General features: G+C 42.8%; 1 protein-coding gene across 3 annotated transcripts; it reads left to right on the top strand.

Annotated features, from left to right (window-relative positions):
- The first annotated feature begins 218 nt into the window (after window positions 1–218).
- Window positions 219–101,812, top strand: LOC146080233 (spindle assembly abnormal protein 6 homolog). 3 transcript variants are annotated; one of them, XM_083187262.1, is made up of 17 exons: window positions 219–850; window positions 17,651–17,711; window positions 33,359–33,438; window positions 34,094–34,198; window positions 35,678–35,849; window positions 46,608–46,685; window positions 48,128–48,247; window positions 57,063–57,254; window positions 73,659–73,853; window positions 74,070–74,159; window positions 74,252–74,431; window positions 78,611–78,692; window positions 80,783–80,919; window positions 94,709–94,867; window positions 95,121–95,218; window positions 100,489–100,577; window positions 101,237–101,812. In XM_083187262.1, exons 1-17 carry the CDS (start codon window positions 786–788, stop codon window positions 101,326–101,328), a joined length of 1,995 nt encoding a protein of 664 aa, XP_083043388.1. In that variant the 5' UTR covers window positions 219–785; the 3' UTR covers window positions 101,329–101,812. The 3 variants fall into 3 exon arrangements, with proteins under 3 accessions (XP_083043388.1, XP_083043398.1, XP_083043407.1); XM_083187272.1 differs by lacking the exon at window positions 94,709–94,867; XM_083187281.1 differs by lacking the exons at window positions 219–850; window positions 17,651–17,711 and having other exon boundaries at window positions 33,424–33,438; window positions 35,691–35,849.
- Window positions 101,813–144,179: the final 42,367 nt, after the last annotated feature.

The following is a 144,179-nucleotide window of genomic DNA, read 5'->3' on the forward strand; positions in this document are numbered from 1 at the left end:
TTGATACAAATTTCAATGCATTTGGATGCTTTTCTGCTAAAAAACGCATTCGATGCGATTTTTTCCTGTGCGATGGCCATCGTGGGAGCCGTGATACTCCACAAGTACCAACAGTTGTGAGTTAAACACTTCACCAGCATGTATTACAGCAATATAGGCGAGTGAGCCCGTTCAGCAGCATACAGTGTGCACGTTCCAACATTAGAGAATGGAGGAGCAGCAGCAGCAGCAGCAGCAGCGTTGCTAGTAGCACACAATGGTTTCCTCCGCACAGTCCCAGGCTGTATTTGCACACCTGCCCCGGGGTCACATGCAGTTGCAGAGAGTGTGGCTCACACCTCACATCTGCGGTCGGAGGCAGAGCTAGGGAATGACACAGGGAAAGCAAGAGGGCTGTGGCCGGCGGGAAGGTGGCGCGAATCCCCACGGGAGCCGCGGCTGTCTGAGAGACAGTGGAGAGAGGATGGCGCTGGGCGGAGGGGGAGGTATGAGGACACAAGGTGAGGCACCTCGCTACGGCACAAACTAAAACCAGCATGGTGCTGCTGCTGCTGCTGTGAGAGGCACGCCGCGCAGCCACATTGCACCTACTATTAGCTGCAGCAACAGGTGCCGGGGGTCCCTGGCCCCGCCTCACTCACCCCCTGCTGCAGGCTCTGCTACCACCAGGTGCTCATCGCTGCACCTCCCCGGGACCGGGAGCTGTTTCCCCAGGAGAGGTCTCACCGGGGACCGCGGGATATGTATGCGCTGCACAGGACCTTACACCCGAGAACGCCGGCACCATGACTGAAGAGCTGTTTTGTAAAGTTGTCTCCATTATCATCAAATGCCGGGACTGTGAGGACAGGTAGGTGACCGCCTCTCAGGCCGTGCCGTGGCTGACATGGTACGGGGTGCTTACTCTCCATTATAGATGAAGGATGGGGAACTACACCACATTGTTACATACAGGATATAATGCTCTTCCTACATGCTGCCGTAAGGAGTTGCACATTGTACACTGAATTCTGCAATGTGATAATAATGGTTTCTGGGTTTGTATATATTATTTAAGTGATAATATAAAAAATTGTATACAGTACCTGTCTCACCCACGTGTATCTGCACAAAAGCAGACTATTGCCCCAAGTAAATAACACACTGACTCTTACCTGGTAATAATTATTAAGACCCTTTCTCTGCATGGTATATTCAGTTTGCACTGCAGCACAAGCTGGTTACTTGCATTTTATACTTACACCTGAGATTCCAAATCACTCGCAGACTGAGATTTTGATTGGATAGCTAACCCATATGTACAGATATTTTGTCATACACAAGAGTCCTTCTTGCCCCGTATGGTGCCTGCAGCCTGATGCCACGATTTTTATGCTTCAGTACCTTTTCCTATGTAGCTGAATTTTAAGATTAAAAAGTTGTTGTGTTTTTTTGTGACAAAGGAATTGGTACAAAGTAGCACATGAAGTATTAAGGGGACTATGTAAAAACCGGACCCGGACTAAACTCCGGACAGGACATCAAAATCTGCAGTCCGGAGCTTGTAGGATCCGGTCCGGGGGGGTGTCTTGTCCGGGGGGGTCCCTGTGATAGCTATCACCAGTGACATGGGGGAGGGGAGATTACAGCCTCCGGACCGGACCGGTGGTCCGGACCGTCCGGTTTTTGCTACATGCCGGACCATACAGGGAGGCTTTATTCTACCCCTCCTCCTCTACCTGGTGACAGGTGTGACAGGCAGCCATCCCCGGACAGGACACCCCCCGGACCGGAGGCTACGAGGTCTAAAATGCAAAGTTTGATGTCTGGTCTGGCGGTCCGGGGGTTTTGTCCTGGTCCGGTTTTCACCCATACCCAGTATTAAGACATAGTTGAATAGACTGGCAAAGTCCAACTGTGTGCTATTCAACGTTATTTTGTGTGATGCGAAAATAGGTTTGACAACACTTTTGTAATGATATTGTGACATCTGTATCCTGAGCACACTATACAAGTGTTTTTTTTTTTTTTTAAAAGCTAACACTCAAAAGGGCCAAAATGACAGAGACACACTCATCTTACACAAAGGCATATAAATTGTAAAGTAGCATGCTGTAGCTAGCCACCCACATGAATGAACGGTATGCACTTGTGTGCATCTCATTCACCATTTGTACACTTTGCAGGATTGTTAAGTGTGTCTACATCAATATTAAAAAGCATTTTAAAGCTGTGAAAGTGTCCTATATAGGACCTAGTGGTAGGCAGCCATGTTGGCAACATTCAGAATGGTGAACACTTTATTATTAATGTACATATGGAGCCCCTCTCACTGTTGCAAGGACTGGCGATAGAATTGCCATCCGCCAGGCCACGCCAGCCGTCGAGAAGGGGGCACATGCATGAGACGCTTGCACACCCTGTTTCGACGGAGCTCCCTGCTGCCGTTCGCCGGTCCCCACCGCCTCCCCGCACCCCACTAACCCCGCCCATCTCCATGAAGCGAAGACGGGCAGGGTTCGCATCCCCCACTGCACAAAAACTGGGACGCATGTGCGTGTGAGATGCTCGCACGTCCCAGTCAGAAGGAGTGCCTCTCCACCAGCGATTGCCAGCATGGACATTGGCGATCTCCATTGCTGGCTGAGAGGCGCTCCATCTGTACATGCACACAGATGACTTGGTAGGACATATATATTATAAGCTCCACAGTGGAGGGGGGGGGGGAGGGGACACATGTGTGTTCTATATAAATAACTGGTAATAAATACAACAATTATGCGTGGCTACACTGAGAATACTGTGATCAGGGTTAGGGATTATGTAGTATTGTCAACATTGTGATGGCCTAATTTATATACTACCCCCTACCTAGTAGTTTTGTAGATAGTACGCAAGAAACATTTTTTCAATGGGCGGTATTCAATGTGAATACCGGCGAGGTGCAGCGAATCCTGTTTAGTATTCGCTGCACATTCGCCACGTTCCGGAGCCTCTCCGGTATTCAACGAGTCAGGGGCTCGCTGCCCCTGACCGGCGAATATGAGCTCCTGCGGCGAATGCCGCAGGGAGCCTGAGGACGGTGGCAGGCAGGGAGATGGAAGTCTCTCTGCCTGCCCCAGAGCGTATGTGGGGGGGAGGTGGGCTCCCCAGGTGCCAGGCAGCACAGGCTGCCCCCCGGGGGTGCCAGCAGGGGACCGGGTATATTCACTACACCCGATCGTGCATATGTAACGATCGGGTGCAGTGAATATATGAATATCTAATGAGCGGCTCGGCTCCGGCGCCCCCTGCTGGCTGCTGTGTAAAATAAAAATATATATATTTTTTAAAATGAATATAAATAGCATGCCCCTCCTCAAAATAAAATTCCAGATTTTTTTACACCAAATGTAAAAAACAAAACACTTTATTTTAAAAGTTCACATTCCACTTCACCATAAAAAGATAGCGATTGCTACTCGGTGAATCATGGCGAAAAAAACCTTCAAATATATTCGCCATCTGGTCATTGAATAGGGTGATTCTCCGTTTTAGTAAAAAATTCGCCAAACAGCACAAATTCGCCATAAAAACATGGCGTATCAGGCTTATTGAATACCGCCCAATGCCTTTTATGGAATATTGCTGGAGGCAGTTTGCAGTTATGATTATGGCATTTTATACTGTATGTCTGCAAAAGCTCACTTTACATTTGATTTGGGAAACCTATACATTGGTCGCTTTTGTAACACACAAAGGTTCAAATTTATTTTGTCATATTCTACCCGATCTCCCATCTAAAGAAACGGAAGTTCGCAGGGTGATATGATTGGGTTTGTCCATGCATAGCAGCAAAAACTGACCAAGCGGATGAGTGCGTCTCCATGAGCCCTCAGACGGGTGGCTTTTCATGGATTTCGGCTAGCCACCCCCAGGAGGGAGCTAGTTGAAATGCTTCTCTTGAATAGATCCATTGGGCACAAGCTAGTGCAGGGCTGGGCAACACCGGCCCTCCAGATGTTGATGAACTACACATCCCAGGATGCTTTGCATTAGTTTTGCTATGTGGCCATGCTGAAACTGACGCAAGGCATGCTGGGATGTGTAGTTCATTAACATCTGGAGGACCGGTGTTGCCCAGCCCTGAGCTAGTGGCTGCTGGCGTGAAATATTTGAAAATGGTGTACTTATATGTTAGCCGGGCGCCCGGCTACGCTACGCTGCCAACATAGCTTTGGCTACGTTATCATCGTAGCCATTGCCGGGCGGCCGCCTGCCTAATCTCTGGCATCGGGCAGGGATTGTGCGGCGGGTTGGGGCGGCCGGGCGGGGGCAAAGCCTCTATGCGGCGGGGAGCAATGGCGGCGATTTAGCGTAGTGACCTAGTGTTAACTCTAGGAGTGACACCGGGCAGGGTGCTGGGGGGCGGACCGGGCACGCCGACGTCATGAAGGGGGCGGACCGGGCACGCCGACGTCATGAAGGGGGCGTGCCCGGGCAGCCGACGTCATGAAGGGGGCGTGCCCGGGCCACCGACGTCATGAAGGGGGTGTGTCCTGGCCGCCACCGTAATGAAAGAGGCGTGCTTGGGCCGCCATTGTCATCAAAGGGGGCGGGCCCGGCCGCCACAGTCATCAAAGGGGGCGGGCCCGGCCCCTCCGAAGCCACTGTGCTGCCGGGGAAGCGTCAGGCATCGCCGTTAACGGCGACGCTGGGCTTCCCCGTGAGGCTGTTTTAGCGGGGCGCTGCGAGACGGGCAGGGCGCCTTTTGCCCTTTAAAAATCAGGCAGGGCGCAGCGCCCCGCTAAAACAGCCTAGCGGGAACACTATTGACCTCTGGGGGAGCTTCACATGGTTTCCCAGCTCCCCCAGCGGCACTACGCTTATAGCGTACATGCTGGACTGTCATGGCGGCCGGGACTGCGGGGAGCCGAGTGCCGTAGCCGCCGGGATGGTAAGTATCATGCGCACACACACTACACACGCACTTACACAATCATATGCCCACTATCCAATTCATAACCCCAGTGTCCACGTGGGCGTGGAGTTTATTTTAGAAAGTGTGGTGAGCCACCGAGCCCGAAGCGTGGCGAGCAGACTCGTATGTGCGTCCCCTCGCGGGGCTCGCTGCGCTCGCCACACTTTCTAGAATTAACTCCACGACCCCACACTGGGGTTATGATGTGGATAGTGGGCATATGATCCTTTGTGTTAGCAGGGCTCCAGTTACGTCATTTGCGTAAGATACGTAGTTTACGTAGCCAGCATAGTGGTGTATTGGTATTCTCAATCCACAACTACGTAACGGGCGCCCAACTAACGTATAAGTACCGAAAATGGCACAAAATGTTGGTTGTGACGTATTGTTCCCATCAGTTACTGTTACTAGCTACTTGTATTATCTACCAACTACTGTTTGATATTGGGGCTTTGGGGCTTAAGTAGAGTTTTATGCAAGTCCGTTGTGAAGACTGATGGTACAAATTTTAGTAGTACGCATTCTTTGTATGGGGCACTTGGTTCTATGCATCTGTCACTTGAGGCTGAATGGGTGTACCTGTATAGCAGTGGGGAATTTACGTGTAGACTAATGGTGTGTACACACTTGGCCGATTCCTTTGCGTTTCGATGCCGATTCAATGTCTGTGCAATTTTTGCTATTCGATTTTTGCTACTTCATGTGAGATTTTCACTTTCTGCCTGAGATGTCCCTGATCCAAACAGTAAACAGTGGCTATATGCAGGTTAATACATATATGGTGCACCCCTTGATGTTTTAAAAACAAAACTGCCCCCCTTGAAGTAAATATATTAAAAGTTCCACTTTCAATGGTGGTGCAGTGGAATAATAAAGGCTCCCCTTTCATTGGTGGTGCAGTGGATTAAGGAAATTTACTTACCAGGTTCTCAGAAGTCTTCACACGTTGTCCCAGGATCTATGCTGATTGCAGGCTGCTTTTTCTTTCCCAGGCTGAAGAAAAGAAGGGCGGGGATGGGAGTGGCTGAGCCCGGGAAATCGCATAGGTAGTGTAGATTGTACAGATTGCATGCCAGAATACAGGCATGCAATCTGTACAATCTACACTATATAGTCTTGCCTGTCCTGTCTATCTCAGTTTAGATTTCTGCTGACAACGGGAGCACGCATCGGGATCACAAGGGTTAAAACCATTGCGATCTGCATGCGATTCTGACCTATATATTCAGAATCGCATGGAGATTGTACAAGTGTGTACATACCATAAGTTTAGTGAGGCTGTGTGCATAGAATTTCAGCTATGCAGATTTGCAGAGATAGGTTTGATTTGAGAAGCATCTCTTGTAACAGGGATAGGGCTTGTACAAGTTTACTCTATGAAATAAAGGGCCTGATTCAGGTTGGCTCAGTAAGCTGTGAACATCGCAGCTTACCGAGTGCCTGAGATGCCGCAGGTCCGAACACCTGCCACCGCCGATTCTTCGGCATCCCCTCCCATGTGCTGAAGGTAAAATCATTTGATGGTTACTGACCATCAAATGATTTCTCCTGCCTTTGTGAATAGAAGTCAGTGAAAACTGACTTTTATTTGTGTGCACCTGGACGAAGAAGGGGCGGGAGGCTGATGTACTGTGACGTCAGTCACCCGCCCCCCCCCCCCCCCAGCAGGCATCGGCCCATCCGTGTACCCATGGTAATGCCCATAAAATGCTGGGCGTTCCCATGTATGAGCCCCATTCTCACCACAATCTGCCCCTGGCTCCTCCCCCCACTACGAAGGGCCCAACTAGTGTGTAGCTCGCAGAGGCTGTTCGTTACCGGGGACTGCACATGCGTAAATATTTGCTTGCACATGCGCAGACCACTAAACGTCGGAACAGGGCCCGAATTTGCTCCGCTCCGAATGAACACCAGTTAAGCCGCATATGGTCTTGTTTATATGTGCAGCTTGGAATATATTGGTAAGCATCTGTATTTAGCTCTGTGTAGTATCTGTTTAATTGCAGCTAACAGGTGTGCCACTCTGAATGGGGACAGCTTTTGATGGGCACCTCTGATCTAAGGGGCCCGAGCATGGCTCTGGAGGCAGTGATGTTGTACTCGATATTGTGTTCCCCCCAGGCCCTTTGCAGTCTGTTCTGTGCCCTCAGCTGTATGTTCTACGCTCCTGGCAACCTGCTCTCTACGAACCGGCCACTCCTTTATCTGCTCTGCCACAGTGATCTCACTACCAGCAAAGTCCCGTTGTCGACTGCCCCCATGGAGCTTCTGTGTGGTGGAGTGCAGGCTTCTTCCATCCCTCTGGTCACCAACCAATTAGATTTTGTGTACCGGCAGCCATGGTGATTGGCTACTGGGCTGCGAGCTCCGATTTGATCACCAGCCAGCACCATATCCAAAAGGGCTGCCGTAAGAGTGGGAGAAGCCTGTGCTCCACTCCTCTCCCTTCAGTGACCAGCGGCAGAGCCTGGCCCGTGCTGTGAGTGAGCGCTACAGGGGGCATTATGTGTAAGCAGGGGGTTTCACAACAGAAATTTCAGTGTACAGGGCCCCAAGATTTCTGTTGCTGGCCCTGATTGCAGGACATGCTGAATTTGGGGTGACAGGTGTGAATGTTTACCATAAATATCTCTTCTAGCAAAGGTACAGCTAATTCCATTGGGTTTACAAGCCTATTCTGATAACTGTGCCATGACTGACTTTGCATTCTGAATTCAGTGTTTAAATTGTCATTATTATCTGGGCTTGGCACTTCTAATTGCTTTTGCTACAGTTTTTTGTCCTTGATGCCTAATCTGCAATTTTAACATTGAAACTTAACACACAATTAGGTGTGCGCACTCATGAAATGAGGATGGCTGAAATTCTAGAATCCTAGAAAAATAAAATGAACATAAAAATATACTTAAACATTCCTCAATTAACATTAACTGCTTGCTAACTGGCCACAATGCTTCCAAGTTTCCCCATCAACCTAAGGAATGCATTGTATGCCACGCTTTCCTTGTGAAGTGAAGAGCGTGGCAAAGAAAGCCAGTCTTTTGATTTTAGTTAGTTGATGTGACACTTTGGGGGGTATTCAGTTATTTCCAGCTCTATTTGTTTTTCATGAAAGAATCAAGGCTGATGGGTCTGGTTATCAGGGATTCAGCTATGTGTGCCTCAAACATGCAACAAAAATCCCTAATAACTGCCAAAACAAATAAAACCGCTGAAGAGGGTTACAATTTGCTGTGGTAAGTCTCCGTGTCTAATTGAATCCCTTTATCTGGTTGCTGTTAAGCTGTGTACACATGGAGCAATATGTTGCTAGCAATATATTGCTCAGCAATCATATTGCTCAGTGTCCCAAAGATGGTTGCTGATGAAAATGTCACACTGCTGGGAGAAGAGGCTGGGGAAGTCGCTGGTCGGTGGAGCATTCTCCTCCGACCAGCGACCTTTAGGGAGCTGAAAACAGGTGCACGCACCCGGCGATCTGTCGCCGGTGCACACTCCAATCGCTGGCAATATGGTCGGTCAGCGACCACATTGCCAGCAATTTCAGCCCGTGTGTACATACCTTTTAATTTGATTGTTTTAGCTATAGCATACGGTAACTGATTTTATTTAGAAATGTTTGTAATATTTTTTATTTTATGAAGTTCTACAACTAACTAAGCCAGTGGTCAGGGAACAGGGGTAAATTACCCCAAATGGGGTCAAAATGAAATTCCTGGGGCTAATGGACGGTTGCGTTGCAGAGACACAGCCAGGCCTGCATATGAATCTATATGCTTACCCGACTGTGTCTCAGCAGTGCGACCGTCCATTACCCCCAGGAATCATTTCATTGCATATAGAATCTATATATAGATTCTATATGCATGCCCGACTGTGTGTATTTTACAGTACTGTAGTGTACAAGGACCTGACGCACTGCAGTGCATCAGGCCCTTGTATATAACACGCTTCCCTGCGTGATGCCCCGGGCCTCGCCTCCAAGACCACCCGCTTCTTCAGTAGAGTCGACTAGTTGCTGCCCCATCTCTGCAGCGCACAGTCTGTACTGCCGCTGCGGTGCCAAATTTGCCTAGTTAAAGGCTACGGTCGAGGTATACCCATCTCTAGTTTAGGGAAAAACATTGCACAGACTGTCACTACATCATCTTTAAATACTGACACTAATAGTTTCCTGGACGTCACATTATCAATGGCTATACCACACACAGCCTGGCAGCCATTGATGATGATTATGATGATGATTACAAATTTTGTACCACACAGTCATACATGGTAATAATCATTATCAATGGCTGCCATGCTGTGTACCGTACTAGTAGGATATATCATCAATTTCTGGGGGTACAGTGTGTATTGCAATTATATAATTTCCTTCAAATTAAGAGTGAACATCGGTGTATATAAAAATATTTTGGGGTTAAACGGTAAAAAACTTCCCTGAACTAAGCAAATCTAACAGTCCAAATATTCTTATTTAAAACAATTCCATATGGCATAACAACATTGTCTAACTTATGTATACTCAAGTGTACATTATGTAGCAATATATTTATATGTGAGGAATACTGAGATTTGAAACCAATTTATTGAAAGAGAATTTAATTTTGAGACCTTGGTATGATTGCTATACCCTCCGCCACTTTAACGTACCCAAACATTTAATATACATAAAGAAGGCAAACCAGTTAGATTCATAAATTAATTCCCTTTTTCTGTTCTACACACATTATATGAATTTCAAACGTTTTTGCTGTTTGTTTTAATATATTCAATATATATAATGTAGTCAAATATTTTAAATTGATACATTATACAGTATTTGACTTTGGTTCAGTGTGCCAAATGTAGACTCTCTTCTACTTAATTATCTGCAATGATGGTCACATTCAGAAAGTGCCAGGTTCAATTGTTTGCACTGCTGGTAACCACTAGAGGGCACCTAACATGTAGCTCTGTTCTGGTGCATAAAGCTGACTCCCTGTGGTGGTGAACTGAAGGCCTTCCTTTAAAAGAATGCCATTTTAAAAATCTTGTTTACACACCCTGAGAAGCCTCCGCTTTTGCAAGCCACTTCTTAATTAATTTACAATTTTAATCAAGGTTTAGAAGCTGTCATTTTTTATCTTTTCTAGTATTTTGGGCAGTATTTAATTATTTTTTCCACTGGCAGCCTCTAGATCAGGCATTCCCAACCACAGTCCTCAAGGCACACCAACACTGCAGATTTTGTATATTTCCATGCTTGAGCACAGGTGACTTAATTAAACCATCTGTGCTGAAGCCTGGATATCACTAAAACCTGCACTGTTGGTGTGCCTTGAGGACCGTGGTTGGGAATGCCTGCTCCTAGATGATGCCAGTCAGATGTATTGAAATGCTGCTTCATTCAGGAGTAATGGGGTTGAAAAGTCTCCAGTTGAAACAGTGCTGAAACAAACTTTTCTCTCACTCATGGTTAGTGGTTGGGTGAAGCCATATATTGTCAAACAACTATGTTTACTCTTTTTAAATCGTAATGACAGAAACTACCCAAATGACCATGATCAAACGTTTACATACCCCATTTCTTAATACCGTGTATTGCCCGCTTTAACATCAATGACAGCTTGAAGTCTTTTGTGGTAGTTGTGGATGAGGCTTTTTATTTTATTATGGTAAAGCTGCCCATTCTTCTTGGCAAAAAAGCCTCCAGTTCCTGTAAATTCTTGGGCTGTTTTGCATGAACTGCACGTTTGAGATCTCCCCAAAGTGGCTCAATGATGTTGAGGTCAGGAGACTGAGATGGCCACTCCAGAACCTTCACTTTATTCTGCTGTAGCCAATGACTGGTCGACTTGGCCTTGTGTTTTGGATCATTGTCGTGTTGGAACATCCAAGTATGTCTCATGCACAGCTTCCGTGCTGATGAGTGCAAATTTTCCTCCAGTATTTTCTGATAACATGCTGCATTCATTTTGCCATAAATTTTGATCAAGTTTCCAGTGCCTTTGTAGCTCAAACATCAGTGATCCACCTCCATGTTTCACAGTAGTAATTGTGTACCTTTCATCATAGGCCTTGTTGTCTCCTCTCCAGATGTAATGTTTATGGTTGTAGTCAAAAAGTAAAATTTTGGTCTCATCACTCCAAATGACTTTGTTCCAGAAGTTTTGAGGTTTGTCTTTGTGCTGTTTGGAGTATTGCAAGCGGGCTGCTTTTGTGGCATTTGTGTAGTAATGCCTTTCTTCTGGCGACTCGACCATGCAGCCTATTTTCCTGGCAGCTGTAGCTGATATTTTTTTTGTTCTACCCTCTACCTGATGGGGATTTGGTTTCCACAGAATCCCTCATTTTCCACTTCTTAATTTAGAGCTTGAACACTGCTGATTGGCATTCTCAATGGCTTGGATGTCTTTTTATATTAGTTTCCTTTTTTATATAGTTCAATTACCTTTTACCCTTTGACAATTCTTTTGCTTTCCCCATGACTCAGAATCCAGACATGTCAGTGCAGCACTGGATGAAAGATGCAAGGGTCTTTCAGGAGACCAGAAACTTTCTTACCTGATTACAAGCAAACAGATCACAGGTGAGGATGGTTACCTTTAGTAGCCATTCAAACCTGTTTGTGTCAATTTTTGTGTATGTTATCAGGCCAAAACCTCCAGTGTGGTCTGTGTATCAGCACTGATATGTAAACCAGACCTGTGCTAGAAATACCACCGCAGACAGCGACACCCCAGACAGGGAACAGGAACTGCATGGGTTTTAAAAGATGGCGGGTGCTACAATGAACACTAATGCTGCAAATGAGTACAGCAAGTCTATCATCCGTTTCCAGATGTGGGTGGTCTGTCTCAGAATTGCAAAAGGCATGATATGGAAGTTCAGTTGAACCGATCCATTCCAGAATGAGTCTAGATCACAGACTAGCTTGGATTGTGAATATGGAATGATGGGGACAATTCAGACCTAATCCATGCTGGGCGAATTAGCAGCATCCACCAATCAGGTAGGCACCACCCCGCTAGAGTGAAATCCCACCTGATGAAGAAATTGCAGCATTATCTAGTGTTGAATCAGGAGAAGTTCTGGAAGTGTTTCATCTGGAGTTGGTAGATGTTCTACTTAAAAGCATTTACAAGTCCATGAATTATGGTTACCCAAGTTGCTGTTTGAGGCTAGATCTAAGAATAATAGGTTCTTTTCAGTGCATAAAATCATGAAAGACGCATGCAATGAGTGGCAAAATTAAAATTCCTGGCTAATCTTAGAGTGACCCGTATGTACCCCATTGTAGAGGCATTCCTTGGCTGTTGTAGCAGAGGTGACAATGAAGACTATTGTACCTATTGAAGATTGTGCTGTTTTAAGGGATTCTATGGCTAAGAAAACGGAAGGTAAAGGTGCCCACAGACGCATCAATTATCGAATGCGTTTTGTACTTTTTAAGCACAAATTGATCTTATGTACAATTATTGGATGGTGTTTATGTTCCCTGGAGCCCGATATTGTATGTCTAAAAAAGTACGTGCTGCACGTACGTTTTAGACTACATCTGAAATTTAACATTACAAACATGGGTTCATCACATGCATCCAAGTGCACATCTCATAGCAAGCTGGAAGAAAAATTGTATAGAACCATTGTACAGTCAAAAACGCATAGCACAGTACAATCGTAGCATCTGTGGGCACCTTAACTCTAAAGAAAGTAAATAGATCATCTTCTGTATCACTCAAATCTTATGTTGCTATTCCCTCAGTTTCCTGCGTGCTTTGGCTATGTTGTTCTAATTTACAAAATTATTTACAGGAGTCTACAAAGATTGTATAAAGAAGACATTGGTAATGATTCAAAGGGCTATCGATTTTTATATTTGTGAAACTTCTATAGGCAACAATTTAGACAGGCGGAGTCATACAGACCTCATAGGGATAGATATGGCTATAATACATCACGTCAGTACTTTCCCCATTGGCAGAGCAGAGTAAATCAGAGAAAAAAAAAATGAACTGCAGTGAGATTGAAAAAGTAATCGGCTTTGGAGCAGTATAAATAGTTTCCATAGTTAAAAGGTTTTTATTTCCCCTTTTTCCTGGTGAAAAATACCTGAGGGGAATTCATGATAATATTAGATCTCAGTTATCAGGGATCTAAACGGTCATTCTGAAACAATAATTTCACATGGAAACTATGAAGACTCTTGTAATTAGGGTGGCCAATCCAGGGATCGGGAACCCTGGGATTTGGCCCCCAAAATGCCGGGGAACTCCAATCCCGGGATTTCATAATTACACTGAGCATGCAGCCCGCCCAGCAGCGGAACAGCATACACCAGGTGACCAGCCCGAGCTCCACCAGCCCGGCTTGCCCACCCGCCTGGCTCCACCACCTGGCCACACCATGACACCATTTGTAAGTAAATATGTGGGGTGGCCAAGGCGGGTTTTTTTATTAGGGAAGCCAATCCCGGGATACCCAGGATTGGGCATTTTTCAATCCAATTGGCATCTCTACTTGTAATAGATGTAAAGAGAGGAGATTTCTCGTAAACCTAAAGGATGCTTTTTTTCATATACCTTTCAACAAGGGCAACAAAGTATCTAAGGGTACTTGTGGGGGGGGGGGGGGGGGGCTTTTCCTCTTTAGTTCACTTCCCTTTGGTCTGGCATCCTTCCAAAGCATGGTCACAAAAGTTTTATTCTTTTTTAACTTTGACGGTCTGGATGATCTGCTTATCGCAGGGGGCCCAGAATTTTTTTTAAAGAAAGCCTTCAGTGACATGGCTGGCTGATCAATTGGGGAAAAAGTCAACAAAAAACAGCTCAAAAGCTTTTGTTCCTATATATATTGACACAGTAGATTATATGATTGTACTTGTAAAGAAAGTTTTTCACTTTTTTTGAGCCGACTTGTACCAACAGGCAGTATTTCACATCCTACCATCCACTAGGGAATGGAGGGAGAATATAATGGTGGGCAAAGTGCAGCTAGGCACAGTGTACGAAGCATGGCAAGCGCAGTGGTACACTGATACCGTGTCCATGTTGAAAATGTGGGGAAAAAAAGTATGTCAACGTTTTGACTGTTCACCTTCCCATTGTTGGCCTAATGCTTGTGTCAACCTTCTGGCCCTGTCAACCTTAGCCATGTCGACCTATCTAATGTGTTGACCTAAGCCCTGCCAACATTTAGTGATCAATCTAATGTTTGTTGACCTTTGTGCAGTCGACCCTTTGAGCCATACCCATTGATGTAGCCCCAATTCATGGTATTGGCAATGGATGAAAGTTCCGTGGGATAGGGAGCACATGGTTACAAAACAGTAATCAAGGGCTAAGGGCTCCTCAGGAAAGACAACTCTCTTCAAATCAAGAAGAGCAGTGTCGATGGCTAAAACATTTCAAGACCTGCTAAAGGGAAGTCAATATGAGTGTGTTTCCAGACCAGGAAGTTCCTGGAGCGGCTCCAGGGGGATCGGCTGGCCATACACTACTGTGAGAAGTCAGAGTAGTGTTTGGTCATCTTCAGACATTGACGATTGTCCCATTTGAATTGTTGGAATTAATTGATCAATCTACTGACTCTGAAGTTAGAGTTGGCGAACTACAAGCTTTATGGGCAGAAGAACCATATCTGAGGATTTTAACGAGACAGTCAGAAATGTGTTGACTTTTTTAAAATATTAATAGAGATTGTTTTGTCATAATTTTGTTCTCACCCGATGAAAAAAAAAAAAAAAAAAAGGAAAATCGACATACATTGGATCTGGTGTATACTATAGCTATCTATTTGGAGTGCCCAAGAGGAGTAAGAAGGGTTAAGTAATTATTTTTGTCATAGGGGCATGAAAATGTTACGCACCTACAAAGCAATCTATCGTGAGATAAATTAAGGTAGTGATTAGGTTTGTGTGCAAGAAGAATGAATGAAAAGTTCCAGAAAATATCAAGGTGCACCTGAAAAGGACAGGAATGCACAGGAATAAATTAAAGATATTTGTGCAGCTGCCACATGTTCATAAGTTCATTCCTTTTCCAAACATTTTACTTTGGACCTTGCTAATATCCGCTTTGGAAGCCTGGTTCTTTACATTGTACTTTAAGTATTGGCAGGTAGTGTTTAATCAAAAAATATATATAAAAACATTGAATACTGCACTAGGGTTAAACCCATGAAACATTGTCATACTTTTGCTATGCCATTACATTACATCCTGTCATAATGACAGTTACACAGTATGGCACACACTGTAATGCCTCTTAATGCCACACACCATAATGCCCATTACACATGATGGCACACACCAAATGTTCCCCCGATGCATGTCAGCATGGTGGGGTCAGCGTAAAGGCACACAGTGCCACACACAAAAAAAAAAGGGTGCATTGAGGTTTTAAAAATGGGCAGTGTGCGGCACCCTGCAAAAGAAGCTCAGAGGGAACATTAGGCAGGTATACGGTCGTTAAGATAAGATCGACACCGTAAAGGTCAACATACATTGGGTCAACCTCTGAAGGTCAACATGTGTTAAGGTGACACCTGAACTAGGTCAAAGTTATTAAGGACGACCTGGTTGGAAGGTCGACACAAGCATTTGGTTGACAATGTCTAGGTTTTGGGTAGCCAACCCTAGTCCTCGAGAGCTACCAACAGTGCATGTTTTGCAGGTCTCCTCACAGAATCACAAGTGAAGTAATTAGCTCCAGCTGTGGATCTTTTAAAATGTGTCAGTGATTAATGAGTGCAGCTGTGCAGCAGCTAGGTTGTCTGGAAAATGTGAAAATGTGTACGTGTCCTACGACCTTTTCGTACCCCCACTATCCACGTCGGCGTGGAGTTGAGAATAGAAAGCGTGGCGAGCCACCGAGCCCGAAGCGTGGCGAGCGCACGCGGATACCTTCACAGGTATCAGTGTCCCCTCGCGGGCTTCACAGCTATCCGTGTCCCCTCGTGGGACTCGGTGGCTCGCTGCGCTCGCCACACTTTCTATTCTCAACTCCACGCCGACGTGGTTAGTGAGGGTATGAAAAGGTCGTAGGACGCGTTCCGCCGCCCCTCGTGGGCTCGCTGCGCTCGCCACGCTTCGGGTTGGCGTTGATAGTGGGGGTGGTACAGTGTGAAAAATGACATTTGGGGTGCTTTTTACATGATTTCAACTCATGTCCATAATTTCAGTGAAAAATGAAATCGCATCGGATGAGATTGCATGCAATGTGATTTTTCCCTGTACGATGCCCATCGTGGGAGCCATGATACTACACAAGTACCAATAGTTCTTTAAGTAAAATGTATTTTTGCATTGTTTGTTATACTTCTCCCACAATCTTTTTATAATCCTTGTCTACATACCATTTTTGCCGTGAAGTGGAAAAAAAAAATGTAGACCTTTTTTAAATATTAAGGTGCATACACACTATTTTTTTTTTAAGTGATATTTATGTTAACGGTATTGTCTAGTGTGTACGCACTATATAGTTAATGATGCATGCTCATGCTGGTCATTAACGACCCCCTTTGTTGTCTGAACGGGATGCGGTCATTTGGTCGAATGCATTATGGTCGAATGTCATTACATCGAATCCATTAGGTCGAATTGCTAAAAGGTCGACATGATTCTAGGTCGACATGGGAAAAGGTCGAAATGATTCTAGGTCGAAAGGTCATTAGTTCGACAGGTCATTAGGTCGACAAGGTCATTAGTTCGACATTGTCTAGGTCGACATTCACAAAGTCGACATGGGGTTTTTCACTGTTTTTTGAGCCGACATGTGCTGACAGGCAGTATTTCATGCCCTACCATCCACTAGGGCGTGGTGGGAGAATAAAATAGTGTGCCCGACGCAGCGAGGCACCGTGCCCGACGCATAGCGAGCGCAGCGAGCGATGCGAGGGGATGCAGTGCACTTTAAACTGTGTCCATGTCGACTGTGTTGACATTCAGGTAAAAAAACAGTGAAAAACCCCATGTCGACTTTGTGAATGTCGACCTAGACAATGTCGAACTAATGACCTTGTCGACCTAATGACCTGTCGAACTAATGACCTTTCGACCTAGAATCATTTCGACCTTTTCCCATGTCGACCTAGAATCATGTCGACCTTTTAGCAATTCGACCTAATGGATTCGATGTAATGACATTCGACCATAATGCATTCGACCAAACGATCCCAACCCGTCTGAACATACAGTAAAATTTTGCTTACAGTATCTTTGTAATGACTGCATGTTCAAAAGGGGCCAGGTGAGATCGGTGAACGATATTGTTTAGTGTGTATGCCCTATATTGTATGTCCGGGAGCACCGCTGATACCACTAATGATATAGGCGGTGCAGCGAATAGTGTATATCCAGCTGCAGAGATTTAGAGGAGATTAAATTATTCCAGCCCATCTTTGTTGGGTTTTCTATAACTTTGAAGGTTGATCTCCCAGGAGGTGTTTCTTTCACTTACATTTACTCTGTTGACTATTTAACTCATAGGTTATGGCTGCAATTGTATTATGGTTATGCAAAATGTGTTCTATATTGAAGCATTTTGATGTTGTTTTTTAATCCATGAATGGATGATGTTTGTTAGAACTCTAACAGAATAGCAGTCTATTGCCTCAAGCTATTTTAAAATACTGAAGATTTTCAACTTGCTATAGCTTTATATATCAATGTACAAATATGCCATTTTATTTTATTATTAATAAGCACAAATCAAAATTGTCTTGCTACAGACGATCCAGTGTCAGGCTGACAGTTGAAACACATCAGTCATCAAACCCAGTACATAAAAAGGTAGGTTAACATTTATTTGCAGTTGAGAAAATTAGGCCAGCTCATCTGTCTATTCCATGTGACCTGTTTGATGATGTGACTTTAATCTCTAATCTCTTACCTCCATGGGATGTTATACAGTACTACAAATTAACCATTTTTACCATAGAGAATTAAATTCAGAACAAAATGCAGGATTTTATTTTCCATTTGCTATAGTTAGATAGTGAATTGCATGATGAAAATGCCAGTGTTTTCTTGATTTCATTGCTCAGACTTTGTACATTTTATAAACTGCACCACAACATGGTATAATATTTGTGACCACTGCCAAACCACTACCGGTTTTCCTAATAGTTCTGTAATACTGTACATATCCAATAAATAAATACCGTTAACACTCTTGAAAAGTCTATGGACTCCAAATAATCACAAGTTGCAATCTGTTGGTTTTGGTTTTCTAGTATTTTTATTTTATTTGTGTGTGTCTGTGCATATACCGTATATACTCGAGTATAAGTCGACCCGAATATAAGCCGAGGCACCTAATTTTACAAAAAAAACCTGGGAAAACTTATTTACTCAAGTGGGACCCTCACTCGAGTATAAGCCGAGGGGGGCTTTTTCAGCATAAAAATTTTTCTGAAAAAGTAGGCTTATACTCTAGTATATATGGTATTCTAAAATATGCTGTACAATGGACAGCACTCAAGAAGCCCATATGTTGTACAATTATTGTATGCAATTTGGACTAGATCGCATTGCATACGTTTTGCAATGCGATGCGATACAATTTAGCATTCAATAATTGTCCCGTGTATGGGCACCTTCAGACTCCCAAATGAAGAAAAACATTACCTATAAATGCCTAGTAAGAATGTTTCACGGCTTCAGCCCTTTTTATCAAGACATAAGACAATCCCATAAATACCCAAAGCTTACAGACCAAATATCTTTGGTTTACTTCACAGGTATCCCTATAAATTTGGGACAAATTATCTGCAATATATCTATTGACACTTTAACAAAATGAGTCCCTAATTTAACTTGGTTTAAATTGAGCTCTTCTGGTATTATATTATTTGGAGACCTTCTTGAAGGTCGCTTTTAGTGCCTTTCTCTTATTTACAATAGAAATTCTCTCTACCACACTTGAAACTTCTTCATTACCTCCAAATCAAACAATGGTGGAAAACAATTTAATCTATTCTCAAACCAATTTGACATACACCCTGTCTCAAAAAAATCACACCCAATTTAATTTTACGGGTGCTATTTATTTCTGGTAAAAAATGTTTAATCTATCTAATTGAGTTACCCAAGTCGAATGCTCAGAAGAAATGGGAATCAGCTTTGGGTATAACTATACTCTTCTCAACCGAGAAATTATTTTCTCCCATCATGCTCTGATCATGCTGGGAGATTATATCACACCAGATCTCGTACATAACTTAATTTCTCTATCATGCAGCAGGTGACACTGGAACTCACATTGGGGTTTAGAGCTGGGACAGCTGGGAGCTAGGCACTACTAATTTGATTAGGGAAGGCTGGCTCCTCCCCTCTAATGCAGCCCACACACGCACCGATTCCAGCGTGCGTTGTGGGCTTAAATAGCACACACAGCATCGCATCGTATGCCTTGTGCATACGATGCGCATGCGATGCGATGCTGTGCTAGAAAAAGCTAGTACAAAAAGTATGTGCAGCACATACTTTTCTCTTTCAATGGTCCTGGTGACACAGCTCAACACTGGGATGTAGGAGGGTCCGAAGGAGCCAGGCACCTATCCTAAAGTTTTAGAGGGTAGGCTCCTCCCCTACTGCATCCCTGGACTCTTCAGTTCGTGTTAGGTGCCCACTGGAGTGGGTGCTATTCTAAAGGGCTGCAGGAGCAGCCGAAGAATTAGAGTAGTTAGGGGATTTTTATTGTTTTATTAACTTTTACCCTAGCTAGGTAGGCATAGTGTGAGGATTCTCATAGTGAATCCTCACACTGCTAGCGCAGCAGGAGCTGACAGAAGCGCGTCCTGTCAGCTCACTGTGCACAGGGGAGACACTGTCTGGTCTCCCTGTGCAGCGCTTATAGCCTTTTCCAAAAGGCTGCCTGGGCTCCGGAGTACCCTGAAACCGGCTCCACATTTAGGTGGGGATCATGGGGGACAGGCGCTCCGTGATGGCGGCGGCCATTTTATGCGGAGCTTACACGCTGAGCTCCTAGATGAGAGGACAGCAGCGTTGTGACAGGCATGTTCCAAGTGATCCCCAGTTGAGGGGGAGACACTGGAACTAGGAAATCCTACCTGAGGAGCGGCTGGCTGGGGGTGGTTGGCGCCAAAAGGTCACGGACCCCGCAGCAGCAGGGACCTGTGGTCTCTTCCTTCACTCTGACTTTGGCGCCTTTCAGAACGCTTGCAGCGGAGCTGAGCTGGCTTACTGATCCTGGCAGAGTGACTTGGATTTCCTGGGCATCGCTTCCCCGCAGTTGAAACCAACAGACAGATAAGTGATTGGGTGCATTGCCTCTGTATAAACGCTTGTACATTGTTTGCACTGTGTATACTGATAGATATACATTTATCACTTGCATCATGTCTGAGCATCAGGCTGTGGTTTTGGGGGAGGGAGCCCTTAGTGCACTGAGCGCGTGCAATGTTTGCACACAAAAGTTTGTCCCTGAGCAGATGGCCAAGGGGGGCTTATGTATTACTTGCGCTGATGTGAGACCCATGGGCAGTGAACCCCATAGGGCAGAGCAGATGGAACCTGCGTGGGCCAGGGCCCTAGGCAGGTCAGTTAACGCTTTGGTGCAGCTTTTGGACAGGCAGAGTGATGGGCTGGTAGAATCACAGAGACCTATGCCATCATCTCAGCAGTCGTCTGGCTCCTTGCCTCTTACCCAGGCAGATCCTGCGCTGATTCAGGTGATGCAGGATACTGCTAAAGGGATCAACAGGTTCAGTGAAATGCTGGACAAAATGGATGATGTGGCAGGGACCCCTAGAAGGTCTTATGCTTTGACTACTGTGGTAGATGAGGAGGAAGGAGAGTATACTGACATCCCCTGGGATCAGGGTGATGATGTGGAAGAGAACTCTGCTGCTGGTATAGAGGATCTCATTGTAGCTGTGAAGCAGGCTTTAAAGCTGTCTGTGGAGGATAAGACTCCTGTTAAAGGTGTTTTTAAGCGACAGCGGAAGGAGGCTGTTACTTTTCCTTCAGATGAGGGGTTACAGGAATTGTTAGAAGGGGCTTGGAAAACTCCTGATAAGAGGCTACAGATGCCTAAGCGATTCCTTAGTCTGTACCCCATGCCAGAGTCTCATGCGGAGCTCTGGGAAAAGGTCCCAGTTGTGGACGCTTCAGTGGCACGTTTGTCCAAGGCTACTGTATTACCAGTACAGGGCGGTGCAGCTTTCAAAGATTCTGTGGATAAAAAGCTGGAGGGTAACCTCAAGGCTATCTTTGAAGGGGTGGGGTTTACCTTACGGCCCCTTATTGCTTCAGCCTGGGTCTCTAAGGCCATGATAGAGTGGGCTGGTGAATTATGCACCATGCTGCAGGCTGACCCTGGTGCGTTACTGCTTGCAGAAAAGATTAAGGCAGCTGCAGAATATGCAGTGGAAGCAGAGGAGGAAGCTATTAAAATGGCAACCAGAGTGTCCACAGTCTCCATTAATGCCAGGAGAGTGCTTTGGCTTAAAGCCTGGGAAGCAGACAATGAGTCCAAGAAGGCTCTGGAAACATTAGCCTTCAAAGGAAAGGTACTTTTTGGTACCGAATTAGAGGAGATTATAAAGCAGACCACGGGCGGCAAAAGTACATTCCTGCCGGCCTCCTCAGCAAAGCAGACGTCCAGGTTTTCTGCTTTTAAGCCGTCCTTTCGGCCCTCCCCTAGAGGTGGTGCGTCCTTTCGAGGACAGTCTTTCAGGGGAAGGTTTCAGTCCTCTAGAGGCAAGACACAAAAGTCAAAATTTGGCTCTTTTCACAAGAAGCCTGCCACAAAAGGAGAGGATAAACCCTCTGCATGACTGTCAGGGGCTTCGCCCGACAGTGACAAAAGTGGGGGGGCGTCTCACACTCTTCAGGGACGCTTGGGCTTCTCTAGGCCAGGATGCCTGGGTGTTAGATATTATAACACAGGGTTACAAAATCCCTTTCAGAGGGCCGCCTCCGAAGAGGTTCATCCCCACATCCTTACCAAAGGAGGCACGGCTTCGTACAGCTCTTGTGAGAGCAGCTCACTCCCTTTTGGAAAAAGGGGTGGTTACACCAGTCCCCAGGGCAGAGTGGAAGAAAGTCTTTTACTCCACGCTGTTCCTGGTGCCCAAACCAGACGGGTCTTTCAGATCAATACTAAATTTGAAGTCCCTAAATGTTCATTTATGGGTAGACCATTTCAAAATGGAGTCCCTACGGTCAGTACTCCTGAGTCTGGACCAGGGAGAATTTTTGGCGTCCATGGATGTCCAGGACGCATATTTGCACGTCCCTATACACCCGGAGCATCAGACCTTGTTGAGGTTTGCCATAGGAGACCTGCATTTACAATTCCGGGCGTTACCCTTTGGGCTAGCAACCGCGCCAAGGGTATTCACAAAGATAATGTCAGTGATGGCGGCGGTGCTGAGGCTCAGGGGAATCACAGTAATACCCTATTTGGACGATCTCCTGTTCAAAGCAGAGTCAGCAGCCATGCTGCAGAGTCATTTGGCAGAGGCCATCAGTTTTTTGCAGGCTCACGGCTGGATTTTAAATTTGCAAAAATCTCAGTTGGTACCGTCACAAAGGCTCCAATTCTTGGGAGTCATACTGGACACCCATCTTCATCGGGTATTCCTCCCGGAGGTAAAGGCCAGGGATCTGGTCACCCTAGTCCAGGAGATTCTCAGGGCTCAGAGCATTTCAGTATGGAGGTGCCTCAAGCTCCTTGGGAAGATGGTGGCGTCATTCGAGACGCTTCAATTTGCCAGGTTCCACTCTCGGAGGTTCCAATGGAACATTTTGTCAGCCTGGTCAGGAAACACTTTGACCATGAAATCCGAGATGATAGTGCTGTCTTCGGACACTCGAGAATCCTTGAAATGGTGGACAGAAGTAGATTCCCTTCAGTGGGGTCGGTCATTACAGACCTGGGACTGGTTGATAGTAACTACCGACGCCAGTCTCAGGGGCTGGGGGGCAATAGTCCTGGATCTCAGGCTTCAGGGCCTGTGGACGGCAGAGGAATCAGCGTTACCAATCAACATCTTGGAGCTGAGAGCTGTCTGGAAAGTGATTTCCTTGGCGGGAGACAGGTTACTGAACCTCCCTTTGAGGATTCAGACCGACAATGCCACAGCTGTGGCGTATCTGAATCACCAGGGAGGTACACGCAGCAAATTGGCCATGTGGGAGGTGTCCAGAATCTTCCTATGGGCGGAACAGAATGTTCCAGCTGTATCGGCTATATTCATTCCAGGAATAGAGAATATAGAAGCCGACTTTCTGAGCAGGGAGGAGCTCAAGGAAGGGGAATGGAGCTTACACCCTCAGGTGTTTCACCAAATCACTTCGATGTGGGGAACTCCGGATGTGGACCTGATGGCATCCAGGGTCAACCGTCAAGTGCCCAGGTTCTATGCCAGAACAAGGGATCCACTAGCGGAGGCAGTGGATGCCATGACTATTCACTGGCAGGGAGATCTCCTTTATGCATTCCCACCAGTACCAATGTTACCGAGACTTCTGAAGAAAATACAGGGGCAGAAGGTTCCAGTGATCTTAGTGGCCCCAGATTGGCCAAGGAGGTCCTGGTACTCGAGGCTTCAGAGGTTGTCTGTGGAATCATGGCGTCTACCTCTGAGACCAGACCTTCTAAGACAAGGCCCATTCAATCACCTGGATTCAGATCGATTGATTTTGACGGCCTGGCTATTGAAACCACCATTTTGAAAAGAAAAGGGTTTTCTGAGGCAGTAGTACAGACGATGATAAAAGCCAGGAAAGCTGTATCTTCGGCAAATTATTATAGAGTCTGGAAGACTTACATTCGATGGTGTGAGAGAAGAAAGGCTCATACATCTCATTTGAAGCTATCAAGAATGATGGAATTCTTACAAGATGGTTTTTCATCGGGTCTAAGCCTTCAGTCACTGAGGGTGCAGATTTCGGCCTTGTCCATCTATTTCCAGAAAAAGATAGCCATTTTGCCGGAAATTCAAACCTTTTTACAAGGAGTATCCAGGTTGAAACCTCCATACAAGCAACCAGTAGCACCTTGGGATCTATCACTGGTTTTGGAATGCCTTCAAAAGGCACCATTTGAACCTTTAAGGTCGGCTGACTTTAAGTTTCTCACGTGGAAGCTAGTGTTTTTGTTAGCAGTAGCATCTGCTAAAAGAGTTTCAGAATTGGGAGCTTTGTCATGTAAATCTCCCTTCTTAATTTTTCATGATGACAGGGCTGTTTTAAGAACAGTGCCTCAGTTTTTACCGAAGGTGGTATCTACCTTCCATTTAAATCAGGAGATAGTTCTACCTGTGTTTCAACCCCCAGAGGGTTCTAAGAAAAGGGACAAGTTGAGAACTTTGGATGTTGTGCGTGCCTTACGCATATATGTGGACAGAGTGAAGAGTGTCAGGAAGACTGACACATTGTTGGTATTGTATGACGTACACAAAATTGGTTGGCCTGCATCTAAGCAGACTATTGCTAGGTGGTTGCGGTCTGTGATAGCCTTTGCATACACCAAAGTGGGTAGACCAGTACCGGCCAAAATAAATGCGCATACCACCAGGTCAGTTGCCACCTCTTGGGCGGTTCGACATGGGGCCACAGCTGAGCAGGTTTGCAGAGCTGCCACTTGGTCATCTGTTCACACATTTGCCAAATTCTATAGATTCCATGAGTTCGCGTCGGAGGACGCATCATTCTGGCGAGCAGTGCTGAGAGCTGCAGACCTGAGCGTACCCTCCCAAAGGACCGGCTCTGGAACGTCCCAGTGTTGAGCTGTGTCACCAGGACCATTGAAAGAGAAAAAGGGATTTTTGTAAGAACTTACCGTTCGAATCCCTTTCTCTGATATGGTCCTGGTGACACAGCGATCCCTCCCTTACGCTCAGTAAGTATGCCAGAAGTTTCATGATGTTCATGTTAAAATGGTTAAAAGTTAACAGTTTCTGTTATAAAATGTGCATATAATATGTGCAGGCGTTTGTACTGAGTTAATGTATTCCAGTGGCTTTGAAAGATTGAACTGAAGAGTCCAGGGATGCAGTAGGGGAGGAGCCTACCCTCTAAAACTTTAGGATAGGTGCCTGGCTCCTTCGGACCCTCCTACATCCCAGTGTTGAGCTGTGTCACCAGGACCATATCAGAGAAAGGGATTCGAACGGTAAGTTCTTACAAAAATCCCTTTTTTGTACTGTACGATGAGGTGCCGCGGGAGCGCGCACCCCATCGTACAGCATCGCACCGCCGGCATCGGCGCGTGTGTGGGCTGCATAAGCCCCATCAGCCCCCAGTTAGAAAATTGTGCCCAGGGAGCTGGTCACCATTCTACCTGCTCCTGCAGGTTGTTCGTTTTCTAAAGAGTCTGCCTTTGCAGAATACACTTCTATAAGGATACAGAGCCCTTCCCTGCTTATTTAAAAGCTTGGGTCCGGGTCTCCTGCGCCCCTGGTTCTGGAACCAGGTTGTCGGTCAGGGCCTCCCTAAAGGTGCCTGCCCAGACATTTTGTGCTCCTGCCAGCCCTATTCTACAAAGGGTCTGCCAGCCACTCAAGCGGTAGCAGCCTCGGGTAAGTGCTAATTCTTGTCCCCCTCCTAACTGCTGCCGTTTTCACGTGCAGCCTCGCAGCGCCGCCATCTTGGATTTCGCGCCGCCGCTGCAGCGCTGTTTCTGCCGGCTCTCCAGCTCTGAGTTCCCCCTGTCCTAGTTGATTATAGGGGCAGAGGGGTGCGGGAGTGGAGCGGGCGGTCAGCGGAGCGCTGGGCGCGAGGTGAGAGGTGCGCGCTGCGGCGCTGTTACAGGACGCTGCTGGGGAGAAGGTGATGTAATGTATAGGCTTTAAGCCTGAGGCGGGAATGGCGCGGCCCATTGCTATGCGCTACACACACACACAATTGTTGCTATGTGTAAGGTCTGCTCTTTTCCTATTCCATAGGACTACTGCAGCCAGCGACTCCTGTTAACCCCTTGTGGGTATATATTTAGGGGTGAATTCAGGGGTGTTTGTGGGTATCAGGGCTTGTTTCCCTTCAGGTCCCGCAGCCCCTGGTGTCTTAAGTGTGGTGTGTGTGTGTGTGTGTGTGTGTGTGTGTGTGTAAGACGCAAGAGGTTTGTGTGGACCGGACTTGCGCGGGGAGCATGACGGGCAGGTCAGGCACCAAGGCTTCCAAGAAGGCATTTATTTGCACTTCTTGTAACATTAAATTTGCTCAATACTCTGCAGATGGAAAACCAACGCTTTGTCAGGTCTGTTCTGCTTCCCCTACGGGGTCTTTGATAGACGAGCCCACTGCTCCTAACTGGGCTTCCCTGCTAGCAGGGAATATGTCCAAATTATCTGCAGAATTGGCAGAGTCACGCAGGGCTGAACCAGCGTGGGCCTCAACCCTGGCTAAGTCTGTGGAGTCCTTAGCTTCTTCAATGAATAGGACCCAGAAACAGGCTTCTGTTAGCCAGAAGCGGCCTTTGCAGGCTATGTTTCAGTTGGATGATTCTGACGAGGAGCCTCCGTTTAAAGAAATGGAGGAAGGAGAGTGGGAGGAGGTGCAGGATGATCCTGTTGAACCGGATCCTACCCCTGGGGGCATTGAAGCCCTTATTATTGTGGTTAAGCAGGTTCTTAATTTACCTGGACCCTGCTCCTCAACCGCAGGAACTGGACCTGTTTGGTCTGACAAAGAGGTCTGCTATTGTTTTTCCTTGTCCAAACCAGGATCAACTTGTAGCAGCCTGGAGGAACCCGGATAAGCGTTTTCAGATGCCTAGACGCTTTCCATCTTTATATCCCTTTGACCCAGCTGCTTTAGGCAAGTGGGAGACTCCGCCTCCAGTGGACGCGTCTGTGTCCAGGTTATCCAAGAAGACGACATTGCCGGTTCCGGGAGCATCTTTGAAGGATCCATCGGACAGCAAGCTAGAGGCCACCCTAAAGACCATTTACACGGCGCCGGGTGCCCAACTTAGACCTTCCATAGTATCAGCCTGGGTAATCAAGGCCAATGCTAGATGGGTGGAAATGATTCTAGAGGGTTTGGACTCAGGTATGTCTCGGGATGAGATTGGTCAATTAGCAGAGCACATAAAGGAGTCTGCAGCCTTTTTGGGTGACTCGGCTAAGGATATTTCGCTTATATCTGCTCGTATTTCGGCCAACGCCATATCCGCAAGGAGAGCATTGTGGCTGCGTTCATGGCAGGCAGATGCCGAGTCCAAGAGAGCAGTAGAAGGGCTTCCGTTCACAGGAGACATCCTGTTTGGACCGGAGCTTGATAAGTGGATTTCGCAAGCTACTGGGGGGAAGTCAGCATTCCTTCCCTCAGCAGCTCCACCTGCACAGCGTCACTATACGGGACCGTCTTTTTAGTCCTTTGGTCCGCAGCAGTCCTTTCGTGGTAGAGGACGTGGATTTCAGGCCTCCAGAGGCTCTCGGGCTAGAGCCCGCCCTCACTCCAACGCTCGACCACAGGAGCCTAAGCCACCTCAGAAGCCGGTGGCATGACGGTTTGCCAGCTTTTGTGGGGGATCCGGAGGTGGGAGCTCACCTGTTGGACTTCAGAACCCAGTGGTTCTCCCTTTCGGAGGACCCTTGGGTTCGCAGGCTCATTTCGGACGGTTATCGAATCCAGTTCGACCTTCCTCCCCCCACACGTTTTTTCACCACGGCTCTTCCCGTGTCTCAGGACAAGAGGTCGGCTATTCAGGGGGCGATAGATATCTTGCTGAAGTCCCAAGTTATCATCCCGGTACTGACGACACAGAGAGGCAAGGGGTACTACTCAAATCTTTTTGTAGTGCCCAAGCCAGACGGGTCAGTCAGACCCATCCTAAATCTCAAATCCCTGAATCTATTGGTATCATACCAACCTTTCAAGATGGAGTCGATTCACTCTGTCATTGCATCCTTGGAACTGAACGAGTTCATGCTATCATTGGACATCAAGGATGCCTACCTTCATGTTCCCATTTGGAAGCCTCACCAGGCTTACCTAAGGTTTGCCATAGGGAAGGATCACTTTCAATTCAGGGCCCTCCCTTTTGGGTTATCGTCGGCTCCCAGAGTTTTCACAAAGACTCTGTCAGTCATTATCGCCTCTCTACGACATAAGGGGGTGACCATAATTCCATACCTGGACGATCTGCTCATCAAGGCGTCGTCGGTGGAATTACTGGAGGAACACGCGCATCTGACGGTTCAGACCCTCGTCAACCTTTGGTTGGTTTCTAAATTTCAAGAAGTCCACTCTGACTCCTTCCAAGAGGATTCTTTTTTTGGGACTCTGGTTGGACACTTCAGTTCAGAGAGTGTTCCTACCGGAGGACAAGATCAGTTCCATAACAGCGTTGACCCGCAGGGTTCTGCAACCGCGTCGAGTTCAGCTTCACGTATGTGTTCAGCTCTTGGGAAAGATGGTGGCTTCCTTCCCAGCGGTAACGTGGGGAAGATTCCATTCCAGACCTTTCCAGCTGGATCTCCTAAGGAAGGGAGCGGGGTCGCATCTGTCTCTACACAGACTAATTCGGCTTTCAGCCCGGGCTCGTCAGTCCTTACTCTGGTGGCTTCACTCAGAGCACCTCAGACAGGGGCGAAGATTTGCCATCTGGGACTGGATTCTCCTAGCCTCAGACGCAAGTCTGAGAGGTTGGGGAGCAGTGGTGCTCGGTCTTCGTCTTCAGGGGAGATGGGACTTCAGAGAGTCAGTTATCCATCAACGTGTTGGAGCTAAGGGCAATTTACAACGCCTTGCTAGCAGCACAGGATTATCTTCAGGGAAGACCAATAAAGATTCAAGCGGACAATGCCACAGCGGTTGTCTATGTGAACCGACAGGGGGGCATGAGAAGCAGGATGGCCATGGCAGAGGTATCCAAGATTCTGCAATGGGCATAAAGCAGGCAGGTGATTCTTACTGCCGTGTTCATTCCGGGAGTCGAGAACGTGGAGGCAGACTTTCTCAGCAGAGAGGATCTCCATCCAGGAGAGTGGACACTACATCCCGAGGTGTTTCGGGGGATCTTGAGACCGAAGTGTTAAGGGCAAGTGGAATTCCAGGTTCAGTCATTCCGACTATGTTGAGGGCTTGTAACCATCCTCGGCGGCTCACTATCATCGCATTTGGCGTGCCTATGCGGACTGGTGCAGATCTCAGGGATGGCCTTTCAGAACTTTAAGTTGTCCAGGATGTTGTTGTTCCTCCAGAGGGGCTTGGACGCTGGTCTGCGTTTGGGATCTCTGAAGGTGCAGATCTCAGCTCTATCCGTTCTTTTTCAGAAGAAGGTAGCACTCATTCCTGAGATCCAGACTTTCCTTCAAGGAGTTGTACGGGTCCAGCCTCCGTTTGTCCCACCGACACCTCCTTGGGACTTAGCCTTGGTCCTTTCTTTTCTCCAGTCCAGGACATTTGAGCCTCTAGAGGAGGTACCTTTAAAGTTCCTCGTCTGGAAGACAGTGCTACTGCTGGCTCTAGCTTCAGCCCGCCAAGTGTCTGAGCTGAGCGCTTTATCTTGTAAGGCTCCGTATCTTATCTTCCATGAGGATAGAGCGGAGTTGCGTACACATCCGTCTTTTCTTCCGAAGGTGGTGTCACATTACCACATGAATCAGCCTATCATGGTTCCTGCCTTTCAGAGTGATTCCTCTTCTCAGTCTACATTGGATGTTGTTCGGGCTCTGAGGATTTATGTGGCAAGGACATCATCTATCAGAAAGTCTGATTGTCTCTCTTTGTTCTCTATGACGCTTTCCGCAGAGGATGGCCGGCGTCGAAACAGACTTTGGCCAGGTGGATACGTCTGACCATCGCACAGGCGTATGTGCAGGCAGGGAAGTCGCCGCCTTCAACTTTGAAGGCACATTCCACTAGATCTGTGAGTACATCCTGGGCCGCTCAGAGGGGAGCCACGGCTTCTCAGCTCTGTAGGGCGGCCACATGGTCATCAGTGAACACGTTTGTACGCTTTTACCAGTTTGATACGTTTGACTCTTCGGTACTTGTTTCCTAGCACGGCCACAATCGGGAGTAATCGTGTACCTTAAGTTAAGGTACACGATTAACGCGATGGACCCGATTTCCTTTGAAATCAGGTCCATTTGGCCGGCTAAGACAAAATATCGGGGGCATCGCGTCGGTCGGGACCATTAACAATGGTCCCGACGCGACCGACGCGATGCCCCCGATTTCCCCATAGGCTTCAATGTTAAAAAATATTTTAACATTGAAATCGTGTCGGGAAAGGTAAAATATCGGGGGCATCGCGTCGGTCGGGACCATTAACAATGGTCTCGACGCGATGCCCCCGATTTTTCCATAGGCTTCAATGTTAAAAGATTTTTTAACATTGAAATCGTGAAAAAATGTGAAAAATGTGAATTGGGCCAATATGACCCATTTCACAGTATAGATGTCCCCGTCGTCACCCCACGATAGACGCCAACCCGAAGCGTGGCGAGCGGCGGCGGTGCGCGTCCTCCGACCTTTTCATTCCCCTACTATCCACGTCGGCGTGGAGTTGAGAATAGAATAGTGTGGCGAGCGGACGCGTATAACTTCACAGGTATACGCGTCCCCTCGCGGGGCTCGCTGCGCTCGCCACGCTTCGGGCTCGGTGGCTCGCTGCGCTCGCCACACTATTCTATTCTCAACTCCACACCGACGTGGATAGTAGGGGAATGAAAAGGTCGTAGGACGCGCACCGCCGCCCCTCGCGGGCTCGCTGCGCTCGCCATGCTTCGGGTTGGCGTCTATCGTGGGGTGGGGTTTACGCCGTTAAATTTGGGGGGGTTGGGAATATTTTACATTGAATCCAATGTAAAATCGGGTCCCAGGGACCCGATTTACATTTCATTCAATCAAAAAATCGGGTCAGTCGATCGCATCGCATGCGATGCGATCGACCCGATTTTTCCGACACGACCACCCCGATGTAAATCGGTGTGGCCGTGCTAGGAAACAAGTACCGACTCTTCCTCTACGACTTTTGGTCGTCTGGTGTTGCAGGATCCACAGAGCTCTCCCACCCGGGGCATGGTCTTTGGAACCTCCCCAATGTGAGTTCCAGTGTCACCTGCTGCATGATAGAGAAAAGAGGATTTTGGGTACTTACCGATAAATCCATTTCTCTGAATCAGCAGGTGACACTGGACACCCTCCCAGCTCTGGAGTTTTTCCTGCCTTTTGTGTTCTTTCGTGCAAGTTCGGTTACTTTTATAGTATGATTTGATGAATGTTGTTGTCTCAATGAACGATTTACTATTACCATCTCCTCTAGTAGGACAATTTCCTAACTGGGGGCTGATGGGGCTTAGAGGGGAGGAGCCAGCCTTCCCTAATCAAATTAGTAGTGCCTAGCTTCCAGCTGTCCCAGCTCTAAACCCCAATGTGAGTTCCAGTGTCACCTGCTGATTCAGAGAAATGGATTTATCGGTAAGTACCCAAAATCCTCTTGTCTTGATAATAGCTGGGGGGCATGACTTCAATACCCCATGTGAAACAATTACCATGGAGATTGTACACAACGGCATAAGTAAGGTGGCCAATATATAATAAAGAAACACAGAATGAATCTGAATGCAACCATAGATAAAATGGCTATTACAATTAACATAAACTACTGCAGAAGCATAGGTATCAAAAAATCACCAAAGAAAAATAGTTTGGGTATAATTCAAATATTCTAGCATCACCAACTGGGTGTGTAAACAAATAACCTACTGGCACAATTCAGTTGATGCTTTGAACAGATGTCCATTACCCATTGCAAACACTTTTTTGAGAAGAAGTTTTTTTAAATGCCCTTTAACATGCAACAGCCAGTTTTGGTTTAATATTATCTTTGCCCTTGCGGGCTTACTATTGCAGTACAAAGTGAAATGAATTCATACTCTGCATAAAGTTCAACCACATAGACTTAATCAAATTTGTCTCTTTTATTTTAATTTTTTTCCTAATGGTTTTATTATTTTTTTTTAATTATACTATCTTCTTAGTGTGGCTACGCTTGCCACACTATATAAAATCAACTCCACGCTGACGTGGATAGTGGGGGTATGAAAAGGTCGGAGGACACGTACTGCCGCCCCTCGTGGGCTCGCTGCGCTCGCCACGCTTCGGGGTGGCGTTAACAATGGGAGGGCATACGATGAAAATTGGGGTCTGGGGGGCATTTAACATTGGGGCCAATGTAAAATCGGGTCTCAGGGACCATTTAACATTGGTTCCAATGTAAAAATCGGGTCGATCGCATTGCATGCGATGCGATCGACCCGATTTCATACAATTAAAATCGGTGGCGCCGTGCTAGGAAACAAGTACCTTTTTTTTGTTTTTTATCTTTCTGGTTGTGCTCCTACTGTATCTCATAGTATTTATTTGCTTTGACGCTTTTAAGATACAGATGTTGTGAAGTTCAGCTTTGTTGCAATAATCGTGGCATGCTGCAAGGCGTGCCAGGCTGCGAGTACTTACTCATGGTGTTTGCCATAGATTTTGCACCTCACAGTCGCAGGTAATGTACACTTGTTGCAGCATCCATGCTCTTTGGGTACCCAAACTATGGACGCATTTTAGTTTTCTCGCATATCTGGAGGCTGCAAACAAAAAAATTTCTGCTGTGGCTAATGGGCATCTGTTTGGAGCACAAATTTAATTTCACTGGTCAAAGCCGATTCATTTATGCGCCCATTTCTATAGTCTTCATAGTAATTTGCTTTGGTGATTTTCTAATACCTATGCTTGTGTGGTAATTTACATTTATTGTAATAGCCAGTTTATCGGAATACATATGAATGACCGGCAGACAGGATGCCGGTGGAAATTCCGATGTAGAGACTCTTGACGGGTCTGGTAAGTATACCAACTTTATCCATGCCTTACCCATAGCCTAACAATAACCCTCCCCATTAGTCCTTAACTTTACATCCCTGTAGGCTAATCCTAACCTTCCACATCTAACCAACCCGCCCCAGCATACTTAAGTTTGGGATGCCAGCAGTGGGGATTACGGCATCTGCGTCTACAGCTATGTTGTTATACCAGTGCAGATCTTCAGGCAGTGAGCTAGGATTTCTGTGTCCCATTTTATCTATGGTACCCTTTAGATAAATTCTGGGTCTTTATATTATATATTTGCTGCCTTGTAATGTGACCACTGTACACAACAGTGCATGCTGAGCATGTCACGATCGAAATGGTGTTGGTATGTAGCCATGCCCCCCAGAAATTGTTGTGATGCCGGCACTGGACACAGTTTGTGATGTCAGAGTCACCACAGTTGGCTGGGGAGATATTTTCTTCATCTAAGAGTTTGATTGCCATCCAATGTATACTTATGTATCCCTAAAAGGGTTCAAAAATGGGCTATATGAAGTAAATTGAGTGACTGATGTTTCCTGCAAATAATATATATTAAATATTTATCAAAAATAAATAAAATGACAGATATGTATTGTACCTTCTATTAGGACCTAATTGTACGACTATCAGATGACAAGGATCCATTTTTTCTGTACAATCTCACTTTAGGGGAAGAAGATTTTCAAAGGTAAATTTTATAAAGGGTACAATCTCTTGATTTATGTACATAATTGTTTTCAACATCATTATACAGGTTGAGTATCCCTTATCCAAAATGCTCTGGACCAGAAGCATTTTTGGATAACCAATTATTCCATATTTCGGAATATTTTTTATATTTAAATTAGGTATCTTGAGGTATATCTTGCATTTATGTTGTATAAGCACATCAAACACATGCAATACACACATCTATTTTAATTTGTGCATGAAACAAGGTTTTAAAACATAAAACAAAGTTTGTGTACAATCTCAGGCACTGAATTTGAATTCTAAGCAAATCCTTTTCTTGCACATATTTAGTGCCAATTACATATAATTTACCCAGTAGTGCCAGATACAGATGTAGCTAGTAGGTTTTTTTAGCAAAAAAACAATAAATAATTAAAAAAAAAAAACATTTTGGTAACAGTTTTTCGGAATAATTTGGATAAAGGATACTCAACATGTATGCTACTTAAACTTTGCAATTAATGACTAAAGGAATTGTATGCTGTCATATTGCGCTATGTTGACATAATTTAATTATTAAACAGCTTGAATATTTGTTTTTATGCTGTTTGAAGTTTAGGTTTTTTTTTTCTTTATAATTTATCTTGTGTGTTGTTTTTTTTTATTCTCAGTTTAAAAAACCAGCAAGGATTGCTAGTAGAATTTTCTGCATTTCCTCAAAGATTCATAGACCTTTTGGAGCAATGTATATCAGAGCAAGACAAGACTATACCTAGGTAAATATTTATTTTATATCTTGGCATTTAAGTATTTATTGGCAATGTAATGATTTGGAAATGGGTATTAGATCTATAATTTTCGGATCAAGTTAATATAATTGTTCTAAGTCAGCAATTCTCAAACTGTGGGTCCTGACCTTCTCAGCATGGGGGTGCGACTCCATGTTGCTGACCATCAGGCTGATGACTTTTCTAATCTCAGTCAGTGATTCAAGGAGTCTGAAAAATCTGTTCAATTTTCTGTTACTTCAGACTCCTCCTATCATTTGTGCCTCCACAATGCTGCCATGTATGTGCTGACTACACATGTGATGTGATGACCTTCTGCAGTAACTTGCTGGGGTCCTATAGTTATTTTTATTGTTTGATGGGGTCCCAGAGCAAAATAGTTTAAGGACCCCTGTTCTAAGTGATGTACAGATGTGTCCTCATACAACTAGCTTCAATACAGCACATGGAATGGGATACAGCTTTTATGTTTAATATTATCCTCATGTAATCTGCATTGGACAAAACTGAAATGTGTATCTGCTGAGTAATAAACATTAAGTTTTCAAACCCGCAACTTGGCTTTCCCAAAGACCTATATGAAAACTCTGTGTTAAGTGTAGCAGATTATAGTTTGTAAGAGTCTGATATTGATGTCACAGGTTCTAAAATAGAGCCAGTACAAATCTTAATTTAAATATTTTAGACTTTGTAATCTGTTTTCTGTGGGGAAAAAACGGTTGAACTGTGTTTTTTTGTTTTGTTTTTAAGGGAAATATGAAGTTTAGATTTCATTTCAAAATGCTGTCAAGATTTGTTAGTTGAAAAATAAGGTGCTTAGAGTCTGCTGTAAAGTACAAGATTTTATTGCGTTTAGCTCATAGTATTGATCTTCTAGAAGATTGCAAGAGTACTTGATTCTGCCTTGGGTCATCTCTCCTTGAAAGATAATGCTTCCAATGTTTAGCACCTTAAGAATAAGAAAAAAACGGGCATGTGGTTGGATGATGATTTACTGTGATGTTCGATGGGAAATTAGAAGTGACACTCGCCATGTGCTCATCTTTGATAATGTACAGATAGTATGTCTTCATGTGAAACACTATATTCACTCCAATAAATTTACAACATAGTGTTTTGTTTTTTTCTTTGTTGTTTCTGTTCTCTTTCTTTGTTGATAAATGGATTTTCCTGTAGCAGTTGCTGTTGAGTGTTTGAGAGTGATAGAAGTTTAGACATGGTGTCTATTTGAAGCCATATACAAATTAATTGCTTTTGGTGTGGAACATTCATGCTGTGCTTAGAAAAGGATTATGCCCTCAACATGCTGTTTGTGTCTCAAAGAAGATGCTAACAGGAACTTGTACGGACATTCTGACATGAAGAAAAACATTTTTTTTTCCTAGAATTTTAACAGTTTCTTATACAGGAAAAAAAAAAACCTGCACAGTACCTATATTTAACAATTGAATTATTGTTCATCTACAGGTTTTTATTGCAGCTCCTGACATCCTCAAATGGACTGGATTGTATGTCTACAAACTTAAATATAATTGAGACCAATCCATTCAAGCACCTTATCCACCTCTCTTTAAAACTTCTAGAAGGGAATGATAGTGATGTGAAAAAATACCTTGCCAACTGCATTAAGAACTTAAAGGTTCGTTATGTCTACTTTTTTCTTTAACATAAATGTAATTACTGTGATCAGTTATTAGTGTGTATTTCCATGTTCATCTTTGTAATGGAATGTCGATGCATATGGGCAGCGGAATTGTGTGTTAGTCCTCCATTAACTTTCTATTTACGCGAAGGACTAGCGGTAGGTAAAGTGATGCCAACATGCACTGCATATGCTATCTTTTTGAAAATATAACTGATCTCCAAAAGTATGCAAAAGCGACTCATTCAAGAGGGGTTGAGGTGATGGGCTGCGAGAGGCGAAAGTGTAATGGGCAAGAGGGGGTGTAGTGACAGGGGTGTAAGAATGTGAGGTGGCAGCTCGAGTTGGGGGGAGAGGTGGTCTTTCACCTGCAACAACCTCCATCTTCCGGCTGGGTGTCGCTGCTCTCTGCATCTCACACCATGGAGTTTCTTTCACAGTTGCATTCTACTGTGTTGTCGTCTTTCCCTTTTCTGACCTACTGACAGGAAGTCATCTCTTCCCAGCATTCCATGTAGTAGGGCTTCCCCCAGGCACAGGTACTGCCACTCACCCTGCACCCACTAACCACACACACTGCACCAGATCCTGCACACAATGCACTACCCAACCGCTCACCCTATCCCCAATTCCTGCTTGCACTGTACTACACTACCACTCTCCTTGCACCCACTTTCCACAGCAATTCAAAATGGATTGTGAGATCTTGAAAACTTTTTGCACCTAATTGAACATGCTTGTTGATATTTCTGAGTACATAATTTAAGAACAGACCTGCCAATGGATGGACCCGCCCATACATCAGCAAGCAATTAACCACTTCATTGGCGTTCCTGAGCATTTTCCGGGGTTTGCTCCAGTGCGCAGACTGAGACAAAAAGTATCTTAGGGTTTAGTGCGCAAATTATATAACCATAAGCAGCTCAGTGCAACATATAAAGTGAACTCCCACTTTCACTTGAAATGCATACAGATATAGGAAAAAATATGGCTCTAAGCGCTAAATGGTGTTTGTGAGACAAATAATACACCTGAAGGTGATATACAAATGAAGTGATACAGTTACCACCTTGAGGGGTTAATTTTCAAATAATAATCGCTTGTCCAATAGCTCTATAAATATAAAAGAGAGCAAAAATAGTGCAGCATGTCTTAAACATATAACAATTTAATGGGATTTTGCACTTACAAACATGGACATAAATAAAGCATTCAAAGGTTTCTCCAAGGCAAAGCAGCAACAATCCAGTGAGTCCCAGATGAAATTAGGGCAGCAGTTCTAGGTCCGGACCAAGGGGTTGCTATCACCAGGAAGCAGCAGAGTCACCAAGGAGTCCAACAAGTAAAACACGGAGGCACACTTAACGCGTTTCTGAACTTCAGTTCCTTCATCAGAAGTGTGCTGGATAGACCTCCTAAACGTGTATATATAGCAGAAATACATCTGTGTATAATTAGCGTTAACTTCCTGGCCAGATCTCCATGGCCGGAAGTAAAATGAACTTTCACATAGACAAGAAACCTGATAGGGTAGAATCCGGTCATGTGGTCGCACTGCCTGCGTCATCCGACATGGCCGTGCGTTCCACGCAACCGGAAAAGCTTGCAGATCATATGTAGGACCAATTGAGTGTAGTTTCATGATCACATGACCGCGCGATGCGTCATCGCTAATGGCTGTGCGTTCCACACAGCCCGGACATAGCGCGGAGGGGGGCAGATTTAAATGGCTGTGCGTTCCACAGCATTACGCTGTGTGACACGCACAGTCACAGCCACAACCCATCGGAGCCAGCCACACGATCTGTAAATACAAAAAAGAAGACTATAATCATACAGAATTAGTTATAATTACAGAGCTTTTGGGTCCTCCGTATAATGGTGATTATCTATTCTTAAAGTGCACAAAAGTTATTGTGCAAAACCATGCATTAATGTGCAAAAAACGCTATATATCACAAAAGTGCATAGTGTCTACAAGAAAACGATTCACCGAATACAAAAAAACACCCAAAAAATAAAATTTAATAAAAACAGATTAATTAAAAAAGTATTAAAAAGAGTAGAAAAATGGTGGATTTTAAGAACCATTCATGTTAAAAAATGCTTCAGCTCAAAATCTATATTTAGACCATTGGGCACGATAGTATTGAGGCGATGAATCCAACGCATCTCTGTCTGTGCTAATCTTTTGTCAATATCTTTGGTCCGCCATCTTGGGGTTACTGCTTGGATCCCCCAAAAGTTGGTTAAAAAACATTCACTACTATTATGATGTGTTTTAAAATGAGCCGAAACATTATGCGTCAAAAGACTTTTTCTAATATTATAGATGTGTTCCGCTAGGCGGACCTTTAATTGGCGCGAGGTTTTGCCCACATAAAATAATCCGCAGGCACACTCTAAAACATAAATAATATTTTTAGAATGGCATGTTATGAAGTCTTCAATTTTATATTCATTGCCATTAACTTTAAAATTCACCATTTTTCTTTCAGAGGATTTTACAGATTTGCACATAAGGCAGCTTCCACAGCGGTGGAACCCTCTAGTTCTATCACTTTGTCTTTTGTTTACATCTATAGAACTTCTAACCAAGTGGTCATTTAGTGATTTTGCTTTTCGATAAACGAAAGAGGGTTTGGATGGTAATAGGGTCCCTAATATTGGATCATGTTTTAGAAGGTGCCAGTTACGTTTAAACACTTGTTCTATTTTTTTGTGTGAATCATTATATTTTGAGATAAAGGCCCATTGGTGTTGCGTACTTTCTTTTTTCGCATTTGGGCTTTTTTCTTTTAAAAGTGTATCGCTATCTATTTCACTTACTTTTTCTCTTACTTTAATTAAAGTGTCTTGTGCATATCCTTTAGCTAAAAAACGTTCAGTGACCTCTTCAAGTTGTTCTTCACAGATAATTTTGTCAGAACAATTTCTCTTGATGCGTATAAATTGGCTGTATGGAATGCCGCTTAGCCAATTGCTATGATGAGCACTATTTATATCTATGAAACTGTTCGAATCTGTTGGTTTCCTGAAAGTTTTCGTCATCATAGTACCATCCTCTATAAAAAAACATCAGATCTAAAAACGAAACTTCAGTTTTACTAATATTAAAACTAAAATTAATGTTAAAAGAGTTTGTGTTAAGATGTTGACAGAATGTGGTAAGACTTTCTTCACTCCCACGCCATATAAAAAACACGTCATCTATGTAACGTACCCAGGACACCAGATTTGCCCCCATTTGGCCGCCGGGCCAGATTGTGAGATCCTCCCAGTACGCCATATATAAATTCGCGTAACTGGGGGCAAATCTGGTGCCCATTGTTGTCCCTATACACTGTATATAAAAGGAGCCATCAAAATAAAAATAATTATTTGATAAGATAAAATCGATACCATCTAAAATGAATTTTTGCAGGTCGACACTGTATGAAGATAACGATAAAAAATATGTGACTGCCTCTATGCCTTTTTCTTTATCAATAATAGTATATAAAGTGCTAACATCGGCACTACAAATAAAATCATTTTCAGACCACTTATAACTGGATATTTTACGTAACACATCACCGGTATCTTTCAGGTAAGCTTTTGTTTTAACCACCATGGGCTGCAAATAGTGATCTATTAAGGCCGAGAGATTACTAGTTAAGCTATTGCAGCCTGAAATAATAGGCCTGCCTGGAGGGTTTACCGGATCCTTGTGTACTTTAGGAAGTACATAGATGGTAGGGATTGATGGTTCCTTTATGTTCAAAAATTCATATTCATTTTTTGTAATTACGTTCAAATCTCTGGCATCAGTGGTTAAAGTGAGCAGTGCTTTAGCAATTCTTGCAGTCGGATCTGCTTTTAATATTTTATATGTATTTCCTGTTTTTAATTGTTTTTCTATTTCCTTCATATAAGTATCTTTTTTCATTAACACTACCACCCCCCCCCCCTTATCTGCTGGTTTTACAATGACATCACTGTCATCTTTGAGTGTTTTTAAAGTTTCAAACTCTTTTTTAGTGAGGTTGACATTTCTTTTATATGTTTATAGTGAAAAATACCTTCACATCACAAGACACCAATATAGATATCAGTGATGAAAATTTGGGATCCGTGTTTTTTAAATTAGAGTCCATCATGATTAAAGAGAATAAAATCTGGTGGGAAATGGTAACTCTAGAGCATTATGTATCATCTAAAATTATTCCGAAGGGGTTAAAAATTACCAAACCCCCTTCCTTCAATGCTCTGGATAGTACTTTTAAACAGGAATGGGATACCATTCTAGATTCTTGCTCTTTTTCACTGATGAATTTAATTCTTAAAGACAGAGCAAAATTGTTAAAATCCCTTAATGAGGAAATCACAACATTACAAAACCTGGTGAGCCCTTTTAAGGGACTTGACGATTTTGCCATGTATGAAGAAGCCCTCCTTGATAAAATGAGCAAAAACACAAGAGAACTTCGTGAGAGAAAGGGCAAAAAATTCCTACGGGATTGTAACTTGGAGAAGGAACCAGAGAAAATAGATAAAACAGAGCTAATCGACATTACTAATGAATCTTATAAAAAACCTTATATCCCGCCTTTTAAAAAACAACCCTTTTTAAAAAAAAAGGTTCCACAACTCACTTGAAGAAAGATCACAAATGCCAGTGTATGAAAACAGATACCCACAGAGGGATCAACATTTTAGAAAACAAAAACCCCAATATCATGATCGTTTTATGAACCAAAGACAATATAACCACTCCAACAGGGAAAATAGATGGGAAACACCCAAGAAATATTTTAGACCCAGGACAACCCCTCAGAACCATCCACGTTTTAAATTACAAAATCGTTATTCAGCCCTCAATGATTATAAAGACAATAATAGGGATGACCAACAGTCTTTTTTAGAGTGGGATTACCACACACCCCAAAGACGGTTCCAATAGAGAAAAGTAAATCTAAAAACCAAACGTGGAACCAGGGGTGGTAAGAAAAAGAAAAAACAAAAAAAGAAATCGTTAAATACTACCGTTAAGTCAGACCTATCACAAGGGAAAATATTTAATCTTACAGGCAGAGACTTGACCGAATATGAGACACAGATTCTCCAAAAGGGTTTAAAGTTTGCCCCATCCTGAAAGCCTAATTCGTTTGAATTATTCTTAGATGTTCAAAAATACATCCGCAGGCTAACGATTAAACTTTTTTTGCCAATAAAGATAATAATACCGATGATACTATACCATCCACCCAATCAAATTTTAAACCAATTTCTACCTTTTACTCCACCCACTGCAAGGGAAGTTTTTTAGAATGTTTTAATAAAATAGTATGTGAAGAAATAGATAAAGTGATTTTAAAAGAAAATCAAAAAACATATAAAAGAAATGTCAACCTCACTAAAAAAGAGTTTGAAACTTTAAAAACACTCAAAGATGACAGTGATGTCATTGTAAAACCAGCAGATAAGGGGGGGGGGGGGGGGTAGTGTTAATGAAAAAAGATACTTATATGAAGGAAATAGAAAAACAATAAAAAACAGGAAATACATATAAAAAATTAAAAGCAGATCCGACTGCAAGAATTGCTAAAGCACTGCTCACTTTAACCACTGATGCCAGAGATTTGAACGTAATTACAAAAAATGAATATGAATTTTTGAACATAAAGGAACCATCAATCCCTACCATCTATGTACTTCCTAAAGTACACAAGGATCCGGTAAACCCTCCAGGCAGGCCTATTATTTCAGGCTGCAATAGCTTAATTAGTAATCTCTCGGCCTTAATAGATCACTATTTGCAGCCCATGGTGGTTAAAACAAAAGCTTACCTGAAAGATACCGGTGATGTGTTACGTAAAATATCCAGTTATAAGTGGTCTGAAAATGATTTTATTTGTAGTGCCGATGTTAGCACTTTATATACTATTATTGATAAAGAAAAAGGCATAGAGGCAGTCACATATTTTTTATCGTTATCTTCATACAGTGTCGACCTGCAAAAATTCATTTTAGATGGTATCGATTTTATCTTATCAAATAATTTTTTATATTTTGATGGCTCCTTTTATATACAGTGTATAGGGACAGCAATGGGCACCAGATTTGCCCCCAGTTACGCGAATTTATATATGGCGTACTGGGAGGATCTCACAATCTGGCCCGGCGGCCAAATGGGGGCAAATCTGGTGTCCTGGGTACGTTACATAGATGACATGTTTTTTATATGGCGTGGGAGTGAAGAAAGTCTTACCACATTCTATAACATCTTAACACAAACTCTTTTAACATTAATTTTAGTTTTAATATTAGTAAAAGTGGAGTTTCGTTTTTAGATCTGATGTTTTTTATAGAGGATGGTACTATGATGACGAAAACTTTCAGGAAACCAACAGATTCGAACAGTTTCATAGATATAAATAGTGCTCATCATAGGAATTGGCTAAGCGGCATTCCATACAGCCAATTTATACGCATCAAGAGAAATTGTTCTGACAAAATTATCTGTGAAGAACAACTTGAAGAGGTCACTGAACGTTTTTTAGCTAAAGGATATGCACAAGACACTTTAATTAAAGTAAGAGAAAAAGTAAGTGAAATAGATAGCGATACACTTTTAAAAGAAAAAAGCCCAAATGCGAAAAAAGAAAGTACGCAACACCAATGGGCCTTTATCTCAAAATATAATGATTCACACAAAAAAATAGAACAAGTGTTTAAACGTAACTGGCACCTTCTAAAACAGGATCCAATATTAGGGACCCTATTACCATCCAAACCCTCTTTCGTTTATCGAAAAGCAAAATCACTAAAGGACCACTTGGTTAGAAGTTCTATAGATGTAAACAAAAGACAAAGTGATAGAACTAGAGGGTTCCACCGCTGTGGAAGCTGCCTTATGTGCAAATCTGTAAAATCCTCTGAAAGAAAAATGGTGAATTTTAAAGTTAATGGCAATGAATATAAAATTGAAGACTTCATAACATGCCATTCTAAAAATATTATTTATGTTTTAGAGTGTGCCTGCGGATTATTTTATGTGGGCAAAACCTCGCGCCAATTAAAGGTCCGCCTAGCGGAACACATCTATAATATTAGAAAAAGTCTTTTGACGCATAATGGTTCGGCTCATTTTAAAACACATCATAATAGTAGTGAATGTTTTTTAACCAACTTTTGGGGGATCCAAGCAGTAACCCCAAGATGGCGGACCAAAGATATTGACAAAAGATTAGCACAGACAGAGATGCGTTGGATTCATCGCCTCAATAATATCGTGCCCAATGGTCTAAATATAGATTTTGAGCTGAAGCATTTTTTAACATGAATGGTTCTTAAAATCCACCATTTTTCTACTCTTTTTAATACTTTTTTAATTAATCTGTTTTTATTAAATTTTATTATTTGGGTGTTTTTTTGTATTCGGTGAATCGTTTTCTTGTAGACACTATGCACTTTTGTGATATATAGCGTTTTTTGCACATTAATGCATGGTTTTGCACAATAACTTTTGTGCACTTTAAGAATAGATAATCACCATTATACGGAGGACCCAAAAGCTCTGTAATTATAACTAATTCTGTATGATTATAGTCTTCTTTTTTGTATTTACAGATCGTGTGGCTGGCTCCGATGGGTTGTGGCTGTGACTGTGCGTGTCACACAGCGTAATGCTGTGGAACGCACAGCCATTTAAATCTGCCCCCCTCCGCGCTATGTCCGGGCTGTGTGGAACGCACAGCCATTAGCGATGACGCATCGCGCGGTCATGTGATCATGAAACTACACTCAATTGGTCCTACATATGATCTGCAAGCTTTTCCGGTTGCGTGGAACGCACGGCCATGTCGGATGACGCAGGCAGTGCGACCACATGACCGGATTCTACCCTATCAGGTTTCTTGTCTATGTGAAAGTTCATTTTACTTCCGGCCATGGAGATCTGGCCAGGAAGTTAACGCTAATTATACACAGATGTATTTCTGCTATATATACACGTTTAGGAGGTCTATCCAGCACACTTCTGATGAAGGAACTGAAGTTCAGAAACGCGTTAAGTGTGCCTCCGTGTTTTACTTGTTGGACTCCTTGGTGACTCTGCTGCTTCCTGGTGATAGCAACCCCTTGGTCCGGACCAAGTACTGCTGCCCTAATTTCATCTGGGACTCACTGGATTGTTGCTGCTTTGCCTTGGAGAAACCTTTGAATGCTTTATTTATGTCCATGTTTGTAAGTGCAAAATCCCATTAAATTGTTATATGTTTAAGACATGCTGCACTATTTTTGCTCTCTTTTATATTTATAGAGCTATTGGACAAGCGATTATTATTTGAAAATTAACCCCTCAAGGTGGTAACTGTATCACTTCATTTGTATATCACCTTCAGGTGTATTATTTGTCTCACAAACACCATTTAGCGCTTAGAGCCATATTTTTTCCTATATCCAGTGCGCAGACTGGCAAACCTGGAAAATTCTCGGGAGTATCACTGCCTGCGCTCCCTCTTGCCGGGCAGCACCGCTGAGATCAGTAACCTTGTAATATCACACAGCCGGTTAGCCAGGGGCAGGGCTGAGCAGCAGCTGATTTGACAGTTCAGCGGCGCTGCCCGGACCCGGGGGTTGTAGTGGTGGTTTTTTTTTAGGGAGCGCTCCCTAGAAAAAAACTCGCCCAGTGGGGAGCGCTCCCTAATAAAAAAATAAAAAAAAAACACCAATGAAGGGGTTAAAGCAAATGTTTTGTGAATGATTGGGTAAAAATATCTGCTATGTACTGTGTGGGGTACTCTTTTTTGCCAATTCTGTCAAATAAGGGATCCATCCATTAGTTTGTTCAATATGTTGGATTTCACTGTCCAATTGGGGCAATAGATTGCTAGTGTATTTTAACGGTCAACCAGTTTGCAGCCAATTACTAGTATTTTACTAGTTAAAAGAGCAGTTTTACGATTTGAAGATATGATCGTTGGATGGAAAAGAACTACAAACCACTGCAAAATATCTGTAATCTATGGTTGCATATTGTTAAATTGGAGAATAATTAATTTGGGGAAAAATGTAAGAATTTTTGGTACTTGTTTCCTAGCACGGTCACACCGATCATGATCGTGGGCATCGTGAGTAAAAATCGGGGGCATCGCGGCCATCGCATGCACTAAAAAATCGGGTGCGATGGTACCGACGCGATGCCCGCGATTTCCCCATAGGGAACAATGTTAAATGCCTCAATTTACCCGCGATGACCCCGATTTCCCATGGGAAACAATGTTAAATGGCTCAATTTACCCAAATCATCATAGGGAACAATGGTAAATGGGCCAGAAACCCCCAAAAACACCCCTGAACAGTGAAATGTCCCCCCAAAAGTAGTTTATGCCACCCCACGATCAACGCAAACCCGAAGCGTGGCGGCGGTACGCGTCCTCCGACCTTTTCATACCCCCACTATCCACGTCGGCGTGGAGTTGAGAATAGAATAGTGTGGCGAGCGGACGCGGATACCTGTGAAGCGCGCGAAGGGACGCGTTTACCTGTGAAGGTATCCGCGTCCCCTCGCCACGCTTCGGGCTTGGTGGCTCGCTGCGCTCGCCACACTATTCTATTCTCAACTCCACGCCGACGTGGATAGTGGGGGTATGAAAAGGTCGGAGGACGCGTACCGCCGCCCCTCGCTGGCTCGCTGCGCTCGCCACGCTTCGGGTTCGCGTTGATCGTGGGGTGGCGTAAACTACTTTTGTGGGGACATTCCACTGTTCAGGGGTGTTTTGGGGGGTTTCTGGCCCATTTACCAATATTCCCTATGATGATTTGGTGAAATTGAGGCATTTAACATTGTTTCCTATGGGAAATCGGGGGCATCGCGGGTAAATTGAGGCATTTAACATTGTTTCCTATGGGAAATCGGGGGCATCGCGTCTGGACCATTTAAGCCTTTTTTAGCCGCATACGACGCGACCGATGCGATTTTGACCTTTTTCAATGGGAAAATCGGGGGCATCGCGTCGGTCGCGTCGCAGACCACTAAAAATGACACCCGATGCCCGCGATTGTGGCCGTGCTAGGAAACAAGTACAGAATTTTTGATTGCTGCAGATTGGGCTCTAGTTTGTAAGTAAATATTATTATTGGGATCTGATCCCTGTGCTGCAAATTCGCAGGCTGGGTAATAATTGAGCTACTGCGCATGCAAGTGGCCATGAACAATTTAAATCCAGCATCTTTTTCTTAATCGCTGACTGTACACAAGTTTATTGACAGGAAGGCAGCATTTGTGGGTATCACCTGGCCATTTTCTGGGAGTGTCAGGAAAAACAATGGCATGCCCAGGGGCTTTCAGGGAAGTATTGTGGCGTCTGCTCTGGCTCCGATCAGCCTGTTTTTATCACCCCATACCAGTAAGTCCTGGGTTATACACAGTATGCAAACACTGGGAAAATCATCTAATGGTGAGTGAGTTGCGAATAGATTGACAGAGCAATTACCAACCTGCAATATTTTGCAAGCCAGTTGCAGGCTTGCACAGGGCGGGGTTTCACTCTGGAAGGGCGGCGTCTATCTGATTGCAGGGCTCCACAAATTAGCAGAGAACTGGTCAGGTTTGAAAACACCTAATGTTACTTTACATTTATGTTCTATCCGTTAGATGCTACCATGTTAGAACATTTATCTACTTTACCTTCATTTGAATGAGAATGTATTCAATTCTTGACTGAAATATATTATATATTGTAACTCTGTATTTATTTTTATATATTTTAGTTAGAAAATTGTGTCTTAAAAGGAAAATTACAGAAATCTGAGGACGATTTCTCTCAAAAACTTTGCGTAACGCAGCAGGTAAGTACTCTTCTCATCCACCTCCAGTTTTTAGAACATAAGTAGTATTGCAGTTGCTTACTACAGTACACCACATTAATGTAGGTTTGTGCATGTGTTATATTTGTATTATCCATTTTCTATTTGTTACTTTCAATTTTAGTATAATGTTGTGGATTCCAAACACTGTCGTTAAGGTTCCCCAACAGTCCAGGGTTTAAGTATATCTATGACTCCTCACAGATGGTTAAATGAAACTGACTGAGGTACTAATAAACTCACATTAAATGAAACGACATGCCCAAGCATTGATATATTTACAACCTGGATTGTTAGGGTTCCTTGAGGACCACATTTGGGAACTTCTGGTGTAGACCTCAACTTCTCCGATATTTAATGAAAAAATGCAAACATTTAATTTAACAAATCTAAGACATGTGTTGATTTGGAGTACTTTGTTAAATGAAATACCTAAATTAGATTACTAAAATATCTCCCCAATAAGTGAAGCATGGTTGCAAAGAACAGTATTGGTGGACGTGGACATGATGGACTGGGATGTATAGATGAGAAGGGGATTGCCCAGCAGTTCTGTTCTGCCTCCGAGCTTTTGCTTTCCTGGGAGACTAGTGTGAGGCATAGTCAATGGTATTATAGGGCCGATTCAGACCTGTTTTTCAACGGTCCAAATTCAGCTCCTCCGCCAATGTTTTGGGTGTACGCATGCACATTTTTGGCCAATGCGCACGTGCTGGCCCCGGCTGCTAGCAGCTTGGCTAAGTTTCTATTTGCTGATGCTCTCGCAGCCTGAGATACAGGCAGGGGGAATTCCTGGGCCGACAAAAACAGTGCATAGAAATACTAGGTGGACCCCAGTGAACGCAGGCATCCCCCTGCCTGTTTAGTTTGGGGGGGGGGGGATGATGTTGGCTCCTGCGCTGCAATTGCATGGATACGTGCAACCGCTGAGTGATATCTGGGTCACGCGGCGACTGCGAGCACCAGCCACAGTAAGAGAAATCATTCGATGGTAACCATCAAATGATTTCTCCTTGGTGCAACTGCATGCAAACGGATACGTACGTGTTCACGTCCTTGCACAGGCATGGGGGGGGGGGGCATCCATTAACCTGCTCGTTCGGCTGGGCAGCATTAACCTACAAAAACACGCAGCCTAGCAAGCAGGTCTGCATCATGCCCTATACGGAAGCACTAGTGAAAGGGATTATATCTAGTAGGCCATTACTTAAAGCTCACGTGTACTATTGATAAATAATGTTAATTACACCATCTGTGTCTTGTAATCCATACACATTAAACTATAAATTATTGTATACAAGGGTCTTGCATATACTTTAAAAAATAAAATAATCTTACTTTGTACAGAGTGATGGATTTCTGAAACTGTATTTGAAAAGCAAGAATAATTACATTGCTTAACTTTTGACCATCTACCTTAACAGGCTTTGGCAGAAAAATGTAAAGAACTGGATAAGTTGAGGAATGAATGGACATCACAGACCTCTTTATTAACGAACAGGCATACACAGGAAATTACAGCTGAAAGGGAGAAAGTCGTGCAGGTTAGGTACAAGTTTTATGCTTGTTTTATTAAAAGCATTTAAAAAAAATAGAGAATGAGGAATGTGCGTTATGTATTCAATGTAGAATTATCTGAATTCTCCATGTTCACCTTCATTCTGTCTCTATAAAAGCTCTTTGGAATGCGTGAATTAAAGCCTATTTTACTGGTGTTTCATTAATGGGCACTCGCACTATGTTCAGTAGAAATCATGTACAATGAAGCATCATCTTTTTCCAGATTAACCCATCTGCCCATCTTTGGGTGCAATCATCTATGTGCTTACCTGTATTAATAAGGCTCACATATATTATTATTATTATTAATTCCTTATAAGGCAAAAATCATAAACTATAAATTATTGCGTAGAAGTATCCTACAGAGTAATAATAAAAAAATACAAATTTTACTTTAACCCCTTCCTGACAGAGCCTGTTTTTGCCTTCCTGACAGAGCCCTTTTTTTCAATTCTGACATGTCTCACTTAAGTGGGGATAACTTTTTTTTGCTTTTACTTATCCCAGTGATTTTGAGATTGTTTTTTCGTGACACATTGTACTTCAAGTTAGTGGTAAATTTTCGTCGATACAGTCTGTGTTTTTTTGTGAAAAATACCAAAATATCGTGAAAAAATGGAAAATTTAGCGATTTGCAAAATGTTAAATTTTCTGCTTGTGAGACAAATAATCTTACCACTCAAAATAGTGAATAACTAACATAGACCATATGTCTACTTTATGTTGACATCATTATTTCAACTTCCTTTTAATTTTTTGGGACACTAGGAGGCTTACAATATGAATAGCAAATTCTCAAATTTTCAAGAAAATTTCAAACACTGATTTTTTTAGGGACCAGTTCAGTTCTGATGTGACTTTGAGGGACTTGTATGTGAGACACCCCCATAAATGATGCCATTTCAAAAACTGCACCCCTCACAGTATTCAAAACAGCATTTTGGAAGTTTGTTAACCCTTTAGGTGTTTCACAGGAATTAAAACAAAGTGTAGGTGAAATTTCAAAATTTCTTTTTTTTTGCAGATTTGCAATTTTAATACATTTTTCTAAGGAACACAGTACATTTTACTAGAGAAATGTGACTAAAAATTGATTCCCCCAATTCTTTTGTTTTCATAAATATCCTATATGTGGCCCTAGTGTGCACGGTGACCAAACCACAGGCTTCATAATAGAAGGAGCACCTACTTGATTTTGGAGCCTCCTTTTTATGAGATTATTTTTTAGGCACCATGTAGGTTTCTAGGCACCATAACATGCTAAAAGTTAGGAACCCCCCCACAAGTGACCCCATTTTGCAAACTACACCCCTCAGGGAATTCAGCTAGGGGTATAGTGTACATTTCAAACCCGCAGGGGTTTCACCAATTGTGGTACAACTGGGCAGTGAAAATGAAAAATTATTTTTTTTACACAAAAATGCAGTTCTGGCTCCAAATTTGTCATTTTCAGAAGGTATGAAGGAGAAAAAGCACCCCAAAATCTGTGCCCCAATTTCTCCCGAGTACAGCAATGCCTCACATGTGACCAAAAAATACCAGTTGGGTGCATGGCAGGACTCAAAAGGGAAGGAGTGATTTTTGGATTTTGCAGCTCAGATTCTGGTGGAATTTTGGTGGGTGCTATGTCGCATTAGCAAGACCCCCCAAGCACCAATACAGTGGAACCCCCCCACAAGTCACCCCATTTTGCAAACTACACCCCTCAGGGAATTCATCTAGGGGTATAGTGTACATTTCAAACCCCCAGGGGTTTCACCAATTTTGATACAAGTGGGCAGTGAAAATGAAAAATTACATTTTTTTACACAAAAATGCAGTTCTGGCTCAAAATTTTTCATTTTCAGAAGGTATGAAGGAGAAAAAGCACCCCAAAATCTGTGCCCCAATTTCTCCCGAGTACGGCAATGCCTCACATGTGACCAAAAAATACCAGTTGGGTGCATGGCAGGACTCAGAAGGGAAGGAGTGATTTTTGGATTTTGCAGCTCAGATTCTGGTGGAATGAATGGTGGGTGCTATGTTGCACCAATACAGTGGAACCCCCCCACAAGTCACCCCATTTTGCAAAGTACACCCCTCAGGGAATTCATCTAGGGGTATAGTGTACATTTCAAACCCCCAGGGGTTTCACCAATTTTGATACAAGTGGGCAGTGAAAATGAAAAATTACATTTTTTTACACAAAAATGCAGTTCTGGCTCACAATTTTTCATTTTCAGAAGGTATGAAGGAGAAAAAGCACCCCAAAATATGTGCCCCAATTTCTTCCGAGTACGGCAATGCCTCACATGTGACCAAAAAATACCAGTTGGGTGCATGGCAGGACTCAGAACGGAAGGAGTGATTTTTGGATTTTGCGGCTCAGATTCTGGTGGAATTTTGGTGGGTGCTATGTCGCATTAGCAAGACCCCCCAAGCACCAATACAGTGGAACCCCCCCACAAGTCACCCCATTTTGAAAACTACACCCCTCAGGGAATTCATCTAGGGGTATAGTGTACATTTAAAACCCCCAGGGGTTTCACCAATTTTGATACAAGTGGGCAGTGAAAAAGAAAAATTACATTTTTTACACAAAAATGCAGTTCTGGCTCAAAATTTTTCATTTTCAGAAGGTATGAAGGAGAAAAAGCACCCCAAAATCTGTGCCCCAATTTCTCCCGAGTACGGCAATGCCTCACATGTGACCAAAAAATACCAGTTGGGTGCATGGCAGGACTCAGAAGGGAAGGAGTGATTTTTGGATTTTGCAGCTCAGATTCTGGTGGAATTTTGGTGGGTGCTATGTCGCATTAGCAAGACCCCCCAAGCACCAATACAGTGGAACCCCCCCACAAGTCACCCCATTTTGAAAACTACACCCCTCAGGGAATTCATCTAGGGGTATAGTGTACATTTCAAACCCCCAGGGGTTTCACCAATTTTGATACAAGTGGGCAGTGAAAATGAAAAATTACATTTTTTACACAAAAATGCAGTTCTGGCTCAAAATTTTTCATTTTCAGAAGGTATGAAGGAGAAAAAGCACCCCAAAATCTGTGCCCCAATATCTCCCGAGTACGGCAATGCCTCACATGTGACCAAAAAATACCAGTTGGGTGCATGGCAGGACTCAGAACGGAAGGAGTGATTTTTGGATTTTGCAGCACACATTCTGGTGGAATGAATGGTGGGTGCTATGTTGCACCAATACAGTGGAACCCCCCCACAAGTCACCCCATTTTGCAAAGTACACCCCTCAGGGAATTCATCTAGGGGTATAGTGTACATTTCAAACCCCCAGGGGTTTCACCAATTTTGATACAAGTGGGCAGTGAAAATGAAAAATTACATTTTTTTACACAAAAATGCAGTTCTGGCTCACAATTTTTCATTTTCAGAAGGTATGAAGGAGAAAAAGCACCCCAAAATATGTGCCCCAATTTCTTCCGAGTACGGCAATGCCTCACATGTGACCAAAAAATACCAGTTGGGTGCATGGCAGGACTCAGAACGGAAGGAGTGATTTTTGGATTTTGTGGCTCAGATTCTGGTGGAATTTTGGTGGGTGCTATGTCGCATTAGCAAGACCCCCCAAGCACCAATACAGTGGAACCCCCCCACAAGTCACCCCATTTTGCAAACTACACCCCTCAGGGAATTCATCTAGGGGTATAGTGTACATTTCAAACCCCCAGGGGTTTCACCAATTTTGATACAAGTGGGCAGTGAACATGAAAAATTACATTTTTTACACAAAAATGCAGTTCTGGCTCAAAAATTTTCATTTTCAGAAGATATGAAGGAGAAAAAGCACCCCAAAATCTGTGCCCCAATTTCTCCCGAGTACGGCAATGCCTCACATGTGACCAAAAAATACCAGTTGGGTGCATGGCAGGACTCAAAAGGGAAGGAGTGATTTTTGGATTTTGCAGCTCAGATTCTGGTGGAATTTTGGTGGGTGCTATGTCGCATTAGCAAGACCCCCCAAGCACCAATACAGTAGAACCCCCCCACAAGTGACCCCATTTTGCAAACTACACCCCTCAGGGAATTCATCTAGGGGTATAGTGTACATTTAAAACCCCCAGGGGTTTCACCAATTTTGATACAAGTGGGCAGTGAAAAAGAAAAATTACATTTTTTACACAAAAATGCAGTTCTGGCTCAAAATTTTTCATTTTCAGAAGGTATGAAGGAGAAAAAGCACCCCAAAATCTGTGCCCCAATTTCTCCCGAGTACGGCAATGCCTCACATGTGACCAAAAAATACCAGTTGGGTGCATGGCAGGACTCAGAAGGGAAGGAGTGATTTTTGGATTTTGCAGCACAGATTCTGGTGGAATGAATGGTGGGTGCTATGTTGCACCAATACAGTGGAACCCCCCCACAAGTCACCCCATTTTGCAAACTACACCCCTCAGGGAATTCATCTAGGGGTATAGTGTACATTTCAAACCCCCAGGGGTTTCACCAATTTTGATACAAGTGGGCAGTGAAAATGAAAAATTACATTTTTTTACACAAAAATGCAGTTCTGGCTCAAAATATTTCATTTTCACAAGGAATGAAGGAGACAAAGCACCCCAAAATCTGTGCCCCAATTTCTCCCGAGTACGGCAATGCCTCATGTGTGACCAAAAAGTGGCAGGACTCAGAAGGGAAGGAGTGATATTTGGAGTTTGCAGCACAAATTCTGGTGGAATTTTGGTGGGTGCTATGTCGCATTAGCAAGACCCCCCAAGCACCAATACAGTGGAACCCCCCCACAAGTCACCCCATTTTGAAAACTACACCCCTCAGGGAATTCATCTAGGGGTATAGTGTACATTTAAAACCCCCAGGGGTTTCACCAATTTTGATACAAGTGGGCAGTGAAAAAGAAAAATTACATTTTTTACACAAAAATGCAGTTCTGGCTCAAAATTTTTCATTTTCAGAAGGTATGAAGGAGAAAAAGCACCCCAAAATCTGTGCCCCAATATCTCCCGAGTACGGCAATGCCTCACATGTGACCAAAAAATACCAGTTGGGTGCATGGCAGGACTCAGAAGGGAAGGAGTGATTTTTGGATTTTGCGGCTCAGATTCTGGTGGAATGAATGGTGGGTGCTATGTGGCATTAGCAAGACCCCCGAAGCACGGTGAAATTATGAACCTAATATTCCATAGATGTGTGGTATAATTTAAAACACTCCTTTATACATAGGCCGGGTTTGTCGGGGCAAGTGTCACACTGGAAAATAGTTTGCTTTCTTATTCCCTTTTTATAGCAAACTTTGCACCTTTTTTGTGTCCTGCCCTTTTTTCCAGTGGAGGGGATTTCATCAGGAAAATGCTGCCCTGGTACAATACGGGGGCCAGTACTAGAAGTACTGGGGCCCTCTGCCTGCTGGTTCCCAAATATTAGGCCCTTTATGACTTCCTCTTGAAAGTGCATAAATGTCCCCCTCTGGCCGGTAGAACGGAATAGCACGTAAGCGTTATACAGTGCCATCTGGATGATATACACGGCCACCTTCTTGTACCAGATTTTTGTTTTCCGCAGGGCACTGTACGGCTTCAGTACCTGATCTGAAAGATCCACTCCGCCCATGTACCTATTGTAATCCAGGATACAATTAGGTTTTGAGGTGTGGGTACTGGTACCTCGTACAGGGACGGAGGTGGTACTGTCTCCGTGAATTGTTGTCAGTATAAGGACATCCCTCTTGTCCTTATATTTGACCAACAACATATTTTCGGTGCATATTCCCCTGCTTTCACCCCTTCTCATTACTTGGGCAATGTGCGTTTTTGGGAGGCCTCTTTGGTTCTTGCGCACAGTACCGCAAGCTGCTGTACCTCTTGAACCAAGGGCCTTAAACAGGGGGATGCTAGTGTAAAAGTTATCCACATAGAGGTGATAACCTTTATCCAGGAAGGGGTGCACTAAATCCCAGACAATTTTCCCACTAACACCTACGAGGGAGGGGGGGCATTCTGGCGGTTGAATTCTTGAATCCTTCCCTTCATAAACCCTAAACCTGTGGGTGTACCCTGAGGTGCTTTCACACAGCTTATACATTTTTATGCCATACCTTGCCCTCTTACTGGGAAGGTACTGGCGGAATTTAACCCTTCCTTTAAAATGTATAAGGGACTCGTCGATACAAATAAATTTTTCAGGGATGTACACCTCTTCAAATTTGGCACTGAAATGATCAATGACCGGCCTGACTTTGAATAGCCGGTCAAAGGTGGGATCATCTCTGGGTGGGCACTGTGCATTATCGGTGTAATGTATGAATTTAAGAATTGTCTCAAATCGAGTCCGGGGCATGGCCATACGGTAAAATGGAGTACTGTACAGAACATCTGTACTCCAATATTGCCTAATTTCTGGCTTTTTTACTATGCCCATATGAAACACCAGACCCCAAAACGTCATCATCTCTACTGCATCTACAGGGGTCCACCTAGCAAATGATGACGTGGGGTTTTGAGCAATAAACTGCTGGGCATATAAATTAGTTTGGTCCACCATTAAATTTATAAAATCATCAGAGAAAAATAATTTGAAAAAGTCAATTTCTCTGAGACCTGTGGAATCAAATTGGATTCCTGGCATGCCCAAAAACTCAGGAACCTGGGGCTCAAAATTGTCTGGTGGTGGGGTCCATACTAGATCAATTATTGGGGGGGGAATCTCAGCTGATCTACGGGGGCGTCTTTGAGGGGGTCCCTCATCAGCAGAGGAGGAAGAGGAGCTTAAGGCAAATCCTTCAAATTCCCCGCTTGCATCACTGCCTGTGTCAGAGTCAGAAGCAAGCATGGCATATGCCTCCTCCACTGAATACATTCTCCTGGATGATTGGGAGGACATTTGGGAGGACATTTGGGAGGACATTTGGGATGCCATTTTTATTTTTGTGTTACCGGTAGTGAAATGTTTCAACACGTGTATAGTGTAGGGGGGGGCACAAACTTTATTTCAATCCGGGGGGTATGTAGTGTGTAGTGTGTATGTGGTGCAGAAAAAAAAAAAATGCTTTATACCAATAAAAAAAAAAAAAATGAAGGGGTTAAAAAAAAAAAAAAATGAAGGGGTTAAAAAAAAAAAAAGGAAGGGGTTAAAAAAAAAAAAGGTCCTGCGCCAAAAATTGAGCACAGATGTTGGTCAGTAACGTCTGTCACTGAACAGCGCTCAAAGGCAACAGGAATTTGATCAAAAAAAAAAAAAAAATAGATCAACCCTGTGCCGAAAGAGATGATCAGTGATGTACGTCACTGATCAGCGCACAGCGGCCACAGGACACCCACAAAATCACAGTGTGTGTAAAAAAAAAAATTAAAAAAATACCCCACAGCACACACACAAAAAAAAAAGGTGATCAGTGATGCGACACTGATTACCAGTGAGGTGCAGCAGGTGCACAACCTTTGGTGCAACTGACAGGTATATATAAAAAAAAAAACCTCTGTACCCCCAAAAAAGTTGCTGATCACCTCAGATATAGTGATCAGCACAAAAGGCGGGGACAGCAGACACAAAATTTAGCACTCTCTATCACTATCTCTCTCTATCTCTCTATCTCTCACTATCTAACACTATCTAACACTCTATGACACTGCAGCAGCAGCACTCACAGGTATATCTATATATAAAAAAAAACCTGCGCCCCCAAAAAGTTACTGATCAGTTAATTTATACTGATCAGCACAAAAGGAGGGGGCAGCAGTCAGTTATATAAAAAATAGTAGCACAATCTGTCACTATCTCTCTCTATCTCTCTCTATCTCTCTCTCTCTATCTCTCTCTATCTCTCTATAACTATCACACTGCAGCAGCACAAAATATAGCACTCTGTCAGTAGGCCTCTCTCTCTATCTCTCTCTCTATCTCTCTCTATCTATAACTATATCACACTGCAGCAGCACAAAATATAGCACTCTCTGACACTATCTCTCTCTCTATCTCTCTCTATCTCTCTCTATCTCTCTCTATCTCTCTCTCTCTATCTCTCTCTATCTCTCTCTATCTATCTCTATCTATCTCTCTCTATCTATCTCTATCTATCTCTCTATCTATCTAGCTAATACTAATACAGTGCAGCAGCACAATATCACAGTATGGCACAATTATTGCACAGGATCCAGGAAGCAATCAGCAGCGATCAGGTAAGTATTGCAGCAAGTATTTCTGGTCAGTATGGCGGCAGGGGGGTACGGTGACCGCACTGCACGCTTTCCAGACCGGAATGGCGTCTGCAGTGCAGTCACCGTTAGTTTAAATCTCCCTCCTTGGCTGTGATTGGTCCGTCGGTCCGACGGACCAATCACGGCCTTTGGGGGCGGGCGGGGTGAGGTGGGGTGACACCAGTGTCACCCTTACACCCCGCGGTGATTGGTGCTGTACTTTACAGCACCAATCACCTCTGATCCCGTGTCACCGGCGAACGTTATTCGCCGGTGACACAGGAAAACGCTGTGAATGGCTGTTCACACTGAACAGCCAATCACAGCGATCGCCGACGGGGGGGCGGCATCGCAGCCCCCCCGGGGCATGCACGGACATGTCTGCTGTCAGGGACAGCAGACATGTTGAAACTGTCACCGCGTCTATAGACGCGGTGACAGTTTAAATCCATGACGTACATTTACGCCATGTGTCGGGAAGTGCTTCCCGACCATGACGTAAATGTACGTCAAATGTCGGGAAGGGGTTAATTATACAAATGGTTCAAAATTGAATAAAGGGTGATAAGTGTAGAGCGAGATTGATTTTAATTAGAATTTTGTAAATGATCCTAAAAATAGCATCCATTTTTTTTGGTAGATTCAAACCCAATACCAGCTTCAAGCAGAACAACAAAAGAAGGAGCTGGAATCCTCAAGCAACAGAACAATACAGCACTTGGAATGCAGAGTGTCTGAGTTGGAAGCCATTAATAAAGATCTGACAGAGAGAAAATATAAGTCTGAATCATACATGCGAGAACTTAAAGGCAAACTTTCTGCATTGGAAGAGGTGTGTAGTCTTGTGTATGCAATCCAGTAGGTGTTTGTACTGTCTTCCGCATTTGACAAAGACCTGTGTGAGTGCCGCCGAGCTTGCTTATCTATCTTTCGCTAATGATCAGAAATGAATTAAGTATATTGTGATATTTTTGTCAAATGAAATAATGCAGTTACTAAAGACTTTTTTTTTTTTCCCAGGAGGGCGGGCCTAGTTTAATTGGGGTCTAGATTTCCTCTTTTTCCAGTTCTTCTTTTTTTTGTATGATATGGATGAGTGTTAATTCCTCAATAATACAATCATTAACCTGAGTTTACCAAATATAGTTCAAAATGATCTTTGGTCAAACATGCAGTGATGGTACTTGTGTATTCTCACGGTGCCCAACTTAACTACGTACGTCGGCGTAGGGATGACATCGCATGCCATGCGATGGTACTTGTTCAGTTTCACTGCACCCCTGCCTGCAGATCGCGCAATGGAATTTAGCACACCCCCACTATCGGCGTCACCCCGAAGCAAGGCGAGCGCAGCAAGGGGGCGCGGTACGCGTCCTCCCAACCTTTTCATACCTTCACTACCCACGTCGGCGTGGAGTTGACTTTTATAAAGTGTGGGGAGCCTAAAGCGTGGTGAGCGGCCGCAGAATACAGGTCAATTAATCCGCGGCTGCTAGCCACGCTTCGGGCTCATTTTCCACAGCCCCACACGGGACTCGCTTCGGGCTCGCTGCGCTGGACACACTTTATAAAATCAACTCACGCTGACATGGATAGTGGGGGTATGACCAGGTCGGGAGGCAGCGTTCCGCGTGCGCTCACCACACTTCGGGGTGACGTGGATAGTGGGTATGTGCTAAATCGCATTGCATCACATCGTAGGCGATAAAATCTATCTCTCACCTCCCAAGCCTCTTCAAGCTACTTGAGTGACTTGTCTACTCTCGCCTCATACACTTTCTTAACTTCTCACGCCCTATTAAAGTGGTTCCCAACCTTGGTCCTCAAGTACCCCCAACAGTGCACGTTTTCCAGGTCACCCGACAGGTGCACTCATTATTCAGGCACATTTGAAAGGATCCACAGGTGGAGCTAATTATAGCACTTGTGATTCTGTGTGGAGACCTGCAAAACATGCACTGTTGGGGGGTACTTGAGGACCAGAGTTGGGAACCACTGCCATATTAGACCCACTTCAGTCAGACTATCTTTCCCAACACTCCACTGAGACAGCACTGACTAAAGTGGTGAATGATCTGGTAACTACCAAGTCTAAAGGCCATTACACTCTACTTATTCTTCTAGATCTTTCTGCTGCGTTTGACACTGTTGATCATACTCTTCTCATACAAACACTGCACTCCCTAGGTCATAATGATACAGCCCTTTCCTGGTTCACATCTTACCTATCTGATCGCTCTTTCAGTGTTCGCTTCTCGGACTCTACCTCCTCTTCACTACTTCTGTCAGTGGGAGTTCCACAAGGCTCAGTCTTAGGTCCTCTGCTTTTTCTCAATCTATACCTCATCTCTTGGCAAACTCATCAGCTCTTTCAGATTTAAGGGCTACTAATCCACCCAGTACCCACCAAGTACAGGATTTTATGTTCTATGTTGTTTGTCTAAGTGTTTAGTGCAAAGTGCACCTTCGATAGATAGATAGATAGATAGATAGCTAGATAGCTAGATAGCTAGATAGAGATATAGTGATGTGAAGAGGTGGCACTCTTAGGTCTTTGAAGAAATATTTCAGGCGACAAACACCATAACTTATTTCAGTTTTATTATAAACTTTTGTCAGGATACAAAGAATACAATGTGCTGTACAGACTTTTATACCAAGCAAAAGTGAGTCACCTCGTGCAAGCCCAACCCCCGTGGATAGTGATGACATCATCACCGGTGCCGCGCCAGCAATGTGACAGTGAATATATTAACAGTGTACATTAGCATAATCAACCAGATTGAGCAAAGCAGTGTCGGCTGTGAACCATTGTCAAAATGCAATCAATATGCGCAGAGCTACCTTGTTCAGTGTATCTTGTTAGCACCTATGATGCATTTATTTTTGTGTGCGTTGTACTATTTTTGTGTGTTTTGTAGTGTAGGTGGGTGTGTGTACTGTGGTGTGGGGTGTTGTATCTGTCCAATGTATAAGTGTGTGAGGTGCGCTACGTATAAATATGGGTGTGCAATGGTCAAAGTGGAAATTTTGAAGTGGGGGTATGGTAAGGTATGGGAAATTAAAGGCTGAAGTTATGTGCACACTCCAGAAAAAGAGGGTGCTGCCACTCAAAAGGGGGCATGTCCCTGAGTGTAGTGTACTATGCTGTATGCCCCTTATACACATTATGCAAAACAGTAGTAGACCCCCTTACACTTGCCCCTTAATTATTATGCTATGCGGAAAGAGCCAAAATTCCCCTTATGCGACACAGAATGAGCAAAAGAATTCCCATTATACCACCCGGAAAGAGCCAAAATTCCCATTATGCGACATAAATTGAGCCAAAATTCACGTTATGCAACAATAGATTGATGGATCATCCTGCCACCTGGAATAAGCCCAAAATCACATCATGCCTCCTGGATTGAGCCAAAATTCACTTTATGCCACACGGATTGAGCCAAAATTCACATTATGCCACCTGAATTGAGCCAAAATTCACATTATGCCACCTGGATTGAGCCAAAATTCACATAATGCCACATGGCGGGGTGACGCAGGGACAGAGATGGCGGGGTGACACAGGGACATGCACCTCTGTCACACTACATGTCACATTCATCCCACCTGCTACCCATCACATTCATCTGACCCGGCTCCTGCTTACATCAACGGGGGAAGCCCAACCTCCAGACCGCAGCATCCTGTGGTCAGTATGGAGGTTGGACGGGGGTCACACACAGCCTCCGCTGCTGTCTGCTGTACTCTGCAGACAGCAGCAGAGTCAGGGAGGAGGTGAATGGATGTCTGTGTGCGGCATCCATTCACCTGGCATATGGGGGGGGGGGGGGGGGGGCTGGGGCAGCCCAGCAGCTTACTTTGGTGATGGAGATGATGTCATTTTTAAGCGGCACCTCCGTCTACACTGCAGGTAGGCACCACAGCGTAAACGGTGCAAATCTCGGATCCGACTTGGCTTGGATCCGTGTTCCAAATGCCATCTCGGATCCGGGTTTTTTTGTGTAAAAGGGTATAAGTGTTTTTTGGGTGTGTTGTAGTGTATATGGGTGTGTGTTGTAGTGTATATGGGTGTGTGTTGAACTGCTTGTGGTGTGTTATGTATGTGTGTGTGTATCTGTCCAATGTGCAAGTGTGTGGTGTGCTACGTATACAGTATATGTGTGTGTAGTGTGCTGTGTGTGCGTATATGGTGTGATGTGTGTACAATGTGTATGTGTGTGGTCTATGTATTTCCCCAATTATTCCTAATTGTTGAAAGCCTTCAACATAATGCTAGAATGGGTTTGCATTCATAAATGACCGCAATGAACTCAGGTGTGATGTTCCTTTGTCTTCTGGAAAAAAGATCGATGATCTGGAAAACCGATCATAAATTAAGGCAAATTGAACCTTGGTGTTTTTTACATTTCTAAGTGAAATTTCCCCAAAACGGCTTCGAGGTGCACACCACCAGGTCCAGAGGTACCTTGTTGCCAAATTTTGCGGCTCTGAGTGCCACGGTGTGCCCACAATGTAACGGACACGTACACACACACTCTTCAACTTATTTTCTCTTATATATTTAGCCAGATCTGTCACTCAACCCCTGTGGAGAACGTTCCTGTGTAGAACAGTTTCACTTTCATGTGTCTAACGTTCCACCCCCTTGACATCACCTCCCCCCGCCCAGCCAGGGCTACAGTACACGCCCACCATCCACCATTACTCCACAGCCACCATCCACCATTACTCCTGCACATCCCTACTCTCTGCCGCGACCCCCCTCCCGCGATTCGCGGGACCCCCCGCGACCCCCCCCTCCCGCGATTTGCAGGACCCCCCCGCGACCCCCCCTCCCGCGATTCGCGGGACCCCCCGCGACCCCCCCTCCCGCGATTCGCGGGACCCCCGCGACCCCCCCTCCCGCGAATCGCGGGACCCCCGCGACCCCCCTCCCGCGATTCGCGGGACCCCCGCGACCCCCCCTCCCGCGATTCGCGGGACCCCCGCGACGCCCCCTCCCGCGATTCGCGGGACCCCCGCGACCCCCCCTCCCGCGATTCGCGGGACCCCCGTGACCCCCCCTCCCGCCATTCGCGGAACCCCCGTGACCCCCCCTCCCGCCATTCGGGGGACCCCTGCTTTCCACCCTCCCGCGAGTCGCGGGACCCCCGCGACCCCCCCTCCCGTGATTGGCGGGACCCCCGCGAACCCCCCCCTCCTGTCGCGATTCGCGGGACCCCCGCGACCCCCCTCCTGTCGCGGGACCCCCGCGAACCCCCCCTCCCGCGATTCGCGGGACCACCCCGGTATCCGGACTATTGTTAGACAGCACTAACATCGACAGCCATTACATCGACACCATTAATTCGACAGCTCAATAGGTCGACATGGTATTAGGTCGACATACCATTAGGTCGACATGTCATTATGTCGACAGCTCATTAGGTCGACAGCTCATTAGGTCGTCATGTTTTTAGGTCGACACTGCCATTAGGTCGACAGTGTCTATGTCGACAGTCAAAAGGTCGACATGGGTTTTTTCACTGTTTATTGAGCCGACATGTGCCGACAGGCGGTATTTCATGCCCTACTATCCACTAGGGCGTGGTGGGAGAATAAAATAGTGTGCCTAACGCAGCGAGGCACCGTGCCCGAAGCATAGCGAGCGGCTGCGGTACACTTCAAACTGTGTCCATGTCGACTGTGTCGACATTTCGGCCAAAAAAAACAGTGAAAAAACCCATGTCGACCTTTTGACTGTCGACATACTCTGTCGACCTAATTGCAGTGTCGACCTAAAAACATGTCGACCTAAAACATGTCGACCTAAATACATAATGGTATGTCGACCTAAAACCATGTCGACCTATTGAGCTGTCGAACTAATGGTGTCGATGTAATGGCTGTCGATGTAAGTGCTGTCTAATATCCGTCCCAGACCCGACCACCCCCTCCCGCGATTCGCTGGACCTCCGCGACCACCCCCTCCCGCGAAACGCGGGACCCCCGCGACCCTCCCGCAAATCGCGGGACCCCAGCGACCCCTCCCTCCCGCGATTCGCAGGACCCCTGCATCCTCCCCTCCCGCGATTCGCGTGACCCCTGCGACCCCCCCCTCCCGGCATTAAAAGGGCCCCCCGCGACCCCCCCCTCCCGCGATTCACGGCACCCCCCCCCTACTGTGATTTGCGACCCCCCTCCCGCAATTCGCGCCGCCCCCTCCCGCAATTCACGGAACCCCCCGTAGCGCCCCCCTCCCGCGATTTGCGGGCCCCCTCGGCACTTCTCGCGATTTGCGACCGCCCCCTAATTCACACATTCGGGGACCCCACCTCCCGCGATTCATGCCCCCCTCACGCAATTCACGGCACCCCCCACACCCCCCTTCCTGCGATTCGCAACCCCCCACGACCCCCCCTCCCGCGATTCACGAAACCCCCCGTAGCGCCCCCCTCCCGCGATTTGCGGGCCCCCTCGGCACCTCTCGCGATTTGCGACCGCCCCGTAATTCACATATTCGGGGACCCCCCCTCCCGCGATTCATGCCCCCCTCACGCAATTCACGGCACCCCCCATACCCCCCTTCCTGCGATTCGGAACCCCCCACGACCCCCCCTCCCGCGATTCATGCCCCCTCCCGCGATTCACGGACCCCCGCACCCGCACCTGCCCCGTAACTTCCGCCAGTGGAGACCCGCTCACCCTGTGTTGCCCACATTCCCCTATCATGCTTTACCGCCCAGCCTCCTGCTCTCATGCACCCTAACTCCCACCCAGTCAGAGGAGACACTGACTCCTGTATTTCTGTGCTGCCACGCTGGACCCTCACCCACTGGCAGAAGCTGCACAGTGTCCACCACCCTCTTTAGTCCCCCGTATGCCCACACACCCCTATCACTACCCAGCTTCCTGCTCTCCTGAACCGTAACTTCCACCACTGGGTAATCGCTGACGCTGTGTTGCCCACATACCCCTATCATGCCTCATATCCCAGCCTCCTGCTCTCATGCACCCTAACTCCCACCCAGTAGGAGGAGACACTGACTCAGGGCCACCGTCCGGTACTCCTGTGCTGCCACGCTGGACCCTCACCCACTGCCAGAAGCTGCAATACAGGGCATCTTTCATACAATTCTAACCATATTTCTCACAACACAAATGTTCACAAATTAAGGGGCGTAGCCCCTTACGCCGGTGTGAAGAGCGCCCGTAGGGCGCGATGAATCACCTAGTATAGATATAGCTTCCCTTCTGGACCTACAAGCTATGCTATTACTGGTGCCTGTCCTTGTGTTTCTCTCCTATATATAGGGGAGAGGAGGCAGGTCTCCTTTTTACCAGCATCAGTGGGCCTCCACTTCCCTGGCTGGCTGGGTGCCACTGCGTATCCCCTCCACGGCCAGGCGCGCTGTTGATCTCTTCCCGGCAGAGTGTGCTGCTGCTTCTCCTCTTGCTTATTTTTTTTTTTTAAGTTTTATATTTGCGTTTGCAATTAGAAACAAATACAGAAAAACATGTAATTCAATGATAAATAAATAAACAGGTCAAAAGAAGAAAATAATGTACATACAATATAGAGAGTTCGACAACTGCACTCCTAGGAGGTCCAAAATACATTAACCAAAGCAAGTCTGGGATATCACGGTAATCAGAAAATAAAAAATGTAAAAGCGAGAGTGCAGTATAACTATACATAATGCATTAACAAATAAAAGCAAAAGATAGAGATATAGACCAATATCAATTTTCCTTTAGCTTTAACTGCTAACTGTCCATAAGTTGTTATTATAATAAGTGTAGGCTTTTCTAATTAATGCACTTTCACAAAGTGACCAGAATCTGCACAATTCTCAATTAAGAATAGAAATAATTAACTCCAGGCTACTGAATAGAGGGGTATCTCCTGACCTGACCTGAAGTCAAAAGAGTAAGGATTACAGGAGTTACAGTCAGTTATATAACTTTAGTTCTGTTGATCCTTTCCTTATAAGACTTTTAAAAACATTATGATCTGGCCTTTTTCTTAAATACAATTTGCCTGTTAATTGAACACCATTTTATAGATTTTACAAGAAAATAAATCATCCTACACACAAACTAAAATAGCTGGGATTCACAACTCATGTCAACATAATAATAAGCTTTTTGAGGCTTGTGGTGATTACTTTTGCAAAATCTTTCTAATACATAAGTTGGTATTTAATAGCGTTTACAAGGTGCCCTGTAACATGCGATATTAATTAGATTTAAAAGGTACAATTTTACACTTTGTCAAAATTATTATGTTGCATCCTAGACTGAATCACAGCTGTATACTCTGTAGGGCTTTGGGTGTTATCCCATTACTAAAAAAAATTGGGTTAAAAAAAAGTCTGTTAATGCTATTTTTACCTGATGGTCCTTTCCGGACTATCCAATTATTGCCCTTTTTGGCAGAAAAATGTTGGTATTCTGGTGGCCACAATACTGAACACTGGTATGCTGACTAGATCCTATTTATAAAAATGTCTGCCCCTACCTCACCTGTTAAATACAGTACATTAATTGAAATTAAGGAAAATTATTATTGCAAATTTTTAGTAGTTAACAACTACACCTAGCCTAGGAATCACTTAGAATGTCCATTTCTTAATTCAGATATGTTGTTCTTTCTTTGTTTCATACACAAGGGCAATATTACATTTTATTTGGATACACACTATTTAGGTAAACTGTGTGTATATTGGTCAACGTTTGTTTATTGGTTAACCATTGTTGACCTGTCTCTTATATTTGCAATTAAGAAATACTTTCTCCATTTTCTTAGATTCAAGAATTTTACTATGCTGATATTTTTATTTCATTTTTTTTTTTTTTTTACTTTTTTATTGAGACATTGCACTTACATACAATAGACATAATATAGTTTGATAAACAATAAAGTAATTGTTAAACTTGTTGCAGTTTTTTATCATTACTCCACTCGTCGTATCTTTCCTGTCAACAATGTTAAAGCTAACCTAAAAAAAAGTATCTTGCTTAGGTATCAGTCAAGGTGTACTGGCGGGTCCTGTGCGGCTACCCTGGTCATATACCACGTAGTCGATCCCAGGCTGGCGTGTATCATTCTTCGTGTGGTGGGGGGTAGGGTATCTATATATGAGTCCCACAGTGAGAAGAATTTTCCTACAAATTTGTTTCTATCAACAATAGCCTCTACCCAATCCATCCTGAATAGGAAATGGAGTTTTGCTCGGAATAAGGGGAACTGTGGGGGGGCTTGGTCAGTCCAACTCTGAAGGATGGTCTTTCTCCCCGCTGCACCCAGGGCTATCAGCAATCTCTTACTGTCTTTGGTCATACGGAGGTTTGGATCCAATATACCCAAAATTGCCCATTCTGGTGTCATGGGTACGGACGTAATTAACTTATTCTCTGCATAACGTTTTACCAGAAGCCAAAAATGGCGTATTATTGGGCATGCCCATAGACAATGGAAATTATCTGCTTTTTCCATGTTACATTTTGGACAGCTATGGGCATTAGCCGTTCCTATATGATATCGTCTAATTGGGGATAGATATGCGTTGTGATACGTGTTAAGGAAAAGTTGTGTATACATACTAGCCCTGAGTGCCTGCCTGGAGTAAAGAAGACCCTTTTGTAACTGTGGCATATCCAATGAAGGGAAGTGGGTTAACCACGTTGCCATCCCTCCTTTAATTGTGGCGTGATCAATGATAGTTCTCAGATAGGTATAATGAATAGATATGGCTTTGGATGTCGGGACTGAGTAGGATAGCATGGTGTCCAGAGTATTCGTCCAGTCCCTATCCGAGAAATGGTTCAGGACATGTTGTACATAAAACCTGGCCTGTATAAATGCTAGAGAGTACGGACTGACCATTGAATATCGGGTAGTTAATTCAGAGAAGCGTAGAATTCGTTTCTCTTCTTTTAATAGTGCTCCCACTGAGGCGACACCCTCCGACCTCCAAGCAGCGAACGGATGAGCAGCCATGCCGTCCAGGAATGCCGGGTTATTTAGGAAGGGCAAGAATAGAGAATGGTGCTGGTTCAAGCCAGCTGCATGTCTAAGTATATGCCATATCTTTTTAGTGGTCCATAGTAAAGGGTTTTGTTTTATGTTGTCAGGTATTTCCTGGTCGTGCTGGTGTAAGAAGCTGACTAGGTTAATTTTGCCTAGGGATTCCTGGTCTAGTGTCGTGTTGGTGTATACTGAGCTATTATGTATCCAGTCTCGCAGGTGTCTAAAGAGGGCTGCTTGGTTGTATGTAGTAACGTCTGGGAAGTTTATCCCTCCATTGAAGACTGGTGTGTAAGTTTCCTCATGGCTATTCGCGCACGTCCGTTTTTCCAGATAAATTTTCGGAAGAGCATTGTAATATGCTGGGTATCTTTTTTTGTTAATAGCACGGGGAGTGTTTGTAAGGGATATAATAGTCTAGGAATTGCTATCATTTTTAGCAGATTAGCCCTTCCCAGGTATGAGAGTGGAAGGCCCTCCCATTTAGTGATATCTTCTTTTAGGGTAGTAATAGCTTTGGTGATATTCATTGTGTATAGATTCGCGGGGTTGCGTGGTAATGTAACTCCTAAGTATGTAATATGTGATGTTTGCCATTTTAATTTGGAGTGTGACACCCACGCTGGCGGTGCGTTGGGTCCATAGAGGAGCATAGCTCTAGATTTATCTATATTGACATTGAATCCCGTTATTGGCTCAAATGAGGCTATTTTATCCAAAATTAGGGATAGTGTGGTGTCCGGATTAGCAATATATAAGAGAATATCGTCGGCAAATGCTGATAATTTTACTTCATGCGTGCCTATTTTTACGCCCCTAAAGTCTGACCATCCTTGTAATGTGCGTAAAATGGGATCTAGGGCGATATTAAATAGGAGAGGTGATAATGGACAGCCCTGTCGGGTTCCTTTCTCTAAGCGAAAACGGGGGCCCTTGCAGCCGTTGATCAATAGTGATGCAGAGGGGTTATGATATATAGTACGGATGAATGCTATAAAGTCTGGGTCGAATCCTCTTTGTTCTAGAACAAAGAATAAGTGCGGCCATAGAACCATGTCGAATGCTTTATTCGCATCCAGACTTAAAAGCATATTCCTCGAGTTAGGGTTATCATGCGAAGCAATGATTGCCGCTAGTGCCGTGCGCACCGCTTTAATTGAATGTCTACCTTGTACAAAACCTAGTTGTGAGGGCATGAGGATGTCAGGTAATATGGATTGGAGTCGCAACGCCATTATTTTTGTTAATATTTTATAGTCGACATTTAAAAGACTTATCGGTCTGTATGAAGGCATTAGGGTGGGGTCTCTGTCCGGTTTCGGTATGAGTGTGATGTGGGCTTCATTAAAAAGGGGCGGTTGTGCCTTATCTTTGTAAAGGCGTTGAAACAATTCCAATAATGCAGGGGTTAGTTGGGGTTGTAACATACGATAGTACTCCCCCGGAAAACCATCAGGACCCGGGGATTTGCCGTTGGGTAATTTGGAAATTACTGAATTTATTTCTTCCATCGTTATGTCCCCAGTGAGAGCTGATTTTTGCTCTGATGTGAGAGGAGGTAGAACCTCATCTGGTAATAAAGAGGATTGGGCGTTAGGGTCCACAGGTGATAAGGTAAACAAATTTTCGAAGTAAGTTTGAAATTGTTGTGCAATGTCTAAAGTTTTAGTTATCACTTCGCCACTTATGGGGTGTTTCAGCGAGGTGATTATATTGCGTCCTTTTCGTGGTTTAGCTACTCTTGCTAGCAGTTTGCCAGCTTTGTCGCCCCATCTGTAGAATTTGTTTCTTGTGTAATCTATAGCGTGTTTCGCCTGGGTGGCTAAATAGGGCTCTAGAAGCTGGCGGGCGTGTTTGTATGTTTGTAAGGTGTCCTCTGAGGGGTTGTTTACATAATCATGGAAGGCTGTCGTCATTTCTTTATTAAGGGTATCATGCTTCAATTTGGCTTCTCTCTTCTTTTTTGCAATATAGCTAATTATGTGGCCACGCATAACTGCTTTTGATGCCTCCCAGAATGTTTCTGGGTGATCCCAGTAGGATAAGTTATCATCTACATAATTGGTCCAATTATATGTCAAGTATGATTTAAAGTCATCTGAAGTAGATAAATAGGAGGGGAATCTCCATATTTGGTCTCTGGGGTGCATATGTGAGTGATTTAAGGCAACCATAATTGGAGCATGATCCGTGATGATTATGTCATAGATGTTAGTTCTACAAACTTCGGTTATTAATTCGTTAGCTATTAAAAACTTGTCTATTCGGGAAAAGGAGTTGTGAGCTAGGGAAAGGTGTGTGGGTGTTTTGTCTGTCGGGTTCAGGAGCCTCCAAGGGTCAGTTAGTCCTAGAGTCATGCCTAGAGATGTCAGATATCGGCTCTGGAAGTCAGTTGTTCTAGGGAAGCATGGTGTTCTGTCCAGGGAGGGGTCTTCCACCATATTGAAATCGCCTCCCATTATTATGGGGTTTTTAGCTATGGTTTGTAAGGTATGTTCAAAGTTTTGGATGTATGTGTGAGTATTAATGTTAGGGGCGTAGAGGTTGACTAAGGTGTATTTAGTGTTGAATATTTCAATTTCTAAAATTATATATCGTCCCTCTGGGTCCTTGGTTTCCTCTAGGATAGCGACCGGCAGGTCTTTTCTAAAGAGGATTGCTACCCCTCTGACCTTTCTATGGAAAGAAGCAGTGTGGCATGAACCAATCCATGGGGCTTTTAATGACGCTACCTCATCCTGTGCCCAGTGCGTTTCCTGTAACATGACAATGTCAGGATGGAAGCGCTTCAGGCGGGTAACGATTCTTTTCCTTTTAATGGGGTTATTCAAGCCCCCCACATTCCAAGAGATGAACGTGAGTGGCTTGGGGGGTATTAGGTTAGTAACTTCACGGGATGGCATGGCTACTCACCCACCCAAAGGCATCACCGCCGGGAGCCGTCCAGCCTCTAGTCTCTCGCATGTGGGTATGGGCTTGTGTCGCAGGCGAGGGTGAACATGCTGAAGGAGTTGCGTAGTAGCACCAATGGAACAAAAAGATAAACATTAGTATCCGACGAGTGGAGATCCAGTGTAACAGTATAAGTATGATATTAGTGAACAAGCAATGTCTCATAACAACTTTTTCCAACATTTTCCACAACATCCAAAGAAAAAGTGTGGGCACCCCTTTGTTTAAGGGGCGCGCACACACGGTTAACATTTGTAAACAACTAAAACAATAAGGCATGTAATATATAAGTTTCTCACATTTTTAACCCTGGGTATATAATGTGTCTGGGTATGTGTGCTTGTCCCCAAGATATGGCTCACCTATTTGGGGATCGTCTAGGTGAGGTGTCCTGCATAAAGTGGGATTTTGCCTCCCCTGGATCATCAAAATACACTGGGGTGCCATTCTCCACTACTCTCAATTTGGCCGGGTATAGGAGGGCAAATCTCACATCATGTTTATAGAGGTAGGTGCATACTTCTGAAAACTCTTTACGTTTTTGGGCCACTGCGGCTGAAAAATCCTGGAATATCAGGATTCTCAGTTCCCCTACTCTGAAGTCTTTAGCTTTGCGATATGCCGCTAGGATATTCTCCTTTCTCCTATAGTCTAAGTAACGGGCAATCACTGGCCTTGATCGTTTGTTTGTGTCATCACGCGCAGGGCCCAACCTATGTGCTCTCTCGATATTTGGTATATCAGTAGTGTCTGTGATGCCTAAGGCCCTGGGTAGGTCGACACTTAGTAGAGAAGTGAGAGCGTTGCCCGAGATAGACTCTGGAATACCAATAAATCGCAGGTTGTTCCTGCGTGATCTGTTTTCCAACTCCTCCAGTTTTTCCTGGAGGTGTTGTACTATTTTCTCCTGTGAAACCGTATCATCATAGTATTTCTGTACATCGTCCTCTATATCGCTAATTCGGGACTCCAGAGCGGTAATACGGGTGGCATTTGCTTCAATGCGTGCCAGTCCAGCATCCACACTCGCCTGTAGGCTTGTGAACCGCTGGTCTAGCAGCGGCATCATGAAATCTGAGATTTCTTTAGCTGTGAGTGTGGAAGGCCTTCCTTCCGGGAGGTCGGAAGAGTCCTCATGCACATTGCTGGGTGAGGGGGGGCCAGATTTTTGGGAAGCCCCCTTACCTTTTCCCGATTTGCCCGTAGCAGGGGGTTGTTTAGGCATGTTTTTTTCAATATATTTGTCCATACCCTGGGGGGGTGTGGATGAGATGGGCGTTTCGTTTTTCTATTTGGGCAACTGCAGTGTGGTCAGGTTCTGTCTGAGGAGACAAGCACGGTTGTGGCTCCCAGGTAATTTCCTACATTTTAGGGGAACATCTTTATGTCTCCTAATCTATGTCAATCAGATCAAGTCAGACCCAGCTGATAATAGTATCCTATGTACCTCGTATGTGTCAATGTAATCTCAGCAATGTGTCAATTGGTACAATCTAGACTTTTAGGCTTTACAAACCAATAGGAAATACCCACACACACACACAGTAGGATACCGTACCAATAGCAGTATTTAGCTTAATGACTTCTAGGTCTGTTTGGTTATCAGCAGTTAACAAAAGTAAGTGTGATAGGTAAAGGTGAATTTCCAAAATAGTAATACAGTAATAGGCTCAGGAGGCCACAGTTACAAATGAGATTTTCAGAAAAGATAAGGCATAGTCAGCAGTTATCACTCAGTAAATCTTCAAGTATCTGTAGGATCCACTGCAGTAGCTTTTTGTATATTAAATTGGTCCTCTTGAGCTTGAATATACAGCGCAAGGTGGTGTAGCGGGTACGCTCTGTGTCGTGCTGGTTACACAATAGTTTATAGTAAAATGTCCAACTCCGTGCAGGGTGCAGTAGGGTTTAGTGTAGTCCGCCAGGCAGTTCAAACAATGTTAAGGGGGGCTGGTGGTGTTGTCCGTCCGATTATAATGCCGGGCTTTGAAGTATATCAAGTAATTGTCACATACAGATTTTATTTGTTTAAGAGCAGTTCAATGTTATGAACAGAAAGTGGACACTAGGTGGCAGTAAGGTGCCACTGAGTATTTAGCAGAAGGTAATGTGGTAGCAATGTTCTGTGTTATACTTGCAGCATTGACAGTTACATTAGAGTGTCCAACTCCATGCAAGGGGTATGGGTAGGAGATACCGTGGGGGAGGGAGGGGGGGAGATATGCTGCCACCAGCCTGTTGTTAAGGGATACAGCTGTACCCAGTCTCCGTGGTAACAGGGGTTAAGGCCGGTATAGAGCCTATCAATCCCAGCGTTATGTCCCACAAGTATAGTCCCCCCGGCGGTTTCTTTTCAGCTTGGGCGGTTTTAAAAGGGTGTATTTTGTTCAGGGGTATTTCCCCAGTGGGCTGACCAGCGTTGTTTCCAGGGGGGGGGGGGGGGTCAGGGTATATTCCTCAGGGTATATTCATGCCATACTCAAGGGAGAAGGAAGGGGGACAGAAGGGGAAGGGGGGAGTTCTCACCGCCTTGTTGTTTAGACAGTCACCTTCTGGAGGAAGCCAAACGTCAGTCAGCTGCCTCGTTTTCCCTCTGCCTCTCCTCCCCCACCGGCACCCCCCGTGCCTCTCGGTGGGTCACCGGCTGGGTCGCACGCCCAGCCCCTCTTCACAGGCAGCCGGATGCCCAGTTTCGCGGCCTGCTCTGCCTCCGTCTCTAGCAGTCCCGCGCCGGGAGTCCCGTCAACGGCTGGCGCAGCGGCGCGCTCCGTTCCTCCGCACGTCAGCTGGGAGGTAAGGGGGGGGATCAGGTGCCGCACACTCTTCTGGGCTTGATCCAGGGAGGGGGTTACCCCTGGGAAAGCCTAGGTCGCCATTTTGGCCGCCTGAGTCGACGGCCGGGCTCCGGTGTAATACACGCCTCTCCGGTCCAAGGAAGCCTCCACCACGCTGCCCCTGTGTTCCGCAGCAGGTATGGACGGTCACCTGGGTGTCCGCGTCCACGGTTGAGGTGGATGGGGATGGATTCTTTGATCCCCGGCCGGAGCTTCTCTAAAATGCGGCCATTCTGGATGTCCCGCCCACCGGAAGTCTCTTTATTTCATTTATTGCTATTTTCACATTTATTTATTTCCCCAACTGTACTTTTTTATCATGCATAAATATCTTTCTTCTTTTGTCAGTAAAACTGGTATTAGTGCACTAAAATATTTACTTGAAGATTTGTGTTGATCTGATGTATTTTTGTTCTGTGGGTCTTTGTAGGAGTTATTTTTAATTGTTTCCCCATATGTTTATAAAAAGTATTTGGTTCATTTCAAAATTAATGTATAAAGGAATACATATTGAAATTTAAGTGCCCCATTGGACATTCTTTTCTGTGTTCGGTGGTTGTGATGGGCATTCTAGGACCTATATTTTATTTGTCTCTGGAGATATTTATCCTACATTTTACCTTTTTAAAACTTTAACCTTTTATAGTCCAAATTATTATTTTTTTTGCAATTTAGTCTGGTTTAAATTGTCTTTTTTTATTAAAAAATGTTCTACATTGAATGTTGAACAATGTTAATGTCCTTACTTTAAAGTCGCTCACCATTGGATCTACTACTAGCGCTAGGGCTGTTGAGCCTGACTAGACATTGGACTCAAAAAGGTTAAGGCAGTAGGGTGGTATTCAATGTTTGATTCCAACATGTTCCAACAACAAGAATACATGTAATTGTCTAAAAATACATGTGTTTAGTTGAAAATGGCACAGATTTGACAGTTTTTAGTGGCCTTTTTTTTGACCATGCAGATTTGTTTTTTTTAGAAAGTCAAATCTGACAGGCTTCAATGCAGTTGGAAACGGATGCATTGAATATTACACTCAATGCATGTGTGCTGATTTTTCCGACTGAAGTGCCTGCAAAAATTGAATACCCCGCTCAAATCTAATGTTATAATGCAGTAGATGGTTTAGAATGACTAATAGCTAGTTAAAAGTCCATGTTTTAGATAATTTATTTATTTTTTGTGTTGTTGTCATGGATGGTGAGGAGTTATCCTGAAAATAACTATCTTGGTCAAAATTATCTTTAATGGAAAAGGTATTTGGTACCCTAAAATTAGAGGGGGAAAAATGGATTTATTATGTTATCCTGGCAAAAGGAACAGACCATTACACAAGATGTTCACAAGCTCAGGTTTAAATGGACACAAAACAATACTGTATTCGGTTCATTCTTATTCTTGTATGCAGGATCATTGTATAAATATATATTTCAGGAAAGTCATAGAACAAAACAGGAGATAACGTCGCTTAGGAGGGAAAACAGTACTCTGGACTCTGAGTGCCATGAGAAAGAAAAACTGCTTAATCAATATAAGATGCGGACAGCTGTTTTGGAACAGGAAGTAAAGGATAAAGAGCAAGTTGTAATACGAAGTACAGATGCTTGTGAAAGGACTGAACAACACAAGGTTTGTATCTTATAAAAAAAAAAAAATCCTTAAAATATGTGAAATGTGGACATCGTCCAAATATGCAATGGCTATTGCAGACAGTGCTTGTTTTATCCTTTGTCATTTGCGCAAAGTAATTTGGCTTTACCACTAGGTAAGTTTCTAATTTCCTGTATCTGCAGCAATAAATCCATTTATGTGTGATTTTTTTTTTTTTTTAATTTTCTTTTTCAGAAAAATCTAGAGGAATCACTGGAACAAAAACGGTTAAAAACTAGCAAGCTCGAGACCACTGTGAAATCCCTTTCTGAGGAACTTATAAAAGTAAATCTTTTCTTTCCTGTGAGATCTCCATTTTGCATAATTGTGCATACAGTATCCACACATTTTAACGGCCACTTTCCATACTCTTGTAGGCTAATGAAATAATCAAAAAATTACAAACTGATATGAAAAAATTAGTGGACAAAATGAAACTGAAAAATGCTGTGACCATGCAGCAAGAGAAAATTTTGGGAGAGAAGAATGAGATGCTACAAAAAGAGCAATTGGAGCTAACTAATGTGAAACATTCCCTGAAGTTGAAAGAAGACGAGGTACAGTAATACTGGGGAAGGAAAGTCATTTTGTGTATGAAAATTAATATATTACAGATTTATAAATTACTAAAGAAAACATTTCTACCATCCCTGAAGTCTAAATGGCTAAGCAATCTGGGATCATGGCTGTCGATCCCCGCTGACAGTCGTGATCCTAGCCCATTGGCGGTCTGATCGACAGCAGAGTGACAGGCGAGATTCAATGTCCCGCCGGCTGCTCCGAGCAAAGGGGGCGTGGCCGCAAAATCATCCATGGATTAGCGATCTGCAGATCGGGCCTGATCGCTTCTAAAGTCGGGCCCGTTCTGCAGTGATCCTGTCGCTAAAGACAGCATTGAATAGGGAGCCGCCGCTATTTCCCATGTTGGAAATAGCAGTGGCACATTGCATACCCCCTAAGTGTTGCTTGATCTTTGTACATAGATGTTCTCGTACATCTTGCAGTTTGCAATTATTTGGTGTCTATTTTTTAATGAAAATGTGTCTTAAATGCAATGCAATGCAGTGCAACTAATATGCACTAAGAGATTATGCTGATTAATTTGATATGCGTCACTGAATACCCCCCTTGCTACTAAGGGGGGTACTCAACCACCTGCAGCCATCTCCCGACGGGAGATGGCTGCGGGGCCCTATTCAATGCTGTCTTCCCCAACAGCATTGAACAAGGTATCTCGGCAGCACGAGCCCGACTTCACATGCAGTCGAGCTTGTTCTGCCAAGAACAGCCGGGAAGTGACGAGCTTCCCGGCTGCAGCTCACAGCCACACCCCCTTCTCATCCCACTGCAGGCGTGACACTGAATCCCACCTGATTTTTCTCGGTCGAGCAGACCGAGAATGGGACAGGGTCACGGCTGTCAGGCCAGCTCTACAGCCGTGACCCCAGATTAAATACCCCCTAAGTGTCTGAATCTGCATACAACCCGCTATGATGCAGCAACCATTGCTTTCTTCCATGTCAAGATCCCTTCTGCTTCATATACAGACTCAATCACACAGCCCTCACATAAAGATTTCTCTGTGTTAGTCACTATAACAGGCCTATTATGTAGTGGTCACACAAGAGAAAAGGGGGGTTGAGACCGCGCTCACTCAAAACATGCAACAGGTGTGAATATGTATTTAAATCATATATCTTATTAAAATTCAGGGTACCACAATGTAGCGATGAGAGCAAGGATAGTCACCCACAGTCCGCCTGTTTAGTGTCCAGTGTCCGTTCCTATAATGTCTCCAGGTAACGTCCCATAAGGATGGCCAAATGCAGGAAAGCTTGTAATTAGGAGAGATGCTGATCTCCAACCCAGGGAGCGCCTGATGTTGTGAGGTGCTCTACCTGGTGTGCTTGTAAACAATGCCCTTAGGTTCCTGAATGTGGGAATAGTTCTGGAGACTGGTCCAGTTCGTGGGAGATATCCAGTTAGGCGTCTGGGTAGTACTGGGTGTCCTTGCTCCACTCCACCAACGCGTTTCGCTCAGGATATCCTCTGCTCTGCATGCAGTCTTCTTAGAACTATTCCCACATTCAGGAACCTAAGGGCATTGTTTACAAGCACACCAGGTAGAGCACCTCACAACATCAGGCGCTCCCTGGGTTGGAGATCAGCATCTCTCCTAATTACAAGCTTTCCTGCATTTGGCCATCCTTATGGGACGTTACCTGAAGACATTATAGGAACGGACACTGGACACTAAACAGGCGGACTGTGGGTGACTATCCTTGCTCTCATCGCTACATTGTGGTACCCTGAATTTTAATAAGATATGTTTTATCGCAATATCCATATGTTTTAGAATATTTTTATTAAATGATTTAAATACATATTCACACCTGTTGCATGTTTTGAGTGAGCGCGGTCTCAACCGCCCTTTTCTCTTGTATTACCTTTTTTTGGGTCAGACTTCCCAAAGTTTAGAGACCGCTGCTCCAGCGGAACAACCCCTCCCAGGCGCCACTACAGGTCACTTTGGTGACCAACCCTTTTCTACATTTATGTAGTGGTCACACCTTGCGCAATGGCAGATATCAGTGTCTGACACCCCTAGACACAAAATTGTTGACACGCCCCCCATTTACAATTGAAAGTGGGAAAGGTGAGAGTGGAAGTGAGAGAGAGTGTCAAGGAGAGAGGCAGAAAGATTAAAATAAGACAGTGAGTGTCAGGGAGGTAGGGAGAGAGAATGGATCTAGAGCAAAAAGGAGAGCAAAAGGAAAAAGAGCAAGGTAGAGAGGGAGAGAAGAGAGCATGCAGGAGCAAGGGAGAGATGGCACGCAGAGATACAGAGCATGCGAGAGGGTTGAAACGGACATCACTGTGTATCTCCCCCAGCAGGGCTACTAAATGCATTGAACCAAATCTCTACCTCTCCCTCCTTCCCTTTCATAATACAGGCAGTGTACCTAGGCAGGGACTGGTCTCCGTGTCATCAGCATAGGCAGCAGAGGGTACTATATAGTATGAATCGATAGGGCAAGTTGCACCATGTGTATCGTAAGTCTCACACAGTCAAGGAGAGGTAGCCTATGAACATGCTTTAATTCAGATCTCTGTGCCCATCTTGGCATAGGGTTTTTGAAGCCCCTGGAGAACAGAGACTGATGTTGCGCAATAGCACACTTCTCCTTTAAAAACACATACTCCACACAGCCACCTAACCCTTTGAGTGCCAAGTTAATTTGTCAAAATAGATGTGAAAATTGCCAAGCAAACATATATGACAATCATAATGATATGTAATGTTTACCTTATAGAAAATATAATAATTTTTTAATTTGAATTTATGTAACAATTGTGAGCGATGCTGGCAATTTTAGCGGATATTTTGCACATCTCTTACAGAGACGTTGGCAGTCAAAGGGTTAAATAAACTATTGTCTATGCAGCATATTTGATATAATTTTCTTTACATCACTCTGCTATATTCATTGACTAAAGGCTGACATAGGGCAGTATTCAATGAGAAAAATTCTCCGTGTTTTATGGAGAATTTTTGCTTTTTTCGCCTTGGACGGATCATTTTGCTCTCCAAAAGTGAACCACCCTATTCAATGTGAAATATTCGCCGTCTTTCTAAGTGATTTTCGCCGTCTCTCTCCGTGTAGAAATTCTCCATCTTTTGATGGAGAGCTGGAATGTGAACTTTTAAACTAAAAGGTTTTTTTTTTTAATTTTGGTGTCAAAAAATCAGGTTTTTTTTTCTGTGAAGGGGCATGTTATTTTTATTCATGTGCTTATAGCACATAAATATATATTTAATAAAAAAAATATATTTAAAAAAAAAAAAATTTTACACAGTGCAGCCAGCAGGGTGCTGGAGCGCTCGAGCCGCTCATTAGATATTCATATATTCACTGCACCCGATCGTTAATATGCACGATCGGGTGCAGTGAATACTGGGTCCCCCGCTGGCTATAGGGGGGGCAGCCTGTGCTGCCTGGGTCCCGGGGAGCCCCCTCCCCTCCACATATGTTCTGGGGCATCCAGGGAGACTTTAATCTCCCTGGATGCCACCGTCCCACGGCTCCCTGTCAGCTCCCTGCCGCGGACGCTCGTCTGCTGCAGGGGTTAAGACTCGCCGCGAGAGGCGGCGAGTCTTAAATACATTGAATAGTGGGAGCAGGAGGCTCTGGAACACGGAGAGTGCATGGCGAGAGAAAAAGTCTCTCGCCATGCACAGAGAATTTTTTTCATTGAATACTGCCCATAAATAGAGTATTGAGTATGTAGGCCACAAATTATATTTCTTCAAAGGACTCAATAGCAGTTCAGGTTCCCCATGTATTTGTTTTAGAGACTGCAGAAAATAAGTATTTAATACAAAATGAATCATTGGTCAAAATAATTTGCTGTTTGATATATTTGCGCTACAAAAAGTGATGCTGAGTATTTAGTATAGATCTACATGTATTTGGAGCCATGTTTGGAAACTATGCCATAAAATAACAAAATGCGGTCAAGTGGTCATCCGATCACGATATGCCATTCTACATCTCTCTTTGTTAAGGGTCTACTTCTTTTAATGCAGAACATGGCATGGATTAGTAGAAACAGAGCAATTGTAACACAAATTAATAGCCTACCTATGTGTGTAATATGAAGAATTAAACTATTTGCCTGCCTGATAAGTTGTTGGACTGCTTATCAATTCTTTAATTAGTGATAACATTCCTTAGGTGTTGAAGTTACAAGAACAGCTAGACAACACAACTGAGAAATTGGAAGAAAGTAAGCAATTGTTAAAGACTAATGAGAATGGTAAGTTCTGCAAAAGAATATGTTACAAGTTTTTTTCTTTTGTTCTGCTTTTTATGTTTTTTGGTGTAGATCACATTTCCACTACATTTTGTAGTGTTTTGCTAATACTTGGTCATGGTATATACCATGGGTCCTCAAACTGCGGCCCTCCAGATGTTGTGAAACTACAAATCCCAGCATGCCTTGCCACAGTTTTGCTATAAGGGAGTGTTAAAACTGTGGCAAGGCATGCTGGGATTTGTAGTTTCACAACATCTGGAGGGCCGCAGTTTGAGGACCCATGGTATATACAATAGAGCTTCCTAATCTTGGAAACAAGTTGCGCCACTAAAGGAATTCCTGTTTATGATCGCAAGTGTGCGCCTTGTGTATAATTTAGGAATTTGTTTCAAAATGATGGCTCCCACATTTTTGTCTTGCCAGTGAATAATATGCATGCTCCTTTTTTGTTTATAAGAAATTAACCACTTGTCATTTATTATCATAAATATGTTGATTGTAATAACTTTTTCTATGGTGTATGTATAGATTAGACATGCTACATTTGAATATTTTTAGAGCAGTGCATATAACAAAGCTAAGATCATGAAATCCAGAGTAAGGAACTGGATATTACTGTTTAGTGCTAGTGATGTGTCCACCTACATCTATTCTCCATGCAATACAAGTCACATTATACAGTGAGCTCCATGTGATTTTGTAGCACCAGGTGTCTGTTTGCAACTTTTTATATTTACTAGTTACTCAGTTGCAAAATGGATTGGATAGGACACACAAGCAGCTCCTGAATATATGTTTATATTCAGTGTGAGATTGCTGCTGGACATGCATAAGAAATGGAATATTAGCATTTTCCTGGAGAAGTGCTGTTTATTGCAAAAGGAGGCTAGAGGTATGTGGCTACATCTGTATTGAGAATAGTGTAGTTTATGGACAATAATTATGGTTTCAACATACATATGTTTCTGCTTTTTCTAAAACTAGACGCTGTGCACTAACTAATGTTATGTTTGTACATTTATATTACTAAAGCAATGGCTTTGAAGCTGGGTACACACTAGACGACATCGTCAACGATTTCCCTTGAACTCCTGGGTTAATGGTATACTGCATACACACTGAACGCTAATGATATTGTGCAGTGAGATCTTCCTCTTCTCGCTCAGAACATGCATTCATTGATGATTGAGGTGCATGTACAGATGATGGAGGACATCAATAACAAACCCATGAGAACACACACCATTAACAATATTATTGTTGTGAATATAGTTTAAAGATGTGTCCTAGTGTCTACCCAGCTTTAGAAAATATCTGGTAAATCTGCACATTTGAACTAATGACAGTGACCATTTGGGATGCACATATACATGGACACAACACAATAAATTAATCATAGAACTACATACCCACTCAGTGTATATTACAGTCATCACCCATCCATGTTATCAGTGCTATTAAATAATAATCCACAGAAAAACATTTTGAGTAATGAACTGTAGGGCAAATTAGTGGAAAATAAATCTAGAAGGAGAGACCTATGGTTGTATAGATATTTTTCACATGCACTATTTATTCTTTAAAACTTGCCTACATTTTGCAGCTTGGCCACATTTCCTTATATTACTATATATTACAAAAAGTACTTTTCATTGCTTTTGAGTTTAATCCCTCATCAATAATTAATCCTTCCTTCAAAAATGAACTACTTTATCTGTATCCAATTTAGTTATTATAAACAACTCCTTTACAGTAATTACCTTTTTTAAAAGCTCACTTATTAACTTGACCCCAAATCATCAAAATATCAATTTGTCTATTAACCCCCCTAATTACACGTATGTATCATACGGCACCTGTGAAGGGATAACCATATGCTGGAAGTCTTTTAATCACCCAGTGCATGTGCTACATCTGTCCCTTCCTATCTTCACCCCTCCCCTAATTCATTCTATTAAACAAAAAAAAAATATTTTATTGTGCTGATAGCCACAACAGGCTTTACTGGCTGTGACCGAAATGCTTCTATTTTTAGGATTGTTTCTAATATTTTGGTGATGAAACTGTTTTCTGTTAATTATTTCTTCTAGTAATATCCTGGCTTAACAAACAGTTAAATGAAAACAAAATTACTTCTTTGCAATCGCCTCAAGGATTGTATGATATGCCTGGTTCTGTTAAGACCATAAGTCCTGTCTCAAATCTGGGAACAATGCAAAATAGCCAGGTAGGATGATTTTGCGATCATGTTTATTACTTTGTGAAGATTTTGTAGACTTAATTAACCTACTTTTCTTTACGGTTATTGCTTTGTAAATTATCAATTTAAAGCCTCAATTTTAGAAGTATATTGCAAAATTTCCTTTAGGTAAATCTCAAAATTCTGCAATGTCCTTATTGTAGACATTTGAATATTTTTTTTGTTAGTTTTGTTCAATAAAAAAAAAGTAAGCATTGAAACTTAACATAACTTTGTTTCATTGGATCCATATTGAGTTTCATTTGCATGATGCACATAGTATCCATCCCAATAATTAGCTGGCTGGAGAGACCATAGCACCACTCCCTCTCAGCCAACCAGCTGCACATGCCTGTCTTGAGTCACTGAACAGAAATCACTAGATCTTAGTAGGGTTAGTTGAACAATATGGGATTGTTATTGCGAAATGATGTGGCACAAATATTGTTGGGTGGGAATAAATCTTTATTTCTTGGTCAATTTGCTATTACACATGACTTTGTATATAGAGCACTGTTGAAACCTTTTCTGGAAGGCATGCGAACAGGGCAATTATCAATCTGGGTAATATTTTGCACTGGCTGTGTCAAATTGATATTAAACAGTGGTTGAATCATAAATATTATGATGACCAGACTTGAAGGACAGGAAAGAAGTTAACATGGGGAACAAAACAGTAGTGAATCAATAAATGGCTCAGAGAGAAAGTGGTAGAGATGTTGGAAAAAAAGAATAGGCAAATGTTAAAGGACAATGAGGCAAGAAAAAAAATTAGCGCCGAGAAACCATGAAATTTGGGAAAAGGTATGAATAAGTATTTATTCAGTAAGTTATTGTTAGTTAATCAATCAATTTAAATGTATTTAATCCGTGTTTGCTCATTTATTTTAACCACTGAATAGTGTATGTACATGGTTAATTACTTAAATCAAGTGTATTTTTAATTTCATCCTCAAATTACTAAATAGCTGCTAAACTATTTTAACATTTATATTAATAACCAATATTGAATATTAAAATGAAGATTCAAACCAGGTTATATTTTTGAAATTGTCATAAATTATGAAATATTGTATGGGTGTTCTCGGTAGCTTTCAATTTCACAGAATACCTAGTGCATAGACCATTTTCATTTTAATAAAGTCTGTTAGTATAGAATAAACTTACATGCATTACTGTTTTATTAACCAATTTGATCCAATGCAACACTGTAGGACTATTGAACACTTAAATTTTTGCTACACAGACTTTAGAGTATCATTATCTTAACTATATGTTATTAATCCCTCTAGCAGCTTCAGCCTATTGTTGCTGAGAAGTAATTTGATACCCTTAACTTTTTGCTGTAATATTAGCCAACCATTTACCTGTAGTTACTGTACCACCTGGGCTGTTGTGTCTGGCAGCATGCTAAGATTTTCCTGCTACAAGATTGTATTATTTATTACCAATGGATATTCAGGGTTACAGTATGGTATCTTGATGAGTAGTCATTTAGAGATAGCAGCAATAATGTATGAGCTAACTTCCTAGTCGGTAGTAGAGATCCCAAAAATAAACACTTCTAAAGGTTATAAAAAAACTTCTCCATTTAAATGCAGTTTAAATGTACTCTCCTAAAAGATACAATGGCTAACCTCTAGTCAACACCTGGCCTATGAGCCAGAGCCAAGATGTTCTTATTTCAAACTTTGGAATGAAAGAATATACCCACGCATAGTTTTACCCATATTATTAATGGTATCAGTTGTGTGACTTCTGCTATATTTTTCCACGAGAAGTAATTGTATACAGTAAAGGTTTACACAGACAATCCATCCTCTCTTGCTTTATTTCAATGTTATTAATTAAATATTGGTTTCCTCGCGTATGCTTATGAAGGGTTTCTGGCTATACTTAGCACTTTACAAATTTAAGCTTAATTGAGTACTGTACATGATGTTTGATTATCCATATCATTTTTGAGTGGCTCTCCATTTTCTAATTTAACCGTTATCCTTAGATACTGGCTATAGGGGCATGCATTCCCTTTGATTTACAAAGAGGGTGTATTGGAGAAAAGCATTGACTGAGAGAGATCCTTTTTCAAATATTTTTGTTAATGTTTAAGTATATAATTCTCAACATAAGAATTAAATTGCTTTAGCTCCTCCCTTGATATCTCTCTCCCTCTTCAAAAACCAATCAATATAATTAGTATTTATGCAATGCCAAGTTGATTGTGGACCTATTTGCATTGCCCATTTTACATGAGTTTTGCAGTGTGTGTAAACCTGACTTGTGCAACTGTTCCAATGCCCCTTATGGCAGCATTGGGGTAACAGGATTGTAATGGGCCATACTGATATAGGTGCAGTTCAGTGAGGGTATGTCAGTGGAACTATTTTGGCTATGCACTGTATATACTGCTGTAAGAACATACTGATAAAGATGACTAATTAGCAAAGTGTGGTTGGATGTGATTTTTCAGCTGCAGGTCCACATCTGATTAACTAAACAAACATCATGAATCCACTGATAGTCCCTGATATCAATTTTATCATTGATATTGTTGCTTCTAATATCTATGATTTTTCTTGAGACATTGTATAGTATTGTATTTGTGATGTTGTACATTTTTAAAAAACTTGCTTTGTCATCAATTCTTAACCGCAGCAATTCAAAGATTTTCTTTTATTATTCATCAAAGCAGTCCTTCTAGACCTTTTCATTACACTTTGCTCCAAGAGCTAGGTGGTTGACACGCTCCTTGATCAGCAACATTTAGCTGGCTCCATATTTCTGGGTCCTCTTTTTGTCTTTATTTTATATTTATTTTATTTTTTTGTATTTCCTTGTTGCCTATGGATGATAATGGTGTATGTGTACTCCAAAATGTTCACAAATTTGCATATAAGCAAATGTACAGTTTTTTTCAGGGCATAACTGTTGCTGATTTTCAGCTCCACATCAGGTCCAAAATCTAGCTAGTGATTGTACAGTTAAGGGCCCCATACACCTGCAATCACAATTAATTGCTTCTCAGATCCAGTGATTTTTTTTTTTGTTTCTTCAATCTATTTGACTTGCCCACACACTACAGGTTTGTTTCAGTGATTGGCAGATTTTTCCTGTTATAAGATTGCATCTTCATATCTGGAAAGAGACCATACATCACCTCAATCAATTGTCTTTTCACCTGTCGCTTCTTGTCATAATTTAAATAATGGGCGATGCTATAAAACTATAAAGGGGAAAAACAACACAGCTATGGGTCCCCCATGTTTTTCGAACCAATACTGTGTTGAGCTGGTGCAGGTTCCCAAAATACGGGGGACGAAACAACTAGGGGTCCCCCATATTTTAGGAACCAGCACCAGGCTCCAATAGCCAGGGAGGTAATGCCACAGTCAGAGGACAAGTCATTGGTCCCATGACCAAAGCATTCAGCCACCCTAGCTAGTCAACCCATGCCGGGGATTCCTGGGGAGGTAGGGACCCCCTCAAATAGAGGGGTCTTCCCTCTCCAGTGTACCCCAGGCATGTGCTGAAGCCAGGGGCTATCCCCTGCACCCCTGAGCAGTGGGTGCATGGTTGACAGCTGAAATAATATTGTTCATTACAGGAGTACTACAAGTCCCAGCAGTTTAGTCCCATCATGGTGGCATTTGGAGCACCACAAATGCCACCTTGTCAGGACTTTAAATTCCTGCAGGAACCTATAAGCCACCTGTATTGAAAATATTAAAATAATACACACAATACATGTTTTGAAAAATCATTTTATTAAACAGCAATCTCTCTCTTCACCTAGGGGAGCAGCAGCCTTTTAGCTATTTATGTCTGCTGCCCTCTACTAGGACTTTTGTAGTCTTCATCCAGGTGTCTTCACCCAGGGGGCGGCAGCAAGCTAAGCTCTTTTGCATTGGCCTGCCTTCCACCTGAGATACTACCTGATATACTGGTCTTCAGAACACTTGGCAGCTCCTCTCCTGCAAAATGCCCGCTCATGTCTTGCGGTGATGTATTTATGTATCAGCCTGGGGGCGTGGTTATGACGGGGCAAGAACCTATTGGCTGTGTAGTTATTTAACTAAAAAAAAATAATAATAATAATAATAAAAAAAAGGCACTGCGGCTTGGACATAAAATGCCACAATGGACATAGAAAATGTCAGATCCCCGTCGCCGCACACCCTTGCCAGGGATGCTAGATGGGACAAATGGAAGTCCCCTTAAGAGCCCCGCCGACACCTTAACGGAGTGTAGGCCACCCATAGCCCCGCCGCCTCCATTGGGGGAAAGGAGGAGCCGCCACCTTCCTGCTCCAAAAACATTTAAATAAACAGAGTCCCAGAGCCCAGCCACTGCAGTCTCCCCTCACTGACCGCAGGTCACCCTGAGCCACGCAGCCGCCGATGGTGGAAATTAGGAGCACAGGAGACTCGCCACAGGTTCTGTGCTCCTGAGCCCAGCTGCCAACCCCACTCATGAACGCCGCTGATCCCAGGCCACCCCAAGCCCTGCCACTAGACATTCCCCCTGCCAAAGGATGACAGGTAAGCACAATTTACTTAGGGAATGCCCTCGCATACAAAAATGAAACTCCAATAAAACCAGATTTTTAAACATGTTTAAAAATTTGATTCAGCAATCGATTGGCGATCCCGATCAATTTTTGATCAGGATCGCCAAAAGGAAGAGCCCACACATTAAAGATTAATTGTGACAATCATCTCCAGAATGGAGGATTGTCACAATTAATTGCTGATGTATGGTGCCCACTTCAGCGCTTTTGGACTTTGTTCGAATTGGAAAAATAGAGACTATTGACGCCTGTGCTTAGGTTTTTTTTTTTGTGGTATGGATAAATAAAAAAATCTAATCCTAAAGGTACCTATCATAATAACCTTTTATTCAACCACATAAAATAATGAGACCGAAAAGCAGAAGCGATACAGATGGAGCCGGCCTCATTCTTGCAGGGGCTGGCGCTAGTATCGCCAGCGGCACGCGCGTGAGACGCTTGCGCACCCGTGTCTACAGAGCTGTATGCGGGTCCCTGCCGCCTCCCCTGGTGCCCCTCGCCATCCCACTGTCCCCTCTATCCCTGAAGTAGAGACAGGCAGGGACCTGCAGCGGCACCGTCCTGAAACTGGGACGCGTGTCCCAGTCAGATGGAGCGCCTCTCTGCCGGCGATCGCCAGCGGGGACATTCTGGCGATCCCCGGCCAAGGAAGAGAGGCGCTCCATCTGTATATGCCAAATAAAACATTAAAAATGTGCTTTTAGTGAAGTCAGTAAGCTAGTCCAATGAGGTCAGATAAGCTGCAGGTAAAAGTAGATACTAAGCAGTTTATTTACAGTACTTGTGATCATGTTTATGCCCAATATGTAAAAGGTCAGTGTTTTTTCTAGCAAGCCATGGATATAAAAGCATTGCATTGTTTTAATATTGGGCAGAAACACAATGCTGAAAATTAAACCCTTTAATCTTGAATCAAGGCACCCTAGAGTATCTGCATTTTGCTCGCGTCTCCCTTAGGCCAAAGGTTTCCTATTGAGAAGTCTAGCAAAATGCTTATTCTCAGGTTCAGTTATGTGAGGATCAACAAAGTTGCGCTTCATTTTGGCCATGTTTTATGATAGGCAAAACGAGTGTTAATGGCTACCAATCACATTGATCATAAATAATTTAGTGGCATATTTATGAAGCCCGGTGAAGTGACAAAGTGGCCTATGATAAAGCACTAGCCAGTATACTCATAACTGTCATTTTTCAAACAGACTGTAGCTTATCAGTTAGGAGCTGATTTAACAGGTGCGTTTTCACCAGCCCCTTTATCACTTAACCAGGCTTAATAAATCTGCTCCTCAATTTGACCAGCAGCCAGTGGAATCATTGCCCGTTCCATGGCATCTACTTTAGGAACTACTGCTATACACCATAAATTCCTACTGATGATCATTTTATTTACTCCAAATTGAATAATTAAATCCGCTTGGAGATAATCTTACGGAACTCTGATAGGTGATTGATTTTCAAAGACTGCCTCTATATATATTTTGAGAAAAAGTGGAAAAAAGCGCACAATGAGCTATTTATAGTGTAGTATTTACAGAAAATAATATGCTCACATTCATCAAAGGTAATTAATTCAAAGCTTGCCAGCATCGGGTTTAGATGAGACAACGGCACTCGAACAGGTCCGTGCGAAATGATTCATGAAGCGTTTCACCGAAGCCAAACAGCACAGGGCGTCACTGTGTCTTTTTTAAATAAGTCACGCCCACTGCGTTTGGTCATGAGGACCTCGTAGACCAAGGTCTCACCTGTATCCAATGTTGGCAAGCTTTGAATTAAGTATGTGGGAATGTTCTTTTCAGTAAATACTTTTCCTCTCAAGCAATTATCCTTTGATCTGCTGTATGATCCATTGAAGAAAGCTTTACACATGAGGGAGCTCACTGAATTGCTACACACCTTTTTTAAGGACCTTGTGCTGGGTATTCTGTTTCATATATAGATAGATATGTACATATAAAGTATGTATATATGGATAAAAAGTTCAGTGGGTGCCTTTTTAGGTATCAAAATAGTCCCAACCTTATTTACACAGAAACACCAGGAAAGGACATTAAGTCACTCAATAAATTCTGTAGACAGTTTTACTTTAATACCGGATTAAAAATCAGTAACCATTTATAAATGGGTAATTCATAAATGACTACTTTTGACATAATTCACTGTGCACCTGGATATTCCAGAAAGCTGTTCACCCAGCCCATTTGGTCCAAATGGACTTTGTCACGGGTGTCTATTAAACATAAAAAACAGTGTTTTTACTTGAACATAAAAAATGATCCTAAGATTCCCACTGGTGACTGTATATCAATCTCTGTATTGTCGTCATCTAAAGAATTGTATCATGTTGGTTGTAACATTCTGCCTGTGTGAATTAAGTCTACAATTCTCACCACTATCCTTTTAACCTAGATACAAGCCCTCACACCTGCAATATACAGGTATAACCATTCCCTAGCTTCTATATATTAGCAAACCTGACAAATCCTATCTTATAGTATTCCAGATGTAATGTTCGTGAATTGGAAGAGACTAGTCCTTTTTTTTTTTTTTTTTCAAATAATTGTTTTTGTTTTTATTGTTTTTTCAAATATGTTTTCCTCAAAGCGGTCACAGCCGTGTTTTTGGAAGGTCAGACAAACCTAGTCTTTTGTCTTTTAACCTTCCTGTTTAGGTATTTTACCTACTGTAATTCTTACAAGATAGAAGATGGTGTTGTTTTTTTTAAATAGTTAATCCCTTACTTTCAAACCCACAGTACAATGACCATACATGACCCCCAAAAAAACACATTATTAATGAACATTTAGTATTTCAGCCTGGATACCATTGTCAGGTATTGTGCAGTCGTATAATTTCCATTACATTAATTCGGCTATCTACTCTGGAGAGGGGTGGGTGGATTTTTGTTTTTTTGCTCACCAGTGATAACTAGGAGCTTTGTCTCTAAATCTCTGAAAATTGGCAAGAGCATGAAAAGGGTGCCGGATGACCTCCTGACCTTCGAGATTCTGACAATCAGTATACCCAACGTCTGAATCCTGCCAGTTTAAAAGCTTGGTAGTCTGCATCCCAACTTACTGGGGCTATCCACATTTTGTGGGCTTGCATCACAATCCCTAATAAAAATAAAGAAAACTAAAACACATTTTAGTCTTCATTTAGGCAAGCTGGTATCTGAAGTGGTGAATGAGATGTAGAGATACTATGCTGCAAATTATTTTACTTAATCAAATCACATTATGCTGTGTCTTAAAGATGTTTTGATGTAAAAAGAAGTATGAATGCCATACTTAAAAATATAGATATGCTGACGTTGCAGTTGTAAAATGAATTGCATATAAGTGGCTATTCTATTTAATATTATTTACGCCACATAGAATGTATGTTGTCACTACTATATCATTATGTCTGCATCAAAGAAATGTATTTATTTATTTACAGTATATTATATAGCGCAGCAGATTCCGTTGCGCTTTATATAGCTGTTAAGCACTACATAGGTTAAAAAATTGTATTTGCATTATGAGCATTTTTAATCCTAATTAATTTTCAAATTAATTCCTGCTATATACATTTCTTTTTTCAAAGAGGTTGATTTAAACAGAAACCCTTGTCATTAATCAGATACCTTCATGCAAGCACCATGCAAATTAACATCTATTGGCATTGGCCTTTTGCAGTTGCTCTTTAAACACAAAATCAGATTGACTAAGCATCTGTAATTATTGTGGTTTAAAATCTTAAGATCAATGACCTCTACAATCAAGGAAAGCATATTCTTGATTGTTCGAGTGCTTAGCTGCACACATGATTGTTCGAGTGCTTAGCTGCACACATGTCTGTGTAATATATATATATATATATATATATATATATATATATATATATATATATATATATTATTGGCGGTCAATAAAGCACATTTTGGTCCTGACGACGGGGTAACACCCGAAACGGCGTTGACCGCCTCACAATAAATACTGTTTCTTCTAAGCCCTGGAGTGACGCCTTACCAATTCTTCTACTATATTTGGTGGGCATCCCACCTTGGACAAGAGTCTTCTGAGTGCAGGAAGTGCCAGACATCAGCGCTATATATATATATATATATATATATATATATATGTATATATATATATATATGTATATATATGTATATATATGTGTATATATATGTGTATATATATATATATATATATTCGTTATGTGTATATATATTCGTTATGTATATATATTCGTTATGTATATATATTCGTTATGTATGTACTGTAAGTATGACAAATTGCACAGGTCCCACATCAATAATAGTAACAGCAAAATAAAATGGTCTCTTTAAAAAAATAAAAAATAAAAGAATAGCATACGAAAAATGGTGGACCATGTTAGATGAAGAAAATGCAAAAAAACTAAAGTAAAAATAAAAAAAGCATTTAACCTAACAAGTCTCATAAAAGAAGTCCACCAATCCATAATATAAATCATATATTTTTGTGATCTGTTATCCATTCAAGTCTATACATAAGATATAGATGCTTTCATGGATCTAACATATATAATTAACAGTGCTTACCAGAAATGTTCTTACATACAGTCTTGTCTTCTCCTTGAGCAGAAAGCTGTATCTCTGATAGTACCAGTAGAAAGTTTGTTACTTGTGTATTATCACGGCGCCACAATGTTGATCGTAGTGCATCGCATGCAATATAGTGCGATGCGATTTTTTTTATTGTACAAGCACCCTGATGGGTGCTTACAATGTTAAATGCACCCCCACTATCAACGGCATCCCGAAGCGTGGTGAGCCTGCGAGGGGCGGCGGTACGCGTCCTCTGACCTTTTCATACCCCCACTATCCACGTCGGCGTGGCGTTGATTTTAGACAGTGCCCGAAGCCCGGGATGCAGATAGCATACCGGTGGATGGGCTGTCAGCAGTCCGAATACTGATGCCACCATCCCTACTAGCAGCCAGAAGAATCGAGCCAAAACACTGACTGTCAGCATACTGATTGTGAGTATGTGGGTGGGTTAGTGTTAGGTTGGGGAGGATAGAAGATCCAGCAGGGTGTAGGTTTAGGCTGTAGAGAGTTGGGTGTAGTTATGATTGAAAGAGGGCATTCCCTGCATTGGGGTGCTGGCATCCATATTGTGACCGCCAGCAATGCCCACCCCCTCCTGCCGGGTGGTAAATCAGGTGGTTAATCTTACATATTTAATAGGTCTTGTTCCTCAACTTTATTGGATGACTGTTAGTTTGATGGTGACCTATATTAGATCTATTTCATACCTTAAATAATCTTCTCTATTGCCATACAGGCAATGAGAGAATCACAAATTATTTCCTTTGGTTTAAAAATGCTAAAAGTTAACACTTGAAACTCCGTTCAATTTTGCTCTTAAAGTGTAGACTTGCTACCAAAGAAAGACAAAGATTAAGCGCTAAAAGGAGAATAAGGCCGCTCCAGCTGCTATCTATATGGGATCACTCAGTACCAATAGAGAAAATACTTGAGAGCAAGAATTTAATACAGCGCTAGGAGCGACACTGAAAAAGATTAATATATTTTATACATAAACATGATACATAATAAAAATGGTAAATTATAAACAACAACCACATATACACTTCAAAAATATAAAAAAAGAAAAATCTATAGAAAGTATGTTTTGATCCACTGATAATGTTTTTAGTTGGCTAGTTGTTGAATGAGCCGTTTTTGTTAATCAAGTTAATGAAATGACAGTCTGTCAAAATGTCAAAAGTGGCAAAATGTCGTTTAGATGATACAATACAGTATGCTTGCAGTATAGTTACCACTCGTGGGGTAAACTTATGGATAAAACACAGCAGATTTCCATAAAATAGCAGCTGCAATTAATGATGCTCATCAGAATACTGCTGCAGTCTTTTCCGGGATCCCTGTATTTAGTGGGGACTGCTTCTGATGTGTAATTCATTGGTATTTCCTATTGGCTCACCTGTTTTGAATAGCCAATAATATAAACCCAAATGATTGTGAACTGTAATATGGCTAAAAGGATCAAGTAAAACTAAACCCATACATCTCTAGTTTAAACCGGTTAAAACGAGTAAGGAGAGTCCTACTTGAGATCTCAAACTCTGCAGGAAAAAGGGAGCAAATGAAACAAGATGCTGGGAAGATAATTAAACTTTAAATAAATGCAAAAAAAGTGGTAAATAAAGTATAATGTTCTTGAGCGGTTGGCATTTGTAATCAAAACATTTTGGGGGAAGGGCAAACTTAAGTAATGCATTCAGACCAATAGAACTTTAGTGTTCTTAAACAGTCCTGTAGCTATTAAAAATGTGCTTAAACAAGGTAGTAATTTTTAATGGGCTGTAGCAGGGTCAACCAGTCATGGCAATGGGCAATACAATAGTGCAGTTGAAATGGAAGTACTGTATGTAAACTAAAAGCACAATGAAATCTGCTCCACGTGTGTCTGAAAACACTGCAACATAGACAATGTAATATGGGACGTACAGTACACATGTTTTTTTGCAGGAAAAAAAAGCTACAGAATAAAAATGATAACCATTAGTTTTTGCCTAGTTTGGCTTCATCGCATGTTCTATTATTCTCATTCTATTAAAAACCAGTTATGTGAACTACTTTTTTTCTTGCATACACGGTTTATGATTTAATCTGATCTCTTTTCAAGTGAGGTGCTATTAACTTATTTTTGTGTGTGTGTGTTGACTATGTAATTCTTTAAAAGTAACCACATTAAGAAACCCTTGCATCAAAATGGCTCCCAAGTGAACAGTACAAACCTTATGTTGCGTTTCTGAGGTGTGGAAACAGATGGTGGTAAACTAAATCTGTTGATAATATGAAGGGAGATAAAAAAAATCTTAAAATTATATAGACAGCTGTTGAAAGCAGGGAATGGATCCCTCTGGTTCTATGGAAAACAAGACCATGGAACAAGTTACTGTGGACTGTGTTCTCTGTTGGTAAAGAATTAAGAAGGGCTGCTGCAAATGTTCTTGTCTTGTCCTCGACAACATCTGTTGCACTTTAAATGGGAAAATACAAAGGCTTACTACCTTTGCCTGCTTGAATGTTTGTTTCCAGATGTTTTTTTTTTTTTTTACTTGCTTGATTGTAGACTGAATTTTCTCCCATCTACAAAAACTGAACACATTGCCTGACTTTTTATTTAGATCTGTACATTAAATAGACCGCTAACAGGCAATGCATAGCTACGTATATATTTTAAAGTTCTAGTGTCTTTGGTATAGTTTTTGCATGAAATTAGTCATCCTCTGTAGTATGGACAGTAGTCATTCGTATTAATGATTGTGTACACTATTTTCTCAAGAAGGAGTGTACCGTATATACTCTAGTATAAGTTGACCCGAATATAAGCCGAGGCACCTAATTTTACAACAAAAAACTGGGAAAACTTATTGACTCAAGTGGGGACCCTCACTCGAGTATAAGCCGAGGGGGGCTTATTCAGCATAAAAAATGTTCTGAAAAAGTAGGGTTATACTCGAGTATATATAGTAATAACTTAACAATGAATCTATGATGTACCTTCCCACATTTCTTGAACACTGATATAGATTTGGGCACCGATACTCTTATACCACCATTTAGGCACTTAATTTTAGAGCTCTTTGTCATTTAGATACAATATATATTTTATTTTAAATTACACCTTTCTTACCAAGGTCCTGCAGTCACATCCTCCTTTATTTAAACCACTAATTTCAAAATACTGTTATACTGAGATTCAAACACTTAGAGGAAAATTTAATAGGATGAGCGATTCAGAAAGTGAGAGATTTGGTAAGAAATCTCCAGTATTTTTAAAGTGGCAATCATTTACACTGCAAAATCACTTTAAAAATACTGGGGATTTCTTACCAAATCTCTCACTTTCTGAAAATATTCTATTAAATTTCATCCATGATCTTCTATATTACAGTCAAATACCTTTACTCATGAAGTTACTCATGAAGCTGTTTGCTCTTGTATGCTACTATTTTGAAATGAGTGCATTAAGTTAAAGGACTTTGTGATTGAAAGTGCTTAGGGACATGAGGAGGATATGGGGGCAGCCAGAAAATGGCAGGGATTAAAGAGGAGGAAGTTTTAAGTGAGTTTTGACATGCTGCAGAAAAGTGTCCTGTTGTAACCACTCTTGTAGCAGCCCTGCTTTATATTCCTAAGAAGGGCAGAATGTGTGTTTGTGTATATGTATGTCTAGTATAACTGCAGGAGCAGCCCTTTGATTAAACACATATTTGTAAACAGATGGCAATGCCTCTGTGTTGTAACGGTTTTGTGAGTAAATGTTTTCTACAACTTTAGTTTTCTCAATATATTGATAGTGATACTGACTGCAGACCTGACACACTTCTATGTGAACACAGATGGACTTTTTTCTTTGCTGCTTAATAAATGGTAGAGTGGTAAGCACTGTAATACAGTCAGGGCTAGGGTGGCCAATCCCGGGATTGGGATCGGCGGGATCCCGGGATTTGGCCTCTAAAACGCTGGGATTTCGGGATTAGACTGCGCATGCGCAGTCTAATGCCGGGCAGCGTCTGAGCTAGTGCTCAGACGCTGCCCGGCTTCTCTCATCCAGGGCAGTGTGGCTCTGTGCAGCGTGACAACGTCAGAGGTCACGGTGCGCAGGCCACACAACAGTCTGACCTGCCGCCACGCTAACCTCCCGCTGCCTCCCGCCACGCTAACCTCCCGCCGCCTCTGAGACCGCCCTCCCACCGAAGCTGACCCCCGTAGCATCGCCCGACGTCCACCTGCCCAAGCTACCCACCCACCCAGGCTGCATCCATCCGGCCGCGCCGCACCTGTGGGCGGGCCGGGGCGGGTTTTTGCGCTAGGGAAGCCAATCCCGGGATTGGACATTTTTCAATTCTGAATTCCCGGATTGAAAAAAATGCCCCGGGATTGGCTTCCCTAGTCAGGGCAGTAGGTCTATGATACGTTGTTCAAAACTTGTTTACCATAGTACCCAGAAAGCCTGGGTCTCTGGTCTTACCAGTGTGATAACAAGCAATAAAAGGGAAACCAGTAGCATTACAAAAAAACATTAATTGTAGATGATTATATTTACACACTACAAACTACACATTTTAATGTAACTTTTATTTACTTGAATTTTTCTAAACTCAGCATGATTTATTCTGGCTTAAACTTTTTATTTTTTCCAGCCTCCATATTCCACTGGCAATGAACTTTACTTTGCTTCCACGGTATCTCAACCAGCTGGCACTTCTCTAGCTCCTAAATACTATCCTAACAGTTTTACCCCTGCTATGCGAAGGAGTGCGCCATCTACAGGCTCCTTTACATCAAGGCTTGGTCCTCAGGCAGGCACTTAAGATTTTTTATACTCACTTTTTTGTTTCACTCATTTGATATAAGGCACAGTCACAATTATTGCTTAATAAACCACACTAAATCATGACATAGATGCATAGCTAGCAAATTCTAATGTTTCTGGATAATAACATCTGTAATATATAGGTTTGTCGTTAGTATTAAAATATCTTTTAAAACAATTTTTTGTCAAATTGTATACATTGAGCAAATTTTTTTATATATTTTTTTTCCCCCTTTCAGGTGCGATTCAATATAAATTCTCCTGCTGATAGCGGTCCCACCCCTGACTCCAGGCCTGTGCCTACAACATCCACTCCTATATTGCCATCTACCTCATGGTAAGCATCCCTTCTAAACGGATTATGTACCTGATTTAGATATTACCCGTAAGGTGCTGCTGTGCAATACGTACAGATGAAATGCAGATGGGTGCAGTGTTCATGATGCAGCATTGCATCACCATCATGACCAAGGATCAGAATTTGTGTACAAATCAGGATCAGAACCTATATGGTTACTCTGACAGTGGAGCATCTTTTTTTTTATTATTTATTACGGTACTCTTTACCTAGCACGGCGCCCATCGCGACCATCGCATGCACTAAAAAACGGGTGCGATGCGATGCCCGCGATGGCCGCGATTTCCCATAGGGACCAATGTTAAAAATCAGATTGGTCGCGATTTTAGTGTAAAAAGTCAGATTGGTCGCGATTTTTACATAGGAATCAATGTTAAATGGGCCACAGAGCCCTAATAGTCCCCCTGAAGTGTGAAATGGCCCCCACAATTTTTAACGCCACCCCACGATCAACGTGAACCCGAAGCGTGGCGAGCGCAGCGAGCCCGCGAGGGGCGGCGGTACGCGTCCTCCGACCTTTTCATACCCCCACTATCCACGTCGGCGTGGAGTTGAGAACAGAATAGTGTGGCGAGCGCAGCGAGCCACCGAGCCCGAAGCGTGGCGAGCGGACGCGGATACCTTCACAGGTAAACGCGTCCCCTCGCGGGCTTCACAGGTGTCCGCGTCGCCACGGACACCTGTGAAGCCCGTGAGGGGACGCGTATAACTGTGAAGGTATCCGCGTCCCCTCGCGGGGCTCGCTGCGCTCGCCACGCTTCGGGCTCGGTGGCTCGCTACGCTCGCCACACTATTCTATTCTCAACTCCACGCCGACGTGGATAGTGGGGGTATGAAAAGGTCGGAGGACGTGTACCGCCGCCCCTCGCGGGCTCGCTACGCTCGCCACGCTTCGGGTTCACGTTGATCGTGGGGTGGCGTTAAAAATTGTGGGGGCCATTTCACACTTCAGGGGGACTATTAGGGCTCTGTGGCCCATTTAACATTGTTTCCTATGTAAAAATCGCGGGCATTGAGCCAATTAACGCTAAAATCGCGACCAATCTGACTTTTAACATTGATCCCTATGGGAAAATCGCGGGCATCGCGTCGCACCCGTTTTTTATTTACCCGCGATGCCCGCGATTTTTTACCCCCGACGCCCGCGATTGTAATCGCGGGCGCCGTGCTAGGTAAAGAGTACCTTTATTACAATACAGGTGTGTCGTCCTACCTCTAGCCTCAATACGCACGTGTGTGTGTGTGTGTGTGTGTGTGTGTATATGTATGTATGCATGTGTGTGTGTGTGTATATATATAGATATATATAGATATATCTATCGATATATATATATATATATATATATATATATATATATATATATATATATATATATATAGATATATATATATATATAGATATATATATATATATATATATATATATATATATATATATATATATATATATATATATATATATATATATATATATATATATATATATATATATATATATATAGATCGATATATCTAGATAGATAGATAGATAGGAAAGGTGCTGCACTCCCAGCATAATAAAGAAACTCTTATACACCAATAGTGGTCAACATTTCAATTTTTATAGAAAAAATAGTCATCAGGATTTGTTCTATAAAAATTGAAACGTTGACCACTATTGGTGTATAAGAGTTTCTTTATTATGTTGGGAGTGCCGCACCTTTCCTATCTACATACCTGCTTATTGTGAAGGCACCGGCTAACGCCGATTCTTGGACGTGTGTGTGTGTATGTATATGTATGTGTGTGTGTATATATGTGTATATATATATATATATATATATATATATATATATATATATAATGAATACTGGATACATACAGTGCGCAATATGTGAAGATATTTTTGGGACTAATTGTTCCCAGTCTCTGAACAGAGTCCAACTCCTGTGCCTCTTTGAATGCACTCAGATCCTTAATCCGGCAGCACTGTTTTGTGTCCAAACAGGTAGGTAGATCTAAAATCAGAATAAGAACAGGCGCTCCATAGTGCAGGTAAAAGTTAGGTTTATTTGAAGACAGGATAACATGAATGGGGATAGGATCACATACCAAGACAGGCAGTATAGGGTACCGCAGACACAATCAGCATGAATTTGGCGCCCGGCACCGTTTAATCCTTGGCGCTGCTTACACCGCGGACTCCTTTGTTCTTAATGACGTCGCTAGGCCATGCCCCAACACGTTTCGTCATCGATTCGGGATTATGGAGATGCACAAATACATCTTCATAATTTTTGCTCACCAGACTGTATCTTAATCCAAGAAAAGGAGTTTATTTACATGCCAAGCACAGGTCGACGTTTTGGTCCACTGGGGGACCTTTTTCAAGACCACCTTGAAAGACTGAAGCATGCTCGCAATCAGGGTTACCCACTGTAACAAATGCTCTGGTGCCTCCTTGAACTGAAGAATCTGCTTTTTATGTGGCAAATGAAAGTTGCACTCAGGAGACTTATTATGCGGTGGAAAAATTTTGTTTTTAATCCAACATGTTTCGAGCAGGTCTGCTAGTATCCATTAACAGTGGGGAGATGAAAACAAAAATTGGTACTTATGTAGTATCTGGGCGTCCGATTTAGAAATCGCATCGCATGCGACCAAATCGTATGCAATGCGATGGTCAAGATTTTTCCATAGGATTCAATGTTAAAATGGTCTGAGTCCATTTTAACATATAATTCAATGGGAAAAAGGGGTCCTTTTCCTTTCCCCACTATCTAAGTGGGCATGGAGTTGGATATAAACCTGTGGCGAGCCACCGAGCCCGAAGCGTGGCGAGCGGACACAGAATACTTTTTAAGAAATATGCGTCCCCTCGCGGGGCGCGCTTCGCTCGCCACGCTTCGGGCTCGGTGGCTCGCTGCGCTCGCCACGCTTTATAAAATCAACTCTATGCCCACTTGGATAGTGGGGAAATGAACAGGACCTTCTTAACATTGAATCCTATGCAAAATCGCATCGAATCACATTGCATCTGATTGTATGCCTTAAGGTAAGGCATACAATCACAAAATCGGCAGCCCAGATACTACATAAGTACCCAAAAATTTACTCTAAAGTCTCAGATAAAAACACCCTACTCCATGCTACCAGCTTCCATCCGGCACGCCTTAAAAGGGGTCTACCATTCTCACAACTCCTTAAGAGTGGCACGAATTACCTCAGATCCTGAAGACCTAAGGGTTGCGCTAACAGATATGAGCAATCACTTTCTCGAGAGAGGCTATCCAAAAGGTGACATTGAAGAAGCCTGTAAAAGACTAGACTCACGTGACAGCCTGAACCTGCTTGGAGGCACCAAGACCAAACCTGCTTCAGAAGAACCTAATCTGAATTTTTGTAGCACCTTCACCTTGGCCTCAAACCATATTAGGCGCGCAATTAATTAACATTGGCATCTCCTTTTGTCTGATCCCACGCTATCGATGGAACTCAAGAACCCACCTAGATTTGCCAACCTGGGAAGTGTGGGTGCTGTTCCCATTCTTAGGATGAGTGAGTGTGGTGGTACATCTGTATCTTTATATGTGTGGGTTAATTTTTAGTTAACCTCTATTACTGTGGTCATAGCTTTCTCATGCACCCTAGATCAGCTCATTCATCTGAAACCTGCGACAGCTGCCCCTTTAATACTAATCAGGTGTGTTAGGGGACTGCCTCATCTTTAAAAGCCATAAGGTACTGTAGTTGGCAGGTGAGCTTTAAACTAAGAAAAAACACATGGTGAGTGCGGTGGTACATCTCTATCTATCTATCTATCTATCGATATATAATGTATGTATTCCCCAATAGTGGTATGGTGCCTATATTAAATACACAGTCCTTTTTATATAGTGATCCAATATCAGTGAAGCAAAGAAAAATTTAAAATATATCCAATAATTGTTTATTTGATCCTTCAATGAGTTGTCACAGATAATATGGCAGTAAGAAAACGTCCCAGGAACATTTTTTTACTGTCATATTACCTGTGACAACTCTTTGAAGGATCAAATAAACAATTATTGGATAAATTTTTGTTTGCTTTACTGAAATTGGATCACTATATAAGAACTGTGGGTACTTGTTTCCTAGCACAGCGCCATCGATTTTAATTGCATCCATCGGGACCCAAAAAATCGCATGCAATGCGATCAACGCGATTTTTTACATTGGAATCCATGTAAAATGGTCCCTGAGACCCGATTTTACATTGGCCCCAATGTAAAATGCCCCCCCCCCCAGACCCCAATTTTCATTGTATATCCATCCTTATGGGTGAAATGCCCCCCATTGTTAACGCCACCCCACGATCAATGCCAACCCGAAGCGTGGCGAGTTTATTTTCTATAGTGTGGCGAGCCCGCAGCGTGGCGAGCGCACGCGCATTACTTCACACGTATAACGCGTCCCCTCACGAGGCTCGCTGCGCTCGCCACACTATATAAAATCAACTTTTTTCTCCACGCCGACGTGGATAGTGGGGGTATGTAAATGTCGTAGGATGCGTACCGCCGCCCCACGTGGGCTCGCCACGCTTCGGGTTGCCATTAATCGTGGGTTGCCGTTAACAATGGGGGGGCATTTAACATACAAATTACCCATTACGGTGCCTATACAATCATGGCATGCAATGGACGCGATAAACACGATTTTGAATTAGCCGGCTAATTTAACATTGATCCCTATGTAATATCACATTGATCGCGTCGGTCGCATCGCGTGCCATTATAATGGCATGCGATGGACCTGATCATCGCGATTTTCTCAGTGCCGGCAATAAAGGCTAAAAATAGCCAAATATCGCGTCCATAGTGTCCATCGCATACCTTAAGTTACCTTAACTTAAGGTATGCGATCACCCACGACGGGCGCCGTGCTAGGAAACAAGTACCGGACTGTGTATTTAATATAGGCGCCATACCACTATTGGTGAAAATATTGTGGTTATCTGTTCCTTAACCCTCAGGGAACATTGTGGTTGGGCAGCCAATAATTAATTTATTTACTTGTTAAACTTCACAAGCTCGTAGTGAAATATTGGGGTATGTATTTGTGTGTGTCTCCCCCAAATGTGTTTTGTGTATGTGTGTGTGTGTGTGTGTGTGTGTGTGTATATATGTGTGTGTGTGTATATATGTAACTGTCTGTGTCAGTTAGTGTTGCAATTGCATGCATAAAAACTGTAAATCCTATTCCATGTTTAAATTCAATTTTATATATTATAGTGACCCAGCTGGATTAGATTTGAAGTATCTTAAAAGAAATGGAAGTGTTCCTACAAAAGTACAAAAAAATGGCAATGCTCCAAGTTCAGGTAAGCTTTGAGGGAAAATGGAGCTGTGATAAAAATCTCCTGCTTTTAGTGATCTTCCAATCGACAATTTCTACACTATGCATTGTGGATCAATGGAAACCTAGTAAAGGGTGATTTGCAAAATTACCATGGAAATATCTAAACACCTATATGGTTGAGGTTACCTGAGGTATTAGATGAGGAATTAACGTTTATTTCAAGGGACAGCAAAAGCCTGTAGAAATGCATTATCACATGTACTGTATATGGAAATGCTGAATTCAAATATTTAATTGAGATTCAGTTGTGGAATTAAAGATGCCATCATGCTGGAATTGTTCCAAAGTAGTATTTTTTTCCACTAATGCCATTGCATTCCTGTTGGGCAGGAGATCAGTACCTGCTGAGCCAATTAAGTGTCGTCATAAATAAATATTACTGGTGATTGGTTGCACATTTCAATTTAATTTGTACATTGTCTACTCAAATGAACATGAAAAGCTGTGACTTTAATTGCTTGTAAAGTTTGGAGAATTAATTTATATATGGTTATGTTTGGTGATTTGAACTTCACGTCCTTTCAAAGTTAGCATACTTCTTTGGAGAAAATAAAAAAAGTCTGTAATGATATTGGAAAAAAATGTCTAATAGTAAAACTCTTGTTGCTTTTTCATTTATAGCTCCAGCAAGGCCAGCCTTAACAAAATCTGGGAGTTCTCCAATACTGTCAGCCTATTTCCCAGGACAACAACCCAGACTTCCTGCTTCTTAAAATGTTTTGTACAATTGCGGTTGCAACTAACTAAACATTGGTTTGTATTTGGACTGTTGTCAATCAAAACTGCCAGGAAAATAAAAAACATATTAAGCTTATACCCAAGGATCATGTTATTGATACATTTAATGGTGCTGAGATCCCTACACCACACACACAAAATCCCTACTATTTAGAACTAAGTTAATATATGCATTATTTACAGATGTGCTTATACTATCACCATGAATAATCACAATTATCATATATAGCTTTTAGCATGTCCTGTCTACAGTAAATGCACAAAATCCATTTTCTATGTTTTTTTTTTTTTGCGGTCTAATATAAATTGTGCTATGCAACATAACTATTTCACCAGGCAAATCTTCTTACTATGTTTAATATATGTAAGATACATGAATTATTGCTCGCATTAAATGTGTTTTGTTCGTCATTATTTGTAGTTAAAAAAGAAATGATTATGACACAGATGGGCTAAGTTCTGGATAATTCCATTATTTTATTATTTTTTTTGCTTTATTTCGATCCACTAAAACTTTTTTTTTTAAACACCATTCATTCTTCTATTCTTCACTTTGCCCGTTTTCATGAAAACCTAAGCACATACAGTATATACTGCTGCTTTCAAATACAGTATGTTTTCAAATGTAAACATCGTCATGTTTTTTGTACATCAGTATTAGAAAAAGCATTCTTTTTTTTTTTCCTTTTTTTTTTTCCTTTTTTTTTTTTCATCAAAGCAAATGTTATATTCAAAATGGACTAATTCATACATAGTATGAATGGATCTAAATGTAATGGAACATTTTAAGATCTATCCGTTTTGAATGGGTGAGCAGGAATTTTATATTATTTTTCTATGCAAATGTAATGATCCAAAAGCCATTTGTTTTGTCTTGCTTTTCTTGGTATATGGAGCCTTTTACTTCAGAAATAGTTTTTCTTATTTTCCCAATAAGGTGTATTTTTCTGTTTACATCATGACTAGTGTGTTAAACATTTCAGTATATAAATACACATTTTGCATTGTCAAACATTTATTTAATGTCTGTAAAATAATAAAGTATTTATATTTTGATTATGAATTTGAATTTGCCTCTAATTTAATATAAAAAGGATCTCCTGTTGTAATAAACTTTGAACACTGCTACTGTACCTTGATACTTGATATTCTGAAATCACATCCACAGTTATAAGAAATAGTTGTTTAATACTGCAATAGGGGAAGCTGTGGTTCTTCCAAATAATTTCCAAATAATGAAATGGATAACCAATTCACTTAACTGTTTTCTGCTCATATGGGTGACTTAAGTTTAAGCAACAGTAGAAGAATATGCAAATTAGGAGACATTGGAAACTCCTACATTTTTACTCCTTAATTTTAAAGTTTTATAATGTAACACCTAAGAAGTCCATTTTTTTTTTATTTTATTGTCCGACTTCAGCCAAGGCCATTTTTTGGGATTTTTTTCTGCATTTGACTTAAAATTGGCTGGCCTAGAATGAAAATTTGGTACTTATGTAGTATCTGGGCTGCCGATTTTGTGATTGTATGCCTTACCTTAAGGCATACAATCAGATGCGATGCGATGCGATGCGATTCGATGCGATTTTGCATAGGATTCAATGTTAAGAAGGTCCTGTTCATTTCCCCACTATCCAAGTGGGCATAGAGTTGATTTTATATAGCGTGGCGAGCGCAGCGAGCCACCGAGCCCGAAGCGTGGCGAGCGGACGCATATTTCTTAAAAAGTATTCTGTGTCCCCTCGCGGGGCTCGCTACGCTCGCCACGCTTCGGGCTCGGTGGCTCGCTACGCTCGCCACAGGTTTATATCCAACTCCATGCCCACTTGGATAGTGGGGAAAGGAAAAGGACCCCTTTTTCCCATTGAATTCTATGTTAAAATGGACTCAGACCATTTTAACATTGAATCCTATGGAAAAATCTTGACCATCGCATCGCATACGATTTGGTCGCATGCGATGCGATGCGATCCGATCCGATTTCTAAATCGGCAGCCCAGATACTACATAAGTACCGAAAATTTTCATGTTAGCTGTGGGATTTACCCAGCCGTTAATTGCCTGGCACAAAGGGAATAGAAACTCCATTAATTAGCCTTTTCCCTGCACAGTTAATGACTTCTAAAAGTGAAAAACCACTGATTTCTTGGAAAATGGGGAATCAAAATGGTTTCCCCACACGCTAAATACAAAGGAGTGTACTTAACATGGGTTTTACTTTGCAGCTCCAGAGGCTACACAGCAATATATGGCCTCCCGGGATATAGTGCGCTGGCTTCATATAGCTATTGAAATCCAGGAGTGCTATCAGTTAGCATGTGGGTTAACCCTGCAGCTAATTCACCTCCCTTAGGGGTTTATTCTAGTTCATTCTTTCTGACAAAATCTTTCTTAGATGGACAAAACCATGTGCACTGCAGGGGGGCAGATGTAACATGTGCAGATAGAATTAGATTTGGGTGAGTTATTTTGTTTCTGTGCAGGGAAAATACTGGCTGCGTTATTTTACACTGCAATATAGATCTCACTTTGAAGAAAAACCCCACCCAAATCTAATTCTTTCTGCACAAGTTACATCTGCCCCACCTGCAGTGTACATGGTTTTGTCCATCTAAGAAGGATTTTGTCAGAAAGAACTAGAATAACCCCCTTAGTATCAAGGTGGAAAAATATTAGGCTGAGGTATCGGGTGCTAGAATCACATGCAATACCCTGGAAACTGACACGGTAGCTCACCAGCAGCTGGATTGCATGTGATACATTGTATGTGGTGATTTTGCATACAAAGTATTGCAGGCGATCCCATTCACCACTTACGATCTCCTTTATTGCAGCATTGACCATCTCCAGATCCAATTTGCTCAGGACCATGCATCGTTTAAGAATTGTAAGTAAAATGAATACAAACTGACACTTTATACACAATTTATCGGCACAATGTGTCAAAATTGTGTAAGAAAAGCACCTGAATCATAGTTATGTATGGGAGCCTTTCCATTGCACTAATAAACAGAGACTGTGGAAAGTCTAGACCAGGCTTTCCCAACCATGGTCCTTCAGGCCAGATTTTAGTGATGCCCATGCTTCAGCACAGGTGACTTAATTAGTACTTCAGCTACAGTGCGCGCCCAAGGCGCGTGCCAAAAATTTGCACCATAATGCCTATTACACAACACACACCCATTACATAGTATACCACAAGCCGTTATGCCACATCACACTGATGTCTATTACACGTTGCGCAGCACACTGTGATGCCCATTACACATTATGCCTCACACCATGGTGCCCCTTACACATTATGCCTCACACCGTGATGCCCATTACACCTCACATCGTGATGCCCATTACGCCTCACACCGTGATGCCCATTACACATTATACCACACACTGTAATGCCTATCACATATTATGCTGTGCTGCTTACCTACATGCTTGTTGCCAGGGGATTCTTGCTTGATGCCATGGGTTTACATGCTCATTGCAAGGGGTTTCATGCTTGTTGCCACAGGCTGAGATACATGTTCGTTACCCGTGGCTGCAGGCGCACCAGTACTCCCAGAATCTGCCTTTTATTTGGGTGACCTGACAGACGCTTGAAGTGCAGGAAGACCTTTAACGTCTGTCTCCATTAAGGTGGTGGCCATTTTTGAGTGGCACAGGGTCTCTGAGGTGCTGCTCCCCCACTCGCTTATCCCAGCTTCTGTATTTATTTTGGTACTTATGTATTATCTGGGCTGCCGATTTTTTGATTGTATGCCTTAACTTAAGGCATACAATCAGATGCGATATCGCATCACATCGCATACGACCATATCGCATGCGATGTGATGCGATGACCCGATTTTTCCATAGGATTCAATGTTAAAATGGACTGAGTCCATTTTAACGTGGAATTCAATGGGAAAAAGGGGTCCTTTTCATACCCCTACTATCCAAGTGGGCATGGAGTTGGATATAAACATGTGGCGAGCGGACGGTATTCTGTGTCCCCTCGCTGGGCTCGCTACGCTCGCCACGCTTCGGGCTCGGTGGCTCGCTACGCTCGCCACAGCTTTATATCCAACTCCATGCCCACTTGGATAGTAGGGGTATGAAAAGGACCCCTTTCCCATAGAATTCCATGTTAAAATGGACTCAGTCCATTTTAACATTGAATCCTATGGAAAAATCGGGTCCATCGCATCGCATGCGATATAGTCGGATGCGATGGACCCGATTTCACAATCTGCAGCCCAGTTAGTACATAAGTACCTTTATTTTTATTTGAACAGCAGGTACGGGCTCCAGTAGGAGACACACTGAAACAGACTGTTACTGACATGCAGACAGCTGCTGATACACAGGCGATGACAAACGGATAGACAGATGCTGAAGTGCTGGTACACAGACACTAAACACACAGACAAACCCTGACTCGCAGATGACATGCTGATACACGTACATACAGATGCTGACACACAGACATTGACACAAGGACAGATGGACATTTATAGTATAAGCATCTCAAGCACACAATACTTCCCCATTTCACCTCCCACACACCTCACAGATGAGCTCATTATTACATCTCCCCTTCTGCCCCGCAGCTGACTGCCTTGAAGTACCCTTTTCTTTCCCCCATCTCCACCACACACCTCACAGCATCCACATTAGCAGCCCTCCACACCGCTGGCATTTCCCCACTTATCTTGGCAGATGTGCCCCTTTGCACTGCAGCCATTAGAGTACAGGAGCAGGTACTGAATAATGCAGAGGAGGAGAGCACTGGCCACACTCCCAGCCCTCTGCTTTCCACAGCCAGATGTAGAGCAGGTTTCTGACAGGCGTACAATGCTCCCATGACACATGCTGGTGCTGGGAATAGCCGGCATAGGGGAGCATATCCCTGCCTTAGCGGCACCCCCTCACTCTCCAACCTAGCTTTCCGGTTTTAACTTCCACTGGCGCTGCAGGACTACACTGTCAGTCACCACGCCAGGGCTGAGGAGGGGGTGGGACTGTCAGCGCAGTTATATGGAGACTGCAGAGCTGAGGGGGAACTAGAGTCCTCACGCTACTGCGTTCAGCAGGGTACACTTTGAGTGCAGCAGCGGGCATATAGACTAGTCACCACGCCAGGGCTGAGGAGGGTGGGACTATGCTGTCAGTCACCACGCCAGGGCTGAGAAGGGTGGGACTGTCAGCATGACTAGAGGCTGAGTGGGTAGTATCCACATGCTACTGTGCTCAGCAGCGTACACTGTCAGTGGGCGAGGAGGGACAGTAATTTGTCAGCGGCTATTAACTCTGCAGGGTGAGCAAAAATGGGCAGGGCGGATTTTAAAGGGGCAGGGCGCAGCGCCCTGTGAAATAAGCCTAGCAAGAACACTGTTTCGGATTAAACAAGACCGTTTAATACAATTTATGGCGTTCTTTTGGTCCCGTACTGTTTTGTCTACTTTGGGGTAGACTCCAAACGTATATGATGGGGCGGTAGCGTCACCAATTGGACCACAGAAAATCCATTGCTGCGGTCAATTGCAGTAAAAGAAAAGAGAACATAAGGATACCACATTAGTGTAATACCGTTTTGTTCTATATATTTGTACAAAGGGTCTCTTAATTTCAAGACTCGTACCATTACAATTTCTCTCCTATACAGGTAGACAAATACGCATTAGTGGTTGTTTGGCCATATGGTTTTCAGCTATCCTCAATCTCAAGGTATTCCGGTTTTATGAAAGATAGAAAAACCGGCATATGGGGCAATACGTACTTTAATGAATATAATAAAAAATAATTTAAAACAATTAAGCCAAAGAAGGACTCTCACCCTGTGTTTTTGTCCACAATAAAATGTAGACTAAACATGCATGATGTTATAATTTCCACAGGCGTCCCCGGAAACTCCACCTGGTGAAAGTTCAGCTTGGCATCTGCTCCTCTCCCTTGAACAAGGGCTAGGGTGCTGTGGTTTTGCATTTCATACTGCAGGGCCAATGGTCTAGATCGCAATCTGTTCTTCCGATAAATATTCTGGAACTGGATCCGGTTCCGGGTCAGCTGGGAGTGGCAGCAAAGTGCTGTGCTCTACTGACGCCCCGGCCAGCCAGCCCTACATTACTCACACCCTCCAGCCACAGACAGCCGGGGAGACTGGAGACATCCATCTGACCCCCGATGGACAAGTTTTTTAGAGAACCCGCCCACCGGGAAGCCACAGCATCCTCACCCTTCATAAGGCGCAGCTAACATGGCACACAGACAGCAGCACAGAACGCGTTCCAAGCAACGGCAAATCAGCCAGGACCAGTAAGTGTATCAGAGACACCTCACTTCTCATACGCTCAACCTGAATTATTTACCCCACTCACCCTGCAAGCCCCTTAGCCCTTCTGACCTTTGCTGATATGGTCAGAGCATACAGGATACGATTAACGCCATACTAGATGCACATGTTGCCAAGCTGCAGCAATCAGTGCAGGACATTAAATCACAATTCAAGCAAATCGCTAAAAAAGTAAATGCTAAATAAGCTCACCTAGGTGAAGCATTTCAAGATATACATGCTCTCAAATCCAATACTGAATCCCTGCAGAAAACCACATACCATATGCAAAACAAACTCGACGATTTGGAATATCATTCAAGAAGGAACAACCTACGAATCCTGGGTCTTCCAGAAACCCTCAAAGGCCCTTATCACCACCCTACCTGAGCTACTCTATGTAGAAAATGCCTGCACAGGCATGATAGTTGAGAGGGCCCACAGGCTGGGGCTGGCCCAAGACAACACTGCAAGCAGACCCCGAGCACTTAACTACCAGCACAAAGAGGCAATTTGGTCAGCATTTCACCAAAATAGAATGGAACAGTAATAAACTGCTTATCTTCCAAGACTTCTCAGCTGAAGTCACAAGGGCTAGGGAGAAATTATCCCCGCTATGTACCCGACTGGTGAAAAACCACACTAAGTTCGCCCTACTTTATCCTGCTAAGCTCCGCATCTTCACAGGAAATACCTTTAAAGAATTCAGCACTGTCCAAGATGCAGAAAGTTACCTGGTCAAATTGGCCCAGGCCACCTTCTCCCCCGCTGGCCCAGACACCACCTGATGTAATTGAACCCACTCATTTATCAGCAATGATCTCAATGCCATCTCCTTAATGATCAAGAGGTTTTATTACATGACTTCATCACCCCCCCCCCCCCCACACACACACACACACACACACACTAAACGCAGGCTCCTTCTCCCTCCTATCTCTGGACAATTGCTCGGAGACTTCCACATTTTATTTAGGCACTACTCCACCCCAGGTGGGATTCCCCACGTTTTTTTTTTTTCCACACCCTGGGGAGGAAGAGGAATTAACCGACCATCAAAGATGACCAGTTACTTTTCCCTATTATTTCTTTTTCCTCTCAGATACAATTTGGGACAGATCTCGTACCCTACAAAGTTCCTCTCTCATTATACATAATGCCCCTTACCGACTTAGTTTACTATTTGATAGATGGCAATTTAAAAACAAATGCGTTTTATGATAAGTTAAATCACTTCGGGGCCTGCGGATTTGCTACGGGGTGTGGATCACCCTTGTGGCCCGCTGCGGCCCCCGAATGCTGTTTACATGGCTGAGGCAAGCCTGTGGTTTATGTGCTCACACTGCTCTACCCTAGGGACTACGGTACCCAGTAGCCTTTTCTGCTGCTGGGGGCCCAGAAGTCTGTAAATGTGTTTAAAGAGTTACCCATTGTTTGGGAGCTGCGATCTGATACCACTACTGACCATTACCATGCTGGTCATTTACACCATTGCCACAGCTTATACCAAGCTCCCTGGGTTCTCCCTATTACCCCTTATTTCTTTTTCTCTGCCTTCATGTTTCCCCCTCTCATGTCTTGTTCTGTATTCAGTGTCATTGCTAGTCTAGCAAGCTCATTGCCATACTCCATGATGGCTTGGTACTATTTTCCATGGCAGTATATTCTATCATTTGTTATGATTTATGATGAGTGAATTGTAGATAGCAACGCTGAATGTGGGTGGCTTCCATGTTCCATCCAAACGCAAGAAAACCCTACTTTACCTCCAAAAAATACAGGCTGAGGTGGTCTTCTTACAGGAGACATGCCTAACCCCCCATGAGACCCTCAAATTAAACACTATGTGATGGACGGTTCTTGCGTTAAAATCCACAGGAGTGGTCATTTTGGCCAAGAAACAGATCCCAATCCTTATCCATTCCACACTGTGGATCCTGAGTGTCCATTTGTTTTCATGGAGACCACCATACATTCATCAAGGTATATGCTGTGCAATGTTTATGCTCCTAATGTCTTTTCCAAATTGTTCTTTCGCAACTTGGTCGCCCTGCTCACTCCTTATTTAGATACCACAATTATATTATCTGGAGATTTTAATGGGGTGGTGTCCAGTGTGCTGGACCGGGAGACTACCGCCCAGACGAGAAGACCCCCTCCTAGACATGGTTTTTTAATATTTAATGTCCAGTCTCCATCTTACAGATGTCTGGCGAGCTTGTAATCCAATGGAAAGAGAATTCTCGTGCCTCTCAGCGGCTCATAATACTCTCTCCTGAATAGATTACATACTACTCTCAACCAGAGGGCAAAGCGTAGTATTACCTGTATAGAGCGCTTGTCAAGGCTATCTGCTCAAAGAGAGCTGCTGCAAGAGGGGCTAGTCAGACTCCTTATAAATATACATAAAAAGAGGAGAAAATATGCAGCGCTCAATTTAATGATTCAAACAATTATAATAAAAAAGTAAATTTTAATAAATAGTGAAAATGCATGAGTAAAAATAACATAAATATACATATATTAATACCACTGAAACACTGGGACCTGAATAATTGATGGATATATAACCTGCTTTGGTCAGTCAATCTCCCAATACGGAATCCACTTCTCCTCTTTTTTTTACTCTCAACCAGAGCATACCCTTTAGTTCATGACTCAGGCATAGAAACAATTTCCATTTCTGACCATGCAGCCTGTTGGATCAGTTTACAGTCCTCACAGGATAAGGGCCCTTATATCCACTGGTGCTTCCCCAGTCAGCTAGCTAGCTCAACTAAGTTTAAGTCTCACTTAGAATCCACATGGATGGATTACAAACACAATAACATGACAGCGGAAGTTGACTCCCCGTTGCTGTACTGGCAGGCTTCAAAACCCATACTACACAGAGCGGTGATCTCCTTTAATTCCCACATCCGCAAAGAACGCACAAAACTCTACCTTGAAGCCCTATTGGCCCTCACAACAGCATAGTACTAAACAGGTAAGACAATGCCCACTACCCCAAATTGATTAGCATTTAATCAGGCCAAAACAATATATTATCCAAAACAGAAACATGAATGTCCTTCCAAACACAGTGCAAATACCATAGGTTCGGAGGCAAATCCAACAGGCTAATGACCAACTTACTACAGGGCCAACACCCCCCCACAATCATCACTTCCCTGAAAAACGATAGTGACATACTAGTCCATAAGGGACAAGATATCTGCTACTTTACACAAATTTTCCACTCAACTATATCCCCCCCCCCCCCCCAGATCAATCACATAAGATCTATTTGGTTGTTAGCATATCCCAATTCCTCAGTTACTCTACTTTCTCTAGAAACAGGCCGAGCTGACTTCCTACTGCAGGATATTACTGAAGAGGAGGTATCCCGAGCCATCAGCCAGCTCAAGCCTGGAAAGGCACCAGCCCCTGATGGATAAACAAGTGAATATCACAAAATGCTAGCACCTTAATTAATCACACCCTTGACAACCCTATTTAATTCACTTCTCAAAGGAACACCCCAACCTCTGTATTTTAACTCTGCTCTCCTTAAAGTAATTTTGAAGCCTGGACGAGACCCTGCCTTACCATCATCATACCACCCCATATCTCTTCTTCACACTGACTATAAACTTTATACAAAAATACTTGCAGATAGACTTAAAATATTGCTACCCAGCATTGTGAATAAAGACCAAACAGGTTTCATATGGGGCAGACATTCAATTTTAAATGTAAGGAAACTTTTCTCGGTGATTCAGTTGCTCCAGACATCGGGGGCCCCAGATCCACACATGATCTTATTACTAGATGCCAAAAAGGCCTTTGATATGGTCTCATGGAACCATTTATTCACTACATTGCAGAAATTTGGGGTCCCCGAGGCCTTCATCAATGCGATCTGTAACCTATACACTAATGCATCCTCCCAGATCTTAACTAATAATTACCTGTCCTCAGGGGTTGCCATCTCTCCCCAATTTTATTTGCTCTAGCATTAGAACCACAAGCTATCAAACTCCATAAAACACCAGCTTTCCCAGGCATTCAGGTAAGAGATGTGGAAGTCAAACTCAGTATTTTCGCTGATGACATGCTTCTATTCATATCTAAACCCCACCTCTCAATTCCGTCAGTCATGACAATTATGGACCACTTTGGTACATTCTCAGGGTTTAAAATTAATTACAGCAAATCCCACATTTTACCCCTGGCATGGCCCCCCATCCTTTCTTGAGACTTATTCCACTTTACAAAAATTTACAATATGCACATCCCCTCTCAAATACTTAGGAATTTGGATTCTGTCCCATCTAGATTCACTCTACGTGACTAATTTCAAACCAGTACTGCAAACAATAGTGAGACTTCTGGAAAGATGGGTGACACTTCCCCCTCTCTCTTTATGTACGAGTAACCATTATCCAAAGTGTCATATTTCCCAAATTATCGTATTTACTACAAATGCTTCCCCTCCCCCTTTCCAAAGCAGACTTTAAACATTACAACACACTGATTTCCAGATATATCTGGTCGACAAAAAAAACCTAGAATGCCAATGTCTTGACTGTTTCTTCCAAAATCAGAAAGAGGCTTTAGTCTACCCCAAGCCCAATTGTTCTCCCAAGCGGGCCTATTTTGCTTTGCCACTGACTGGCTACTGCAACACTCTACCTACACTAATAGATAACTGGAACATGCTCTGTTTCACCCATACTCCCCAACAGCACTTCTACATACCCCTTAAGTCAAAATTCCTAATGCTATTAAAGACAACCTCCTCTTTAGAGAGGTCTATAAAATGTGGATTACCATACATAAACGATTTAATAGGAATCCGGCCAGCACACCACATTCTGGGGCAACCCAGATTTCCAACGAGGCCTGGAAAACCCCTCATATTTGGATTGGAAGCAGAATATATCAACTATAAGCAATATCTTTGATCCTGGAGGCTCTGTTATATCTTTTGATGATCTTAAATTTAAATTCCACCTACATAACTCTCAATTCTATATGTATCTACAGGTACGCCACTTTGCTCAATCCCAACCCAAACCTTTTGCCACCCCAGTAGACCAAGACCCAATTCTATCCCTACTGGCACCACACAACGTATTAGGATTCAGAATCAGAATTCTATATCAGTTACTAGTCATGATCCCAAAAGACAAACTACTACAAAACTTAGAACTGAAGTGGAAAATAGATATTTCTTCCCTAACCCCAGTCCAAACTTTACTAAATTAACTCCTGAACTCTCCAAAATAATTACAAGCTGCCTCACTTCAGGGTCTATATATCTCAGCAGCAGAAAAGTCATTTTATCACAGGTGACCCAAATGTAAAATGAGAGGAGCCACTTTCTACCATAATTTCTGGGAATGTGGACTGATTAGAACTTTCTGGAGAAAATTTCTGGGTTTTTTGAACACTCTTTTCCATTCAACTAATCTATACCCCACTCCCCAGTCTATTCCTCTATTTACGTGACTGGAATTTAGAACCCAATAAAAAGAAGATTATTCCACTAATCACACTGATTTTAGTTCTCGCTAAAAAATTGATTGGATCCATAATACACCCCTTCCTTGACTGAACTGAAAAACTCCCTCCTCCATATATTATTCTATGAGCGCCAGGCAGCCTTATGTGACATTGAAAAGGGATTAGCGCGATTCTATGCAAAATGGGACTTATATATACAATCCTTGGACACTACTGTTCAAACTGCTATACAAAGGATATTTGAGAACACTACCTGGTTCATGCTCCGCCAACTCACACTTCACCCTGACCCGCCCTAAAATATGCTAACCAAAGATCCTGCGCCATACTGCTCCCAGCATACAATATAATGATCACTTCCCAACTTCCCTGGGAACCGATATACCACCTAAGATTGAAGCTTACTATGTTTATATACTGTTGGACTACTGATGTATTGTCCCCCCTGTCGTCTCACACCCACCCCCATTTTCCCTCCCCCTTTCTCTCTCTTCTCTCTTTCCTTTTATACTAGAATTGTTTGTTTGATATGGAAATGTCACGATGTAGCAAGGACTTTTCTGACATACTTTGCATCACTATTGAACAGAATTGTTCGAAGATTATACCACATGCTCCTGACCTGATGCTTTTAAGGAACACCAAGGACTTGGGATATGCTAACAACCAAATAGATCTGCCCTGATGAGTTATCCCACTAATGGATCAGCGCAAGGTGTGATTCATCTAGATTCATGCCTGAGTTGACCTGTTACTAGTGCTCCTCGATAACACTAATACAACAAGTACACTGTCATCTTTAATAACCTGATGTTGATGCATTGAAATTAACCACGTGACATCTCTATTGTAATAATTGTTTTAGTCATTTATCTTGTATTTACGACACAAAACAGCAATAAAATTGTGTTTAAAAAAATATTCTGGTCCTGAGGACGCTTCTGCAGGCGGAGGATGTTTTAAAGAGTTCACCGGTGAGAATTCAGTCGGACAAGGCCACGACTGTGGCATATTTAAATCATCAGGAAAGTACTCACAGCAAACTGGGGATGAGAGAGATGTCCCAGATTTTCCAGTGGGCAGAATTGCATGTTGCAGCACTGAGCAGTATTCATTGCAGGTGTCTGGAATGTAAATGCGGACTTCCTCAGCAGGTCAGAACTGCTGGTGGGGGATTGGGCCTTACACATGAAGGTGTTCCGGGACCTCACGGTGCACTGGGGTCTCCCGGAGGTTGACTTAATTGCATTGAGAAACAATTGTCAGGTTCCGATGTTTTGTTCATGGACCAGGGATCTGATGGCGTGGGCTGTGGATGCCATGATGGTACCTTGGAAATTCAGGTTAGCATACATCTTTCCTCTGTTTCTAATGATTGCGCAAGTCCTCAAGAGGATTTGGGTTCAGGGCTCCTGGGTAATCCTGGTGGCTCCGGATTGGCCCAGGAGGTCCTGGTATTCATACATACTCAGGTTTTTGGCAGCGCCTCCTTGGTGCCTCTCTCTTTGTCCAGACCTGCTCTGTCAAGGTCCATTCTTCTGTTAGGACCTAGCTTGGCTAAATTTGACGGGGTGGCTTTTGAAAGCTCATTGCTGAAAAAGAAGGGATTTTCGGATGCGGTGGTCCAGAGGATGCTAAAGGCCAGAAAGCCTGTTTTAGCAGCTAATAACCACTGGGTCTGGAAGACTTACATCCGATGATGTGAGAAAAAAAAAGAGTGCACACTTTCAGATTCAAATTGACTAGCTTTTGGATTTTCTCCAGGATGGTTTTTCGGCGGGGTTGAGTCTTCAATCCTTGAAGGTGCAACTCTCCACATTATCCATTTTCTTTCTGAAAAGGGTGGCTCTTTTACCAGAGGTTCAGTGTTTCCTTTAGGGGTTGGTGTGTATCAGACCACCCTATTGTCAGCCGGTGGTCTTGGGCTTTATATCTTGGGATTTTTCTCTGGTGCTGTCGGTGTTGCAGAAAGCGCCCTTTGAACCTTTGCTTTCAACAGATTTGAAATTCATGTCATGGAAGCTGGCTTTTCTTTTGACTATCATTTCAGCCTGTAGACTATCAGAATTGGGGGCTGTAAGCCTCCATTCCTAGTTTTTCATGATGATAGGGCCATGCTCTGTATGGTTCTCACCAAAGGGACACTCCACCCCTCCTTGTCTCTGATTTCCATTTGAATCAGGAAAAGTGCCTCCAGTGTTTTGTCCTCCTGAGGCGACCAGAAACAGGGACAAATTGATGCGAATAGTTGTGGTTCATTCTTTGCAATTGTATCTAGGCAGAGTGAAGTCTTTTCATAAGACCGATACGTTGCTGGTGGTGTATGATGTTCATAAGAGAGGATGTCCGGCCTCTAAGCAGACTATCAAGAGATGGTTGAGGTTGGTTATTGCCTTTGCCTACACCAAGGTTTTCACTTAATGAAGTGAAAAACCTCATGTCAACTGTCGACCTTCCCGATGTCGACCTAATGCTTGTGTTGACCTAGTGACTAATGTCGACCTTCCTGCATGTTGACTTAGTGGTGTCAACCTAATGCTTGTAGACCAAGTGACCGTATCTTTGATGCACAATAACACTTAAAGGTGCGTACATAAATGATGATCCCCACTACTGTCGATATCAGAAGCATTCTGCAGCATGGCCCCCATTAACTATATGCTCCCTTATCTATACATGCACAGATGATGGAGCAGGTCGTCAATAACCCCATCGTCCATTGGCAGGTGTACACATGGCGATATTGTTCACAAGGGCTACAATGGGCTTGTAGCATTTCGCAATTTAACTAGATGTAAACATAATAAAGTTCTCAATATTTGTAATTATCAGAGGAAATCATAGAAGCAGTGGTTGGGGTTTATAAACTTTTGGGTGCCTGACACGTCTGTATATTGCATCAGTGCTATACAATATAAAAGCCATTTATTAATCTAAGGCTTCAATAGAGGGGGAGGTAAAGTTGTTCTCAATTAAAAACTATTTATGTTTTAGTTCATTTAAATTGCATAACCTATCTGTTAAGCTCTCCCCTCCAGCCCGCCTTTTCCTTAAATGCTGGAAGTAGTAAGTTCAGCTCTGATTTGGCTGTGTGTATGATATATATATGGGTCCAGGGGGCTGGCACTCCGAATAACTGAATAAGCACCTGGTTGCCCTCCCTCAGCTCCCGCAGTCGCTGGATGATACCAGTGTAGTAGGGTGGCACTCCAAGGTTTTTCACAAAAGACCAGACACGGCCGTTAGGTTGCCAACGTTTGAAATCTTTTACTCAATTTTTCGTCAGGGATAACCACATAATACAAAGAGCTTACCTTATAGAGCTTACCATCTCTTTCTGATGGCATCATCAGCACACGGAACTTCCTGTCCAAGGAACGCATCAGGATGTTCACGCTGGCATGTGGAGCGCAGCATTAGAGTCCCGGTTACCATGGTGACGGACACCGGTGCCGTGTGTCTTATACTGGAGTCTCTGTAATTCGCCGCCTAGGAGAATAAAAAGTGACATTAAGGGATACTTCCACCACAAGAAATAAAGCGTTTGAGCAAGATCCAAGAAATCACTGTAAGAACGGCAGACAAGGGGGGGAGCGATTGTCCTGCAAAATACATCTGCGTACATCGCGGAACTGGATCGACAATTGAGCGATCAATCAGTTTATGAAAGAATTGGCTACTATCCCTCTGCAGCGTAAAAACGAGAGATTGATACAATCTTGGCAAATGCACTGACAAACGATATCATCGACAAAAGAACCAATGACGCGTTGACAGTTGATTATCCAGTAGTCCCCTTATTGTACAGTCTGCCCAAAATACATAAAAATTTGGAGCCTCCCCCAGGCCGTCCGATAATTTCGGCCCGCGATTCCCTTTACAGCATGATAGCGAAGTATGTGGACCATTGGTTGCAGCCTGTTATACAAGCAGAAAACACCTATCTTAAGGACACAACTGACCTGCTGTTGAAATTACAAGAAATGGACCCTATTCCTGGATATTGCCTCTTATGTTGCATAGATGTTATAAGTCTCTACACAAGCATTCCCCACCAAGAAGGCTTGAGATCTGTGTAGACCATCCTAACGAATAATGTGGCCTACAAGGGACCAGCAATCGACTTCTTGCTGAGACTACTTGAACAAACGTTGACACGCAACTACTTCTATTTTAATAGGGAGTACTATCTCCAGAAGATGGGGTGTGCAATGGGGAGCAATGCAGCCACTGCGTTCGCGAATGCGCACATGTACGCAGTAGAAGGAAGACTCTTTCTGAATAACCCCTTGATGAAAAGTCAAATTATATTCTATACACCTATGATGAAATGTACACCATTCCTACTGTGAAACACGGAGGTGGATTGCTGATATTTTGGGGGTATGTGAGTTACAAAGGCACTAGAAACTTGGTCAAATTTGATGGCAAGATGAATGCAGAAAATACTGGAGGAAAATTTGCACTCATCAGCCTGGAAGCTGTGCATGGGACGTACTTGGACGTTCTAACATGACAATGATCCAAAACACAAGGCCAAGTCGACCTGTCATTGGCTACAGCAGAATAAAGTGAAGGTTCTGGAGTGGCCATCCTAGTCTCCTGACCTCAATATCATTGAATCACTCTGGGGAGATCTCAAACTTGCAGTTCATGCAAGACAGCCCAAGAATTTACAGGAACTGGAGGCTTTTTGCCAAGAAGAATGAGCAGCTTTTCCATCTGAGAAAATAAAGAGCCCCATCCACAACTACAACAAAAGACTTCAAGTTGTCATTGATATTAATGTGGGCAATACACTTTATTAAGAACTGGGGTATGTAAACTTTTGTTCATGGTCATTTGGTCATAGTTTCTGTTGTCATTCTGATTTAAAAAGAGTAAACACAGTTGTTTGACAATAAATGGCTTCACCCAACCACTAACCATGAGTGAAAGAAAAGTTTGTTAGTTATCATTCATATTCTCTGACAAATGGCCAGAAAATCACAAATTCTGCTAGGGTATGTAAACAGCCCAGGGTCCAGGACTCTGCTTGAATAGCTCATAAGCATATGTGCCAAAGTACCCTCCACAGTCCCAACAGATGTACAGCAATGCAAGTAGGTGGCACTCATGGGATTTCTTTTGCAAACGAGTAAAGCTGTGTGTACACGGTGCAATTTGTCTATTCATTGTGACTATATAGTCAATATTTATATCAAATCATTGCTAATCGCACCATGTTTGTCTGCACCCAATCCTGATTCGATTCTGATGTGTGGAATTAGAATCAAAAGTAGAAATAGACCATGCAGCACAGTCTATTTTTACTATCTCTGGAACAAGTGCCATGCTCATACTCAATGCAGCATGGCCAACCACTGTATAGGCATCATGTAGAGCCATTGGACTTAAATATTGTATAAACAACTATTCAGGCATCTCAATTTGGAAGATGTAAAGGAAGTAAACCTTAAGTGTGTTTTTTGGAAGTTGACTTTTCTACTAGCTATAGCATCAGCTACAAAGTCTTAGGTCCTCTGCTTTTCTCAATCTATACTTCCTCTCTTGGCAAACTGATCAGCTCTTTCGGATTTCAGTATCACTTGTATGCGGATGGTACTCAAATCTATCTATCAACCCCAGAGTTGTCACCAGTGGTTTTGGGCTGAGTCTCTGAATTTCTCTCTGCCATCTCATCCTGGATGTCTTCTCGCCAACTCAAACTCAATATTACTTATATTCCCACCAACTAAGAACAGTTACCATCCTGATATCTCCATCACTGTTGACAACTCAACAATCTACCCTACCCCACAAGCTCGTTGCTTAGGGGTCATCCTCGACTCTGAACTGTCCTTTCTTCCACACATTCAATCTGTCTCCAAATCATGTTACATGCATCTAAAAAACATATCCAAAATACGACCGTATCTCACACAAGACACTACTAAATCTCTTATCCATGCACTCATTATATCCCGCATTGATTATTGCAATAGTCTCCTAACTGGTCTTATCAAGAACAGACTCTCACCACTGCAATCCATTTTAAATGCTGCTGCTAGGCTGATCTTGCTTGCAAGACACTCATCGTCTGCTAATCCGCTCTGCCAGTCCCTCCATTGGTTGCCTGTATTACCGTTTTCAATATAAAACACTTCTACTCACATATAAAGCTATTAATCATACTGCACCAGCATATATCTCCTTACTTATCACAAAATATCTCCCATCTCGACCACTCCGCTCTGCACAAGATCTGCGTCTCTCTTCTGCACAGATCACTAGCTCCCATTCACTATTACAGGACTTTCATCGGGCTGCTCCCATCCTATGGAATGCCCTTCCACGCACAATAAGACTCTCCGCTAGCCTCCAAACTTGCAAGTGTTCCCTGAATATTCATCTCTTCAGGCAAGCCTATCATATTTATATTAAGTTCTACACGCATAACCCTCTGAGGCACTTATGTATTATTTAGCTTCCCTTCTGGACTTGTAATTTGGTGGGACTGCTATGCTATTATTGGTGCCTGTCCTTGTGTTTCCCTCCTATATCCCTCCTATAGGTTAAACGGCGAGGTTGGCTTGTTTTTGGAGATCATCGCTGTTTAATCCCATCACTGGCCGCATTGAATAAGGCCCACTGTATTTTATATGGGAAAATCTTCACCAGAGTACCTGGCAAAAGACAAAGATGACATTAACCACACACATGGCATATTAAATAGGGAGAAGTCCTATATAAGCCCTTTGGAAAAGCTTTTCTTACTGGGGGGCCAAAGTCGTGTATGGTAAGTAATTATGTTTCAGTGAATTCAACAAACATAAAGTGGTCTAAGGTTGTTGTTGGTAAAATAATTATATTTTTGCACTGAAATTCCTGTAATCATTATATAAAGGCCATATCAGTGGCTGGAAAGAATAATAGGCAAAAGTCAAAGAAATTCTGAATGTATTCTGATGGGTTTCAAGCATTTATTTAGTTACAATATTGCCACTAGGTGGAGCAAGTGATATTTAAAAAGTTAGGGGAAAAAACTTTACTAACTTAAATAGAAAAAAAACCCACATATGCTTCTTTCATGGTGAAAAGTAAAGAATGTTACTATTAATGGGTTATTAACAGACATATTTTAAACTGCACCTCCAAAGAATAAAGCACTTCAAAACCGTCTAATCAAGATATTATATTTGAAACTCCACACTGTCCTATCCTAGTCTTATTACTTATATTTAAAGAAAAGAAAAAAAAGCAAAGTTTAAGAAAAAGTAATTTAGAAAAACAGTTATGCAAATAGCTCCGCTCTATCTCAAAGTGTAACTGCCTTTTATCTTTCTTTGTTAGATAAAAGGGATGCCAGTTATAATTGGGTAATAATAATATGATGAATTAATTGTGCCTGTAAGTCGCTTTTTTTGAACAAAGCATAAAATGGGTTAGTACACAGTGCTGCTTTTCATTATCTTATTTCTTAAAGTTTGGATCTCATAACTAGATTGGTCCTTTATGATAATCAGACATAGAAAATTACTACATTTTTGATCGCTTTAGAAATCTTTTTTTAGAAACTTTTTTTTCTTTTAAAGTTAATATACAGGAGATGACACTCAAGATGAATATTAAGGCAACAACATCTTAATATCATTAAAATAGTGTCTTAAGCTTTTGCATTTTAGGTGCTTTTCATATGTTTAAGGTTAATAAATCACAATAAAACATTGTCTCCTGCTGAGTTGATGAAGAAAATTCAGCTAATAGAATGGAGTGAAGTGCATTGGGAAATGTTTGGCAGGGTAGATTGGTCATATTCATTGTTATTGTATTTTGGTGCCATTGAGTCTGAGTTTTCTTTTTTTGAGGGGGGAGGGGTTACTTAGGGCTGTGCTTGGGGTTTGTCAAAATGTATGCAATGTTTTTGAATAAAAATAAACAATTGAATGAAAATGGTGTTGTAGTCTGGTAGTAGTCTCGTCCCATCGCCCCTTTGGAAATTTGCTACGTAGTTGCACATTCAGCTCCAGAGGCTGAGGAGAAATGTATGCCAAGCTCAACTCCGTTGATGTGGGTTCCTTCATGGCAGACATTCTTTTCCTTTTTTTTCATATGCTACGTAGTCACACATTCAGCCCCGAGGATACAGTATGGAAATGTATGCCAAGCTTAACCTGCACTTACAGAGCTATGCTCAGCATACATAATCAATATTCAGGAATACTGTAGCCTAGTGCAAGTGTAGCCTAGGGTAAAGCACACTGTACATTACTGTATTTGTTATACAGTAAAGTAGTTCTTGTACTATATTACTGTACTGTACAGTATTTCATTGGAGACCTTATACATGCGCCATGGTGATTTCAAAAGCAATATCTTGTGGATGAACAGATGAATTACACTCAATGATGATGCTATACGACACACTAGCCATGTTGTGCAATGCTGGAAGGGGGGTGTTGGAGTAAATTGCGCTGCTGTTTAGAACAATTAAATAAGACAATAGACACACTGATTGGCGGTATAAGATGAATGAGTGATTGACACACTGTTTATATTTAGATTATTTTATATGAAAATAGAAAAATAGCATTACATTTACAGACAAATAATTATTAAAACATTTTCATAATTTGGTGCAGTTATATTTCAAACAATACACCTAGTGATGAAATCCGATTAATTGGAGATGGTCATAGATCGTTAGCAGCAGACACTTAATGATTCAATAAACTACAGTTAATTTGTAGAATAATCACTTTTTGTATAGTGAGAAAAAATGTCCAGAACTGATGGTCTTATTTGAATTGGACAATAGCAGCAATGATAATGTGAACACAGGTAATTTTATGTATGCTCACCCTTAGTTGGAGAGAATTGGAATTGGAGTTTCTCCAGCGCTCAATTGCCAGGTATTACGTTGTATCAATGATGTCTTCACTGATGGATAACTTTGGTGCTCCTCTCGGCATATGCCGGTGTAGCCAGCCAGTGGTTAGGTATAGAATTTACCCACACTTGCCACGGCGGAAAGGAGATGTTTTATTGTGTGGAAGTCCAAGATACCTGGTACAGATTGAACACACTTGGTGGAACAGCTGATGTCCGGCAGCGTGGGGGGATTCGCTGCACTTCAGCTGGTTAGTGGATATAGGGAGCGGTGGTGTAGTGGCAAATATTACCTGTGCTGGTGTCGCATGAGGTACTTGTTGGACGGAGCAGCTTGTCAACGCCACGCACCTGCGGCTGGAGGAGAAGTCGGTGCACAGTCGCAGTCAGCCCGTAGCGTGTACAGGCTACGTGGGTGCTGTTGAAGCTGACGGAGTCCGATGGTGAACGGGGGTGCCGCACTGATGCCGGCTGGATGTTAGAAGTACACGGCAATGTCGGGCTCCAGGAGGGTGTTTGAATCAGCGTGTGGCGGCAAAGGGTAAGCAGCGTGTAGAGAGCTGCGCTTCTGTTGTAGAGTAACAGGTGTCTGCTTGCGTGGATCTCCAAGTGGGTATGACGTCAACCCACTTGGAGATCCACGCAAGCAGACACCTGTTACTCTACAACAGAAGCGCAGCTCTCTACACGCTGCTTACCCTTTGCCGCCACACGCTGATTCAAACACCCTCCTGGAGCCCGACATTGCCGTGTACTTCTAACATCCAGCCGGCATCAATGCGGCGCCCCCGTTCACCATCGGACTCCGTCAGCTTCAACAGCACCCGCGTAGCCTGTACACGCTACGGGCTGACTGCGACTGTGCACCGACTTCTCCTCCAGCCGCAGGTGCGTGGCGTTGACAAGCTGCTCCGTCCAACAAGTACCTCATGCGACACCAGCACAGGTAATATTTGCCACTACACCACCGCTCCCTATATCCACTAACCAGCTGAAGTGCAGCGAATCCCCCCACGCTGCCGGCCATCAGCTGTTCCACCAAGTGCGTTCAATCTGTACCAGGTATCTTGGACTTCCACACAATAAAACATCTCCTTTCCGCCGTGGCAAGTGTGGGTAAATTCTATACCTAACCACTGGCTGGCTACACCGGCATATGCCGAGAGGAGCACCAAAGTTATCCATCAGTGAAGACATCATTGATACAACGTAATACCTGGCAATTGAGCGCTGGAGAAACTCCAATTCCAATTCTCTCCAACTAAGGGTGAGCATACATAAAATTACCTGTGTTCACATTATCATTGCTGCTATTGTCCAATTCAAATAAGACCATCAGTTCTGGACATTTTTTCTCACTATACAAAAAGTGATTATTCTACAAATTAACTGTAGTTTATTGAATCATTAAGTGTCTGCTGCTAACGATCTATGACTCTCCAATTAATCGGATTTCATCACTAGGTGTATTGTTTAAAATATAACTGCACCAAATTATGAAAATGTTTTAATAATTATTTGTCTGTAAATGTAATGCTATTTTTCTATTTTCATATAAAATAATCTAAATATAAACAGTGTGTCCATCACTCATTCATCTTATACCGCCAATCAGTGTGTCTATTGTCTTATTTAATTGTTCTAAACAGCAGCGCAATTTACTCCAACACCCCCCTTCCTAATTCTTCTATCTGTGTGAGTCGGGACAGACTCACAGGAGTATATGCTGCAGCTGTACTATCCTGATCATACAGCTTTACTATATATTAGAATTTTTCTTATATTGCCTAGCGCCGGGAAGTGTGTTCTAGAGTGCTCCCAGTTTTGGGTCCCCCTACTACATACCCACCCCCCAGATGTTGTGCAATGCTGCACCATGCTGCAACACGCACTGCACATCGATGAGCAATCTGACTGCCATAGGTAGGATAGATCAGTGTGGCTATATCTGTATATCATCTGCCCATTTCTGTACACTGTTAGACCATCATTTATTAGTAGAAGGCAACATGTCTGTATATAAGTATGGGGTACTTCATCATTTTAGAAGGGATTGAAGTTTATCAGGAGCATCTGGGGAAATCATAAGTGAAGGAGCAGTTTGATCCAAGTGTAGTGCAAATTTCCCCTAAGGGGGGATACAGGAGCTGGAATGGGTGATATTTCCAAGCTGCTGTGTGAGGTGGGGAGTTGCTTCATCTGATAGTAGCTAAAAACAGAAATCACAGCGCTTTTTTTGAGGAAAGATCAAATTTAAATACCCTGGGATTGTTAAATTATACCAGCAATATTTATTAAAACAATAATAAAGAATGTAATAAAAAACAGGAATAAAAACCTTTTGTTATAACCATGAAATATTGGCGTGGTGATTTAGGCCGTCTCTCACATTGGTAAATAATAGGGTATTGCAGTCCCGTTCCTAGAATGACCACTTGACCTTATAACATTCCCCTCATTTAGCAACGTCTCTTACACTCACTATGTATAGATCTCACTTGTAGTTGGCTCAAATAGAGCAATGAGTTCCTGGAGTGGAGATGCTGACGCGTTTCTCCGTTTAAACTGGCTTTTTTAAAGGTGGTTTATTGTTGCCACTGGATCCATATTATAATATATCCAATATGGCTGATGATTAGTTGCAGCTGTGATGCCACATTGTTATTATCTTTAATTTCATCAAAAACAGTTAAAAAACTGTTCACATGGTTTATTTTAATAACAGTTGTTATGGAGACAGACTTTAGTTAATATAATACAACAGATTATCTAAAATGTTCATGCGGTCATGTGACCTTTCTAATGTGTCACATGACCGTTATGTTTACCTATTTGGTTTACCTTATATGATGTGGATACCAAGTTAAATTGATCTCAGCAGATGTGACTGCAGCAGTTTAACACATGTCCTTGTCCTGAGACTCCCGGCAATCCTGTGGCTGCAATGATGTGGCGGTCACGCGGTCACCACATATAGGGGCTGTGTCAGAAACTGGGAATTGAGTCATGCGCACTAGTTATTTTAAGCATGTATTATGGGCAAAAAGTATCTGCATTAAGGGCACAATATATTGTTTATGTTAAGCCCATCATATAATCCAGAACTGGCTTTATTCAACATCATATATGTATTTCTTTTACCCAAAGTGTATCATTTAATTATGTAGTTACGTAAATAAGTTATCAGATGAGTCATATGGAACTACAGATCTAAGATTTTTATAGATGAATTAATAACATCATCGATATTAACATTATACTACAATATATATATTTAGCATAATAATAGAATTTTAAATAAAGAAAAACTAATAAACAAGGAATAAATTAAGGAAAAAAGCAATTTGGATTAACATTTAGAGAGAGATATACAAAAATATACCGAACAATATATACAAGAAATATTGATAACAAACACTTCTTAGTAAACAGAAAGGGGCAAGAAGAAAGGAAGTTTTTATATTAGTGAATTTGTGGATTGTTTGTTTGTGAATTGTCAACAAATGTGCCCAAAAATGGAGAAGGTTGAGGTCACTGGTCCGGCGTGACCGTTTGGTCCCAGCGATCTCAGCATTAACCCAGATCTGGTACACTACAACACTAGGTTCAATTCCATAGACTCATTGAGTCCTTTAGGCTACAGAGTCTAGTTTGAACGTCCAATAGATTTTTTGCACACACGTTTTTTTTATCTATTTTTTCCCCTTTGGGTGGTGGGGATTTATTCCAATTAAGTGATCTGTAAACAAAAGTGTCAGGAACCACGATTCTCATGCTGCTCGCGTGCGCCTCTTACCGGCACGCTGGTATAATCTGCACTACAGATCAGCTGTTGGCGCACTCTGCAGTCCCTGGTGCGATGTCTCTTTCTCACAAGCCATTCCCTGTGTCACATAGGATAGAGGACTCCAGGTGCATTCCCTGTTCTGATTGTAGGTCACATGATCCAGGTAGCTCAAGTTACTTCCTGGTTCTGTGTACTGCTGCTGCGGCTGATGCCACAGCCTGCAGCTAATTAGCAATTACCTGGAGAAATAAAAGCCAGCTTCCCAGACTCCTCCTTGTCTTGAACAACTTGTCAGTTCCCCTGCAAGTTCTCCAGTGTCAAGCTCTCTTCAAGACTCCCCACTTGCTCCAGAGTTACCTGTGTCCCGCTGTTACCTGCTACCATCTGCTGCCTACCTGATCATTCCACTCCTGCCAGAAGTTTCCACGAGTTCCATCTTCCGTGTGATTCAGCTCTCTATGTGCAGCCCACGTTACTAGTACAAGTCTCCAGATACCAGTGGGTTCCTTTACCTGTTACCTTTCGGCTTCCAGGCTGCTCCAGCGTTCTCCAGTGATCCCATCAAGTACCATCAACCAGCTCCCAAGCCGCACCATCGAGTATCATGATCCGGCTCCCAGACTGCATCATCAAATACCATCGACCAGCTTCCAGGCCGCACTATCGAATACCATCGACCGGCTCCCAGGCCGCATCTTCGGTACCCAGTCTCCTCTACTGAGTACACCTTGTAACCATTATTCCTCTGTGCCCTCTGTGTTGCTACCCAAGCCTTCAGTGCCATTGATCTACCATTGATGGTTTAAGTACCCCGTTACCGTATCTGCTCTACCCATCTCCAGAGTATCATCCCTTTGTCACAGAGGAACCTGGGCAGAGGGCCTCAACCTGGTCGGCAGTTGCAGCTAAGTCCCCTTGCAGGGGGGTCACTGGTGAATATAACTGCCGGCTTAGACTCCACGCCTCTGCTTTAGGTCTAGCCAATACTCTGTGTCCCCAGCAGGTCATCAGGGATGCAGTTGAAATCCCGGCGGTCGGAATCCCGGCATTCAAAATCCCGATGCCGGAATCCCGACCGCCGAAATCCCAACACTTTCTCCCTCCTCGGGTGTCCACGACACCCATAGAGGGAGAATAAATTAGTGTACCGAGCGTAGCGAGCCCGCAAGGGGGGGGATCCACGCCCCCCCCTTGTCAGGACTTCGGCGGTTGGGATTCCGGCATCGGGATTTTGAACACCGGGATTCCGGCGTCGGGATTTTTAACACCGGGATTCCGACCGCCAGGATTTTGCATGTATTCCGGTCATCAACCCCATCTCTCCATGCATGAGCTCCAGATATCTAAAACCTCCCAGCTTCCGGTTCCCTCCGCCCGCCACTGGCTCACCCAGGTCATTGCCAGGCACACAGAAAATCCAGGCTGTGACAGATTGTTCAAGTCCGATGGACTCGGCACACGACCATAGTGTGGGGCCAGCGGCTGGCTCTCCAAGATGTCACCTCGTGCATAGAAACGCAGGAAGCGACACAGCAGCAAGTGATCACATACTTACGGGAAGTGTCCACTCATCTGGATTCCCTTCAGCAGTCTCTCCAGTCACCTCCTCAACCAGTACACACACAGTCTGCTACTCATGCCCCAGCATATGTCTCTCATCTTTAGCTGCCTACTCCCAGTAAATATGATTGCAATCCCAAAGCATGTAGAGGCTTTCTCAACCAATGCAACATCCAATTTGAATTCCAGCCACAGAACTTTCCTACAGCCAGGACCAAGATAGTGTATATCGTCTCTCTGCTAACTAGTCCTGCCTTAGATTGGATATCACCACTCTGGGAAAGATCTGATTCAATCCTCACCGACTATGATAAATTCGTCTCTACCTTCCGACGAATATTCAATGAGCCTGGAAGGTCTGCATCAGCCTCTACAGAAATCCTCAAACAGGGGTCCCGTCCCATGGGACAGTTTGTGGTCCAGTTCCAGACCTTAGCTTCTAAGCTGAAATGGAATAACGAGGCGTTACCAGCTGCCTTCTGGTTGGGCATCTCAGAACGCATTAAAGATGAATTGGCCACACGTGATCTCCCTGTACAGCTTGAAGAACTGATTTCTCTATGTGTTAAGATAGACCTTCGCCTGAGAGAGCGAGGTCTAGAAAAACAGAAGAAAGTTTTCCCCAGAGTCTCTAGTCCATCTCTGCACCGTCCTGTGATGCCCAGCACAGAAGAACCTATGCAGATAGGTAGATCTAGGCTAACCACGGAAGAACGGTCCAGGAGGCAAAGAGAAAAACTGTGTATATATTGTGCCGCTTCCGGTCACTTCATTTGGTCCTGTCCTGAGTGTCTGGGAAATGCCAAGCCCTAACCTGCAGTGGGGGAGTCAGATTAGGTTGTTCCATAAAAGCTCCTCCTTCCAATGATCTCATGTTACCTGTTGCCCTTGTGTCCCCAGTGGGTACTCTGCATGTCTCAGCCCTGGCAGATTCCGGGGCTACAGGGAACTTTATCTCAGCTTACCTTGTAAAAAAGTGTACTATTCCTGATAATCCATTACCTTAACCTCTCTACTTGACTGCGGTAGATGGAAGAAAAATTTCTGGAAGTGACATTGTGCATCGAACAGTACCTGTTACCTTTCATGTAGGTATCCTTCATCAAGAATTTATGGAGTTTCTGGTCATCCCAAAGTCCTCCTATGATGTTGTGTTAGGGTTGCCGTGGTTACAACTTCACAACCCCGTATCAACTGGAAGTCTCTTCACATTGAAGAATGGAGTGATTACTGCCAGAAACATTGCTTAGGTGAAGTAACTCCTGTACGGTCCTCTGCAATAAAAATCTTGCCTGGTCTTCCCCCTGCATATCAAGAGTACAGTGATGTCTTCAGTGAACAGGCTGCAGATGTACTACCTCCACACTGCCGGGAATGGGATTGTCCCATTGATCTTCTCCCCGGGAAGTCCCCTCCAAAAGGGCACACCTATCCCCTGTCAGTGCCTGAGACCAAGGCGATGTCCGATTACATTCAGGAAAATCTCCAGAAAGGGTTCATTCGTCCCTCATCTTGCCCTGCTGGTGCGGGATTCTTTTTTGTGAAAGAACAGTTATCCTCTTCCCCTCATTACTGAATTATTTGACCGAGTCAAGCTCGACCTCAGAGGGGCGTACAATTTAATCAGAATTCATAAAGGCAATGAATGGGCATTACCAGTATCTTGTGATGCCCTTTGGTCTAAGTAATGCTCCAGCTGTTTTACAAGAGTCCATCAATGAAATTTTCAGAGATGTCCTGTACAAATATCTTGTTGTATATCTCGACGACATTCTGATATTCTCCCAAGATCTTCAATCACATCGTCTTCAAGTAAAAGAAGTGTTATCCCATTTACGTGCATACACATTGTACGGTAAACTTTCCAAGTGCACTTTCGAGGTACCTCATATCCCTTTCTTAGGGTAAATTGTGTACGGCTCTGAGCTACGGATGGACCCCGAGAAACTTGAGGCCATCAACGGTTGGTCCCAACCAACAACTCTCAAAGCAGTCCAGCGTTTCATTGGCTTTGCCAACTATTACATTAAATTTATCAAGGGATTCTCCACGCTTAGCTCTCCCATTACAGCACTCACCCAGAAAGGTGCCAATCCATCAGTTTGGTCTGAAGAAGCCTTGTCTGCATTCCACCTGCTAAAACAAGCCTTCATCTCTGCTCCCATTCTCCAACAGCCGGATTCAGACAGACCTTTCCTTCTCGAGGTGGATGCCTCTAATGTGGGTGTTGGTGCTGTACTCTCCCAAACCACCGACGATGGCAAACAGCATCCTTGTGGGTTTTTCTCACGAAAGTTCCTCCCTGCTGAGAAAAACTACTCCATTGGCGATCAAGAGCTGTTGGCAATCAAGCTAGCACTGGAATAATTGCGATATCTGTTACAAGGGGCCAAATTCCCCATGTCCATCTTCCCAGATCATAAAAACTTGCTTTATCTCCAAGCAGCCCAGTGCTTAAATCCACGTCAAGCTCGTTGGTCACTATACGTCTCACGTTTAAACTTCAAAATCTCCTACCGTCCTGGCTCCCAATTTGTAAAGGCAGATGCGCTGTCCCGGACCATGGAGGATGATGCGCTGTTACAGGAGCAGCATCCTATCATCAACCCTACTGCCTTCGCTGCCACCCATGTGTCCCCTGTATCACCACGAGGTAAGATGCTCGTATCACCGGAGCTTCGGCCAAAGTTACTATCCTGGGCTTATGCTTCACCCTTCTCTGGACACCCTGGAGTTCTCAAAACTGTTGAAATTATCTGCCATCATACCGGTGGCCCCAGATGAAGAAGGATGTCCAGGATTTCATGGCCTCCTGTCCTACCTGCGCCCAACATAAAGTCCATCGCCAGGCTCCTGCAGGTACTCTTCTTCCTTTACCCATTCCCAAGCATCCCTGGAAGCACATATCCATGGACTCTATTTCTGAACTCCCAAAGTCTCAAGAATGTAACACCATTTGGGTAGTGGTAGACCGTTTCTCCAAAATGGCAAACTTTATACCCCTTACAGGTCTGCCCTCTGCTCCCAAGCTCGCCCAGATCTTCATACAACATATCTTCCGAATTCATGGACTCCCTGCAGAAATTGTCTGAGACCGTGGTGTTCAATTTGTGGCCCGTTTTGGAAAGCTCTCTGTTCCACCCTGAAGGTAAAATTTAACTTTTCTACGGCATACCATCCGCAGTCGAATGGGCAAACTGAGAGAGTCAACCAGGACCTTGAAGCATTCCTCCGCCTGTATGTCTCCTCTTCTCAGGACAATTGGGTTAGTCTGTTACCCTGAGCAGAGTTTGCCCATAATTTAAGATACCACACATCTACCATCTATTTTCCTTTTTATATTGTGTACGGTCAACATCCACATCCACCTATCATTAAGGCGTTACCAGCTCTGGAAGTGCCTGCCGCATCTTCCACACTCAAACACTTCTCCCAAGTCTGGAGAAATGTCCATGTCTTGCTCAAGAAAGCCTCAAAGAGATATAAATTCTTTGCTGAACGTAAAAGGAGAGCGGTTCCCCTGTTAAAACTTGGAGACAAGGTATGGCTCTCTACATGGAATCCCTTAAGAGTTCCTTCCATGAAGTTTGCTACTCGATTCATCGGCTTACAAGTTAAAGTTACTGTCTTACTTAAAAATTCAGAATTATTTCCATATATCTTTATTGCGACCGCTTGTCTTCAACCGATTTCAAAAGGCTTCCCCCAAGCTCCCCAGAGTCTATACCTGGATTCTCGCAAGAGATATGGAAGCATCCAATATCTTGATTGGAAAGGCTATGGACCAGAAGAAAGAAGCTGGATCAATGTGGCTGATGTTCATGCCCCTTGATTGATTGCAGCCTTCCATAGAGACAATCCTACCAAGCCCATAGGGTGTCCGGTGCCCACCATAAAAGGGGGGGTACTGTCAGGAACCCTGGTTGTTGTGCTGCTCCCGTGCGCCCTTTACCGGCACGCTGGTGTAATCTGTGCTGCAGATTAGCTGTTGGCGCACTCTGCAGTCCCTGGTGCGATGTCTCTGTCTCACAAGCCATTCCCTGTGTCACATAGGATAGAGGACTCCAGGTGAATTCCCTGTTCTGATTGCGGGTCACATGATCCAGGTAGCTCAAGTTACTTACTGGTTCTGTGTACTGCTGCTGCGGCTGATGCCACAGCCTGTGACTAATTAGCAATTACCTGGAGGAATAAAAGCCAGCTTCCCAGACTCCTCCTTGTCTTGAACAACTTGTTAATAAACCCATCTGGGCCTGGGGTTTTGTCTTGCGGTAGGCATTTGATAACCTGCATAAGTTCTTTCTCTGTCCAGGGGAGATCGCTTCCTTAAGAAGGAGTATATATCTGAAGCAGTTGGTTGAGGGGTGTTAGCATCATCTTTCAGATGATATAATTCGGAATAATAATTGGCAAAGGCAGACGCAATAACTGCCGGGTCAGAGATCTTCACTCATTGAGGGTTGGTTATCCCCTTCACTCTCTCTTTTGCCATTTTTGCCCTCAATTGCCTTGCTAATAATCTACCCTATCCCCCTGGGAATAAAACCTCTGCTTTAGATGAAATGCATTTCTGTGGAGTTCTGTCAGGGCAATAATGTTCCACTCCTCTCTGGCTTTAAGAAGATCATGCTATACCGTTTTATTGGAAGTAGAGGATTTAAGCCTATTTTCCAAATCTGCAAGCCTAGTTTCAACTTCTTTTGGCGAGACGCTCTGTTTTTGCACAGCTGTGCAGCCGCCTGGATGGCAGCTCCCCTAGTTACCGCTTTAAGGGCGTACCAATGTGTAAATACTGAGGTGTCCATAGGGTCATTACTGTCCAGATAAATAATAATTGATTGGGCAATTATTTCTCTAGTTTCAGGATTTGTTAGGAGGTCTTCACCTAAACGCCAGGGGTTGGGCGGAGTACTAAAGGAATGGGGATTCCAAATCAGAAGGAGAGCAGAATGATTGGACAATGCAGTTGTCAGGATAGAAGCCTTACACATCTGTTGCAATGTCCACTTATCTGAAAATGGCAGGTCAATTCTGGAGAATGACCTATGGACAGGGGAGTAAAATGTGAAGTCTTTATCCTTAGGGTTTTTGGCTCTCCAGATGTTGTATAATTCGTATTCATGAATAACACAACGAAAAGCCAAAGAGTTATCACATCTATTTGGGGCTTTCGAGGGACGAAGCTTAGATGATTTATCGATACTCGGATCAACCGCTGTATTAAAATTCCCTAAAAGGAGCAATTGGCCCTATAAGCAAGATTGTAGAACATTACAGAACTTGGGGATAAAGGGAACCTGTTTGGTGTTGGGGATATAAATTGTAGCTATAGTGACATGTTTAGCTTGAAGTTTGCCCACCAAAATTAAGTACATTCCATCCTGATCGGATGGTTATGGTCAAGTAGAAAGTCTGTGATATGAACTGTAGGAAGAAATTTCGAGAAGACGTCGGTAGCAGATTGCGTAAGGTCAGAGTTAGGTACCGATTCCGGGATTGTATTTGTAAGTTATTTCGTAGGGGTCTATCCTCCAGATCTCCGACCTTACTACAAAGTGCCGTAACTTCTACCTGGAGATCTTCATGGAGTGAGATGAGCTCATTGTGGGATTTGACCACCTCCTCTAATTTGTTCTCTATATGGTTGGTTCATTGGCCTAGAGCATCAACAGAATGCCAGCAGCTTTGCCGGGCCAATTTAAATTCTTGTGAGAAGTCTGTCTTGAAGGAGGCAAGAACAGTAACTGTTTCATTGTGCAAACTATCAGAGGGGCGTTATCCGCTATCTCCAACATCGCTGTTGGGGTCGGGGAGGGAAGGCCAGGAGGGTTACTGGTAGGGGGAGGAGGGCTTCATATTTTATTAGGGTGGGATTTATCCAATGTACCGGAAGGTGACATGTGAGTGAGATGTTACATATCGAGGTGAAGACAGGCTAGGTCAGATCATATCTTCAGCAGGCAAAAGCATATGTGTAGCATAGTGATTTAGATGGAGCCGTAGAATCCTGACTGTCACTGATAGAGGTACAGATGTAATCCACAGCATAAAATCTGGCAAGGGAGTAATACCACAAAGAGGGATGTTATTCAACAATTCTATTCTCTGGTTGGCTCACATAAAAGCACACTGGATTGCTGGATAGATGCTGCATGGTAAGGGGTTGCTGTGACTAGATATGCTGAGCAGGCAAAATGGCCAATCCTGCTGCCTTGATCAGCTCTGTGGAGATGCTGTCCGAGGCTGTCAGAGCTAAGGTGTCAAACTCTGGGTGCAAGAGAGCAGGAGAGTCCTCTGGCAGTCTCACTGGGGTGAGAAATGACACTTGCCAAGTGCCAATTCCACAGCTAAGTCCCCTAAGGGGAGAGGAGATTGCAGCTGCCTCAACCAATATGGCTGCCATCACACAGCAGAGATCTGCTAGGCCAGGGGAGTCTCAAATGCACCTGGGGAGGTCCAGGCTGTCTGTCCACCCCTCACTATTATTCTGGCGGCATCTTCCTGCCATGGAGCCCAATTCCCGGGTACCCCGGCAAATTGAGACCCCGGCTCCAGAGCTGTGAGAAGGCTGCAAATCCATGGCACTCACAGACGGGTCCCCGGACCTCGCAGGCGCGCAGCCCTGGAGTTGGGATAAGCACCTTGTGTGTCACTGGGCCGCAGGAGATGTGGTACAGTCGTACCAAAGGCCCCCTTTGTGCAGGTTAGTGCGGGAGCACAGTATATGTGCTGCTACCCGAGATGGCTGCTAGGCCATGCCCCAGTCTGTCTCCTTTTTAATCCTTCCTTTTTAACTACGTCATCGCAGTCACGCGATTTCGGAAGTACACTGTGATAAACCATATATATATATATATATATATATAAATAATCATTATAGAAATAGAAAAACATAAGTTACCCACTGGTGATGCTTTGTAAAAATGGTAGGAATCCTCAACTGCTTATTATAGACATGTGTGCTGAGAAAAATTTACCTTGGTATCCACATCATATAAGGTAATCCAAATATGTAAAGATAGCAACAATGTGACACACTACAAAAGGTCACATGATTGCATGGACAATAGAACATTTTAGATAAATCTGTTCAATTATATTGACTAAACTCTGTCTCCATAATAACTGTTATTAAAATAACCCATGGGATATGTTTTTTAACTGTTTTTGATAAAAGTAAAGATAAAAACCATGTGGCCTCACGTCTGCAACTAACCAGCAGCCATATTGGATATAGTATAAATATGGATCCAGTGGCAACAATAAACCACTTTTGAAAAAGCCAGTTTAACTGGCAAAATGTGTCAGTATGCCAGGTGTGCCAACCTACCTTCCTTGGTGTAGGGATACTCTGCTACATTTGGACCAAGGATTTTCCTGAACCAGACCCCATGTTCTTTCATGGACCCTACATCTCTTTGGGCTCAAGAACTTCCTCTGGATAAAGAATTTCCACTCCAGGAAAGCATTACTCTATTTGAGCCATCTACAAATGAGATCTTCTTGTTCAGGAATTTTGTATGAAGCTAAGGCCATGAGCCATTCTATAATATATATAAAAACCACTGCATCTGTAATTGCAGAGCTATTAACGAACCCAAGTCTGTCTTCTTTCTTGCACAAAAAAGTTAGCCTTAGAAATGCCAGGTTTCTTTCCCAGCCAAACAAATATATACTTTTGGAATCAAATCGTGAGATTTCGATTGTGTGCCAGTTAAGAAAATATATTAATTGCCCTTACGGTAAATAAACAGTTATTTTGCTCGGTGAAAAACTTGCTCTCCTCTAACCATAGGGGGTGACCGTGTTCCCTGTGTGCAGTCTTTGTTGTACACAGATTACCTGATAGTTCACTGTATTGACCATCTATCTATCTATCTATCTATCAGTCTGTATATATATATATATATATATATATATATATATATATATATATATATAAATCATATGCCCTCTTCCCTCTTTGATGCCTTTTTCAATTGTAAACATACATAACATGTCTAGTCTTTCTTCATTACCCAAATACTTTAAACCCTTAATCAATTTTATTGCTCTTCTCTAAACATTTCCAAGATGAATTATTTAATCACAATTACATGTGAACACATCTCTCAAATGTGCAAATGCATCTGTGGAATCCAAAGTAGCTGGACAAATAACAATTTACCAGAAGCGGTGGAACTGACCAACAGTTTAAAAATGCTTGTGTGCAGTATCCCAGGGCAATACACAGGTGCAAGTTGGGACATGTTTTGTTTTTGTAGTATACTCAGAAACATATTGCCGCTGATTGTATTATACATCTTAATACTTCAATCGTTGTCTGGATAATTAAAATCCCCAATAATTAAAACTTTACATTCTTTGCAGCTTTTTCTATTTGCAGTAGGAGTTGATCTTCTTCATTCTTACTAATTTCTGGTGGTTAATAGCATGTGCCTATCAGTATCTTGTCTGGACATTTACCTTCACTTGATATTATCTTTCCTTCCTGCATGGTTTTAATATCGGCTTAACATAAAGACATGCTCCTCCATTTTTTTGTCACCCTATCTCTGATGAAGAGCATGTAGCCCTCTAACTGGACTGCCCAGTTATGAGTATCATCACATCATGTTTCAGTGATATCTATAATATTGTATTGCTTATTCATTGCACAGTTCTAATTCTCCCATTTTACCCAAAAGGCTTCTTGCATATGCAAGCATACATTTTATACAATTACCTCCATTTGAGGTACTTTTTTGGCATGATATGATATTTTTACTTATTAACTTTATCAATGGCATGTCCTTATGCTTCCCATTGCCCCCTCTCCCTTTCGCACACCCTTCCTTTCTGTTTCCACGTCCATTCCATTATGTTTAGTTTTTTCCCAATCAACGGAAGGTTACTTTTATGAAGATCAGATATGAAATTAGAAACATATATTCCAAGATATTTATTTTTTAGGTGTGCAGCTCAAAAATGGAGACACACTGTGGAAGAATAGAAGGATATCTATGGCCAGCATATAGAACACTTCAGACTTGTGGTAAATTAGCCGTATGTCTTTCTGAACCATGGAAGGAGAAGATACAGTATATACCCTTTACTAAAGAATAAACTCTGCTAATTGTCATATAAAGCTTTAAGTAAGGATATAAATTTCACTTTGAACTCAATAACAGGATATAGTCAAACAATTGATCCATAGGCATTTCTATAATGGGTGCAATGTATGTGGTGTACACAGGCCCCTGATACCAGAAAGCCCACACCACACACACTGCACCCATGTTTTTAATACTTACAGTGACCGGTGAATTCACAAAAAAAAAACCTGTATTATAACTTCACTTTTATAAACCCTAGTGCCATCTGCATCAGGTAAAGCCATAAGATGTTTAGCAGTCCATGGATATGTAACTAAATTAGAAAATATATGACCAGGTTTATTACTTACTGTAGTTTATTCATCTGAACTGCATTATTACACATAAACGCATTATTTGCAAGTATAGAACTGCTTCATATTGCAATTTATCAGATGCTACACTTGCTTGTTAGGTAAGGTTAGAAAATATATAAACCTTGTAAAAGCCACAGTTAGGGCTTCTTACGATTTAATAAACAGCTGAACTATATTTACGATATTTAATAACATACAATTATTGCTCCCTGCAATACCGACTTAGCAGTTTACCAAAGCAGTTAAGGATTTGATGAAAGTGCCTGGTTGTTATGAAAACATTCCTGCCATTTTGATTCCAACATATCCTTTGCTAATAAGCATGGGGCTTGGTGCCATAAGCCTCAGAGAGGCATATAAAATTTCGGTCTGTAGGGTGATGTACTCGCCAACAATCTACCAAATATAGTTGCTCAGCGAACTGTTTCGTGCCTTAAATTGGTTGGCGTGAAGATAGTTTCTGTGCTATAGATTTTTCCAGAGCAAGTAGCACAGTAAGTTTAAAGTCTTAAAGAGTTCTGATAAAAATATTTAATGAAGGGAATGCTAGGAAGTACACTTCATTTCATTTATAAATATGTCACATTAACCTATGAGGAAGAAAACCGCTTTTGATCAAATATACTATACCTGTATTCTGTAAATGTAAAATTCTAAGTTAGTTGATAAGCATCTTTACTTTAAAAACTTTTGGTAAATGTTCAAATATACTGTATAAAAACAAGAAACACAAGATATTTTCTGTGAAAGGTTTTTGTAAATCAATCAATTTCCTGAAGAAGCAGACTGGCACTGTAAACTACGTACAAGTGGATGTGAAAGAATACAGTATCTGTGTTGATTTGAGACAGTTAATTTATTCTATGTGATACAGTATAATGGGCTTACTGTATGGATGAAACTGACTAATGGCTGTACCTATTAACTTGTACATACAGAGAAAATTATTGTACACCAACTGGCGAGTCCACAATCAACTTACACAAAAATAAAATTGATATATATCAAGTCCTGAGAGTGCTGTCTTTTTAATCTAAAAGAAACTCAGAAAGGATAGACCATAGTGCAGCATTGTCTGGATAATGGAAAAAGGTTTATTGTTCATCAATTCACTCACATTTCCAGAGAATATATATGCATATCAAAAGTGTCTTTTCTTTTCCACTCTAGATAGGTCTTCCTTAGAGATTTCCTATAAAGCTCGAAAAAAGTGTGTATAGTGCAATATTGTTTTTTTTTTTTAAGAACAAATTACATTTATTAAACACACTCACATAAAGACAATAAAATGAGCATATGACCCCTCAGGATAATGAGTCACCTCATCACAGTAGAAGCAGGAACAGTGATGATAAATCATACAGCCCCAGGTAAGGATCCGTTCGGTGGTGATCACATAGCTTGAGCGTGCTTTTGGGCCAATCCAGCCCTTTCTCAGAAGTGTGGTGATCACCATCGGACGGGGCCTTAATATACCCCGCCACATTAACATGCATGAAATTCAGCTGACGGAATGATCACTGCGTTCCAGAAGTAAAGTCGCATCCTTACTCAGTGCACTTCCTGTAAGTGGAACGCACAACATGACATGTTGGAGTTCATGATGTCAGTGTCCTCCATTAACAGGATCCAGTCAATAGTACATATTTGGAACGCACGTCAATCTTTAGATAGTGTTAAGTCCTCCATTATAAGTCCATCCAGGATGATTTAATTGGCCAAAAAATAAACAGCATAAAATTGGTATTAGTTCTTATTCAGTGCAAAGTTATTACAGATAGAGGACATTTTTGTATAGATCACAATATTATACAAAAATACAATAAAGAATATGAATATTATAAAAGAGGGAATAAGAGACAAGACAGAATCAAAAAGAAACATGATTATAAGAACCACTTAAGTTTGAATACACTTTGAACAAGTTTGAACAAGAGTTTTTAATTTACAGTATATATCCACTGCATTTTGGTCTCACGTCTAGATTGTTAGATCTCCAATTTGGGTTGATTTGTTCAATCCCCAAAAAGGATTTAATGTGACATGGGTTCAAATCATGTGTCTTTTTGAAATGTACAGATACCGTATGGTTATCAAGGTCCTTTTTAATGTTATATATATGTTCCAATAGTCTAGTTTTTAAGGGCCTAGTGGTTTTGCCCACATAGACTAAACATCATCTACACTAGGGCATAAACAAGGTTTCTAGAATTACATGTTAAAAAATCCCGGATTGGATATATTGTCCCTTTTACCTCAAATTCTTTGATCTTACTAGTAACTTTCGTGGTGCGGCACACGAGACATAGCCCATACTGATGAAAGCCCTGGCTTCTAATGCTGCTTCTCTTTGGTACTTCCAAGGCACTTGCTATGGCATCGTTTTAGCGACGAAATTCTGTTTCTATGGGACGAGTGTCCAGAAAATTTGAATATACAGGTTGAGTATCCCTTATCCGAAATTCTCGGGACCACGAGCATTCCGGATAAGGGAAAATTCCGGTTTTTGGAATAATTTTTTTTTTGCCATACTTACCTGCCCCTGGTGGGTCTCCGATGGTCTCTCGGTGTCCATGGAGTCCTCCGGCGTCCACGGCAGGCCACCAACACCGTCTCCGGCGTCTCCAGTGGTCCCAGGAGTGCTTTGCGCAAGTTCCCAGGCGCGCCGGTGACGTCACCGGCGCGCGCGCACTAGCGCAAAGCACTCCTGGGACCGCTGGAGACGCCGGAGAGGATGCTGAAGGCCTGCCGTGGACGCCGGAGGACTTGGTAAGTATTAAAAGAGGGTTAGGGGGTGAAATAAAAAAATTGAAAATTGAATTATTCCAAAAAAACACGGTTTTTGGAATAATTCGGATACAGGATGCCCGGATACGGGATACCGACCTGTATTCTGTAAAAATCTGAAAATAAACAAACATTAATGATGATGTATAGGGCCCAAAGTCAAATTTAATTTATTTTTGCTTCAGAGGAAAAATTATTATTTAAATTTAGATTGTAAATAATTTTCATCTACTGCAGAGTTACCAATCACAGCAAATTCATTGAAACATGTTTTATTTCACATCTGTAAACAACTAATAATTTTTATGAAAAGGTCAACTATCTTATAAACTAATTTTTCTTACATTTTCTGATTAAGTGCAATCTACATAGCAAAATAATTGAATCCATATAATTTAATCTAATGTAATCGAAATAAATTAATCCATATAACAAAATATTTTTTTGTTAGCTATATCCAATCTGTATAACTAAATCATTTACATTTTGAATAATATGGGGGGGGGGTTTATATGAATATATTTTCATTATATTAGACAACAAACCACCATAGCTATTGTGCTATTTCAAACGCTATAGAGGTGATTATAGTGCAGCATTTTGCTACTGAATCAATAATCCAATAAGAGAATCTCAGTCCAATGCCTCTTCGAGCAAACAGTATTAATTTAGGCTATATTTGGAAGTTTCAAGGTTTGGCAGCATAAAAATAAACAGTTTTGCCAGTAAATCATCTGTTTGTTAATCTGGTTTATGACACTCACAGTAGATGTCTACTATTGTCCTGCATTTACTGCATTGCCATCCAGCAGCAATCATTTTATGCCTGCAGTGTATAGACAAACTCTGTAATGTAATATCATATTTCTTTCTCTGCTTACTGTATTGATCTGCTGCACTGAGCTAAATGCAATCTATACCTTTTCCGCTCCCTGGTTCTTTCTGCATTACCACTGTTTTATTCATTTTTTTATTTTATTTTATAATCTTAGTTTATTCACAGGTCTTAAAGTTAATTGTAATACTGTGCAGATTTGTAAAACTTTCTTAACCTTTTACTACTGTATTCAGATACAACTAAATGATATTCAAACATGAGTTTGAGCATATTAACACACAATGCAATATTTGAAAGTTAATAAAGGCTATAAATTATTATTATTATTAATATTATTATTATTATTATTATTATTGTTTAGATAGGACCAGCAAGTGTCCTTAGCATCAGACAGTGACAATTACAATACTAAACACAATCAGTATAATCTAAAAAGATAAAAGATTTTTGATTGTACACCTGCGCACTGAGTGGGGTTTGTGACTAGCCGCAAAGCACTGAAGGATCTGACTAGGATCCTATTGGTAAAAGCATACAAGAAATTGGGATTTTTTTTGTGCTTGCGCTCAGTCTTGGGTTGTCTGCATGCCTGTGCTAGAAAATGATAATGTTTGATAATTAGGTAACGGATCAGTTGTTTTACCAAATGACAGATTTACGCTGTTGTTAATAATAAAGGTTTTTACTTCAAATTGTACATATAATCGGTGCATGTGGAAACACTATCATACAGATTGGTCTGTCCAGAAAGTCAAAACACTCCTGTCTCATTAACCCTCACACTGTTCCTAGGGTACGTGTGTCCGATAATGAAATGAACTGTTGATTAGTACGATAGTTGATGCAGAATTTGTCTATCACAGTCCCAATTGGGGAGAATAGTCTCTGTATTAGTCTTTACAGTTGTATCTAAATATGGTGTCCTGCTAATTAGATGAGCCGGTGGTATGAATGACTGGGCAGGAATGATCTTCGGGTACCACTTTGTTCCCACAGATGGGTGATGTTACTCTATTGGTTTTCGGTGGGGTTGAGTGAAGGGTGCAGTTAGGGGGACCGGTGTCTCATCTGCTTGCCACCGGAAATGTGCGGTGTCGCACGAGTGTGTGGACACTTAATGCGGCAGGTGTCACTTCACCCGGCTGCAGCAGGGACTTTGGACTTGTGCGTTCGGCATCTCGGCTTTCAGAAAGCTGCGGGCGCTGTCTCACCTGTCTCTTCCGGGATCCCTCCTGCCTCGCTGTTTACATGCCGCCTCCTACTTACCCCATTCGGGCGTCTGTGCCACACTTCCGACCTCTTGTCACGATACTTGGGCTGCAATAAAAAGGTTCAAACAAGCAGAAGGAAAAAATTCAAATTGTGAGAAAGTCAAACAGTAAAAGAAATTAAATGCAAATGAGTACAGTATAAAAAGCTTCTGGTGCGGTCTTTTAATATGCAGTATACTGGTCTGCCAAACAGTTACAATTTATAGCTGTTATTGTGACCACTTCATATCTGTAAAAAAAGGCATTCATACATTAGCTTCCTTATGCATTATACAGCCATTTCAGAATTACGAGAAAAAAAAGAATGGTTCCGTACCCATGAATTTTTCAAATATTGGCAAACTATTTAAACAATCCCCAATAAATGAGCTTTTCTTTAAAAGCAAGGATTGTTTGTTATCAGGAAAATAAAAACTCTTTGGTGTATATTTATTGAGATGGGAGTTTTTTTGAAGAGGGGATGTTGCCCACAGCAAACATGATGTTGCAAATACACCTTGTTCTTATAAAATTCAGTAATGATTCTGTGATTCGATTTATAGAGTTTGAAGGTCTACTAAGTTAATATCACACATGAACAGTGCAGATGCACTGTGTGTTCCTGAAACCGCATTAAAAATGATGGTACTGTAATTATGTATTGCTTGCTGTATTTCATACAAGCTGACATATAGTATGACATGACGCTTTAAGCTCTTTCAGATTTTCTAGTGTACATCACTGTATATTCCCCTATACTAATGTTTTTGAAAAACAAATTAATATTTCTAAGGAAATAAGCCTTTTTCTTGTTTTTATTAAATGACTTACCTGTCAGAATCCCAGAGTTAAATATCTAAAAAGAAGTGGTGTACGGCAGCACAATTATATGAATAATATATAAATAAAAAGCATACTATACCATTCAAAATAACACAACAAGGACTTCCGGTTCTGGTGCTGATGGGGAAGGCAGCAGAGTGCTGAGCTCCGCTACCGCCTCAGTCTGCTAGCTCCTGCATGCCGCATCCCCCCCACTATTACCGCCGCTGTTGCTGGGAGGACGCCGGGGAAGCCCCGCTGCCACCAATGGACAAGTATCTCCATAACCCACCGTCGGACCAGGCACCACGCCAGCCTCCTCTCCCGCAGATCAACCAATCCAAAATGGTAGCCAGCTCCCAGGGCACAGCACGGGACACGCGCCCAACACCCCTCACGCAGCCTGAGCTTTTCCCATCACAATCCCATTAACCACATGCAGCAAAACTGACATATGATGATATGGTGATGGCTATCCAAGACACTATTAACCCTATACTGGATGCACACGCTGCACACACTGCACAAAGCTGCTTAACAAATGCAGAACAAGCTCGACAATTGTGAAAATCATTCGAGAAGAAATAACCTGCGCATCATAGGCCTCCCTGAATCTATCAAGGGACCTGCTTTATCTGCCTTCCTGATAACCACACTCCCTGCATTACTACACATGGAGGAGGCCTGCATGGGCATGATAGTCGAGAGTGCGCATAAACAGGGCCCAGCACGTGAGGTTTACTAATGGCAGACCAAGGGCTGTTATATTTAAATGCCTTAATTATCGACATAAGGAGGCTATCTGGACAGCATTCAAAGAAAATAGATCCCTGCAATGGGACAGCAATAAATTACTCATATTCCAAGACTTCTAAGCCGAAGTCACGAAGGCCAGACATGATTTTCCCCCCCTATGCACACGCCTGGTAAAGGATCATACAAAGTTTGCCCTCCTCTATCCCGCCAAACTGCACATCTTCTCTGGCACTTCATTCATCACTGTCAAAGACACAGAAGGCTACCTCGTTGAAATGGCTCAGGCGACCTTCTCACTGGCTGATGCAGATGCCACCTAGGGATATACTCCCTCCCCCCCCAAGATAGCTTTTCACTGTATTATGCTCTATTCCCCATCCATCCAAACTTTTGTGTGACAGAACTGCGTCTCATTAGATGTTCTTGGAGACTGTTTCTCATTGACATTTTATTCCAATTACCATGCCTCTGGACTGGCACTGGAATGCATCACTTAGGCCCTAATGGTTATCTACAGGGACCCATCCTGTGCCTTCTTCATACAACTGATCTCAGTTTTACAGGTTTTCAATTGTTTAACTAACCCAAGTTAGATTTCTGTATTACCTGATCTCATTTATGGCCCTCTCAGTTTGATGTATATTTTTTAAATTATTATATGCGTGCTTTAACTAATATTTCCAGTGGCCTCAGATTGACCAGAGGGCATTAGGCCCCCGTGGTGGTCTGGGAGCCCTGATCACATAATCTAATGCTGGGGCTAGCCTTGTGTTTATGCACTTATGTTGCTCTTCCTCAGAGACTATGGTTCCCAGCAGCCCCTTCTGCTGCTGGGGTCCCGGAAGTTCTTCTATTTGTATTTGTAGTTCTTTCTGGCTGGGGATGT

The sequence above is a fragment of the Crinia signifera genome, chromosome 1 (genome assembly GCF_055691185.1).
Source record: "Crinia signifera chromosome 1, ASM5569118v1, whole genome shotgun sequence".
Classification (NCBI taxonomy): domain Eukaryota; kingdom Metazoa; phylum Chordata; class Amphibia; order Anura; family Myobatrachidae; genus Crinia; species Crinia signifera.

Coding starts and splice junctions, on each gene's coding strand:
- LOC146080233 (XM_083187262.1), top strand. CDS start 786: ATGACTGAAGAGCTGTTTTGTAAAGTTGTCTCCATTATCATCAAATGC. Junction 73,854..74,069: donor AAAGGACTGAACAACACAAG/GTTTGTATCTTA, acceptor TTTCTTTTTCAG/AAAAATCTAGAGGAATCACT. Junction 100,578..101,236: donor TGGCAATGCTCCAAGTTCAG/GTAAGCTTTGAG, acceptor TTTCATTTATAG/CTCCAGCAAGGCCAGCCTTA.